The following is a 119,934-nucleotide window of genomic DNA, read 5'->3' on the forward strand; positions in this document are numbered from 1 at the left end:
AGAATGGGTTGGTTTAAACTTCTGAAAGTTTCCTCTTAGAGGTAGGAGCAGGAAATTCCAAGCACTTCCTTTGTGCCTGTTTAAACTGTTGATAAATAAATGTATTGCCTCTTTCATAATCTCATTGTGCAGGTCTTTAGTGGAGGGAGGTATAAGACAGAAGTCAGGTGAATTACCTTCTGCTTTGAAATTCGAAGGGAATTAGTTTGAGCTCTTTTTTTTTTTTTTTTTTTTTTTTTTTTTTTTTTTTTTTTGTGGTATGCGGGCCTCTCACTGTTGTGGCCTCTCCCGTTGCGGAGCACAGGCTCCGGATGCGCAGGCTCAGCAGCCATGGCTCACGGGCCCAGCCGCTCCGCGGCATATGGGATCCTCCCAGACCGGGGCACGAACCCGTATCCCCTGCATCGGCAGGCGGACTCTCAACCACTGCGCCACCAGGGAGGCCCTAGTTTGAGCTCTTGAGTGCCTCCTCAGGGAAATCTGGGTAGTCTGTGCATTTTCCAATCACCTCAGTATTTGTAGAATTAATTTCATTTATCAATTGTTCTGCATTGCTTTGTCCCAATGAGGAGCATCAGCCCTTTCCCCCTCATCTCCCCTTAAATTATCATTCACACAAGGCATTTATGTATGGAGTGAACTTTATAGAAGGTTGCTTGGTTTCCCTTTTCCTTTGAGACCCTTTTCACACTTTCTTACCTTAAACTTAACTGGGCTCTCGGGTTCTCTACTCATCAGCTCAATTCTCTTTATGTGCAGAACTATTTTGATCTTTCCCAGGCCTGACTTTGCATATCTCCAAACTCATCAGTGTGTTTTGCAAAAACAATGGCTCATCTAAGGGAAGGTGAACCTTGAGCCACAAGGAGAAATACTGGCAAAGACTTTTCTTTTTGGCCTCTATGTGAAGTGGGGAGCAGATATTTTGCCACAGGTAAGAATCACTATTCCACTGTCCTTAGAAGGCAGAAGTGGCTACAGTCAGTTTTGGTCTTACATAATTTGCTTCTTCTCCATCATAAAAAGGACCAGATTTCATAGCCTCTGTGATAGAATTTTCCTCCTTGCCTAACATTATTCACTACATAAAAGAAACAAGAAACAATATAAAGGTAAAACAAAACAATAAACTCATTATGGAGCTCCTAGGTCCTGTGAGAAAGTGTTAGATCTAAATCCTGTTATGCATATTTGAATACTGTTCCTAAAATGTTTGGACCACCCAAAGGCTAGGATTCATGGGCAAGTGTTATGATTTTAAAAGTTACTTAGGTTATTAGGTTGACTTGAAGTCATGTCCCTGTCAACACTTCAGTTAGTTCTTTCAGAATACTGGGACAGATCGCTCTACTTTTAAAGATTCTGATCCTCTATTCCTTTAAATGTTTGCATAAGACATTTCTTTCCTGTTTCCAACTTTCTACAATTTCCCAGTATCTTCCTCTGGGATAATAATAATATTTCTATTGCTCAGTACTCTCAAAGAAGAAGAGACATTTGCATTCCATAGTGTTTAGACTGTGGTACGTAAATGTATCCCAGATTATTGTTCATATTATTTTATTTCTGCTATCAGTGGTTGTATTGTTGTTGTTGGTTTTTTTTTGAACACATACTTTGCAATAGGTAGTTCACACACTCAGTTGAAAATTCAAAAGGCATAAAAGACTATATACCTAAAAGTGAGTTTCCCTCCCACTCCTATCCCTCATCTATCTAATCCTCTTTTGCAGAGGAAACCACTGGGACTAGTTTCTTACCTTTCCAAGGTATTTTATACCTCCCAACCCCCTTCACAATAGATTACATTCTATACATTCTACATTCTATACATGCTGTTCTGCGTTTTGGTTTTCACTTAACCATATAGCTTGGGGATTGTTTTATATCTGTACATCCAGAACTGCCTTATCTTTAATTTCTTAAATCTTTAAAGTGCACATCATTCCACTTTATGGAGGTACCATCATTTATTTAACCAATCCCAATCAATGGACATTTACATTAGTTCTAATCTTTTGTTGTCACTAACAGTTCTGCAATGAATTACTTTATATGTAGGTCATTTTGCACACGTGAGAACATTTGAAGGATACATTTGTAGAAACAGAATTGCTGAATTGAAGGGTATGGGCATTTACAATTTTGATAGCTATCGCCAAATTGCCTACCAAAGGGCAAACACCTATTCATGTTTCCGCTGGCAAACAATTGAGAATATCTGTTTCCTAGACCCTGACCAACAGAGTACATTATCAAGCTTTTTGAACTTTGTCAGCCTTACAGGGGAAAAGTGGTATCTCATACTTTTAATTTAGATTCTTCTCACTGAGCGATTTAAAATACCAACTTTATCATAGACTAAATTTATCTATTTGATGCCTTTCTGGGCTTTCTAGTTTATTCCATTGGTCTCTCTTGTCTCTTCATACACTATAGTGTTTTCGTCACAGTAGCTTTACACTATGTTTTACCTGATAGTAGGTCTAATTACCCTTATTACTCTTCTTTCCCCTAAGAAATTTCCTTGCTATTCTTGTTTATTTTTCCAATATAAATTTGAGAAATAGTTTGTCTTCAAATAAAATCCTGCTGCATTTTTATTGAGGTTGCATCATATCAATAGATTACTTAGGGATATCACTACTCACCTGTTATTTAAGGCTTACCATTTCTTGTCCATATCTTTTGAATAATGTCTTCCTTGTGCTTATAACACTGTCTTAAATAAAATGTTTTCTTATTCATTCTTCTCAGCATCTTTGGAAACAGGCAGGGAAGATAGGAGATACAGGATTAGTCCCAGGTTATATTTGATAGAAGATCTTAACCCAGTTTTATATCTACTATTTGGTAATGCCCCACCAGTAAGTAGATTTTAAGAAAATTCAAAAACAAAACAAACTTTTCCACCCACAATTAAATTTTCCTATTGCAAAAGCAAGCAATATGGAAGCACAATTCTGCAGTGTATTTTTTGTGTGGTGATCTGTGGCCAAGCAGTGTGGAATGCATTCCAATCATGGAGTAACCATCTCAGGAGAATTTTGAAATCAGAGTTGGCTTGAATGCTGTACAATGACACCCAGGATCTTGGCTTACTTCCCAGATTTTCCCTTTTTGGTTTTCTAGCAAGTTTGGTCATGCCTGGGAATTTGCTGAATATGGTACTTGGATCAGTGACTTCCTGAATGTTATGCTGGGATCAATGGCATTTGTCTGCCCAAGGGGTTTTGGACTATAATTTTTAGATAAACCTCTGTTGTAAATAAGTTCTCAGGAAGCCCTGGCACGAGGGTGCAGACAGGAAGGGCAGTTTTTGAATTGTTAATAGAAGGCAAAGATCTTGTGAGAGAATGTTCTACTATGAATAGTACTGAGTTGCATACCTGGGCACACTGGTGTTCCAGCTGGAGGATCGTCAAGTTTTTAAGTAAATACCTAATGTATTTAAAAGCTATCTTTAATGCCACCCTTGACACTCACTAAAGGTCAGCCAAGACTTGATAAACAGTTGCTAATCTGCAGTAACCTGGGCACTGCCTACCATCACCCTAGTTCAATTAACATGGAGAGAGCCGAGAAAGCGCCTACATTAGTTACTGAATTACTTAGGACACAAATATGTGTCAACATATATCTGAGTATATTTTTGGATTACATTTCCAAAACAAGTACTGTTTGCATCATTTATTTTTAGTCAACACTTTTCTCCTCAATGTCATGTGTAATTAAGACCTGACTTAGGTAAAATATTTTAAAAATGTACAGCAGTGTGACACACATACTTAGGTAACATCTGAGGCTTTTTGGCACCACATAAATGAGAACTTTCTTTAGCTTGTCCCTCTGCAACAAAAAGACTACTGTGCTCTAAACTAGAATGTTATGCAAGCATCTGAATAGTGTACAGTTTACTGAATGCTCAGCCTGTTTAGTGACATAACAAAAAGTAGGACAAAGGCTAAAAGCAAAAATTTAGGGCAAGTTTTAAGCGGTGAAGTTAAAGGCATATGGATGTTGAAATGTTTAATTATCAAGGCAGAGACCAGGTTGTAAAATCTAGCTAATAAAAGTATAAAGATGAGCTGTGAATGGGATAGTTGTTTGATTCAATGATCTCACTTGTTTGTTGAGCATTAAGAGTGTTGCCAAAATGCTGAAATTAGACCTCTCTGAACAGAGAATAGTGATGGTGAGATGGCGTTTTATATCACTTGCCTTTTATTCCCACTATCACAGCAACTCCTTAGATTATAAATATTAACCATTTATACATGAGAAATTAACAAAAGGTGAGGCAAAATGGGGAGCAAAAGTAAAGTGTTACAGTAAATTAGGTAAAGGGTGTATAAAGTTAGGACAGCATTTTCAAGTCTAAGAAAATGACATAAACACAAATTTCATGACTCTACTAAACACAAATTTCATGATTCTCCTCATATTAATAGAATTTGTGTCAAACAAGTCACATGAGAGTCTGACGAACCTCTTAGAGAAATGTAAAACGTGATTTAAACTAAAGAGGGGACTTCCCTGGCAGTCCAGGGGTTAAGACTCCGTGCTTCTAATGCAGGGGATGCAGGTTGGATCCCTAGTCTGGGAGCTAAGATCCCACATGCTGTGTGGTGTGGCCAAAAGATAAAAAGAAAAAGAAAAAGAAAAAAAAAAAAACTAAACTAAAGGGAATTCTAGTTCCTTTTGATGACAATTTTTCATTTAAGATTTATGGACTCCTTAAGGACCTCTATATAGTTCAGAACCTGAGTGTCTTCATATATATATATATATATGTCATTGTGGAGAACTGTCTGAAAGATTTCAGAGTCTGAATTCTGCAATAGACTTCACACCATTAAAAATGTGGTTCCAGGATGATTATGACAGATTACAATACAGGGTATTTTTCAGCCTTTCAAAACCTAGGGAATGCGAGTTAACCATTCCCAGGACTGTTTTATTTAGGTGCTGTATGTACTTAAAGGAGTACAGGTAAGATTATACTCATTGGGCAACTCACCTATCAAGATATCGGCCATTTCTGCTCCTAGCCCTGAAGGGGGCAAAGCAGGATGTGATCACCTTGGTTTATTCCTCTCATGAAATATGCTCATTTCTATCCTGCTTGCAAGCACTGTGGTTATTTTTACCAGCATCTGAGATCACAAGCAGGGGAGTAAGCTAGAATTTTGACTGAGTTACAATTCTCAGGCTTTTACCTACAGATAGTGAGGTAGAGTCTGGTCCTGAGGCCCATCTAGACTGTTTTCCCACGCATTGCACTGGGAGAGGCAGCACAGTACAGGCTTGAGCAGCATACACCGCAGCTCCATCTTCTTGTAGCTGTGTGACCAGGGTCTGGTTACCTCAATCTTTCTATGTCTTGGTTTCCTTGTTGAAAAATAAGGCCTGACAACAGTGTTTACCTCAGGAGGGCACTGTAAACATTAAATGAAGGAATTCATCTAAAGCATCTAGCACAGTGCCAGGTAGAGAGCAAACAGGTAAATGTTAACAATAATTTTAACAAAAGCCACATGATTGAGGGTTTAATAAATTTGGCAAGCTAGTAAGCTCTCCCCCTCCCCCGATGCATATAGACATATCCTTAAATCTTCTTACAGTAGAGAGAGGGAAAAATGAGCAGGGAATCCTTGAGACAGGTGATGTTAGCAAATCTTTACAACCATAGATCTAGTTGAGAAAAATTCCCAGGCTTCAATGTGTCAAACTGGAGTGTTCTCCAACTTGGGGTTACTATGAGGAGCCAGTCAGCCCCAAATAAGATGCCCCAGTTGTTCCCACTTGCTAGGTCACTTTCCACTGTCACCTCCTGTGGGAGCAGTCCTTCCCCTCTGCCGTGCTGTGGTATCCTTTCCCCACACAGGTTCTCTTTAGTACAGCACGTGATCAGTCAACCATCAGAGGCAAAAGTTTTGTGTAAGTACTGACACAAAACTTTGTACATTTATGTACAGGTACAAACTGGTGGTCCTCACCCTCCACAAAAGCTGTGCTCCCAAAGTTGACAGCTGTTCATATGAAACGTGGAAAACATTCCCTTCTTTATAAACAAAACACAACAGAACATTATAACGTCTCTCACAGAAGCAAATTAATGGACCAACTACCATTTCCCATGAACTCCATCTTCTCCTCCTTTGCTTGTTTTCTCTTCCTTTATGTTTCAGTTGCAGAGAGGGTAAATCATAAATTACCATCTGGTATACAGAGAAAATAGTCTGCAGCTGGAAGGAATTGGGAAAGCACTGAGAATTTTCTTTTCCTAATCATGAATGCAGTGATTACTGACTTAAAAATAAGTAAAAGCTCCGTAAATGGGAAATAAGCAGAAAACATTCTAGGGTGAGGGGACAGCAAGCGCAAAGGCAGAGAGATGTAAACATGCACTGCTACGTTTCGGGAACAGCATATGGCAAGAAGGAAATACTTCTTGGTCACTGTAGGAAACACCACTGAGTTACTATGGGGCACAAGTTGGGGAGTAATTATGAATACCTAATTAGGCATTTTTGTTCTGCACAGGTAAATACAACAGTCAGTATTTTAAATAGCACACCCAAGATCTACTTTCAAGTTCACCCTGGCATACAATACTTCCTACTTCTTTTCTGCCACATCCTAGGAGATATTAATTTTGCTTTCTTTGGTTGTGGAAAAAGCAAGATCCCTTCTGTCTGAGCCTCTTGGTTCCATGTAGGGTTTGCCTATTCTCACGGCTTCTCCCAATTCAGCAATTCCCATGAATTTCGGTCACGTAATTTTCATGGTTATTCCTAGCACTTACACAGTACCAGTCTAGATATAGTTCAATAAATTTGAGCCCTATGATGTAGTGACCTATGGAGAGTCCGATGATGCTCCCTACCTTTTTTTTTTTTCTTTTCTTTTTTTTTGCGGTATGTGGGCCTCTCAGTGTTGTGGTCTCACCCGTTGCGGAGCACAGGCTCCGGACGCGCAGGCTCAACGGCCATGGCTCACGGGCCTAGCTGCTCCGCGGCATGTGGGATCTTCCTGGACCGGGGCACCCGCGTCCCCTGCATCGGCAGGCGGATTCTCAACCACTGCACCACCAGGGAAGCCCGATGCTCCCTACCTTTAAAGAGCCTGTCAGTAAGTGAAAAAGCGACAGGTAATCAAAGGCCAAATCAAGGCAAAATGAAACCATTGCAACAAACACATTGTTAATGGGGGGTGCTAAGGACTGAATGTCCCCCGTAAAGTCATTATGTTGAGACCTAGTCCCCTATGTGATAGTGTTTAGATATGGGCCTTTGGGAGGTGGTTAGGTCATGAGGGTAGAGCCCTCATGAATGGGATTAGTGTTCTTATAAAGAGGTTGCAGTGGAAGATGCAGTCATTGAGGAAGTGGTCTCTCACCAGACACTGAATCTGCCATTGCCATGAATCTTGGACCTCCCAGTCTCCAGAGCTGAGGGAAATGTTTGCTTTTTATAAGCCACCCAGTTGATGGTATTTTTGCTACAGCAGCCCAAATGGACTATTATGAGAGCTCACGAGCTGTTATTAATTTCAACCAGAGGATTGAGGAAAGTCTTCAAAACATTGTCCTTAAACACAGAATTTCCATTAGGGATGTGGAGGTTATTTTTTGGTCAAATGATTATTAACTTGAATTCTTCTGGACCCAAGGGACAGAAACCCATCTCAAAATAGCTTAAGCAAATAACAGGAAAGTGGAATTGGGAACGCTGGGGGTGGCATTTGCTTCAGTTCTCCAGGAACTCTTGGCCCTGCTCATCCGTGTGTGCTTCCTTCTCTCCCATAGCAGAGGGACATAACCCATGTTGCAGGAGGAAGGGGTGGAGTTTGACTACAGGTGCAGGTGGCTCCATGCTCACATCACACCATGTGCCACCAGACTGTATTGAATAGCCCCAGAAGGCTATCTGCACATATGGGCCAGCAACTCAGTCCTATGGAAGTCCTCTTCTTGGTCTACTTTTGGGCATGTGCCTATCTCTGGGATAATCACTGTAGCTTATGAGATGGGAAATATGGTCTGATCTGAGACATGTACCCATCACCTGGCCACAGTACAGACGGTGCTTTGACCATGCTGTTTTAATAATAGGGACTCATGCGAAACAAAATAACTTTAACCAAGGGTGGGAAAGGTTGCAAGAAGACTTTTATGGGATTAGCAACTTAGAACCACACAGAGTGGGCAGGGCAAGGGCAGTACTTCATAAGGAGATGGGAGGAGAGGACCCTAAAGGAAGAGAAACAGGATGTTGGGTAGACAAAAACAACAGGTAACCACTACAATAACTAAAATGCATGCATTCTTAGGCCAGTGGTGTGCAGCCTGTGACAGAAATGCTGCTGAAGATAAACAGTGAGAACTCAGGCAGGAGATGCAGGTTGGGTTAGGGTGTAGGGCCTCCAGTGATAAATGGAACCATCCAAGGGCTTCAGTTCAAGAGATGTTGTGATCAGACCCATCCCACCCTATCACCCCCCTTTCTCTGAAAATGAAATGTCTAAGCTGCCAGACTATCATGACCAGGGACCAAGTTTCTTTCCTTCCCCATGTTTGCCTTTTCTTTCTCCAGTTCATACACTGTCCCGTCTCAAATTCTATACGTCATCCCTACATCCTGGCCGTTTATTTCCCAATCTAAAGTCAACACCACTTGAGGGAACTGCTTTTATCTAGCACTGAAATGCCTGGATTCTTACAAAATACACCTAAAACCCTACTTTTCAGTCTGACACCAACCAAAGGGTGAGGGAAATGGGAAGTTAAGTGGAACTGTGGTAGTGATTGGTCCCAATCTGTATGGGTTCTTGGACTTACTTTTCTATCAGTTATCACATATTCAGATTAGCCTGAAGGCCTGAGGACTATGGTCATCTTTTGACCCATTCACAATTGAGAAGCTGTGAATGGGTTTTATTCTATAAGATCAGAATGTGCCAACCTTTTCCTCTCACATTTGAGGGAGCCAGTGTGCCACAGTGGCCACCGACCCTCCTCGTAGGAGGTAGTGTGGTGGCCATTGCTCGTGAAGAGGTAGATTTTAATATTTTCACTCTTCATGAACTTTTTGGATTATCTAATCAAAGATTAGGAGGAATATGTTCCCAAGAATGCTTAGAACAGCCTACTCTTTGAGGCTGTTTACTAGAGAGCACAATTACTTGCACTTGGTGAATGAGATAATGAATGGATCATTCAGCTAGAGAAACAGTGTAATCCAGGAGAGAACTACATTTATCTCTCACTTCCTTGAAACTATTAAAGGTGCACGCACTAGTTCCAAATGAGAAAAATCAAAACTGGACAATTCTAAAATGAAAGTTATATATTTTTTGCCCTCTGAACTGATCACTACACAGATCAAACGGGAATAATGCTTCAGTAAAACTGAACATTCTGGACTTCCCTGGTGGCGCAGTGGTTGAGAGTCCGCCTGCTGATGCGGGGGACACGGGTTCGTGCCCCGGTCTGGGAAGATCCCACATGTCGCGGAGCGGCTGGGCCCGTGAGCCATGGCCGCTGAGACTGTGCGTCTGGAGCCTGTTGCTCCGCAACGGGAGAGGCCACAACAGTGAGAGGCCCGTGTACCGCAAAAAAAAAAACAAAACTGAACATTCTGAGAAAACTAACCTGCTTTGCTAACTGAAAATGAAAGGCAACAAAGGAAAGGGAAGGAAAAAGGCCACCTTCAGTGAATTGTTACTGTAGTCACTGACAGCATTTAGGGAGGGTAAACGCAAGAAGAGGTCATAGAAGCTGAAAGAAAGGCAACAACGTAAGGGTCGCAAGAGAGTCATAGTGTTAGCTGCCTCTGAGAATTGTACCTAAGAGCAAAAAACAAAAAACTTCTCAGACTCTTACTGGCGGAGTTTGGATTTATTATGACAGCCTTAGACCCACAAAATGGTTGTACTTTTCCATCACAAAGCTCATGGGGAATCAAATATCTTCAGAGATCAAGCAGAGATGGTAGTGAGTGTGGGTGTCGTCAAGGGAAGGTATGAAGGAGCTCATAGATATTCGATGTCTTCCAGGAGAAAGTACTAAAGGTCAAGTATTAACATACTTGTTTTTCATCTTACTCTCCAACAGAAGACCAGATGTAACCTCCCTAAAGAACAGCTTCCCAACACAGCCTGGCAACTGTACAGTGGGAAGGAAGCGAGATGCACTCTGTGACACATAAATGAAAAAACTGAAGGTAACAGACAATACTAAGTGCACTCCCACTCCTATTCAAACACAAAGGCTGAGGAAAAGTTCATGCTAACTACCTGCCAAGAGACTGTTTTTGGGGAAAACACGCACACACACCAGAAACTCGTCTCATATTCTCCACATAGTACTTGACTTTTAAAATTTCTATTAGTTAACCTATGTTGGAACAGTTTTAGAAGGGCTCTACTTGTCATGAATTGATAAAAGGTCAACATATAAACAGTACAGAAAGGAAACAAAAGGAATATTAAACATTATTTAACACTGTGCAACTTGTTTCCCTACCAAGTTTGTATTTGTCACTAGAATGGAAAACTAATACAATGTATCCTGGGCATTTTGGATTTTTCTTATGTAATTTTTTCATTCTTTTGCTTATTATTATTTTCTTTGATTGTGCCACCCAGCCCTCGGCAGTGAAAGCACAGAGTCCTAACCACTTGACTGCCAGGAAATTTCCTCTTTTGCTTTTCTTTTTTTTGGGTATTTTGAATCTAAGACACGAAAGGAAGTCTATCCAGACCCGGTAGGGCACTCTTTCAGGACAGCCTGGGAACAAAGGAGACCAACTGGGGAACTCAAGCCTAGAGCCATTCGTTGAGAGCTCACAGCTCCAAAAGCATCGCGCGAGCGCTCGCCCCCACTCCCCACCCTACCCCGACGTAGTTTCTGCCATTTAGGAGCTCGATATGTATTATGGGAAGGAAACAGGCACTGTGGTGTAAGACAAAGCTGGGAATCAGGGGACTAGGTTCTAATTCTGACTCTGTCATTGGCTGGCCATGTGACCTTATAGGGTGGGAGTGGTCACTTGTCAAACAAAACGATACATCTCTGTAAAATACAGGAATTAAATGTGATGGCACTTCTCTAAGTATATTCATATAAATAAAGTTATGGTTAAATAAGTTTGGAAAAACTCCCCCTCCTCCATCCCACAGCACCAGATAGATTCACACTGCATTTAATGCATCAGAGGCTCCTGAAAGTCCTGCCGTAAAGGAGTCTTCTAAATTTGGCATTTCCCAAACTTATTTTCTGAACCGACATCTATTAAAGTCCCCAGAACATGCTTTGGAAAATGAGGATATCTACAGCCCTTCCAGCTTTAGAATTCTACTGTGGTCAACATTTTTCCTTAGAGACACCATCAAATTCCCTCCTCTACTGCTGAGTATTTAGTCTCTCAATGTCTTTGGGCTGAACCTAACATGCCACCCCTCCCTTCACTTTTCATGACCTCTATGCTATTTAAATGCTCACATGAAACTAAAACACGGTTGGACTAGATGACCTCTAAAATCTGAACAAACCCTGAAATTTTAGGATCCTTTGAATCATTGCAAACATCCAATGAAGACTAAAATAGGATGCATATGACCAAGGCTGTTATCATGCCAGCAGTAACATTTACTAAATGAGACCTTTGAGATGAAATTTTATATCCTGCCATTCTGTACACTGCTCCAAGCTCAATACTACACATACTTCCTTGGCAACTTCCTTTCCCTCTGACTACTGCAAAAGGAGACAGCGTGGTCTGCAGGCTTCCTAGAGCCATCCTAGAAGTAACAGAGTTCAGAGTTCAGTCGGGGCGCTTCCTGCCGAATCTGCTGTAGATACAGCAAAAGTTTTTCTATGTAGGTAAGTTATTATGTCAGGAAACTATATGCGTTGCCCATACCTAACCATAAAAGGATTTAATGCATGTGTTTCAAATTCAGCCAGAGGACCATCTGACTCCTGGCAGAGGCTTGAGGAGCAGGGATGACAGCAGAATCTGGGTAAGAGACACTTGAGAGTAACCACAGAAGTTACCTACCCAACACTCAAGACTGTCTGGTCAAGTTCCAGTTCTTTCTCCAGTCAATGACTGCTACATCCTCTTTTTAGCTCTGCCTTGACTCTTCTTTAATATCGCGTATCTTTTTTAGCCCCATTTCCATGCTAACAAAAGATTATTCAAACAATTGTTAAGACATAACACTCAAATTAGTTTTCTCAATTGTCCAAATGCCTTACTCATTACAGCTGAGATGACAGAAATATTAACTAACCTAAGCAGAAAGCAATTCAGTTTTTTTCCCTCTACTGTAGGCCTTACAGTGAACTTTCTAGGTTTGGTCCGATTCCACCTTAAAGGGCTCAAGTGTCATCACTGGAAGGAGTTGTGGAATTGGCCGTGACACTCCACTGATGGTTTCCTTTCCTCTGTTTACTCTTTGGGGGAAGGATATGACCCAAATGCTTCAGCCCCCAACAAGGAAACAACAGAGAGAAAATGAGAATGAGATGAATGTTTACATGTCACTGTCTGAGGGCTTCTACAGAACGTTCAATGTGAGAATTTCCAAAGGCTGACAGATGCTATTTAATAGAAGACAAACATAAGATTCCTAAGGCTTGCTATGGAAAACTGAGTACATTTTATAATATGTTCTAATATACTGTAACACTGGATTATAACACAAGCATAATTACTGTTGAAAATAAAGTTATGAACTAACAAAACATTCTCCTCATTCTAAGTTTAAATAATTCTTGGGGACCTAACTAGATTAAAATTGTTTGAACAATCTGACCAGTACTCAGAAGAATCATCATAGCAGGTACACAAAATAGAGAATAAAATTTTAATGGTATCAAAAATTTAGTACTTGCTGGAATAAAGTTGCAAAATATTACTCAGTAACTGACTTAGCTTCTAAATCAAGCTAGAATTACACATACTCTGTATATTACTTGAGTACGTACAAGTACATTCCATGATAACATGCAGACATGGAAACAAGAAGAGTACTGTGAAATCAAAATCGCCATCTCTATTGATGAAATAATGAATTGAAAACAAAACCCCTATCCAATAATCCAGAATATCTCATTTTGAAAAGGGGGTTTTGAATGTTACTATTTTCAAGAACTCAAATAACTTCCATGTGGTTAAATTGGATTTTTTTCCTCAATATGAAAAAAGGGAAGCAGATATATTCCTATAGCTATGGGAATATACTTTTCTTTTTACTCTATATCAAATGAAAAGGTTTGCTAGGTTTTCAATCCTCTCAGGTAAAAGGGGCTCTTCACAGTCTACTGGTTAAGAATGAATCCCTTGGGACTTCCCTGGTGGTCCAGTGGTTGAGACTCCACGCTTCCAATGTAGGGTGTCCAGGTCCAATCCCTGGTCGGGGAACTAAGATCCCACATACTGCAACTAAGCGTGCAACTAGAGAAGCTGCAAGCCACACGAAGACCCAGGGCAGCGCCCCCCCACCAAAAAAAGAGAATGAATCCCTTAAAGCTCTTAGGCATGTGAGTGTCATACCACCCAAATGCTCACATACCTTTAATGATAAAGTCATATGGGATATGAGTTTAATTCTCCTGAGAAGTAAATAGACCTACGAAATAAACAGGGTATGAGAATGACCTGAGTTCACAGGAATCTCTAAATTCGAAAGATATTGCTTCAGCTTTGCTAAGATTGCATCAAAAGCCTTTTATAGCAAGAGTTTCTTAGTGAGTCACGTATTTGGGCATGGAGCCTTGGGATCTTTTTAAGCACTAAAAAGAAGTGCTTTATGTTGTGCAAATTCAATGGAAGACCAAAACAGATAGAGGACTGACAGTGCTGAGTAAAACCTACAAGTAATCCAAAGATTCTATCATCTTAAAAAGAAAGGAGAAGGTGAGATGTACAATCGACCAACTTTGCTCCCAGTTTGACGATTCCTGGGGAGCTAAGATAAGCAAAGACAGCACCTTAAGTGGAACCCAGTGGAAGCCTCTCAGAAGTATGGGTTGGTTGTGGCAAAGATGGCTACTGATCCCCTCTAAGTAACTCCTCCTTTGAGTGTGAGAACCCAAGAATGTATATGACGAGTAAGGTAAAGTACTGGCTTCACAGTCATTTTTCCAAATTATGAATTGCAACTTCTGTTATTACTGTTTGCAAAACAAGAGGTCACATGTGAATTATCAGTCAATGAACAGCACATAAAAGAATATGGTCTGTCTTCAGTCTGAGCTCTGATTTGCTCTGTAATCTAATTCAAGGCACTTTAAATGTTTTGGTGCCTTAGTGTACTAACATGTAACATGAGAATAACACTCATTTACTTACCTCAAGAAACTACTACATAGATTATTAAATCGCAAAGCACTTTGAGCTCCTCAGATGAAAAGCACTGTGGAAAAAATTACAGCTGAGGAAACTCTTTCAATGCCTCAGAATCCTGAACTATTGTGTCTATGTCTCAATTACGATTCCTTAAACACTTTAGTGGCACTCCATTCCCTTTTTATATGTTAATTGTTTGGCACACAGATGCTTATATATTTAAAATTTAGTTGTCATACTCCCTACTCCAAAGAAGTTTACTGATTTTCCAGTAAAGTTTATTAAATGTATCCATTATGGAATATTCCATGTCAAGTTTAGAAAACTTCAGCTTTCTCTGAGGTACATGGGACATAATAAAAAGTTCATTTTTTTTCAAAATAATTGAACTAGTGTTATTTGTGTAAAACTACAACTTTTTAATGAAAAAAATGCTGAAAGTATGCCACAGTGTCTATATATTCATCTGAAGAGTACAAAGATGGAGTTCTGAGAAAAAAGGGTCTTAACACTATAGAAAATAAATATGGTTCTTAAATTGTTCAAAGGAAACATTTTTAAAAATGTAATGTTTCATACATTGACATAAAACAATTAGAGGTAATAAACTATAAATACAATAGTTCAAATGTTGCTTCTATTTTAGCATTAGTTTTTCTAAACAAGTTAAATTCAAAACATTTAAAATCTGTCACACTCATGTTTCAAAGAAATTGTGGAAATGGAAGCTTCCATGGAAATCGAAAACAATGATACCACCTTGTGATCTTTACGTAGAATACCCTGGACCTTGATCATTTTAGATTTATAACATATTTTGGTTAATACATTAGATTCAACCCATTAATATGCCTTTATATTTGGGAGAAATTAGATTGTGATCTATAACCTTGCAGTCCACCCAAGTCCTCCTTACTTCCAGGTCTTGCTTGATTCTCTGCAGGGGGTTCTGTCAGACTCATACTTAAAATGAGGAAAACTATAAATAACTTCTTTCAGACTGAACATTTGCTTTGTTTTTTTAAAGTAAAATAAAGTGCTTCTAAATTCAAATATTTCTTACCCTAAACAAAAGTGAAACATACTTAAACCTGAAACTTCCATATGTTGACACACATATTTTAACAGAAAAAAGTCAGTTTGGGGCCATTAATGTCCTTCAACAGTTCAGACTGGATCAAAGTTGGGTTTTGCACTATTATCGTGCTCATGTTTGTGCATGAAGGTTAAAAGAAAGAGGGCAACATCCAAGGACGACCAATAGGCGGTATGCGATGTGACAGCTGACCAATAGCGGCTCTCCACAAGGCCTTCTCTGAGTTCAAAATCAATTCTGTGATCCAATTCCACTAAAAGGAAAAGAAGTCAAACAAATGAATAAGTATTACAAGATTGGTTCTATATAGACTTACTAGAGTTGAGAATAAAAATTTACCAAATAGAAGTGACTCTCCTAATTATTATTACTATTTTTTAAAAAGTGACTTTCCACTCTAATCTTACAGGAAAAAACACTCAAGAGCCTCAGCAGCTCAGGATTCTATTTGGTGAACCCTTTCCTTTGTATGCTCAGGTCAATATGGAATAATAAAGCAAATAAACAAAAATCTCGCTTGGTATCACATAGTATATTTGGAATAAAGAAACTGGGCTCAAATCCTGGCTTTCCCATTTAATCTTTGTGCCTAATCCGTAAAATAAGGCAAACAGCCTTCTTGCAGAATGATGGGCCAGGCTTACATGTAACAATGCCTGCAGGAGTGCAACAGGGCACTCAAAGTCTCCTTCATTGGGGAGGCCCTTTACATCAACTGGCTCAGGGAGACGTGTTGGAAGATAACATCTATTACAGTCCTACCACGTTTTCCTCTCCACTTGGCTGAATTCCTCAAAGGCAGCCATGACACACCCTAGTCTCTATCCTGTCAGCAGGGCCTAACATGCACCTGGGACATACACGCTCATTAAATGTTTGTTTAATAAAAGAATCCACTAGGTGGCCAGGAAAGTTAAACTGGGAGGAACAATGGTAATTCTTGAGAGGAAGGATTTCATTTTATAACGGTGTTGTCTTCAAACAGTTCAGTGAATTCACTCAAGTCTTTTCTAAACACACAGAAAGTCCCTGCAATACGTGTTAGAGAAAAACCACCTTACCAAATCAAGGCTCTAAGATTGCGATCGGTTCATCTAACAAATCCTTAGAACACTTAGAAAACGATAATTTGATCTTCAGGAACTCCTTTAAAACTGTCAATGAGCCATACAATATTTTGAAGGGTCTGTCTTAAAAATAAAAAGCACTGAAATCACTACTATTCAGACACTCAAAGTCTACTCTTTGTTCAGAGTACCAGCAGATGTGAAAAGTAAAAACTGGCAAAAACTAAGGGGGTGGGAGGAAAAGTTGGGTTTTGCGTTACCCTGGAAATTTGGTAATTGCATATAGGAAATCACATCATTTTAGAGAATGATTTCACACAAATGTTTAGCTAATGCTTATTTTAAACAGGTATTTTGTGACAATACCATTTGGTGATTTAAAAATGCATTTACAGTTGTTATTTTTCTATTCAATTGTGCTTTTCTGACAAAGAATGTCAGAAAATATCTATACATTTTTAGATAAGGTTTACACTTAAACAGCATAAATACCCAGTTAGGTTATAAAACCCCATGAAATATATCAACATAGGCTTTTTACAAAGTTTTTTAAAAAACAAAATACAGGGCTTCCCTGGTGGCGCAGTGGTTGACAGTCCGCCTGCCGATGCGGGGGACACGGGTTCGTGCCCCGGTCCGGGAGGATCCCGCATGCCGCGGAGCGGCTGGGCCCGTGGGCCATGGCCGCTGAGCCTGCGCGTCCGGAGCCTGTGCTCCGGGACGGGAGGGGCCACAGCAGTGAGAGGCCCGCGTACCGCAAAAAAAAAAAAAAAAAAAAAAACAAAGTATTTTTCTCATTTAAACTATGATAAGCTAATCCATAATAAGAAATAGTTGAAATCCACACGTAGAACTGTGGGATAGTAATGTCTTAATTTTTTATCTTTTGTATTCCATGGGACATTTGTGTTAAATTGGTAGGTACATTCTGTCACAACAGACAGGAAGACGAAAAGAGGAAATGAATTCTCGAGCACGATGAAGAAGAGTCAAGGTGAAGTTAGTTATAAAGAAAAAAAAGGAGAAATAAGAGGAAAAACAGAGGAGATGGGAAACATACACAGTAAAACTGGTGAAGCCCACACCAAGTTATTTCTAAGAATTCACTTTTAAATGCCACTGTAGAATGTCTTCCTAGTCCAAGTCTTAGGTTGAACTGTTGTTTTAAAGTCAAAGAAAGGGAGATTTTCAACTAGTGTTATTTGGCTCCACTTTGATTTTATGTCCCTGAAATGTACTCTTAATATGCTATTACTGTGCAACACTGCCTTTCATATACTATAAACTCAAATGATAAATTTATTGTTCCATTATATTATATGCCCTTGTACTTCTCATCACCCAGAGGATCTTCAGTAAGTGTCACTAACTAGATTGCCCCTCCCTATCCCTTTCTATTTATCTGTAGGTTGTCCCCATCAAAATGGGAATTAGGTAGCCAGCTTGTACCTGATGAACCTATTTTAGTCTCTCATCTTCCTTAAAAGGTTTACCCCAGGCAGTCTGGCTGCCATTGCAGCTGACCTCACATTTGTGTTGGTTTTGCAGGTGGATGGATGGATGTAAGAGGGCCTATGTCTCATCTTCCCCCTTTCTGTAGATCACAGAATTCCCAAGGGAGTGGGGTTACTACATGGCAGCACTATTCCATCAATATATGTGCTATGAGATGTGCTCTTGGCCAAAGTTGGCCCAAATCTACATGGAGTTGCCTTGGACCCACTTTCTCATTGTTACCATATCAAGAAGGGGTGGCACCATACAGGTTAGTAGTTTTTTCTGAGTTTCTCTCACTGAGTTAGGTCAAAAAGAAAGGAGAACATAAAATCATCACTTTGCCCTTCTTTCTCTCTCTTGAGTGCCTAAGTGCTAAAATTCCTCTATCTACAAAAAAAAAAAAAAAAAAAAAAAGAATGAGATTCCTGAACAACTGAAGAGAGGTAAAAATGAAAAAAAGGTTGTTGGCTTTTAACAATCATCAACAATTTGCACTGTGCCTTCAGCAGAGAATTCTTTTGTGCACAGGGCCTGTCAACATGGATATGGTGTTGAAAAGTAAAATATATGAATAGAAAGTCACCATCTTAGTATTATAATGTGTACTAACTAGACAGGTTTCTTCTATTTAATGGGAGTGTCTTAACTTCCCTGGAGAGAAATTTTCAAAAACTTAATGAATCTTAAAAGTTATCTTATTTGTAAATAACAATTATGGTCATAATTGCATGATTTTTTGCTTCAGGTAGATACCAAGAAAACCACTTAAAGTACTAGGTAAAGGAAACTGGGTTTCCAAATGACTGGTGAAAGATTCATTTGCAATAAGAAAGATTGTGCTCAGAGTTCTTGATAAGTTATGTCTTCTTATTTTTGTGCTGCCTCAGAGCGACTATATATTTCATGTGGTTAGGTGTTGGACATCCAAGGAATATTTACATTTTGTGACTTATCATAGCTTCAAATATATTTAAGAATATTCTCTAACCATCCTTTATTTGAAAAAAATAACAAAAACTCCATAATGAGTTTTATGATCAGTTGTCATTTGTAACCCCCAAATTTCCCGACACTAATATACCCTGAAAGACATTCATATACCTAACATTTGACAACAGATGGGCTATTTGGGTAAATACAGGCTCACGGGTCGAATATAAAGAAACTCCTGGAGATGCCCAGATTTATTGGATCCTCTACCATCTGGTTGGAGAAATGTTCCTGATCATATTCAGAACTACTCCCTTCCACTCATCCTTGGTTCTCCTCAAAACTAACTTATGGTTCTCTACATACCCTGTGCTTCCCACCTCTGTTTCTGCTTATGCTGTTTATTCTCTCTGCACTGTCTCTTCATCTCTGCTTGTCCAAATCCTACTTCCACAAAGCTTTTTTGATTTCCCCAGGTTAAATCATTTTCTCATTCCTTAGAACTGACAGAGGCCTTTACCTGTTTCTCTGTTATGTGGCTCATCACATTCTATCATATATTATAATTATTCCTGTAGTTATCTACCTTCCCTACTAGAATATATGCCCTCTAAAAAATACTTAACTTCCACACCAGCATTTAAAATCTTAATGGGCAGCAATGAAATCTGTTTCATCCTGGTATCTTTTCTAGTGACTACCTACTTGGTTCATGGTAAAATTGTTGAATGAATAAAAACAGGAAAAGAGAAAATAGAAGCCATATACATAATACCATCTGAATCAGATCAGTGTGGTGCAATTATGATTAGTGGTCTAATTGCTTGGGTAGCTGGGATGGTTTTAAGGTCGTGAATAAAAAGGACTACTTGAATGTAGGACAAATGTATGAGTGGATTAATTTTCCTTTCTCCAACTAAATATGCAAAAAGCACACATCAATTATTTCTCTATGGAAGTGACCACTACATGAACAGAGGCCAGAGAGAGCACTTATATAAGATCATTTGTTGAGGGGATTTCACTGAGTTAGATCAACACAAACTGCTGTTATAGAGCCCAAAACCCAAGTCAGCTTGTTATGCTGAAACACTGTTTTGGAATCTATATCAAATAAGATTTTTTTTTTGAAAATAGAAAAAAACGCATGAAAATTAGCAATTATAAATACAGAAATTATAAAATTAGATATGGTTAAAAAATCAAAGGAAACACCTGTAACTTATTTTTTTGTTAAAGGTAAAATTCAATATTTAAAAAAAAGGAAAGAGAAAGGAGCTATAAAAAAAGGAATGAGAAGTTAATGATGAAAATAATTTTAAACTGCTAAGATTAATCTTTACTGATACATTTTGAATCTGCTGAAAATTGAGACTGAAAATATCTCTTACATCCAATAATAATAATTTTTTCAAAGCGAACCTACACCTCTAAAGAACATTAAATATTTATGTTGAAATCAGTATCAGTTATGGCATACCAACAGCTCTAGGGGAAGTGTTATTAATATCTGAAATATTCAGAAATGATAAAATCCTTTATACTATGAAATCCTTTTAAGTATATTACATGAAAAGAATACTGAATCTCTTTGAAGACTGTAGGGCAATAGAGGAGAAAGAGAATGGCCTCATGCTTTTCTCACCTCTCTAAAAGGTTCCTTCTTTGTAGAAGCATATAGGAGTATCATATATTTTAGCACATTAAGTGTCTAATCAATACTCGGGGGTTTCTGGACCACTACATTTAAGATTAGAAAATACAGGAAGAGAATACATATAAAATAGTCTATTAATGGTAACATTCAAGCTGATCTCATAGAACTGATCCAATTTTTCAATGAGCAGGAGAAATCTAAGTAGATCATTTTCATAGTGCTCTGAATGCTATTCCTGACATATACCATACCGAGGGTATTATCTTTATTCTGCATTACATTTTCCGGAAAAAGAAGTTGTGGGAGATTAAAGAACGATTCTTGAAGTCTGAAATCTGTGAAAAAAAAACACAAGATGCTGTAAAGTGTTGGCTGATGGTTACAAATGGCCCTCAGTGATGCAGTGGCCAAAAGTTAGAACAATACTCCCAAATAAGCTGATTAAACCTAGCTTACATAAAGAAGTACACACGTTGGTTTTTGTGAAGAGCTCTTTCATGGAAAATGTAAGCATAATTAACTCTGAAATATGTCATAATCTGTTAACACCCAAATATCTCCCAAATGTATAGTTCATTTAAGTTCTAACCTAGAGGCAAAACAATGCTAAAAGAAACAGATTCTTTTCATAATATGTTACAAACACAGGGGAGTACAAGAAATGAAACAGTAAAACCACTGGAAATAAGCCTATACTTTTCAAAAGAAACGAAGAGTAGCTATATAAGATGCTTCAAATTGATGTCAATAAGATGGTTTCAATTGACAACACTAAATCTTCAAAGAGAGAAACCTGATTGATCATGAATTCACAGTCTGTGTCCATCTTACCCTCAAAAAGCAAGAGAATCAAAGTTGGCAGTTTCAGAATGAAGGTTATCGAGAAGAACTGAGGCAATCAAATGTGAGCAGAAAGGAAGGAAGAAAGAAAGCCAGAATCACCTAATCACAGTGACCAAATTCCAGAAAGAAGATTTAAGGAAGAAAGGTTTTATGATTTGCAACATATAGCCAAAATAGCAATTATGATTTAAGAAATCTGTCTAAATCAGGATTACATAGAAGAGTGTATTACTGAAGCAAGTTCAAGAATTAGTAAGGTGAATCTTGGGGATTTGATTTAAAAGGCATAATTCTCCTGTAGTAGTGGTCCAATTTTAAAAGTTGGGCTTTTAAAATCTGTATCTAAAGATAAGTACATGTAACTAAGAAATCATGATTAGCTCACAGTTAGTTGAGTCTATAGTTGGCAAGTAATTTACCATTAGGACCAACAAAGAATTTATATGCTAGAATGACAGAAAACATACTCTGTTAAGATATTAAAATATAATAATGCAATACAGCTAAGCATCTCTACTCACTTGTACTGGAAGAAGAAATAGGTTTCTTCTTTATTATCACTTTGAAATTTCTACGTTAAATAGTAGAAAAACTGAAAGATAGGTTTCTTCTCTCAGACCCTATAGACTTCTCTCTGTATGTCTTCATTACCCCGTCTCTTGGGCTCAAAATACCCTGCTCTTCTTGTTCCCTCATTCACCCTAATGTTTACTAGCATCATTGCTGTGCATTAACATTACAAGGAATTGTGACTATTTACCTGCCATTTTACAAAATTCTTTGAAGTTATTTTTCCTCAGAAGTTTAGTTTTCCTTTGACATCTGCATGTTATAACAGAATTTTGTATTTTCACAATCTCATTTCTGATAGTAAGCAGAGGTGAGAGTTTAAGTCAGCAATAGTATGGGAACTCTTATAAGAAAACTATGAATTTTGTACAAATATCAAAATCTGAAATGAATTTTCTAGGCAGTGTTCAAAAGGCTTGCAATTATAAAATTTTTAGTACTCAGAGTCTGACATAGATAGGATTAAGTTAAAAAAATGGAATTGGCCCAAATAGGAATGCCCAACTCAGAAATGGCTAGGATAATTCATCATGGAGTGGAGGTGACTCTGGAGAAAGATCCAGACCCTAGGACTGTCGTACGGCAATGAACGCTGGTTGTTTTAAAATTCAGAGTAGCAGACACAGTAAGAAAACAAGGCTCTAAGTATCTGAAATGAAATGTTTAAAGATTTTTAGAGGAAGAAAATAAAATTTTCTTGCTATAGTTACAGAAAGGAAGTAGCTGGTTTCAGAGTCAACATTTCCTTATGTAAGTCAATGGAAAACTAGGACTTATTAGTCTTATTTTACTGGACATTTAAAAATAAGGTTCAAGTTTACATCCTTGGAAGTAAATATATACTAAGTGTATTAGTGTTTCACAACTATTCAAGAGTTTAGACCTTATAAATCCACTGGAAAAAATTAAATAAAGCTCCATTCTAATATAAGTCCAGTATAATTATCCTTTCATTCACTCATTTCTTGAGTATCTATTTTACACAAGGTAGCTGGGATAGGATTGGAAGCAATACAGTGGATCCAATACAATTAAAGCTCTGAAGGTTTTATAATTCAGTTGGATGAAGGGAACTGAGGGATTAGCACCAGGACGGCTTTGGCATAGCAGTTTTAAAAAGTATCAAGAGTAAATACAGCATAGGTTTGAAGCAATTACATGAATTTCTAAGGCTGAGAAGACCATATTTAAAAAAAAAAAAACCACTTTAGAAAAATCAGGGAGTGCTTACCACAAAGAGATTTGTTTTATGCTTGATGTGTAACACCTCTGTGCCACAAGGCCCTGATTATTAATGCTCTTTACTTAATTCACCAACGCAGAGAGTAAAACTGCATTTACCTAGGGATTATTCCTAAAAATGTAAGTAGAAGAAAAAGCATTGTTTCTTTAAAAGCTAAGGCAGGCTTTAGATTAAGAGTTGACTGCTAGTGTTAATATCTTAACCCTTTGTGCTCTGCACATTTTAAAAAGGAACAGTACAAACTTGTAAAGAACAGTATGAACTAACATGCAGAGTCAAGAAAGCCAGAACTGCTATGTGCAAGGGTCTGCGTTGCCACAGTGGACGTGGGAGGTGAGGCAACCGGCTTCTTCTCGTCTTCCACAGAGTCCCTTGATGCCTCAGATGGCTGTGATGCAGATGAACGTCCGAACCTTGAGAACAACATTCCTCCAAGTCCCTTTCCAATGCTCGCAGCCCCTACATTTCACAAAACAGGGCAGTCATTCTGTTGAATTACACCACAAACCAGGCTAAAGAGCACCACCCATATTTACAGCCAGTTGGCAGAGGGCTTAAGCCCTAGTCACGTTTTTCCAGGGTGGGTACATAAGAAAATTACAATTTATATTGTAGGTTTCTAAATAAAAATGGTGTTGAATAGAATGAGAGTTGTACAAACTCCAGGAATATAGCTTACAAAGTAATAAAGATTCTATTTTATTTGTGATCATTGTTTTTTAAAGTATTTTGTAAGATTAAAAATGTTAATAAAAGAACCATGCCATTCACATAGGCATATATTCACTATTGATATGCTTACTCCTGAGGTTAAGTGGATATGTTATAAAAAGCTATGAATAAACCATCTTTATGACGAAGTCAAATATCAATGAGTCCAGCAGATAAAGCCTTTTTATAGTGCCATCTTGTGGCATTTTATACTAAGGCAACTTGTAACCAAAAGCAATGGACAAACCAAAGTGGCACAGAACTGGACTCTGGCGCTACACCATTGTGGCTGGTACTGGAGATCATTCAAAGAGAAATTAAATACCCTTGTTGCCCTCAGGAAGGACACATATTTCAAGAGACTTTTAGGCCAGGGATCAGAGAACTGGTCGGCAGGGGCACCCTTGGTACTCAAGCACTCCCTCATTTCATGGATGAGGAAGCAGAGCATTAAAAACTACGTGACTTCCCAAGATCTCACAGTAAGGGATGGGGCCAAGATTAAAATGAGGGACTTGATTCCCCGATCTTCTTTTGTGCATCCAGCTATCTCATATTCTTTAACTACAGGATCTGATCTAATTAAGAGAACTTTAGGGCTTTTGCCCTCAAATATGAACAGTGAGAAGGTGGTTAACTCTAACCATGAGGATTAACTGTTGGATGTTTTGTAATACATAGAGTATTTCCAAGTACTTAAAATTTAATGTCTATATAAAAGTGCTTAAATTCATTGATAAGGAATACTGAAAAGAAATTACCTAATATGCTTGCTTTGCCTATATTTGTTATAGATTCCCCATAGTGTCGGCGGGACAAGACTGGTGAAGTCACAGGGCTTGGTATTGTTGAAATGCCTTCACTGTCTGAAATTGAGGTAGGTTCTTTTGCTGGGTGAAGAAAGCTTGGCTTCATATACTCATAAGGTAGAGGATTGGAAGTATTATACCAGTGGATCTGGACTGGTGAAATGTTGCTGTAGTGTTTCAGTATTAACGGTTCTAATCTATAAGCCTTGATTTAAAAAAAAAAATTCAAAGAAACAAAACATTAAGGTACAATGCTTGGATTTTAGTAAACTGTTCATTCTTATTTTATTGCATGCTCAGTAGACCTTAGCAAATGTTTAAAAACCTGATATTCTTAACATGCATTCTTATTTCTTCACTTATTTCTTCACATATGTAGTTTGTCTAATTATAGATCCTTGATGAGACTATAAAAAAACAATTAGTCTAGGCTAATAGTGCCCATTAATTTGTTTTTCAGAGAAATATTCATTTTTATTATGTTCTGATATCATCTAGCAATTAGATTTATATTAGTCTCACAAACAAAACTGAAGCAGTAAACAGTAACCTGGAACACAGCAAATAAGGTCAATTTTTAATATCTAAGCTCCCAGTAAACCCTACTTTCAAGTAGATTAATATAGTAACAAACACTAGATGATGGTATAAGACCATTTGTCTAATGTGAAGTAGGGATGATATAGTAGAAAAGGCAATGGACTTGGCATCAGAATTCCCCGAGTTTATATTCTGGCCTCTGTCACTTATTAACTATACGACACTCACCAAGTCACAAGGTCTCAGAGTCTCAGTTTCCTGAGCTATAGAAAGGAGATAACACTTCCTACTACCTCACAAGGATGTTGGGAAGAATAGATAACTTTGGAAAAACTGCCTAGCACAATCCTGACATAAGCTATTTAAAAAATTTTTTCACAGAAGAACTATAAAACGAATAATAAAAATAATTTGTAATAATGAGTTTGGAACCCTCCTTTATAATACAGCTGATCCTTGAACAACACAGGTTTGAACTGCGTGGGCCCACTTATTCGTGGATTTTTTCCCCCATAATTACATGTTACAGCACTACATGACCTGCAGTTGGTTGAATCTGTGGATGCGGAACCGTGGATACAGAGGGCTTCCTGTAAAATTATACCCCAATTCTTGACTGAGCACAGGGTGTACCCCAACCCCCAAGTTGTTCAAAGGCCAACTGAATAACAAAGTTTAAGACTGTACAAAGTATAGGGTATATACTGAAAGTTTAGAGTTCACCTATGATCTCAAGTTCACTTTCAAGTTATAGGAGAGTGAGTTAAATGAATGCATATTAACAAAATACTCAAGGTCTAACTGGGTGTTTTGCACATGTTTTACTTAATCCTAACAACCCTATGAGGTAAAATATTATCATCTGCATAATATAGATAAGAAATAGTCTCAGAAGTGAGTTGGCCAAGATCGTGCAGTCAGTATTTGACTAGATTCCATTTCAGTGAAATTTCTTAAATATAACTGTTTTGATTCTTTAACATATGTGAAATTTTCTAAAATTCTGGTGTTTAGTCAATGTTATATTTATTTGGTACTAGATAAAGATCTTTTAAGAGACTTTATAGAATTATATAAAGCTATTTTTCAGAGAATAAATGCTATTTAAAATAGTTTGTCTTAAATCTAGTTATATCTAACCTTGTCCCCAAGAGGATTTAAGGAAGAATTTTTCTCATCCAAAAATCATACTTGGCATTAAACTGTTTACCTGGATGCAGACAGATCCTAGGAGTATTTACATGAAAAAATTTACTTACAGTACAAACATAACAGAGAATGTAAAAATCCAAAATGTCATAATTCCACCAAGCTAAAATAAATTCTTCCACTTTTCTATGTTTAATACATAATATTTAAATATTTTCATTTCTAAGAGGATCTACCAATCACATTTCAATGTTGCAGCATACTTTAGAGAAAAAAGTATTTAAAGTGAGATTTTTAAAATTTATGGTTGCTACATTATTGGTATTACAACTGGTTAAGGTTTGAAAGTCCAGATGACTCCTGTCTTTTGGATTAATTGTCTAAAGATAATATTTTTACATTATGCTTTCATCCTACAAATACAACATAAACAGAACATCTTTAAGGTATTTTATTTCCTGATCCCTAAACTAATCAAAGAACAAATATTTAAAAAATATGAACTCATGCAAATGTAATAGATTAAGGCATATCTTGGAGATACCGCAGGTTTGGTTCCAGATCACTGCAATAAAGTAAATCACACAAATTTTTTAGTTTCCCAGTGCATATGAAAGTTAAGTTTACACTATACTCTATCTGTTAAATGTGCCACAGCATTATGTCTAAAATAGCAACATACATACCTTAATTAAAAACTAATGCTGTTGGAAAAATGGCACCAATAGACTTACTCAATGCAGGGTAGCTACAAACCTTGTATGTAAAAAAACGCAGTATCTACGAGAGATGTCTGTAAATGAACGCTTTCTCATAAATTCAGCAGTACCTGGCAAGATTTCTTACAGAGTCTCTTAGGAAAAATTTAATATTGAGAGATAAATGTCCATATTTGCAACTCACCACTGGATCTGTTGGATGAAAAATGTTTAGTAATCGGTTACAAATCTCTCTGGGCAAAATATGGTCTTGACTTCCAGTGTTTCCTGGGCGGATGCCACGCAATGCCAAAAAAACTGCCAGCGGGGATCCCATACAGAAGAAATTTTCAACCTACAATGATAAAGTCATCCTAAATTTTAGAAGTGGTGAAGTGTTTTTCAAAGAATTTGGGCACAACATAATATATGGTAAAATACAAATAATAAATTTATCTCCAAATATATATCTTTTTAAATGAGCTTTGTCTAGATGGTATCTGCATTACTTATTAACTATATAACAACCATTAATTATTCTAAACAGTCTATCCAGGAGCAACTTCATTATCTTTAAATCTAATAGAAAATGAAGAATGAGAATAAGAAGGAAGATTTATTAAGCTACTATTTTGTGTAAAGTAATAGTATATTAGGTATTCTAAAACATATAAAGACCAATAAGGCAGAGCTTCTGCACTCAGAGTTTACAATCCTGAGGGAGAGGCAGAATAAAATAGTGCATAATAGAAGGAAAGCGTGCTCCAGGAGAGTAGACAAAGGAATAATTAATCCCAACTTTGAGGGCTTTACAAAGGAGGAAGCATTTGCAGTGGCCATAAAAGATGAAAAGGATTTCCAAAGTTGGGGTTGGGATATACTGGGGCTGGGAGGATATTCCATACTGATAGAACCACATGAACTAAAGCAGAGGGAGGAAAGAAACTGGCTTAATTTAGAGAATAAAAATAACCTGATATGGTTGAAAATTGACTGTGGGGAAAATGTAACTTGGAATGAGAATGTACAGAACCTTGACTGTTTGACTAAGAGTTGGGCTTAATTTATTTTACAGGTAGTGAAAGACAATAGAATTTGACCCACGTTTTAGGACGTTAGTAAATCTGGTAGCAGCTTGTGAATGAACTAGAAAATTAAGAGGCTAGTGACTTGGAGACAAGTTAGAAAACTATTGAAAGAGTTTAGGCAAAAGATAATCTGCACCCAGGAGGACAAGCTGTTCCATTCAGAAATGGAAATTTGAGAGATTAGGATGGAATCAACATGAATGAATGGACATGGGGATAAGGAAGGTGACAGAGGCAATTCACAAGATTTGGGTCTGGTTGACTGGGAAGATATTAATTAATCCATTAATTGTAACAGATACTCTAAGTAAATCATGTTTTTGTTCATAATTAGTTTGAGGTATCTGTAATATACCTAACAGGTAATTGAGAATTTAAGACAAGAAATAAAGAATTGGATATGCCACTTTTCTTTCTTTATGATTGGTTTGCAGTTTGGTAGACAAACACACAAAGGAATTATTCTCTCTCAGGCAAGAGTAACGATTGCTTTAGTGTTATCTATATCCATCAAATAATTTTAAAGGTGAAGAAGAGCTTTAGACATTTAGTCTAACCACCTCATCTAAAGAAGAATAAACAGATGAATTCAGAGATGTTAACTGATTTTGATTTGGCTAATGTTACATAACTAGTTAGTGGCAAAGCCTCATGATCACAACCAAAGCTTCCCACTCTCTAGACCAATGTTTGTTGACATTTTATTTCCTCTTTTGAAAGTTCAATGGTAATGTGTGACAAATCTGACACTTTTATTTATGAAAGTAAATCCATCTGCCAGTTAACAGGCATAGAAAGACCTCTGTTTCTTTTAGAACTCTGGAGTACTAAATATTAATTTGCTAATTCATCATATATTCCTTTTTAAATTTCAGATTTCTATATTTTTTCTCTATAAGTAATTAAATAATTAAAAATTCATATTATTAGACTACATGACTATGTATTAGAAGGATACACAATTACAGGGCATAAATTCTGGTAATATGATAACTGAATTTTGAGATAATAATATACTTAGTGGATTTTACTCAACTCTCTAGTACAAAACCCAGGACATGAAATAAAGGAGTTTACTTTTACTATCAGATCAATTCTACATATTTAACATTGATTATATATAATAATGGTGGTAGAGATGGAACTCAAATTCCAGGTGGGGGTGACTCCAAAGACCATGCTCTTATGGCTTTTATTTTATTTTTATTATTATATTGTAACATCTTTATTGGAGTATAATTGTTTTACAATGGTGCGTTAGTTTCTGCTTTATAACAAAGTGAATCAGCTATACATATACATATAGCCGCATATCTCCTCCCTCTTGCGTCTCCCTCCCACCCTTATGGCTTTTAAATGTATCTTATAACTTTACCATATGGCTTTTAAATGTATAAGTTAAAAAAAAAACTTTATAAGTCATAGAGCTAGATTCAATACGAATTTTTGTATCATTCCATCACTTAGCCTGTATGTTAAGTTCCCATGATAAAAGATATCAAGAAACAATATAGTACACTAGACATGGGCATATATTCAACTGGAAATGAGTATTAGGAAACTTATGTCATGTTCCATTTAACACTGCAAACAAATTGTTATTCAGGTATAGGCTGTGTCTTCTCCAATGGTCAGATCAATGTCAATGTCTCTCTGCAACTTTTTATTCTTCTAAACCATTGCTTTCAACAGCTCTATTCCGATGCTCAAAAACCCTGAAAAGCTTTCCACCGCCCCTATCAAACATAAGGTCCCTTTTTCTAGCTCTTCCTGCTTTCCTACTGCCTCCATGCCCTTTATCCTGTATATTCTAGCCAAACTGGTTTGCTCACTTTGCTCCAAACTAACTGCGTGCACCTCATCTTGTGCTTTTATCATACACTTCTTATTGACTGAAATGTCAGCTTTCCATCCCTGGAATCATCACTGATATAATTCCAGTTATTTTTCTTACCACATACCACTAGTTGGTCACAGATTTGTTAAGTTCTAAATATTAGATATTTACCAGATCTGTCTCTGTTTTTCTTTTCTCACTATTTAAGATTATTTGGTGTTTCTTGGACGTACTATGAAGGTATATCCCTCCACGCCTTTGTTTATGCTGTTTCGCTCAAGAACAGAGCAGCATTTCTCCTTTCCTCTACTTGGCAATATCCAATTTACTAAGATTAAGTACAAATGTCATTCATTTGTAAACATTTACAGGCAAAATTAAACCTCCTTCTCATGCATACATCATTCTTTATACTGCTAATAGACCCAGTAACACTGTGTTACATATTTTGAGGGCTAGGAAACCATCTTGTCCATTCTTAGTGGAACCCAGAAACCAGCAGTGTCCAACACACTGTAAGTGTTAAAAAAAAAAAAAAATTCATTTGAAAGAATAATTAGGATTTCATTTGAACCCTAACATCATGCTTCAAATGATGTTTGAAAAAAACCCTAAGATCAACAATGAAAATATCACCTGTCTTTCCTTACCTTAAATTTTAAGGCAGGTGTTTGCGTCATAGATGATGCCTTCAATCCGTGTAGCCGTTCTTCTATGTCTCTCAGCCTAGAAAGGAGTATGAGATTATGTACACATTCATATTTATAATTTCATAAGTATCAGATGTTTACCAGTTCACTAAGTATAAAGAAGAAAATAATGACCCATCATCCAATCCCTCAAATTAATCCTTATTGACAGAATTTAATAAATGTACCTGCTGTAGTACACAAAGCCTAAAAGTTTATGAAGGGACTTCCCTGGCAGTCCAGTGGTTAAGACTCCGCGCTTCCAAAGCAGGGGGCGCGGGTTTGATCTCTGGTTGGGAAATTAAGATCCCATTAGCCGCGTGGCGCGGCCAAAAAAAAAAAAAAGGCTAAAACAAAAAGTTTATGAAATAATTAGTGAAAGTGCCCCTATTCTTCAAATACATGCTGTTAATAGCTTTTTGGGGGAAACCTTTAGTAAAATGTGAGGCACATACAAGCATATATACACCTTTAAAAAAAAAACCACAGCAAATGTTCATACCACATACACTATTCTATATCTTTCCTTTTTCTACAGTTAATAATGAATCTTAGCAATCTTTTCACTTGTCTCCTGACCTATTTCAGCCTTTACAACAACTGTGTAATTGTCCATCATACAGATAAACCACAGTTTAACCTTCCTCTGCTGATGAACATTTGGGTTATATCAACTTTTTCCTATTACAATGTTCTATATCTAAGTCTGTTAAATTTTTTTTACTGGATTTTACGTCTAAAATATGGCTCTGAGGCTTGCCAACATGACATTTTCTTTCAAAACTATCAATTATTTCTGACACTAAAAAATTTATGTATTTTTCCTATGGTACTTAATAAAATTCTAAATGAAATCCTTAGACAACTTCTATAAGACAAAAATAAATTCAACGCTTCCTGAGTGAAAATTTAAGTCAGCTAAATTGGTTGTTTTTATATAATGCTAACTATCAAAATGAGTGGCTTTTCACTGTTCTATTAGAATCAATCAGATGATCATTAAGAGAACAAAAGATAGAGCATGTAACTAAAGATGAAGATAGGAATGTAGCAAAGAATTAAAAGATAGTATCAGGAAGGCTGCAAATGATAATTATAAAATCTGTCAACAAAAAAAAGGGCTTTAAAATTATTTTCAGAATAATAAGAAAGGTAAAGGCCCATCTCTAAGATTAGTAAAACTATGAAGGATTACAAGCTAGTAAGCATTTTCAGTAAGGATTCTACAAAGTGACTCAGCTTGGAATAAGTTTTAGATTTCACTCCTAATAATCTGTGAAGAAAAGACAGAAGGAAAAAGAGGAAGATGGAAGAATAATTCATTTCATGCTATAGGAAAACACCTAATTAGTATGAAAATTAAGTCTCTAGCTTGATTAGGCATGTTATTCAATAATCTTTGTACCCGAAACAATGTATTTTTTTCTTTATTATGAAAATCTTAAGTTTTCACCTAAGAAGTCCAGTGATTCCATGAAGACATTTTAAATTCTTTTAAGAGATTAGGGTATTTTACCGTTGTTTAGTTATATAGAGCTCATCAAGAAGATGACGTTCTTCATAGCTCATCCATTGTTCATCAGGCAACTCTTCTTCCTTCTGCAACAACTGTTCATAGAGTCGAACTGGATTCCAGCCAGTCATTATGTCATAAGTGATTACACATCCCAAGGAATGTGACACTATTGAGACTTTACCCCCTTTTTCTTCAAAGTCTGGATTCCGAGAACAGAAAAGGGAATATAATCGATTCAGCTCTTGCTGAAGGCCTTTAACTAGCTGTTTGAAATAAGAAAACATCAAATTAGAGTAATCACTGACTACTATAAACTTTATTTCTAAACTCAAATACATTAAGGAAGAAAAACACACATTACTGGCCAAATATATCTAGGTTATTAAAATTAACTCAGAACCCTACAGGAAATCAAGTAAAGGTATATGTAATATTATAATCCATATCAACACTAAAGAATAAAGGCAGATGTTACCCACACAGATCCTTTCATAGTCCTTAAACCAATTACTTAAGGCAGCAGTTCCAGAGATTTAAAAAAAAGTTCCATGCAGATTCTAGTAGATTTCCAAAGAGTCCTGGATATTTCTTCTTCGTTGCAACAGACTCATACGCAATTCTAAAGTCTTGTACCTTGTAGTTTTTAAGCCACAGTAAGTTTTAGGAAAAGAATATCTGAGTTTATGGTAACAGGGTTACTAACATATTGTATACACAACATATATATACTATTACTTTATGCATTCTTTTAAAGATTTTTTTGATGTAGACCATTTTTAAAGTCTTTATTGAATTTGTTACAATATTGCTTTTTTTTTTTTTTTAATGTTTTGCTGTTTTGGCTGTGAGGCATATGAGATCTTAGCTCCCTGACCAGGGATGGAACCTGCACCCCACGCATTGGTAGGTGAAGTCTTAACCACTGCACTGCCAGGAAGTCCCACTTTATGCATTTAGATAAGAGTAATGTAAGGAAAGTCCATTGTGTGACAAAAGAAAAAGCTTATGTTGATCTACTTGATATTCCAAAATTCCCACTAAGTTGGTAATATAGATAAGAGCAAAAAGTTGTTTTTAAAAAGCAGGACTGGGCTTCCCTGGTGGCGCAGTGGTTGAGAGTCCGCCTGCCGATGCAGGGGACGCGGGTTCGTGCCCCGGTCCGGGAGGATCCCACATGCCGCGGAGCGGCTGGGCCCGTGAGCCATGGCCGCTGAGCCTGCGCGTCCGGAGCCTGTACTCCGCAACTCGGGAGAGGCCACAATGGTGAGAGGCCCGCGTACTGCAAAAAAAAAAAAAAAAAAAAAAAGCAGGACTTTTTTAAGGTTTAGAGGTTAATAATGTGGAGAGTATCATAGCCATTTTTCTTTGTAAAACTGTTTTCTTGAAATTTAGCTTTAACAAATATTACTGAAATATTCTATGAAGTGAGAAGAACAAGGTTCTTTTGTTACTCAAATTCATTCATACGGGGCCCTGAGCTGACTTTTAAGGCAGTCCTCTCCTCTTCCTATCATTGCTTACTACTACTTAGTTATAAAATTCCTGCCTGATATTCAATTTCTCACTTCAGTCCTTCTTAATATGTCAGCTGTTATTCAGACAAACAAACATTAATTATATACTGCTTCCATTTTCAATCTTTAGCCTCCACTAGGTTTCACTGAACATTCTTTAGCAGATACAAACTGGAAATTATTTGAACATTCATGCTTGGCTGGGTTAGCAGGGACATGAATGAAGGTGCAATGTTCTTTCTGATTGCTGACATCACAGAGCTCTACACTGCAATACTGAGGTCTGGTTAAAACTATTGAAACCATGTATTGGGTCTGGAGGGCTTGTTAAATACAGATTGCTGGGCTCCATCCCAGAGTTTCAGACTCAGCAGTTCTGGGGACCACACTAGTGGCAAATGCATATAAAAATCTCCCAAGACATGGGTTGTAGGTAATTCTAGTCAACAGAATTTAAGAAATAGGCAGTGTGATATCAAATTACATGCTCTTTTCAAAGGGAGCTATAATGTAATGCTTTGGACTTGGCTTTGATAAGAATATGAACCAACCCTTAAAATTTTGGTATTTTCCTAATTTATAATCTACATGAAGGGAGGTGTAGAAAAAGCTAATGTTCCAATAAAATAAATTCCTTTAAAAGCAACATTTGTTAATAGTTTTTACTTTTGAAGGCCTTGATTTTAAGACTCCTACCATGTAAGTATAGAAACAGTAGATCCCTTTGTGACCAACTATATTCATTTGGGATATCTGAACCAAGATTAATGACATACCCTGTGATCTTAATTTTATTAATTCTACAATATTATCTAATCAGTTCAGCTAACCTCTTACATACGCAGGCATTGGATGGCTCTTCAAAAGTTTAAAAGTTTCTAATTCTCATAGCCACTGCCCCCAAATTAAAATTTATGAAGAAAGTCAACCGAAGAGCAAAAAACCCCAGCAGCTTCAAGAGAGAATCCAAACACCCAAAATAGGGCTGAAGAATATAATTAGTCATTTGTCCACCTCCCTGTTACAGGAAATTTTAATGAGAAAAAGTAATTTAAGTTTTAGTCATATACATCAACTAAACAATTTTCAAATAACAATGGCAAGATAGGGCCATGACAATTCTCTTTATAGTTCTTCATTTTTAAAAGCCATTGAAAAGAGAGTTCAGATATACAAAAGATATACAGTTCTCTCTGGATTTTTCATGTTACTTTATTTAGGGTTGAAGAAAGAGCCAAAGGCTCTCTGATGATGTCTTGATAGACTGGAGTTAGTTTCTTTTTTAAAAACTGGTCCTCAGAAAGTATGGCCTGAGAAGTACTGATCGATACACAAAACTTTTTCCCTAAGCACAAATTTTTAGTGCACAATCACTAACTAAGGTCCTCCCATGTGCATACCAGAAACTTGAGTGAAAAGGGGCCTTAGAGATGATCTAACTTAAACTGCTGTGAAGATAAAAGTCCCTTCAGGAACACCCCTCTTAAGGGATAAGGAGCTCAGCATCTACCCCAGTGAGTATCTTCATCCAGAAGTGGTCACTTCTATTTAAAAAAAATTTCCCCCCCAGTTTTACTGAGATATAATTGAGATAGACTGTTTAAGTTTAAGGTATACAATGTAATGATGTGATATAGGTATATATTGTGAAATGATTATCACAGTAAGTTTAGTTAAAATCCATCATCTTACATTATTTACAAATTTTTTCATTGTAACACTTCTGTATTTTTAAGGCAGTTTTGCTTATTACACTGTTCTTCATTAGTAACCAAACATGTCCCTTTCTGTATTTTCAATTCACGGATCCTTATTTTACTTTCTAGAATTAACAGAGCAGGCCTATCTCTCTTTTTTTATTTTTTTAAAGTGTAGCCCTTGAAATATATAAAGACAGATATATACTTAATTACAACTTGAAAACCTAAGCACAAGGAATTTATATATCATAATATCTTTTTTTTTTTTTTGCGGTACACGGGCCCCTCACTGTTGTGGCCTCTCCCGTTGCGGAGCACAGGCTCTGGATGTGCAGGCTTAGCGACCATGGCTCACGGGCCCAGCCGCTCCATGGCATGTGGGATCTTCCCGGACCGGGGCACGAACCCGTGTCCCCTGCATCGGCAGGTGGACTCTCAACCACTGCGCCACCAGGGAAGCCCTATCATAATATCTTTGATCCTCATGACAATCTTTATCAACTAGGTATTTTATGACCATTATATAAGTGAGGAAGCTGAGAAAGTGAGAAATTTGATCTAAACTAGTTAAGTGGCAGGTTTTGAATCTGCATCTATTTGACTCCAAAGGTTGAGAGGAAGAGAAAAAAGGCTCTTATTTATGCCTATCAAATAAACCTAACAAGGTTAATTCACCAGGCATGACAATCCTACAGAATCCCTGCTGGCTGTTACTTATCACTACTTCTCTTAGGAAACATACATTGTCGAAAAATAATTTAGTCTAAATATTGCCTAACACCAACCTTGTGTTAAATGGACTTTGATTCGCAAAATCAGCTCTCCTTTCTAAAGAATAAGAACAATTTTTGCCCACTTCTAAGTTTTTCTTTTATTTTCTTTTGTTCTTCACAATGCCTTAAGCAATGTTCCCAAACTTCTCTGATGGTATCACCTGGGGAACTGTTAAAAACACAAATTCACAGGTTCTATCTCAGACCCACTGAATCAGGATCTCCAGAGGAGGGACCTGGGAAAGTATTTTTTAGTTTCTTTTTCTTAACTTTTTATTTGGGAGTAATTTCAAATTTATAAAATGTTGCAAAATAAAAATAGTACAAAGATCCTCACATAGGCTTTATCCAAAATTCACCTAATGTTAGCATTTCCTCCTATTTGCCTTATCATTTTTTCTGTTTCTGTAACACACACACAACTTTTTTGTGAACCATTTAAGGATATATTACATATGTCATGGTCCTTTACCCCCAAATACTCCAATGTATATTTCCTGAGACTAGGAATATTCTCTTCCACAATCATAGTGCTGTTATCAACTTCATAATTTACTTTGATATATTTCATCTAATCTAGTCTACCATTCACATTTTAATTTTGCCAGTTGATCTAATATTATCCTTTGTAGCATTTCCCCCGATCCAGTACAGGATACAGTCTAGGATGAGATATTATAATTAGCTATCACATCTCTTTAATCTTCTCTACCTGGAACATTTTCCACAGCCGTTCTTTCTTTCTCTTTTATTATGCCAACATTTTAAAAGAATACAGTCTCATTCCTACTTTTTCATTACAACTTCCTCATTTTATGTTTGTCTGATGCTTTCTCATAATTGGAATACTGCATAAATAATGCTGTGTCCTTCTCTGGGTGTCCCTCAGGAACACCCCATAAAGTTGTTGCTTGATTTCTCCACTGTATACCTTTATTTTCTAAACTAAAAGCAGTCTGAGAGGATACACTTTAAGACCATGCAAATATTGTTCCTCGTCAAAAAATCTGCCCTCATTTTAGCATCCACTGATGATTCTTGCCCAGTCCTCTCCCCTACCTGATCCTACCATGATGGCTGCAAAATGAGACTTTCCAACTCCAGCACTCCTTCCACACTTATTAGTAGGCCCTTGGCATCCTACTGAAGCAAAGGACCTCCCTTCTTCCCAATTTGTTTATCTATTTATCATTGATAAGGACTTACAAGTTTTTCAATGATTTAGAATTCCTTAGTACATTATCCTTATTATAATTCTACAAAAGTACTATTAATAATTCCTTACAATAAGTAATAATTACTTAATTATTTTGGTGCTCAAATTGTTCCAGATTTGGTCAGTGGGATATGCTTCTTTAATTTGACTATTATGTCCTGTATCTTGTTTCATCATTCTTTGGAGCATTTTTCTACCTTCTGTCAAAACAAATTCTTCCAGCTTTGACTTGGATCTATCCTGCCCCAGCCCTGGAATCAGCCATTTTTCCAAGGAACTCTACTTTTTCTTAGTGGAGAATAACAATACTAGAGGCAAAGATCTGGGTGCTAGGTATGCTCATTGGATTGGGGTGTCTGCTTCTTGGCCCTTTCAGCGGACAGAGGTAGGAAGTATAAGCATATATATACTTCTGTGCTTAAGCATATACGCTTAAATATATAGATGTTATCTACATACACTGGCTTATTTTCAAAATCATAAATTCACATTAATACCCTCAATTCCAATGCCCCTCATGGGGTTCTTTTTTTGCCCGCATTTTTAATGAGCATCACAAGTGATTGTTCTAATTAGGGATGTTCGGGATACATTGCTGAAGATTGCTGGTCAATCTCAGACACAAGTTCTCAGTGCTTTTCCATGAAATTCAACTGGATCAAAAAACCAACTAATTTAAAACACTGGGTGTTCTCCTTCCATTTCATTTATCTTAACGATCAGTTCCCTTTTCCTACTGAATATCTGGTTTATTCAATTCCATTCTGAGGAAAATTATCTTTGACTATAAGAGCAAGATAAAAAGTGATCACTTTCTCAGTCATCATTCACCAATGGCCAGAGGTCTGAGTCTGGCACTTTTCTCTTTTTAGTTTTTCTGGATATTAACGCCAACTTAAAAGTTTTTAAAAAGCACTTATTACTTTTGGGGGGCATGACTCAGCACATTTTAGCCTTGAAGATTCAGGATACCGTTTTAGGAGTACTACCAACCACGTGTGCATGTGCGTGCGTGTGCGTGTGTGTGTGTATGTGTGTATAGTAATATGCTCTCAGCCCTTCTCTTTCCTTTTTTTCCCCCCCTCACTGGTTTACTTGCAATACTATAGTTCAGTGTTCTAACCTTTAGGGCATATCTAACGATGCCCATTGTACACTATAAAGGAGTATGAACGTGGAAATTATTAGTGTTCTACTTCACCGACTAGGCCTTCCTTTTTGGTTAGAATTAAGCCCAGAATAGCAATTCTCCTTGTAGCTTCTTTTACTGTTCTCAATCAGATCAAGGCAGATCTTGCCCAATACTGGTATATGGCAATGAGGGGATATAGAAAGAGGAATGAAGAAAAATCCTAAGGGGATGGTAGTTGGAAGAGAAGGAATTTTCTCTGGCAACTAACCAAACATATTTCTGTCGATATGTAAAAGATATCCTGGATTAAGTTAGGGAGTGACTCTGAATAAACAAAATCAGCAACGGATTGGCTTGGAGTAGCACAGAGCAGCAGAGCCGCTCTATTGGTAATTACTCCTTGTACTAGTTTCTTTACCTTCAAATGAAGATACTAATCATATCTACTTCATAGGGTAAGGATTAAACAAGTTAATACATGTTAGGTAATTAATGTGGTTATTCCCATGAAACAAAGTTCTTTTTCTGTTACCAATAAAGTGACAAATTGCATTGGTAGAGATTCCCTCATCCCTCTGAATAAACTATCTCCCTTCACCTACCCTCCCCATCCACCCCCCTTTAGGGTTATCTTTGTGATGCATGAGCAAAATTACCATTTGAGAACTACACAAATCCACTATAGAAATGACACAATAAAAGCAAGTCTTTTATATACAAAAACACTTGAAGGACATTTCTAAGTGTTTAAAACTCTTTTGTGGGACTTCCCTGGTGGTCCAGTGGTCAAGAATCTGCCTTCCAATGCAGGGGACATGGGTTCGACCCCTGGTCTGGGCAACTAAGTCTGCATGCTCTAGAGCCTGCATGCCACAACTAGAGAGCGTGCATGCCACAACGAAGAGCCCGTGTGACACAATGAAAGATCCTGCATGCCGCAACTGAGACCTGAAGCAGCCAAATAAATATTTTTAAAAAAGCTCTTTTGTGAGGATAATACTCATAGACATTACTAATCAGACTTATGAAAACTGTTATTTTTCAAAGAGCTATTTTCTAACCAACCTCTCACTTCCAAGGTTACCCATTTTATTAAGCGTCCCAATGAGCAGTTTAAAACTTCAAATGCACTATGAAATACAGGCTATTTATAGATTAGTGGATTTCTATAATTTCTCACTTGCTTGTAAAAAAAGAACATAAAATGTTAAAATTCAGGACACATGTTATCACTCAAAAAAATACCCAATAGCAATAAGATAATCATGATACTTACTTCGTCTCTATAAAGTGGGCTAGTATAATACATTATGTCCATTGCACTGCTATTTAACATATCCCTTAAACCTCGCACTTTGTCTGGAGTAATGGAATCAACAGTGTCTACAAGTTAAAAAAAAATTAAACTTAGAGAAGATTCATTTTAGGGAAAGAATAAACTGTGAAAAAAGTTACAGTCCTTGAAATAACTGCTTTAAATTAACATTTATATATTCAAGACTAGCTTTGAATCTAATGAACCTTACCTTCTTGAAATTTTACTATTTGTAAATTTAAAAATAATGATGAAGGGTATTTACCTACCATAAACATCACTGCGCTCATTAGTGCTGAAAGGTTAAAAAACATTTCCTCTAAATCAGGAACAAGCTAAGGATATCTACTCTTTTTTTATAATTAAAAATTTTTTTATTGAGGTTCAGTTGATATACAATATTATATAAGTTCCAGGTGTACAAACAGTAATTCACAATTTTTAAAGGTTATATTCCATTTACAGTTATAAAATATTGGCTATAGTCCTAGTGTTGAACAATATATCCTTGTAGCTTATTTATTTTATACGTAGTAGTTTGTACTTCTCAATCCCCCCCTTCCCCTATCTTCTCCCTCCCCCAGGTAACCACTAGTTTGCTCTCTGTGAGTCTGTTTCTTTTCTGTTATATTCGCTAGTTTGCTTTGTTTTTTAGATTCCACATATAAGTGATAACATACAGTATTTGTCTTTGTATGACTTATTTCACTTAGCATAATACCCTCCAAGTCCATCCATGTCATTGCAAATGGCAAAATTTCATTGTTTTTTATGGCTGAATAGTATTCCATTGTGTATGTATATACATGACATCTTCTTTATCCATTCATCTGTTGATGGACACTTAGGTTACTTCCACACCTTCACTATTATAAATACGTAATGCTGCTATCAACATTGGGGTGTGTGTAACTTTTCAAATTAGTGTTTTCAGTTTTTTTGGATATATACTCAGGAGTGGAACTGCCGGGTCATATAGTAGCTCTATTTTTAGTTTTTTGAGGAAGCTCTGTACCATTTTCTAGGGCTGCGCCAATTTACATTCCCACCATCAGTGTATGAAGGTTCTCTTTTCTCCACATCCTCTCCAACATTTGTTATTTGTGTTCTTTTGGATGATAACCATTCTGACAGGTACGAGGTAATAGCTCACTTTTTTTTTTTTTTTTCGGTACTTGGGCCTCTCACTGTTGTGGCTTCTCCCGTTGCGGAGCACAGGCTCCGGACGCGCAGGCTCAGCAGCCATGGCTCATGGGCCCAGCCGCTCCGTGGCATGTGGGATCCTCCCAGACCGGGGCACGAACCGGTGTCCCCTGCATCGGCAGGCGGACTCCCAACCACTGCGCCACCAGGGAAGCCCAAGAACCCTGATTTTGACTTATAAACTCAAACACTACATTTGTTTAAAATACTGTCCTCTTCTACAGTAAACTGAGACAATCCTCTACTCCATAGGATCACTATCATAGTTCTCAAATGGCCACATATGTAGAGACTTTAGGCAAGCAGGTATGTCTACTAAATCACTTGGTTGTAATGAACTGGACACACGGACACACACACACACACACACACACAAAGAGGGGCAGGGGAAGGAAAGGAAAGAAAGATGCAAGAAGATAATCAGGGATGGAGGAAAAAAGGGAGGGATAGAGATAGACAAATACATAGGTATTTGCATTGTCTATTTTAATTTGCATTTCTCTAGTGATTAATAATGTTGAGCATCTTATTTGCCTTTTGGCCATTTGTGCATCTTCTTTGGAAAAATGTCTCTTCAGGTCTTCTGTCCATTTTAATTGTGTTGTTTATTTTTCTTGATGTCGAGCTATATGAGGTATTGGATATTAAACCCTTATTGGTCATATCATTTGCAAATATTTTCTCCCATTCCACAGGTTGTCTTTTCATTTTGCTGATGGTTTCCTTTGCTGTGCAAAAGCTTTTAAGTTTACTCAGGTCCCATGTGTTTATTTTTGCTTTTATTTCCTTTGCTTTAGGAGTCAGATCCAAAAAGGTATTGCTATGATCTATGTCAAAGAGTGTTCCACCTATGTTTTCTTCTAGTTTTGTGGTTTTACACTTAGGTCTTTAATCCATTTTGAGTTTATTTTTGTATATGGTGTTAGAGAATATTCTAATTTCATTCTTTTACATGTAACTCTCCGGTTTTCCTGGCACCACTCACTGAAGAAACTGTCTTTTCCCCATTGTATATTCTTGCCTCCTTTGTTGTAGATTAATTGACCATAGTGCATGGGTTTATTTCTGTTCCACTGATCTAGGTATTGGTTTTTGTGCCAGTATGCTACTGTTTTGATGACTGTAGCTTCATAGTATAGTCTGAAGTCAGGGAGTGTGATTCCTCTAGCTCTGTTCTTCTTTCTCAAGATTGTTTTGGCTATTCAGGGTCCTCTGTGTTTCCATACACATTTTAAAATTATTTGTTCTAGTTCTGTGAAAAATGCCCTTGGCATTTTGATAGGGATTGCACCGAATCTGTAGATTGCCTTGGGTAGTATGGTCATTTTAACAATATTAGTTCTTCCAATCCATGAACATAGTATATCTTTCCGTCTGTTGGTGTCGCCTTCAATTTCTTTCATTGGTGTCTTATAGTTTTTTGAGAACAGGTCTTTTACTTCCTTAGGTAGGTTTATTCCTAGGTATTTTACTCTTTTTGATGTAATGGTAAATGGGATTGTTTCCTTAATTTCTCTTTTTTGACAGTTTATTGTTAGTGTATAGAAGTGCAACAGTTTTCTGAATATTATTTTGTACCTTGCAACTTTACTGAATTCATTGATGAGCTCTAGCAGTTTTATGGTGGTGTCCTTAGGATTGTCTAGGTATAGTATCACAACATCTGCAAACAGTGACAGTTTTACTTCTTCCTTTCCAATGTGGATTCTTTTTATTTCTCTTTTTTATCTGATTGCTGTGGCTAGGACTTCCAATACTCTGCTGAATAAAAGTGGTGAAAGTGAGCATTCTTGTCTTGTTCCTGATCTTAGAGGAAATGCTTTAAGTTTTTCACCACTGGGCATGATGTTAGCTGTGGGCTTGTCATATATGGCCATATATGTTGAGGTATGTTCCCTCTATGCCTATTTCCTGGTGAGTTTTTATCATAGGATGTTTACTATTTTAACAAATGTTCTACTTGAAGTCTTAGCCAGTGCAATACGATAAGAAAAAGAAATAATAGTTTTAAGAATCGGAAAAGATCTGTTTTCATTTGCAGGTCATGTGATTGTCTACACAGAATATACAAAAGAATCTACAGAAAAATTAGTAGAACCGACTCTCAGTTTTAATGCATGTATAGTTTTGCATAACTACCACCATGATCAGGACACAAAACTGTTCCATCACCCTAAAAAAACTCCCACATGCTGCCCTTTAGAACTCAACTCCCCACCTCCAAACCTTGGCAGCCACTGATCTGTTCTCTATCCCTATAGTTTTGTCTTTTGCAGTACATCATATAAATGGGAGCATAAATTATATAACCTTTGGGCTTCACTTCTGTGATGTTGTGATATAAGAAATACATATTTCATCTTTGTCCCTGGTTCCGACAGAGGGTTCCAAAAACCCTTTTAAGTTCCTGAGTGATAGGGTGAAAGGAATGTCTTTTATAATTCATAATGAGCCTCTGCCAATCATAACTGAGTATATGCTAATGAGCTGACTCTTAGAGAATGGGGGCTGGTTGCCAGAGGAACCAATTTTGAACTTTCTGTCCCATTCACCAACCTCTGGGGAGAGGGGCTGGAGGTTAAGTTCAATTGCCAATAGCCAATGATTTAATCAATTATGCCTACATGATGGAACTTCCATAAAGACCCTAAACAACAGGGTTTGAAGAGCTTCTAGTTTGTTGAACAAATGGAAGTACTAGAAGCACTGTGCACTTGAAAGGGGACATGAAATCTCTGCACCCCTTCCCCATACATTGCCCTATGTAGCTCTTCATCTGTATCCTCTGTAATAGTCTTTAAATGAATAAATGTAATTTAAACGAGTAAATGTAAGTACAGTTGATCCTTGAACAACATGGGTTTGAATTCTGTGGATCCTCTTATATGCAGATTTTTTTTCAATAAATACATACTACAGTACTAGGCCATCTGTGGTTGGCTGCATCTGCAGATGGGGAACTGTGAATACAGGGTTGGACTATAAGTTTATACTTAGATTTTTGACTGGGGGTGAGGGGGATGTCAGTGCCCTTAATGTCCACATTGTTCAAAGGTCAACTGTAAATGTTTCCCTGAATTTTGTGAGTTGTTCTAGTAAATTACTGAAGCTCAGGAGGGGGTCATGGGACCCCCCCCCGCCCCCAATTTATAGTCAGTCACAACTACAGGGGACAATCTGGAACTTGTGATTGGCATCTGAAGTGGGCAAAAGTCTTGTGAGACTGAGACCTTAATCTGTCTATACTATCTCTGAGCAGTTAGTGTCAGAAATGAATTAAATTGTAGGACACCCCACTGATGTCCACCAAGAACTAAAGTATTGGCTGGTGTGGGAAAATCCCCAACATATTTGGTGCCAGAAGTGTTGAGAAGAGAGAGAAACAGTGGTGTTCTTCCTTTAGCTTCTTTCACTCAGCATAATGCCTTCAAGATTCCATTGTAGTAGTTTAAACCTAACAGAAAATTACAGATGTAGGGGTTTTATTAAATGTTAATTCATCCATGTTATCTATTGATACATTCCTGAGCAGCCTAAAATATTTATCTGAGTGAATGGAAAAAGCTCAAAAGATAATGTAACTACACCAGAACTTTACATATGAGCTGTTGCTGCTGAGAAGTCTTCTTTGGTCACAATCTTTTTTTGTTGTTGTTGTTAAACGCATTACAACTTTGATGTCACTTTGGTTTATAAGCTATAACTGACATTCCTAACTGACTATGAGGCAGAATCACAGACTAGGAAGAAACTTTGGAAATCATCCAGGGAGGCAGTTCAGATGAACAAGGGCTCTGGTACCATGCAGACCTAGATTTTTGCCTGCCATTCTTCATTAAATTCACATTTTACTGAGTTTCAGTTTGCCTATTTGTAAAAGAGAAAATAAAAGTAGGTATTTCATAGATTTGTGAGAAAATTAAATGAGATACACCAAGTAAAATGAACGGCAGAGTGCCAGGCACATAGTAAAAGCTCAACAAACAGCAGCTGCTACAATGCCCAGTACAACTCTCTCATCTTTCAGATTATGTAAATAATCAACCTAAACATTCTATTTTAATGGTTTTAATATTCAAAGGACAAAACTTTGTGTAAAGAAAGATGCATATATAATTTCTCTATGTTAGATTATAATTCACCAGCCCAAGGAATGCAGGAACAACAATAAAATAAAAGGCGTGAGATTTTTATCTTCCAAATATAAGGGAAGAAAATTATTAGGAAGAAAATGTAAGCTTATATAAAACTGTGGACAACAAATGTTTTAAAAGCATTGACAGGTCACTTCTCTGTCAAAAACTTTAGAAAACATTTTGTTCCCTTCACTTGTCCCTCTCCTCCCCCCCATCCACAGAGGGCATGCATAAAAACTGTGTTATCGGGCCTCCCTGGTGGCGCAGTGGTTGAGAGTCCGCCTGCCGATGCAGGGGATACGGGTTCGTGCCCCGGTCTGGGAGGATCCCATATGCCGCGGAGCGGCTGGGCCCGTGAGCCATGGCTGCTGAGCCTGCGCATCCGGAGCCTGTGCTCCGCAACGGGAGAGGCCACAACAGTGAGAGGCCCGCATACCACAAAAAAAAAAAAAAACAAACAAAACTGTGTTATCTGTGAAATCTATATGGTGGTCCAAAACGACATAAGTTGAAGTAATTTTTTTTTTAATCAATGGATTTTATTTTCTTAAATAATCTAGAACAAAGAGTGATTATAACTCAAGACAAATAAATTAAAGACCCTTCATTCCCAATGAGCAACACTTTGTTGCCTGACTAAATCATTTAATTTTTAAACAAAATGTACCTCCATCCAGAGTAAGTTTTGACCGCCACTCAACAGGCAGAAATTCAACATGTGTTGCATGGTTGGAAAAATGCCTTTCTTCTATTTTTCTTGCAGCCTCTCTCATCCTAAAAAAACCAAACCAAAACAAAACTTTATCAGAGTAACTTCCCATATGTATTTACATGGTATAAAATGTCTTTAATCATAACACTTGCTTATGTCCAATTATGTTTCAATTACTGCTACACTGTGCAACAGTTTGTAATACTAGGACAACTTCATTTCAAAACTATTTTCCTAAATTTGCCATCTATGATTTCAAATATTACAAGCTTCAATATTATATTCTAAATAATTATATGTATAAATCTTCAGAAGAGAGAATAGTATAATAAAATACCCCAGCTCCAAATATTAGCACATTGTGACCTGTCATTTCATCTATTCCTCCACTTGCTCTCCCCACAATACAGATGTTTAAATTTTATTTTGAAAATTAAGGTACAGCAAAATTGACTTTTTTCCTTTTTGCTGTCAACTTTATAGATTCGTGGTCAGCACCACTACAATCAAGATACAGTTCTATTATCAAAAAAAACTCCCTCATGCTACCCCTTTATGTTAGCACCCTTCCCCCATAATATTTTAAAGCAAATCCCAGATATCACAGCAGTGCATCTATAAATGGTTCAGTATATATTTCTAAAATGTAAGGAAAACATAACCTATTCAGAACTATTATCATACCAATCCTTCATTTCAACAATTATGTTTAGCGGTCCCATTTTCCCAGTTAGACTATAAATGTTATTTTATAATAACATAAAAAATATTTTTTTACACTTTTGAATTGAGCTCCGAATACAGCCTATGCATTGCAATTGGAAGATATGTCTCTCAAGTGTCTTTTAATCTATAGATCGCTCTCTCTCTTCTTTGGCTTTGTAATTCTGTTTACGTTCTGTAGAGTTTCTGAGAGTCTGATTTTTTTTTTTTTTTGAGAGTCTGATTTTTAATGACTGCATCCCCAAGTGTTATTTAACATGTTCATTGCTCCTTATTTGGTAGTGAGATATAGGGACCTGATAAGATTCAAGTTCTATTGTTTTGGCAAGACTACTACTCCATAGGTATATATACTTGGCTTTCTCTCTTTTTGGTGATACTAGCAGTTGTTACGATCACTGCTTATATCCGTTAATTTACTATGATTGCAAAAAAAGTGTTTTTTAAATCCCAACACTCCTTATACTTCTGGAAAGAGAAATTTCCTCACATCAAGTATTGGCTGCCTTGTGATACAATCAAATAGTTTCTGTGTGAACTGAGAAAAGTCAGGATAAATGGTTAATTCTTCTCTTTTATTAACAATTAAATACTGAGTTGCTAGAGGTTTTATATTTTTTGACATCATTCATTACTAACTCATAGATTTAAACATATTTGAAGTATTCCAACCCACTGTAGTTATTACCCTTACGGATGCTCGAATTGTTTCCTTTTTTGGTGAGTCTCTTCAAGTTGACTTGTGTCTTTCTGACACGACCTCACTAGTTTTTTGTTTTTTTTTTCCAACAATTCAGTGGCTTTTAGTATATCACCGAGTTGTACAACCATCACCCATTATTACTCCCAGAAGAAACACCATACCTAGAGTAGTCACTTCTGATGATTCCTACCTCCAGGCCCTGGCACCATAAATCTACTGTGTGTCTCTATGAATTTGCCTATAGTGGATTTTTTCAGATAAATGGAACTATAATACATGGTCTTTTGTGTCCGGCTTCCTTCACTTAGCACAATGTTTCAACGTTTGTCCATGTTGTATCATGAGTCACTACTTCTTTGCTTTTTATGGTTGAGTAATATTCTACTGTATGAATACACACTTTCTGCTTACCCATTCACCAGCTGATGGACATTTAGACTGTTTCCTTTTTTTTTGGCTATTATAAAAAATGCTGCTATGAATATTAACAAGTTTTTGCATAGATGTATGTTTTCAATTTTCTTGGGTATATACCTAGAAGTGGAATTGTTGGCTCATATGCTAACTTCACATTTAACTTTTCTGAGGAAGTGCCAAACTGTTTTCTAAAGCAGCTGTGCTATTTTACAATCCCATCAGCAACATATGAGGGTCCTAATTTTTCCACATCCTTGCTAATACTTGCTATTTCCCAGCTTTTTGATGAGTCATCCTAGTCAGCATGAAGTGGTATGTCTCGGTGGTTTTGAATTGCATTTCCTTAATGACTAATAATACTGAGCATATTTTTATGTGCTTATGGGCCATGTGTATATTTTATTTGGACAACTGTTTATTCAAATCCTTCACTTATTTAAAAAATTGGGTTATTTATTTTATTATTGAATTTGTAGGTGTTCTTTATATATGTTAGATGCTAGACCCATATCAGATATATGATTTGCAAATGTTTTCTACCATTTTGTGGGTTGTCTTTACTTACTTGATAGTGTTCTTTGAAGAACTAAAGTTTTAAATTTTGACAAAGCCCAATTTATCTTTTTCTTTCCATAGTGGCTTTTACTTTTAGTGTTATCAGAAACCATTGCCTAACCCAAGGCAATGGTTGTAAATCACAAAGATTTACTCCTATATTTTCTAAGAGTTTTATAGTTTTAGCTTTTATATTTAGGTCTTTGATTCACTCTGAATTAATTTTTGTATGTGGTGTAAGGTAGGGGTTTAACTTCATTCTTTTGCATGGGGATATCCCGGTGTCCTAGCACCATTTGTTAAAAGGCTATTCTTTCCTGATTGCATTATTTTGGCACTCATGTTGAAAATCAACTGAACTCTCAATTCTATTCCATTGATCTAGGTCTATCTACAAGCCAGCCAGTACCACAATATCTTGATTACTATAGCTTTGTAGCAAATTATGAAATTGGGAAGGGTAAGTCTTCCGTCTTTATTCTTTTTCAAGATTGTTTTGGCTATTCTGGGTCCCCTGCGTTTACATGTGAATTTTAGGATCAGCCTGTCAATTTCTGCAAAAATGATAGGCGAAATTTTAATAGGGATTGTGGTGAAATTTGTAGATCCATTTAGGAAGTACTGGCATCTTAACAACATTAAATCTTCTAATCCTCAAATGTGGGCTGTCTTTTCCATTTATTTAAGTCTTCTTTAATTTCTTTCAATGGTGTATTATAGTTTTCAGTGTACAAATCTTACACTTCTTTTGTTAAACTTATTCCTAAGTATTTTATTTTTTTGATGCTATAGTAAGTGGAAATGCTTTAACTTAATTTTCATTGCTAGTGTAGAAATACGATTTTTTTTTTTTTTTTTTTTTTTTTTTTGGCCACACTGCACGGCTTGTGGGATCTTTTTTTTTAAATTTTATTTATTTTTGGCTGCATTGGGTCTTTGTTGCTGCACACGGGCTTTCCCTAGTTGCAGCGAGCGGGGGCTACTCTTCATTGCGGTGCATGGGCTTCTCATTGCAGTGGCTTCTCTTGTTGTGGAGCACAGGCTCTAGGTGCACAGGCTTCAGTAGTTGTGGCTCATGGGTTCTAGAGCACAGTCTCAGTAGTTGTGGCACATGGGCTTAGTTCCTCTGTGGCATGTGGGATCTTCCCAGACCAGGGCTCGAACCTGTGTCCCCTGCATTGGCAGGTGGATTCTTAACCACTGCGCCAGCAGGGAAGCCCTCCATTTTTAGAAGTTCTTTATATTTAGGGATATTAACTGCTTATCTGTGATACAAGATGCAAATGGATTTTCTCAGTTTGTCTTTTTTTTTTTTTGCCATATGGCTTTTTTGGAATGATATATTTATCAATATTTTCCCTTAACGTCTCTGGATCAAGTGATAGTTAGGACAGTTTTCTCTATTACTAAGGTACATAAGAATTCAAACTCCCCTCAATCCTACCTTTTAAATCCATAGTATTTGTATGGTTTCATTTCTTAGGTTCAAATGTGATCCCACTGAAATTTATCTTAGTGTGAAAAATGGGCCCAATTTAATTTTTTCCCATATGGCTGCCTAGCCATCCCAACACACTATTTATTAAAAGTCTATCTTTCTCCATTTCTAGTATATTTTTATTTTTAAAATTATTTACTTGTTTATTTATTTATTTATTTATGGCTGTGTTGGGTCTTCATTGCTGCACACAGGCTTTCTCTAGTTGCAGCAAGCGGGGGTTACTCTTCGTTGTGGTGTGTGGAGCGCATAGGCTTAGTTGCTCTGCGGCATGTGGGATCTTCCCGGACCAGGGATTGAACCTGTGTCCCCTGCATTGGCAGGTGGATTCCTAACCACTGTGCCTCCGGGGAAGTCCTTCTAGTATGTTTTTAAAGCATTATTTACAATATGATTATATTTTATTGATTATCTACCACCAAAGTTGCCATTTAAAAAGTCTATATAGATTCTAGGTTGTGAAAAAGAAAATCTGCTTCCATTAACATCACTGAAAATAAAGATGATAGCCAAAACTTCAGACTCTTTTATTACCACATTCTAAAAAGGTTTTTTTTTTGCCATCTTTCAAGTGTTCAGCTTTAACAAATTTGAACATATACAAGAATATATTTTAAGATTTCTAATATTATTCTATGCACTTATTCATTTTTGATGGCTGTATAGTTCATATATATTTCATTATGATATAACAATCAGGAAGTGGTATGTGTGTTGCTGTCTGAATTTACAAAATAATAAAGAAGTTCATTTAGGCTAGTGGTTCTCAAACATGCATATACTTTTTTTATTCCCCCCCTCCAGGGGACAATGAGAATGTCTGGAGACTTTTTTTTGGAGACATTTTTGGTTGTCACAACTAGGGGTTCTATTTGCATCTAGTGGGTAGAGGTCAGGGATGCTGCTAAATATCTTACAACGTATAGGTTAGCCACCCGTAGCAAAGAATTACCTGGTTGAAAATGTCAATAGTGATGAGGTTGAAGAACCCTGATTTATTTATTTATTTATTTTTGCGGTACGTGGGTCTCTCACTGTTGTGGCCTCTCCTGTTGCAGAGCACAGGCTCCAGATGCGCAGGCTCAGCGGCCATGGCTCACGGGCCCAGCCGCTCCACAGCATGTGGGATCTTCCCAGACCAGGGCACGAACCCATGTACCCTGCATCGGCAGGCGGACTCTCAACCACTGCGCCACCAGGGAAGCCCAAGAACCCTGATTTTGACTTATAAACTCAAACACTACATTTGTTTAAAATACTGTCCTCTTCTACAGTAAACTGAGACAATCCTCTACTCCATAGGATCACTATCATAGTTCTCAAATGGCCACATATGTAGATACTTTAGGCAAGCAGGTATGTATACTAAATCACTTGGTTGTAATTAACTGGAGTGACACACACACACAAAAGAGGGGCAGGGGAAGGAAAGGAAACAAAGATGAAAGAAGATAGTCAGGGATGGAGGAAAAAAGGGGGGGACAGAGATAGAGATAGACAAATACATAGGTAGCGAGAGAGACAGAGAGAGTGGGAGAGAGGCAGCGCACACGCTATGTCCCTACTACTGCCTTACTAAAAATAATAAAATCTGTTTCCTAAATATATAGGTCTTGACTACATGAGAAACACTGAGACCAAGGAGGGATGGAGGAAACGAGAAAAAGGAATGATTTAAAAATATTATCCTACAGCTCAGACTTAACCCATTACTGTGCAGCTGTAATGCCATGCACAAAACTCATGATTTCAGTTCTAAGCTTATTAAACTTCCATGTTCTCCCACTAGGCAGTGAATGTTTAGTTCACATTTTGAAAAAGGAAGGAAGAGATTAATAGCACCTGAGAATTACCGTTTAATTAAGGATCATTAAATAGCTCTGAAAAAAAAGTCTTTATAATTCTTCTCAATTAGAAAAACAATCAACTGATAAACTAACTGGTTTTAAGAGTATATATATATATATAATATATATATACATATATATATAATATATATATATTATATATATGAAAGGAGGGCAATAGAAAATCATGCAAATAATATCCAAGATACATTTTTTTACACAAGAAAGCAATGTCTAGAGTGTATATAGTATGCTGCCTTGTGAGTGAAAATAATCTGTATTTTGTCTAAAGAAACTCCAGAAGAATATAAGATAAATAACATTGCTTTGAGACACAGGGATGAGTGACACTGGGGGAAGATGGAGACAGGAAGGGAGTCAGATGTTTTTCACTCTATACATTTTCCTATTTTGATTTGTGAACCATGTGAATGTATTTCCTATTCAAAAAATAAATCTTGTTGATATTCTTGTTTGCTGTGTCCTCCCATTTTTTTCTGTACATATGGGTCTACACCAATTTATTTAAAAAATTATTTTGCTATCATTTTCAGTGAGGTTTCAGGAGGTAATAAGCTATGTGTTAAATCTGCCAGGCTTAACTAAAAGTCTCTTTTTACTCTTCTAAAATTGTAGCTTTAAAATTACTAATTTGTAAAGCAATTATAATCCAATAAAGATATTTAAAAAATAATTTTTTAAATTATTTAATTAAATTTAATTTATTAAATTTATTTATTTAATAGATATTTATTCTAATTTATTCTATTAGATATATAAGTTCAGTTATATATCTTATATAAGTATCTTATATATATATATAATATGTTATACATCTTATATAACTTATAGATATATAAGTTCAGATATTTATTCTAATTTATTCTATTAGATATATAAGTTCAGTAAAGATTTCCCTTGTAATAAAATGCTACAAAATATAAATCCAACTGTATTTAAAATACGTTCATCCCTTTTAGTAAACCAAATCTGATATTCCTAGAAGTTGTCTATAAACTTTCTTCTCAACTCATTTAAATAATAAACATATTTTGCTGGAACAAAATTGATTAAATCCAGTTTGAATTCATTTGCACATTCACTAAAATAAGGTAAGAGGCAAAAATCTCTATTTCCAGGCCTCTGGGACATGATTTCAAGAGATCCACAGAGAACAGCAGGTTGCCAAAGAAGTGGAGTGTGGTAACCCCTTATTCTATGTTGCTCATTTCAACAGTAGTCTCACAAATCAAATCACAAGTACAAACAAGCTTCAGAGTAGCAATGACAAGGATGAAGTTAATTTTACTTTCTTTAAAGTCCTGGACAACTAACTTAGGAATGGTAGAAAGCCGGAGAAGGGTAAGAAATCCTCTGAAGTTTCCCATCTATTATTGAGCAGAATTCCTTTCTGTTTGAATATTTTCCATCAATTACTAATTTATGTGAGGAGTTTCCCATCAAATTAACCTGTCTCTGCAGAAATGATGGCCATCCTCTCTGCAGTGAACACTTTTTTTTAAGCCACCTTATATTCACTCATCCTACTTCCAATGGTAGCTCTTGATTTTTATCTGTGGCTCTACCTCTCCCTATGGTTATGATGAAGCCAACTTCCATCTGATTCTAGGTTGATGACAAGTTTTGCAGATCAGATCATGGCCATGCATAGATTCAGGCAGTTGGAGGTGACACCATCAGTCACTGAAATGCATAGACTAGCAGGGACTTCTGGAAAAAAAGACTGTTCTTCTTGAACTCGAACACAAGATGATATAAACCACATCTGGAACCACAGGAGATGTCTGAAAATAGCTCAAAAATGAAGGCAAGTAGAACAGATAGAAACTGGATTCTGATGACTTGTTTGGCAAATCTTAGACTTGTCAGTTTTATGGGCTACTAAATCCTCCTTTTGAGTTAAGTTTTCCCTCATTTGCACCCAAAGAAATCAAGCTGGTACCTTTCCAATTATCAATAGCTGCTGGTACCTTTCCAATTATCAATAGCTCCAGAGTGAATATGTTATTAAAACTACTTCTCAGGTTCCTTAGATAACGAAGCAAAAAAATTAGCATCTTGACACAGAACATAATATAAATATTGTGGGAAGTAACGTGCCAATCATCAGAAAATAAAATCAGAATCAGACGGAAGAGATCTCTGTAATACAAGCTATGGAAATTGACAAGGGTCAGGATGGCCTAGCAGTATCTGACAAAGATTTTTTTTTTCCAAATTGAACTGTATTTTTATTTTAATCCATGAGCTGGCATTAAGAGGTATTACAATAAAATGTGAAACAGAACACTATTATTATAGAGATACTGCTGAGGACATAGTTCCTGGTATCACACAGTATTTGCTTTATAAGGACTCAAGAAATACATTTACTTGAAGCTTCAGAACCTAATAAACTGTGTTCTCAACAACTGATTTGTTCTCATCATATTATAAATCTGATAAGATTTTTCTTTATACTGGCTGCTAGTTCAGAGCCAAGTTTGTGGTGGAACCCTTAACTCTAAAATTTCCTTTTTACACAGTCCTAAACATTTTGAAGCACAAATACAAACATCCCTCCCCCCAACAACATCTTAAAAAATTTTTAGAATAAAGCTGAATATAAATAAACGAGGTAAATAACCAGCCTGGTGTGTTGGCAAAGCACCCACTGTTTGTTCTCCGTGTAAAATTTAGAGTTCAATTTCCTCTGGTTGTAATTACTTGGACAAGTTAAGCTGCTGACTGGCAACTTAAACAATTCTTAGCTTTTTCAGAATTATAGAGTATTCTCAGTGTCTGCAATTCAGAGAGTAACATACAAACTTCAAACCAGACTTTTTTCTTGCTTTCAACCTCAGTTTAATGTAAACTAACAATATATTAAGTTAAAAAGGCTTTCTTAACCCTCTTCTCCAAGTTATGGAGGAAAAAGAATCAAATAAATATCATCATCATCATCTAGATATAATCACTCTCAAAATCTGGTCCAGAAACTTACTCTACAACTTAAACACATAGAATAGTTGGTACTGAAGAAGCATGTGGCATAACGATTAAACTCTATTATACCTTGGACAAAAGTTTGGACTCTGACAAGATGGAGAATGTATTCATCAAAGAACTCACATGGCTGTATTTTTGATAATTCTTCCTTGGTCCATTTTCTGCCCAATGCCATGCACAACAAATACAATGTGGGCAGTCTGTGATGGCTTGTCTTCTAATGTGGCTTCTTCTACATAACCTCTATGAAGTCTGGTCCCACTACTTGATGCTGTAGGAAAATTATGATTCTAAGTTTATTGTTTATTACAAAAATAGCATTTTCACAATATATTGAAAAAATAAAGAAATAAAAGGAATACTATGAAAAAATTTCACTGGGTTGGGGGGGGATAAAATTTGTAAGATAAGTATTGATCAGTTCTAATATAAACTGCTGAACTGGACATGACAGCAAAGCCAGAAACCATAAGGCAAAAGGAAAGAAAAAAGGATGAACTGAACACATAAAAATTAAAAACTTCTCTATAATGAATGTATCATGAAGCAAAGATAAAAGATGAATGACAAACTGGGAAAGTTTTTGCAAAATATGACACACAGTAATAAGTTAATTACGTAAGTATACAAAAAGAACTTATTCATCAAAAAGTGAAATGAATCATCCAAATAGCAAAATGGGCTAAAGATGTTGATAAAGTAACTCACAAAACAAATACAACTGACTAATGAACATGTAAATATTCAAGCACATCTATTATCAAAGAATTAAAAATGAGACAGTAAAAGAATTATCAGACTTAGAAAAAAATTTTGAAAGATTTTTTGATAATGCATTCACCTCTTCCCCAGGTACCAGTCCCTCTTTTCTTTGTTTTAGTCAAACTTGTTTAAAGAGCTATCTATTCTCACTGCCTCCATTTCTTCAACTTCTACTTAAACTTCAACCCATGCCAATCTGGTTCTGTCCCAGCAATCCATCTAAGTCACTGATGACCTACATCTCACTAAATCCACTGAAAAATTTCCAGTCTTCATCTTTACTGACACTGTATTTCAACTGCCATGTTTTATTTCACATCACTGCCTCAGGTTTGACTGCTTTTGTGCTTTTAGAAGTAAAAAGTGTATTTATTAATCTTGCCAGACCATTCTAAATATATAATTATTCATTAATGAATACATGTTAACTCAGTCACTTTAAAAAGAGTTTAACAGGGTAGTAACTGTCACTAAATTTAATACATACTTAAAAAATACTAAAAATAAAACCTGAATCATCTATTTTGAACATAAGAAAGTTAGATTCCCAACATTTTGACAAACTCTAGTAATATTTAACAAATACCTTTAGAAAATCCCAGTTTTTGAGTAACTGTTCTTGCAATTTTAGATGTTGTTGCATCACTATAAAGATACACTTCATCCACACTGTGCCAGTCCACGTGGTTTCGACTCAACTTGAAACTATGAATAGCTGTTGCAAAAGGAAAAACTAATTTGAAGGTCTCCAAGACAAACTTCATTTGTGTGAAAATGATAATACACAGATTTTTTAAATCAATATTTTAACTCAGTTCAATAAAAAACTATTTCATTGAAACATATATTGATGTGAAACAAGTAATGGATAGGGACTTTATAAGTTATAAAGCATGCTACAGGAAAAGGCAACTTGTTGGAACAACATGGAATAAACTGGCTTAACTACCATAATTTTAACCTCTATAGGAAATATGCTCTGATTATTAAAGAACTGCTTTCCCAGGTGAGGTGGCCATTCCTTAGGACTAAGGGATATACACCTTCATGAAAGTTCTCAGTACAGTTGACATAGAAACTTAAGTTTCATTTCTTCTGTTGATTTTATTTTTTGATCTGTGAAAATTTCACTCAGCACAAGATAAAACAAGACTCAGATGAAAAAAAATTATCTTTAAACTGGGAAGAGAATCATCTAATTTATTAGAATATAAGGTATTTTTGGAATGGATACTAAAGCCAGTTATCACTGGATGTTGCCCACCATAACAGAGCTCCAAGGTTGAAAGATCTTTTAACAAGAAATAAATTTTTTTCCTACTACGATGTTCAAATTTGTATGGTTATTTCATTTCTGTAACCGAGGTATGCTTGGTGAAAATGAGCTCTTAAAAAAAAAATGCAAACCTATATTCTTCAGGAATACACAAACTCTGTGAGGCAGGGACTATACCTTGGTCATTTTGTATCACTAGCACCAAACACAGTCATAGCACAGTACTTGCCATATATCACAAATTTAGTAATGTTTGTGGAAGCAACAGCTAAGAAAATTGTCAAAACATGTCCACCAATTCACAGTTTGATGTCTTATTGTCTGAAGGACTTTAACTTTTCCTCTTTATCTCTTGTATAGAGGTAAGAAAAATTCACATACCTTCAGAAAACCAGCCACCTTCAAATCACTATGCCTAATTTATTTTCTTAAAATCCTCTTTAGGCAAAAATATGATCTCCCATTATATATAAAGACATACAGGTACAAAGGGATTAACTGACTTGCCACAAAGCTAGTTAGTGACAGAGTCCAACTCTCCTGATTTGAAGACGTTAACTATGAAAGGATGGAGTCCTGGTCAAGATCTAAGATCATAAGACATTTTTGTGAAAAGCTATTCCTTACTAGAATACATAAAAAAGCAAATCATTGCCAGGAAAATGTACTCCTGAGTTATGGTACAAATGCCACTTCAAAAATTTACAAAAAACCTATTTATATCTTACTTACCTGCCAGGACACATTACTAATATTGAACACAAGACCAAGATGCAATTAACATAACAAACATGAATAACATCTTCAGTTGCAAATAAAACACAAAACCAGTGTACAAACTCAGGTTTTAAATAAAAGAACTTTTCATAAATTAAAAAAATCTTTTGCAAGAGTTTAAGAATTATTTCCTTTTCTACTTCTATGTCTGATCCAAGTCAGTACTTTAAGCCTTTTAATCCAATGATTTGAAACTGCATTTTGTTAAAATAGTTTTGAGCAACATATGCTTAAAACATTAAAACTATAAGACTAAGTTGAGCCAACAAAATTTTGTTTCACTCTAAACCATTCGTGTTGTCTTAAAGCATCTTAATATTGGCGAATATCCCATTATTGAACTATACACATTGTTTGCAAATGTTTACACCACTTATAATTAACACTAAGCAAAATAATACAATGGATACATTTCTAAAATACTAGTAATTTCTATGCTCTAAATACAACCGAATGCTATAAACACAACTGAAAGCTACAAGCCAGGAATGTAACTACATGGTGAAGTAAAACTACAATTACTGTACCTTGGGAACGCTTTCGTTTAAGACCTGCCGCATCTGTACTCTCCTTATATCCTCTCCATTTGAACAGAGAAGGGAGGGAGAAGGGAGGGAGGTGGTAGACAACTAAGAAAGCAAAAACACTGAGCTTCAAAGCAAATTTTAAATGAGGTTTGCCTTTTTGTTGTATTAACTTTAAAAAATGAGTTGTATTTGACAAACATTATTCTAAATGCTTTATTTATATAATTTCTAATTAAAAATCAGTGCAGCAAAATATTAGTTTAATAATGTTTATCAAATATATGCTCTACTTTTACTGAAAATAAAAAAGGCAAATGATATCTAAATTTATCAATTAAAGACAACTCTGTGATCACCATTTTTAAAGTCTTTCTATAGATGGAATAGAAAAATAGAACACGGCATTTTTGTATGCATAAGAGATTTATAAACCACATCTTTACAATACTAAGGTTATTTACTCTCACCAAATTTGTGACTATGACACAGCCAACATCTGATGTGCAAATTGAAAATGCAATAAATAACATAAACATCTAATGCAGCTTTCCTAAGAAGATACCACAGTATACGTTCCACTAGATGTTTTCCATTACTGAAGTGTAATAGAGCCTTCCCACAGAAACAAAATATTCTTTTCACATCTCTGTTCAAGTTGTTAAAATGCTTTTAAAAATGAAACTTTTCCCCCCAAAAATTAAGTTGAAAGCTCTACTTTGAACTGACTTATTAGTGACAAAATAATGAAAGATCTGTTAGCAACAGAATGACAAAAAAAAGTCATTAGTAAAAATGTATGCTGTGACATCTTGTAAGTGGTAAAACAGACAACAGAGTAAAGCAGACAACAGAGTAAAGCCAGACATAGACTTGATATTTGGTAAATCAGTAGATAACCTTAAAGTCAACACTTTCCCTGTCAAATATTGCTAGTTACATATCAATAAATTTCTTTACATTTTAAATAAGCATTTATTTTAAAATCCACTTAGAATTGAATCTTACAATCATTTTCTTTACCGTTCAGTTAATCACAGAATCTTTATGATTTAGTTCAAATTTATGTTCTAATACATTTGATTTTCATCCTCACTCCCTTCTACATTAATGTGACATTCAAAGGTTAAATACTGCTCAAATACAAAAATACTTAATTCCCGTTGTATAGTACTAGAAGTTAAAAAAGAAACCTGCTGTTATATACAGATAAGGTATATTTAAAGATATATGTGATAAAGGTAATTGAGAAATGCTTATGAGGCACTTAATAACTTTAACTGCACGTAATTAGATGACTATAAAAAAGTATAGACAAGAGTTAAAAACTGGGTTGTAAAATCAGGATTATGAAAACATTTCATTGTCATAGATGGGTGGAAAATGACAACCAAAGTAATTTTCTTCACTGAACATGTTTCTTCTTTCATGTGCCTTCTGGTCAGTTACTGAGGAGTAGATGTACCACTTGCAAGAAACATTTTCACACACAAAAATCCTTAGGAAAAAGCTAACATAACCAAGTAGATCAAATTTGGCATAAACTTGAGACTATACTGCTCAAACAAAACCTAGATTTTATAGGTCTACTAGTAAAACTAACATGAAACAATTCCACATTTACTAAAAAAGAACTAGTGGGAAACACATGGACCACCTGATCACACTTAAAATTACATAAACACTTTCTAAAAGCTAGTCAAGATACAAAAATGAAAGGCTTTTTTTCCCCTAAAGGAATACTAATTTAAGGATTAACATAAAGCCAAACACCCCAATATACTAAAATCACAGAAATATATTTATTTAAAACATTTTCACAAAATTGGATAGACATGCTTCTTTACCTTCTTCTCATATTTAATTCTTATTTTCACTTGAAAATCATTTGCTTTGTTACAACATCCTCTAGCACAGAGAGCTTAACTTTTTCTCAACCCAAAGCAAAGGATAAGTACCACCATAAGTACACTAGAGACAAAAAGGTTTACTATCATTCCAACAAGGATCACTAAAATAAAGTCTTAGTTAAGAATTCTTATATAGTGTTATCAAAAGTATGCATAAACACAAAATGCAACTAAAATGCTAATTAAATGCTAACATTTAATAAAACTTTTCATTTATGTATTAAAGTCTTACAATGAAAAAGATTTTAAGCACTAAAATAGTGTTTCCAATAAATTTCCTTACTATAATTCATCTCTTAAAGAAATGTTCTTCATTATATAATTCTGAAAGCAGTGTATCAAAAAAGGGGGTTGCTGGGCTTCCCTGGTGGCACAGTGGTTGAGAGTCCGCCTGCCGATGCAGGGGACACGGGTTCATGTCCCGGTCCAGGAGAATCCCACATGCGGCGGAGCGGCTGGGCCCGTGAGCCTCGGCCACTGAGCCTGCACGTCCGGAGCCTGTGCTCCACAACGGGAGAGGCCACAACAGTGAGAGGCCCGCGTACCGCAAAAAAAAAAAAAAAAAAAAAAAAAAAAAGGGGGTTGCTGATGATATAGTATTCCCTAGAATAGAATAACTCTATATAACTTTTCCCTCTATAAAAGCTGGCAACCTAGATAATCTCAACTGCAAGGGAAGAAGGCTTGCACATCTAAAACCTACCAACTATAATGAGAAAATTTCTGTCAATCTTCTTGGATCTCAGAGAAATTAAATTAAATACATTTATAAAAATTGATAACTAAAAGCTAGAAGGTGGGAGTCCTCTTAGTCACCAAAGAGAAAGGAAAAGAAAAGCCGATTAGAAAGGGTTAATACTCCTTCCCTCTCCCCACCCCGGCCCTCCCCCTTTTAGACTTTTGAAATGATATATTCACAGTTTGGGATATCCTTATCCAGCAATAGGATAGGCATATACACTACATGCCAAATTGTTAAATGCTGTAAATCCTTAGAGATCCACCAACACTTGTGCTGTCACAGCACCCCAAATTAGCTTGAACAGTAAAAAGTCCTTTTTTTTTTTTTTTTTTTTACTTTCAGCCTACCTGTGATTTTATATTGAATGTGACTCTACTAGACAGCATACAGTTGGATCTTACATTCCTAGCAAATCTGTCAATCTCTGTTTTTTAATTTAAGTGTTAGTTCACTTATATTTACTATAGTTTTGATATGGGTGAATTTAGGTCTACCATTTCCCATATATTTTCTTTGTTCCGTCTGTGTTTCTTGCTTCTCCTTTTGTTGTTTCTTTTGGATTAATTAAATATTTTTTACTATTTTAATTTCTCTACTGGCCTTAAGAAAAAACAAAACACCTTTTTATTGTGGAATAATTTTCCACCTACAGAAAAGTTGCAAAAATAGTACAGAGTTACCATAATATCTTTCACCCAGCTTCTCCTAATGTTAGCATAACTATAGTACAATTATCAAAACTAAGAAATTAACACCGGTATAATACTATCAACTAAAATATTGACTTCATTCTGATTTCTCCAGTTTTTCTATTAGTGTCCTTTTCTGTCCTAGGATACAATCCAGGGTACCATGTTGTATTTTGTTGTTATGTTTCCTTAGTTTCCCCTAAACTACGACAAATTCCTCAGTCTTTCCTTGTCTTTCATGATCTTGACACTTAAAAAAATTTTTTCAGCTTTACTGAGGTACAATTGACAATATTATAAGACATTGAAAGTGTATACTGTGTTGATTTGACATACATTGTGAAAGGATTCCCCCCACCTAGTTAATTATGACCTTGACACTTCTGAAGAATACTGGTAAGTTACTTTGTAGAATGTCCCTCAATTTGAGTTTGTCTGATGTTTTCTCATAACTGGATTGAGGTTATGCATTTTTTGACCAGAGCAGGTGCAGAACTACCCATTTAGTTCAACCATTTTCTTTTTACTGATTACTGCTTGCATAAATTATAAAATGAGGGAAATACTACTCTAGTACTTTTAAGTATTTACAAAATTACTTATTTGAAGGCCTGATTTTATTTGTATGATTCATCCCCAGTGAACTTCTAGCTTTCATTTGTTAGGCTGCTAGATAAACATTTCCTAGCCTAGGAGGTGGGGTGGGAAGAGAATCATTTTTAATTTTAACTCTCAGAGAAAATGAAATCTAAATCAGAAAATATGATTATACTTTGGGGGTTTATCTTTCTTTGAATGATAAAAAAGTTAAGCTAAACTTCAATCGATCATTCATTCCTTCATTCATTTATGGCTATGTTGGGTCTTCATTGCTGTGCACAGCTTTCTCTAGTTCCGGTGAGTGGGGGCTACTCTTCATGGTGGCGCGCGGGCTTCTCATTCCGCTGGCTTCTCTTGCTGTGGAGCACGGGCTCTAGGTGCGCAGGTTTCAGTAGTTGTGGCTCACAGGCTCTAGAGCGCAGGCTCAGTAGTTGTGGCACATGGGCTTAGTTGCTCTGCGGCATGTGGGATCTTCCCGGACCAGGGCTCAAACCCGTGTGCCCTGCATTGGCAGGCGGATTCCCAACCATTGTGCCACCAAGGAAGTCCCAATAGATCTTTTTAATTCAATACTTACTTTGAGATTAGTAGGATAATTAATAAGGAAAGAATAATAAATATATTCAGTGTATTTGTGGCAATAACTACCCTAACCAAGACATAGATAAGGACAGAAGGAAAAGGAATTAGTATTTTATTTCATTAGTATTTTATTTTATTTCATTAGTATTTTATGTCCTTCAAGGCAAGAACTCTGTTAAGTTTCTTAGGAATTCCCCAGAGCACTTAAAAAGAGTTCTTGAATACAGTACTTTAAAATTATTTTAAATTATTAAATACGGGATTGTACACTATTGTATACTCTACAATACAATAATTGTATTGTACAATTTGTACAATTTTGTACAATTGTATCGTACAATTTTGTACAATTGTACAAAAAATATTGTACAATTTATTGTACAATAAATACTCTATTGTACATCCCTTTTCAGAATGTTTAACATGCACTGTCTACTTTGTTACCTTGTACTTACTCTTTGTAACTTCTCATCTGCAGGCTTTGTCATCCCCAAAGGTTTAAAACTCCCTGAGAGCCAAAACCCTATCTGTTTCTTTCACAAAAGTAACTGGCACAGTACTATATGCACAAGGAATATTCAAAATCTTCTAACAATATGAAGAGTCAAGGCTTTATCCTATGTACATGAGAAAATTTAGGTGGAAAAGCTATTTTTCCCCCCCTCAGATTAATAAAATATGAAATTTCAGAAGCTTGGAGGTAAGAAGCAAAATAATCAAAAAATTATAATACTTTTTATCTTTGTATAATAAATTTGAGTTATTTTTCCAACAGCGGTAGCTTTTTGGGCAGCAAATGTTCTTTCATTAAGACCAGTGATAATTTTCAAATGTACTACAGAATTTCCCATAATCTTCAAAGTCAAAAGTCACATTTTAACACATGAATGTATGCTTTACATAATACTAAATAATAAATAAAATGGCTGGAAATTCATGACAACAGTATATATACTGAATTGAATTTATAACCTTTGTTGATAACAAAACATGCTGATGTTTTATGTCACAGTATATTTAAAAAATCAATTTTTCTTCCAATGAACCTCAAAAGATCATCATTTTGAAAGATTACAATACAAAAGTGTTCTAAGAGTTTAACAAATTTCTGTTATTACTAATAAGAATTTTACCACTCAATGTGTATCTTTAAAGCTAGCAAAAAATACTACTATAATATCCTAGACTGATACTCAAGAATTGACACAGAATCAAAGATATACTGAAAAATATACTCATACAAACTATGTTCTTTTATCACACTTATTTAAGTGACTGGATCATAAAATTAGGGCACTTTGAAGAAAACTAAAGTATGCTGCTCCATTTAACATTTCAGATTCCAAGTAGATGGGATCTAGAGATGAAACAGAGCTGATGACTAACTTCCACAGGGAGAATTAGCAAGTGGAAAAGAAATGCTTTGAACACAGTATGAGAAAGGGGACAATATACTTATATTTTTATTTTTCATACTCATCCTTTTCCTCCTCCAAGCTCTTGGTTTTTTCCCATGCATTAATAGTAAAGAATTTGGGTCGATAAACTGGGTTTGTTAAGGTGAACTGCCATTTTTGAGGCAAGACTTAAGGAGAATTAATAGAAAGGAAAAAATCCAGAACTCAGCCTTTCCCAATAGGAATGAAACTTTGAAACGAGTTCAGTCTTTCAAATACTATGAAGTAGGCTTTTGTGATTATTTTGATAGTGGTGATGAGAGGTTCCAAAATATTTCAGTCACTAATTAAAGATCAGAGATATACAAAATTTGCTATCTGTGCTTTAACCAGAGTATTGTCTTTATGGCAATCTGCAGGAATATAGATACAGCTCTGCTTTATAGATACTGAACTGTTCTTTATATATTGATATGTAAGAACCTTGAGCTTGAATTTCACAGTGAAATAAGAACACAGTTGACGCTAGGGATTAGCAAAATGAAATATTTAAAATTCCTAGAATATGGTATCTGGTACATAATAGACATTTCTTAGATTTAATTACCAATTTATTTAGAAGCCACCATTTTCCTCAATTATTCAGACTTTTAAAGGTACAAAAGATATTTTTACTTGGTATAAGCTAAAGTATACAGTTTCCCTGCATGTGTGTGTGTGTGTGTGTGTGTGTGTGTGTGTGTGTGTGTGTTCAGAGAGAGATAAAAGAGTAACGAATAGGAGACAGAAAAGACTTGGAATGTTATTAACAATAAGGGGGAAAAAAGCCAATTTAAAGCTTATTGTTTTGTAGTTAATTATGTTATATAATCAATTGCTCCCAACTGCATAATTCATTTTTTCCAAGCTGCATTCTGTGAATTACTTGATCAATATTGAGTTTTTCTGCTGTATAGATGTTTTACAAGGAGAAGTTAAAAAATCACTTAATTCATAGTTTAATTCACTAGATTAAGTAGGGCTTGCCAAGAAACTTCCCAAATAAAGGCAAGCATGGATGAAGAAACACTTTTAGGAAAAAAAAAAATTAGAGAAATCCACAAATTCTCATCTACCTGTAGTGTTATACTTACCGGAATAGTTGATCCCACTGCCTGCAGTAAATGGAACAACAGAAGTATTTTTAACTTTACCACACATTTTGAATTTTACTCAAGATCAGACACATAATGAAACATGGCAATCTTGGCTAGTATATAAGTATTTTTTTTTTTTTTTTTTTTTTTTTTTTTTTTTTTGCGGTATGCGGGCCTCTCATTGTTGTGGCCTCTCCCGTTGCGGAGCACAGGCTCAGCGGCCATGGCTCACAGGCCCAGCCGCTCCGCGGCATGTGGGATCCTCCCGGACCGGGACACGAACCCGTGTCCCCTGCATCAGCAGGTGGACTCTCAACCACTGCGCCACCAGGGAAGCCCCGAGTATTTTAAACTATTGAAAGAAAAAGTATCCAAATGCCAAATAAGGAAATATAAGGAGTAGATTGTTTCAAATTAAAAGTTGATACGGTTATCAATATGGAGACACCTAAAAGGGACTTATACAAAAGAAATTAAAGTTTTTTAAACTTCAGGAAAAGAACCAACATTAAAATATTAGCAAAACTGCTCTTTTGATATAATGACAAGGGATTTTTTATAAGTTCAATTTTCTTTGATGACTAAAAAGCTACTCAAAAGGACTAATTCAGAGAGCACATTATAACAATTTGTACATTTACAGTAAATCATGTGTTATGTCAGTGAAAACACATATTAAGTAAAATAAAAATGGAAACAGTTCAGAAATTTACAGCAGTTTTAAATTCTAAAATAATAATCGAATGTTTGAAATAATCAAATTGTATAAATTCTAACACTTCTGAATTACTATTTCAAACTTAGGAACCACTCTAAACTTTATCAACAACTTACTTGGTTTACAAAACATATTAAATATATTAACTGGTCTTACCATCTTTTCCATCTATGGGTTTTGACACTTCAATATCAAAACTTTCCTGCATCTGCTGACCTCTAAAACAGCTAAGATGTTCTTGCTCAATTAAATTACTTTCTTCTTCTTCTAGCGGCTGCCAAGTACCATCAATAAACCACTGTCCACGCATTACTGGTATTTTATCGGACTCTGAAAAGGGAAATCACAGAATTATACGCTTTAGGATCCAACCTCTCAGGAAGTGAAACAGTAACTACAATTTTATATTTTGCTACTGCTGTGGCAAAAACAGAGTTTCGTGATCCAATAGAATCATTTAAAGTTTTAAATTTCAGACATCAAGCCACATTTAATTTTGTTTACAACATATAATTTTACTTGTATTAAATATTACACATAAAAGGTACTTTGGCATTAGAAAGGGAGAGGAGCATTACTTATGTAACTGAGGCCCCAAGTAACCAAAATTAGCAGGCTAAGGGGTTGACAAACTTCATGCAAGACTTCAGTGTTAGTTCCAATGTCTTAGAAAATACTGAGATAAATTTCCACAAGTAGTTTAGAAATAATGTGTATTGTCATAGTGTGGTACACTTTTTAGGGCTGCCTTGGAGGTCAAGGGCTCCCAGCGAGTATACGTGAATAAGTGAAACTTTTTTTTTTTTTTGCAGTACACGGGCCTCTCACTGTTGTGGCCTCTCCCACTGTGGAGCACAGGCTCCGGACGCACAGGCTCAGCGGCCATGGCTCACGGGTCTAGCCGCTCCGCGGCACATGGGATCTTCCCAGACCGGGGCACGAACCCGTGTCCCCTGCATCGGCAGGTGGACTCTCAACCACTGCACCACCAGGAAAGCCCAAGTGAAACTTTTAATTACAGTAAATTCCTCATCCATTTCAGAAAAAAATTGAGAAAAACTTTCTTTGAAAAACTGAACATTCCTTTGATTAAATAGTGTCCCATAAACCTAAGACTTTTAGTTGCTATTTATAAACCACAACTGTTAGCTAAGTAATCTTGAATCCTTTAAAATAATTTTTTTTTAAAAACCCATAAAGCAAAAATAAAATTGCAACAACAAAACCCTAAAAATAAAAAGCAAAATGAAAAAAAAAAATGAACCTTACTATACAGAGTTGGTGGTTTAACCACATATAGAGAAGTTATTTCAAAAGGATTCAAAACACAGTAATTTGTATATACATATTAGGATATACCCTATGTACAAAAAGAACTGCAAACATATCTTAAAACTTTTGCAGTAGCTATGCTGTTATAATTGTAATAATATTGGTATTGTTAATTTGAAACTGTAGATTAAGATGAACATATTAATTTTATTCATCATTAGAATAAATTAATATCATTAGAAACCAAGATTTTTAGCACACGTAAAAAGAGATACAAATAATAAAAATCAAAGAAATAAATCTGTATTTTAAATTTCAATTAGAAATGTCAGCATGAAATAATGATGTATATTTTCTATTAAAAAAAATTATCCTAAGCTCTGTGTGCCAAAAAGGCCTAGAAATAAAGACCAACCCCATATAAGTGAGCATTCCTGATATAAAGATCATGATCTCTAAATATCATTTCCTTAAAGAAAAGGCCAATTCCTGGTTTGAAACAGGAAATTTATTAGATGATCCTGAAACATCTTGTACCAGACTTATACTACTGTGATGTATTCAAAATCTCCTATTATGTGTTTCTAATTCTTCTTGCATTATCCTTTATTCTGCTATAGCAATTCTGCTATAGTCAGATGTTTGCTGTGTTATTTGGTGGCTACTCAAAAATATAAATTCGTTGAGAATTTTGGGTTTTAACATTATAAAGTACACTCTGTTGTGTTTGATGATTTTTTGCGTGTGTGCTAAATTCTACTTTGTCTATCAAGATTACAACCCCTGCTTTCTTATTGCTTCCATTTGCCTGTGATGTTTTTGTACATCCCTTTATTTTTAACCTTTTCCTCTGTTTTAGATGTGTCTCTTGTACACAGCACAGAATTGGGTTTTGCTTTATGAAGCCATTTAAAATCTTTTTCTTTAAATAGGTGAGTTAAGCCCATTTATGCTTATTGATATAACTGATATGTCTGAATTCTCTTTTTCTATAATTACTATTTTTTATTATTCTTACTCTCTCTAGTTGATGATTTTACTTACTCTCTCTAGTTGATGATTTTTTTTTTTTTTTTTTGCGGTACACGGGCCTCTCACTGCTGTGGCCTCTCCCGTTGCGGAGCACAGGCTCCGGACGCGCAGGCTCAGCAGCCATGGCTCACGGGCCCAGCCGCTCCACGGCATGTGGGATCTTCCCGGACCGGGGCACGAACCCGTGTCCCCTGCATCGGCAGGCGGACTCTCAACCACTGTGCCACCAGGGAAGCCCTCTAGTTGATGATTTTGCTTTTCAAAAAAATTCTTTTGGTATTTCGGAATATTTGCATTTTTGGTTCTAGGGGTTACCTTCACACATGCATGTGTGAGTATGAATGTATTTTACAGTGTCCTAAGTCTCTTTTTTGTTTATTTAAACTTTTATTACCTGGTCTGTCCATTTTAAGTGGTATCCAAAATTCTCACTTATTACTTATATAATAGGGAATGATCTTATTCTGTTTTTCCCTTTCTCTCTCTACCCACTTACATGTAACAATTACACCCATGTCCCCACCACTGTTTTAGTCTTGAATCTACAATATATTAAATTCTCACTAAAGATTTCCTAAATTCTTTCATGTTCAAAGCTGCTTATCTATAGCCTTGATACTTGAAGGACAGGTTGGTTAGCTTGAACTTTGTTTCCTGGAGTTTTAAAAAATGCTCTACTGTAGCCTTCCTTTGTATATCATTCTAGAGAAGTCTGATGTAAGCCTGATTTTTTTTAATTAGTAATGTGATTTTTCCCCCCACCAGGAGGCCCAGAAAAAAAGTTGCCTTTAAAATCTAACAGTTTTACTAGTCTTTAAATTCTAACAGTTTATGACTCAGAGTTCATTGCTCTGAATCAATTTGCCAAGGTGGGTCCTTTTAATTTGTAGATTTCAGTTTTCCTGTTATTTCTGAAAAGTTTCCTTGGATTAGTTCTGTTCCATTGATTTCTTCTTCAGAGACTCCAATTATAAGTATGTTGGGTCTTCCTTTGCCTGTATTGCATTTCAACCACTTTCTCTCTAAAGCTTTTTACTTCTTTCTGCATCTCATTTTCATTCTTTTGGTTGTTTTCCTTCCTTTCATCAGTGCCCCTTACATCAACATTCCTTTCATCAATGCCCCTATTAGTATGTCCCTAAGTTTGTTTGAGAATATTTGGTTGGAGTGTTACAATACAGTTTCTCTTTGTTTTGTGTTTGCTTTTGGGGGAAGAACTATAATCAGTGGAAATGTACTGATCTCACATTTTCTGTATTCCTCTTAAGAGTAGCTTTGTATGGCATTTGATTTATTTCTGTTCATGAGCATTTTATGGATGGACTTCTTAGTTCCAGAGTGTCTGCTGCTGCAGATTATTAAGAGCAGCTCCTTTAATGGATGGATGTTATGGTGGTGGCAGTGGTGGTAGTGGTGAGTGAAGACTGGATTGGTGTGCCTTGTTCTTCTTTCATTTCTCCAGGACCCTTCATTTTCTCCTTACTTCTTTCCTCTTATTGCCATGGCTCCAAGGGGCAGTATCCTTTCTCTTTCTCCTCTCCCACCAGCAATGTTTCTCTGATGTTACTACTTCTGGTCCCTCTCACTTTCACACACCCTCCTTACAGTTAGTGATATGAATTACCAAGTCCCAAGCCTGTGTTCGTATTTTGCCAGTTGTGTGGAGGACATTTTCTTTCTGAGGGTGCTTTTGTGCTTCATTTTAACCCCTAATCTCCTCTCTATTTTCACTGTCTCTTAAGCCTCTCCCTGCCCCAGTCTCCAGATTCAGAGGTTTATAGCAGTAACAAGAACTATTGTAATTTGCTGCTTCTTTACTTACAAGTAATTTAAAATTTGTGGTATTGTCTCTCTCGTAGTAATGCTAAAGGTGTCAGCTATTTATGGGTTATGTGTATGTGGTTTTTGGGGAGAATGTGTGGAGAGATTTAGATTTGGACAGCTGCCATTATCCTCCACATCCAAAAGCTCATCTCATTTAATCTTAACAGTAATCTTAAAGATAGCTATGACTTCCCCAGTTTTACAAATGAGTAAAATGACTCTTAGTGAACCTAAATAATTTGCCTAGAGGCAAACAAGTATTATGAGAATCAAGATTCCAACCAAAGTTGACTCCAAAGTTCACTCAAACTCTTTCTACCACACAATGCAACCTACATTCTCAAACAGAAATGGTCCCTTTTTATCTCTCTCCCCAAGAAATACAGGCTAGTTAGTTGTGTTCGTAATTTTTAAATAAATAATTTGGGAAATTTTACATTGCCAGGCTATTATCAGACTTACAAACCAGAGGCAAGCATGCCTCCCCATAAAAACCATGGAAGTAAAAAGCAGAGTTAAAAAGAGTAAAACAAGTTTTAGCACACATCTACACTCTCAAATCCTTTCCTCTCGAGCCTAATATTGGGTTGGCCAAAAAGTTCATTCGTTTTTTTCCATAAGATGGCTCTAGTAGCACTTAGTCTTTAACTTCATTCAAAACAATTTTGTTAGATTGTATGTGACAGCTGTCATATCAGGGTGCATTTAAAAAAACTTATCAAAACTGGTGAATTTTTGTGTAGCTATTTTAATATTGAAGACCGAAGAAAGCAACATTTTCAGCATATTATGCTTTATTATTTCAAGAAAGGTAAAAACGCAACTGAAATGCAAAAAAAGATTTGTGCAACCTATGGAAAAGGTGCTGTGACTGATCGAACGTGTCAAAAGTGGTTTGAGAAGTTTCGTGCTGGAGATTTCTCTGTGGATGATGCTTCACGGTTGGGTAGCTCAGTTTAAGTTGATAGCGATCAAATCGAGACATTAATTGAGAACAATCAACGTTCTACCATGTGGAAGATAGCTGACATACTCAAAATATCCAAATCAAGCGCTGAAAATCATTTGCACCAGCTTGGTTATGTTAATCACTTTGATGTTTGGGTTCCACGTAAGTTAAGCAAAAAAAAAAACCTTCTTGACTGTATTTCTGCATGCAATTCTCTACGTAAACGTAATGAAAACGTTCCATTTTATAAATAAATTGTGACAGGAGATGAAAAGTGGATACTATACAATAATGTGGAATGGAAGAGACCATGGGGCAAGCAAAATGAACCACCATCCACCACACCAAAGGCCAGTCTGCATCCAAAGAAGGTGATGTTGTGTATATGGTGGGATTGCAAGGGAGTCCTCTATTATGAGCTCCTTCCGGAAAACCAAACGATTAATTCCAACAAGTACTGTCCCAATTAGACCAACTGAAAGCAGCACTTGATGAAAAGCATCCAGAATTAGTCAACAGAAAACGCATAATCTTCCATCAAGACAATGCAAGACTGCATGTTTCTTTGATGACCAGGCAAAAACTGTTACAGCTTGGTTGGGAAGTTCCGATTCATCTGCTGTATTCATCAGATATTGCACTTCCGGATTTCCATTTATTTAGGTCTTTACAAAATTCTCTTGGGCTTCCTTGGTGGTGCAGTGGTTAGGAATCCGCCTGCCAATGCGGGAGAAACAGGTTCGAGACCTGGTCTGGGAGGATCCCACATGCTGTGGAACGGCTCAGCCCGTGCACCACAACTACTGAGCCCGCATGCCACAACTGCTGAAGCCTGCGCACCTGGAGCCCATGCTCCACAACGGGAGAGGCCATCGCAGTGAGAGGCCCGTGCACCGCAACAAAGAGTGGCCCCCTGCTTGCCGCAACTAGAGGGAGCCCGGGCACAGCAACGAAGACCCAATGCAGCCAAAAATAAATAAATTAAAAAAAAAATTCTCTCAATGGAAAAAATTTCAATTCCCTGGAAGACTATAAAAGGCACCTTGGAATCGTTTTTTTCTCAAAAAGATAAAAATTTTGGGAAGATGGATTTATGTAGTTGCCTGAAAAATGGCAGAAGGCAGTGGAAGAAAAGGGTGAATATGTTCTTCAATAAATTTCTTGGTAAAAATTAAAAATGTGTCTTTTACTTTAACTTAAAAACCAAAGGCACTTTTTGGCCAACCAAATAAATCTAAGCATGTATCCTCTGGATAGATGTCTTGGGAGCTTTACACCTAAGCTTTAAATTCCAGCAGTATGTGGTCGAGTACTACATCATTTTGGTTCAGGCCTCTGTCTTGAACTCTACATCCAAACATTCAACTGCCAACTGAACATCTCCTAGTAGAAAGATCAATAGTTACCAGAATCACAAATAGCCATGGAACACATTAGGTTCCTGGAAGAAACAAAACAGAACACAAACCTGTTACTCCACCTGTATTCCCTATCATGGCAAGTGGTGTGCTGACAGTATTTAGCTGGTCACCCAAGACAGAAATCTGGGAGTCATCCAAGATGTCTCCTCCTTACATGTGTCTTACAACTATAGCTGGACACACACTGAGGACTACATTTTATCGCCTCAGTCACCCTCAGATTCATCCCTCACTCATCAAGGTTTGGGGTGGTGCTGCTGCTGGCATCTAGGCCAGGGATGTTGCTAAACATCCTACAGTGCACAAGACAGCTCCCCCAACCCCACATCACCCCTCCCAGCAACAATGAATTATCTGGACCAAAATGTCAACTGTGCGGAGGCTGAGAAACCCTGGCCTAGCAGTACCTTTTAAAACCTAAAAACACTTCTATCTTTTACAGATCAATTCTAGAAATACACTTTATAAGAACTCTTGCAAAAATGCCTAAAGATACAGTACAAAGATGTTTATCTCATTTTACAATAGAAAACAAATAAAAACAAACAAACGAAATGACCTATATTTCTACAAATAGATGATTGACTATGTAAATGATGCTTGGCACACAGCAGGTGTTAAAAATATTCATTAAATAAATCAAAATATGAATGAATGGATAATAATCCATAGTGAAATAATGCTCAGAAGACATGGAATAATATCTAAAATAGAAATGAAAAAATTAAATCATAATACTACATGTATATATATTTGTGCATGTGCATATATATGTATAAATAGTATAATCCTGTTTTATAAAAGTATACATATGTACTGAAAATAAGTGGAGAAAAATACACTAAGCTATTATTAACAGATATCTCAGGGACGTGGGACTATAAGGATCTTTCTGTTTCCATATTATAAATACCTGTAATGTTTGGCATGTCGATAATATACATGTTTTAGTTTTATATGCAGAGTGGTTAATCTTATGTATCAACTTGACTGAGCCACAGGGTACCAAGATATTTGGTCAAACATTCTGGGTGTTTCTGTGAGAGTGTTTTTGTTTTTTTGTTTTTATTTATTTGTTTATTTTTATATTGGAGTACATTTGATTAGCAGTGTTGTGTTAGTTTCAGGTGTAGAGCAAAGTGATTCAGGTATACATATACATGTATCTATTCTTTTTTCAAATTCTTTTCCCATTTAGGTTATTACAGAATATTCAGCACAGTTCCCTGTGCTATACAGTAGGTCCTTGTTACTTATTTTAAATATAGCAGTGTGTACATGTCAATGTGTAGGTGTTTTTGGATGAGATTAACATTTAAATCCATAGACTGAGGAAAGGAGACTGCCCTCCATAATGTGGGTGGGCCTCATCCAATCAGTTGAAGGCCTGAATAGAAGAAAAGGCTAACCCTCCCTCAAATAAGAAGGAATTCTGTCAACAGCCTTCAAGCTGGAATATTAAGCTCTTCTTGTTTGGTGATTTGAACAGGAACAATGGCGCTTCCTGGCTCTAACAGTAGCCAGCTGGCCTTTGGATTTGAACTGGGACATCTCTGTAAATTTTGGACTTGCCAGCCTCCAAACCTGCATAAGCCAATTCCTTATAATCTCTGTTACTCTCAGGAGAATCCTAATACATTCAGCAAAAATAAAGATCACATATTTTGGAAGAAACTGCTAGATGCCCATCCTGTATCTATCCTCTTCCTATTCCTTATAGCAGAATACCAATTTATTCAGGGCAGTAATATGTTCAGTAAAAAGACTATTTCTGGTCTCCTTGGGCAGTTAGGTTTGGTCATGTGATTGAATCTGGGTAATAGGATACAGCAGAAATTACTGGTGGTACAGCTCTTTGACTTTCCCCTCTTTCTTTTCTGCTACCTATGTCTTGAGCTCCTGAAACTCTCTTAGATCAAGTCACTTACAAAGAATGGAACGCTGAATAACAGAAGGAGCCTCTGTCCCTGATTACAGTGGAGCTGTCACATAGCCCTGAACTCTAGACATCCGTATTTCCTCTAAGTACAGAGAAATAGACCCTTTTGTGTTTAAAGCCACTGTTATTCTGGCTTTTAAAAATCATACGCAACAGAATCTCATGCTGATAGGGACTTGCACAGATATATATTTAAAATGTCGCCTCACTTTGTAGTTATGGAATGGAAAGATCTGGATACATCTGTTATACAACAGAGTATGTAGACAGAGACCAGAGACAAATTTTTCAAAGGGCTAATGGATTAAATTAATATGCTGAAACTAGATTAACAAAGAATTACGTTTCATTTATAAAACACTCATTGAAAGTCAATTTAAACTTAATAAAGACTAGTACTTATCATTACTACCTGCCTGGAAGAAAATAACCAAGTTATTATCCTAATTATCTCTTAGGCAAATCATGATAAAAGGTGGGCCTTTACTAGAATCAAAAGAAAAATGTGGGTTCTCCTTGACTAGAAAACAATTACAAGGTCCATTTTCCACTATGAACACTTCCTTCATTTAAGCAAAAGCCTGAGTGGATCTCTTATGTGTGGGTAGGGGAATTCTGGGAAAAAGGATTTTATGTATTGGGACTTTCCTGGTGGTCCAGTGGCTAAGACTCCACGCTCCCGATGCTGGGGGCCCAGGTTCAATCCCTGGTTGGGGAACCAGATCCCACATGCTGCAACTAAGAGTTGCATGCCGCACTAAAGATCTCACATGCCACAACTAAAAAGGATCCTGCATGCCGCAACAAAGATCCCACATGCTGCAACGAAGACCTGGCGCAGCCAAAAATAAATAAATACATACATACACACATAGTAAAAAAAAAAAAAAAAAAAAAAAGAAGGATTTTATGTATTAAAAAGCTAGACTTATACCAGAAGGCAGAGGGAACAATTATAAGATTTCTAAAGGACTGTTTTCAAGAACTATTTCAACCCATATTGTACTTTGCAGTGTATGATATGTATAGAGAGAAAGTCTTGACACTTTCCCTCCAGCTTCACTATGCCCTTACAACTTTCCACACTTGGGTACAAAGCATGCCTATAATTCACTGCTCTAGAAACTTACAGAGCACATCTGACCACAGAGGACTTAAAGATGAAGGAAGTCACAGAGTAACGGAAAATAGGAATGGTGGAGTATTGCTATTCAGAAGAAGAAAAAATAAGAAAGGATGAGATATAAGAAAATTAGAAGACATAAGAAAAGGGGAAGGAGATATGAGAGATAAGGAGGATAGAAAAGAGGTGGAAGATTAAGAAAAATACTTAATACCTAGTATTTACTATCTAGTACTCTGAATATACTTCTCATAGAATTTAGCGCTATAAATAGTGGCTAGGGTTCTAGATCAGCCCCAAAGAGGCCCACTTAAACGATTATGTGGCTAACATTTTGCTGAATTACTTCTACCAAACTGTCCTTTATAATGGAAGAGGAAGGGGTTTCTCTCTCTGGTTCCAGTGTGCTCACCTTATTGAATTCTTGCAGGGTGTGAATTTTATTTTTTAGTGCCCAGGTGCTAACAGCAATGGCACCCTCCCATGGGCAGCTTTGCCCAGGACCACAACCCTGCAGGCAGTTTCACTGTGGAATGTCACCTGCCAGGCACCTCCCCTTGAAATACTTCTTCCACACCCCCTCAGGCAGCCTGTGTTGAGTTCCTGTGGAAGTCTTCCCCCCAGCACTCCAGAGGGCAGATTTCCAGCAGTCCCAGAGGGGTAGCACCTCAGTGACTACTGTCACACTCTCTGGGTCAGAATCTCAACACTGAGAGGAAATAGCCTCTTCCTTGGGTGCTCTATCTCAGTCCTAGGGATGGTGGCTGCTACCTGCATCTGCTATTTCTGTATGTTTCATAGAGTTCTCCTTGTCCTGTGACTTCATTCCTCTGTTAATAATTCTTCATGTTACACTTTCTCTGTTGAAATTACTGTGTGGTTTCTGTCTCCTGACTGGACTCTGATATAACAAGATTTTCACAGAAAGGAAAGCCAAATAGTCAATAAAACTATAACATGAAATATGCTCAGATTCACTGGTAATCAGAGAAACAGTTCCATTCCTAGGTATATACTCTACAGAAATTCTGGCACATTTGTACAAGGAGATGTATAGAAAATTTTTTATTACAGCACTGTTTATAATAGCAAAAAACTGCAAACATCCTAAGTGTCCAAAGAGGAAAACAAACTGTGGTAAATTCATGCAGTGGAATATTATTATATACAGAGAAAACAAGTAGCTGGAGTTACATGTGTCAGCATGGATAAACCTCAAAATCCTAAGCTGAACCAGAAAGCAAATTGTAGAAGGCACAGAATGGCAACAGAATGGCACTAATAAAGTTATTAAAACAGACCAAAAAATGTCAATGTGAATACTAATCTAATAATCTAAAAAATATATGGGAATAAACAGCAAATCTAAGAGAGTCATTACTTTTGGACTGAAGAAAAGGGAACGGGAGAAGTTGCAGAGGAGATTTTGATTATATCTGTAATGCTTAAAAAGCTAAGCAAGGGGGAGTACTGACTGGTGGTTATATAATCTAGACTTTTGTATATACTTGAGATCATTCATAATAAAAATCAATATTAAAAGTAACAAACTGACTTTCTCAAAATGTGGGTGATAAGAAAAACATTAAGTATGAAAATAATAATGTTTAATTGGTAAATGGAATGAAAGGTAGTAAATTAGGAACTAGATAACAAAATGCTACCTTCCATTCTAATACCTGAAGACTTGCTCATTCACTAGACAGGAACTATAATCTGGAGGAATACTGTAGGACAAAGGTAACTAAACAGTCATTATCCTAATCATCATTTAGCTTAGCTACAAATGTTATAATCGCAAAATTTCATTAGTTGCTAACAATCATAAAAAATTCTATCTTATGAAAGAAATACCTATACCACAAAACATACCGGGGATCCCATCTGAAAGTAACAATTGCACTAAAAATACTAAATTATGTTTAGGCAAGAGCTACTGTTAATATTTATGACTCACCAAGTTTAAATCAATTTCATAGGGGTAAGAAACTCTGGGTAATATAATTATACCTTAAATACTTTTTGCTTGACTCAAGAAACAAGACCATAAGAGTTTTAAAATTGCATATATTTATTTCTTCATTAGTGTAACTGTAAAGTTGAATAAGTGGTTTACTGTCCTCTATTAGTCTGCTAGAGCTACCATAACAAAATACCACATTATTATTATTATTTTTTAAGATAGTATTTATTACTGCCTTTGGGAAATACATTGGCTTTTTTTAAATGTTATTTTATTTATTTGTTTATTTATTTATTTTTGGCTGCACTGGGTCTTTATTGCTGCATGCGGGCTTTCTCTAGTTGCAGTGAGTGGGAGCTACTCTTCGTTGTGGTGCACAGGCTTCTCATTGCAGTGACTTCTCTTGCTGCAGAGCAGGGCTCTAGACATGCAGGCTTCAGTAGTTGTGGCACGTGGGCTCAGCATCTATGGCTCAAGGCCCTAGAGCGCAGGCTCAGTAGTTGTGGCACACGGGCTTAGCTGCTCCACAGCATGTGGGATCTTCCCGGACCGATAGAACCCATGTCCCCTGCATCGGCAGGCGGATTCTTAACCACTGCGCCACCAGGGAAGTCCCACAAAATACCACATTCTTGGTAGTTAAAATAAAATAAACTTATTTTCTTGCAGTTCTGCAGGGTAGAAGTGCAAGATCAAAATGTCAGCAGGTTTTGTTTCTTCTGAGGCCTCTCTCCTTGGCTTACAGATGGCCACCTTCTTACTATGGCCTCACATGGTCTTTACTCTGTGCATGTGTATCCCTGGTGTCTCTTTGTGTGTCCAAATTTCCTCCTCTTATGTGGACACCAGTCAGATTAGATTGGGGCCAACCCTAATGGCATTTAACTTAATCATCTCTTTAAAGGTCCTACCTAGAAATACGATCACATTCTGCGGTGGCGGCAGTGAGGACTTTAACATATGTTTGTGGGGGACACGAGTCAGCCCATAACAGTCCTCAAAAGTTTTTACTACATGATCCTTCCAGGAATTCACATTACATTTTCATCCTTTTCTTGTACTTTCATTCACAGAAGGCAGTTTTTACATGTTGTTAGTAATCTCTCCATTTCAAAATGGAGAATAGGCTTTAATTCATATACTCTTTTGCCCTTAGCCTTCCAAGGTTAATATTCTGAAGGATCGAAGATCTAAGTAATGCAGAATTTTACACGCTTAAGGAACATATTCTCTCTAGGTACTTGAATGTTTGATATAATTTGCATAGATACGGGAGAGAAACCTGTGCCAAAAATGGAATATATAACATTAAAACAGACTTCTGAATTTTTAATGTTAATTTTAGCTTATTGGAGATAATCAATTCAATACTGACTATGGACATTCTATCAGATTATTAAAATCAAAAGAATAAGAATTAACATAGTTAGAGCTTTTAGAATCAGCAAAGTGTCATTCAAACCTGTCTATCTTTTCCTTATCTTCTCTTTCTATACTCTACATATTTTCCAGTTTTAATGTGTGATTCTCAAACTTGGACAATTATCAGAAATACCTGTGGAATTAAATTAAAAGATGAACTTTTCATATTTCCTGCTACACACTTAATAAATCAGTCTCTGGAGATAAGGTCTAGAAATATGTACTTTTTAAAAAGTCCTCCAGGTTATTATTGTAAAGCAAAATGTTCAGACTGATCACTAGTTCCAACCAGTTTAAATTATTATCTCCAAAAATATTTTAAGCATATTCTCATACATATGTACTTATTTATAAATCACGCATATGCATTAGTGTTCTAAAATGTTTTATACATTATAAAACATACAAAAATAGAAAACTTGAAAAGATGAAACAGAAAGTAAATATGTATTCAAACATTTTTGTTGTAACACACATAATACAGAGTTTGCATACCCCAATTTAGAGACCACCAGTTTAAATTATGAGGATTTTTGCATTTTTAATTGCAGCACTATTTTCTTCTGAGCTCCAGACCTATTTATCCAAATGCCTAGTCAATGTTTCTACCTGGGTGTACAATAGGCACCTTAAATGCAATGTCAAAATAAACTGTTATTTAACTTCCCTCTGCCACCCCAAGATGGACCTGGGTGGGAAACCTGTTCTTCTTCCACAACCCACCCAAGTTAAAAACATCAGCAATAACCTGGACCACCCTTCCTTTTACTCATATTGCAATGATAGTGGACATTCTACTTTCTTAATATCTTCCTCCACCCCTTCAATAACCATTCAATGAGTGATGCCCTAAGACCAGAGGTCCCCAACCCCTGGGCCGAAGACCAGTCTGTTAGGAACCGGGCCGCACAGCAGGAGGTGAGCGGCAGGCAAGTGAGCGCAGCTTCATCTGCCGCTCCCCATCACTCACATTACAGCCTGAACCATCGCCCCTGCATCGCTCACATTACCACCTGAACCACTGATTTCATTACCGCCTGAACCATTCCCTCCCCACCCTTCCACGGAACCGGTCTCTGGTGCCAAAAAGGTTGGGGATGGTTGCCCTAGACCCTCACGGTTTCTCACTTGCAGTACTGCAGTAACTCCTTAACTAGTCTCCCTGATTATGATATATCACTTTTCTGGCTCTCCACTTATCTCTTTTTTAAATATTTTTAAATTAATTATCTTTTATTGAAGTATAGTTGACTTAAAATGTTGTGTTAGTTTCAGGTGTACAGCAAAGTGATTTACACATACATATATTCATTTTCAGACTCTTTTACCATATAGGTTATTACATAATATTGAGTATAGTTCCCTGTGCTATACACAGTAGGTCCTTGTTTATCTCTTTTTTTTTTTTTTTTTTTTTTTTGCGGTACGCGGGCCTCTCACTGCTGTGGCCTCTCCCGTTGCGGAGCACAGGCTTCGGACGCGCAGGCTCAGCGGCCATGGCTCACGGGCCCAGCCGCTCCGCGGCATGTGGGATCTTCCCAGACCGGGGCACGAACCCGTGTCCCCTGCATCGGCAGGTGGACTCTCAACCACTGCGCCACCAGGGAAGCCCTTGTTTATCAATTTTATATGTAGTAGTGTGTCTGTGTTACTCCCAAATTCCTAATTTATCCCTTCCCCCACATGGCTCTCCACTTATCTTCCACATGGCTGTCAGAATGATAATTTTAAAAATGCAAAACTGACCAAGTAATTACTCCATTTTATACCTTCCAATGTTTCATTTTCATAGGATAAAATTTTCAGTATGAAAGGGCCTGCCTTGATCTAGTCTCTATCTATGTACCCAGTTTCCCTCTTCCACTCTTTTCTACCTTATTTCCAATGCTCCTGCCAAAGAGAGCCTGTGTCCTCTGCATGCATTATCTTCCTTCATAGCTCCAGGCCTTTAAACATGCTATTTCCTCTGCCAATAACACCCTTCTTGAAGATCCAAATCAAGCATACATTTCTCTGGAAAGCTTTTTATAAACTTGAGGTAGAGGTGATCACTCCCTTCTTTTATCTAGTAGACATCAGATGAGTATTGTGGAATGAAATAAAATGTGACCTGCTGATTTAAAAATAAAAGTACTGAAAGAAAACAATTCGTATTATAAAAGAGCAGCACAAAATTTAGGAAGCTGGCAAACAAATGTCAGACTGTCAAAACAGTTTCTCTTCAGGCAGGTTAACTAGCCATAAGTGATGATCAGAATTTAAGCTCTATATTGGGTCAAAATCAAAAGAAAAACTAAAGCTGAGGAAAACATTTGAGAAGTTCCTAAGACTAAAGTCACAAGGAGCTTATATGAGGAACATATTCAGAAAATCATCAAATAGAAGGAATAAGTAGCAGTAAAAATGGGCAAGTTACTCTTGCACAGGTTACAAAATACTCCAGGATATTAGGTATTGTTGGCATATAATCTTCACATCTGACTTCACATGGCATAAGCTGTGACATCATGGATGCTGTGACACAGCAGAAAGGAACTGGTTAAGGACTCAGAAGGCCTGGGCTCTAATTCCAGTTCCATCCTTAACTTCTCTGAGCCTCAGTTTATTATCTGTAACATGAGGATATTCTATCTCACTGCAGAGTTATAATAGTGATTCATAAAATAACTTATATGAAAGCATTCTGTAAACTATAAAATCCCATTCCAAATTATGGCATTATTGTATACACACAATATCTAAAATCAAACGCAGCAGTTAAATCTGACTATATCAAGACTAGCTTTCTAGAATCCTCAGCCATTTGATTTACCTAGCCTCCTTTTCCCCCATTATCTCTTCCAAAATGAAAACCTCACACTATGACAACCAGAAAAGCAGGCTCAGAAAACCAAAAACTAGGGACTTCCCTGGTGGCACAGTGGTTAAGAATCCACTTGCCAATGCAGGGGACACGGGTTCGAGCCCCTGGTCTGGGAAGATCTCACATGCCGCAGAGCAACTAAGCCTGCAGGGCACAACTACTGAGTCTGCGTGCCACAACTACTGAAGCCCGTGCACCTAGAGCCCATGCTCCACAACAAGAGAAGCCACTACAGTAAGAAGCCTGCACACTGCAACGAAGAGTAGCTCCTGCTCGCCGCAACTAGAGAAAGCGCGCAGCAATGAAGACCCAACACAGCCAAAAAATAAATAAATAAATAAATATATATATATATATATATACACACACATATATACATATATATATATACATATATACACATAAAAAAGAAAACCAAAAACAAAGTATAAGCTAAGACTTGCAGATGAGATCACAGACACACATGACTGGCAGCTTAATCCAGTGCTCCAATTTACTTCCTGGTGATATCAATAAAAGGTGCGTCCTTTGAATGTGAAAACAGATCCTCAAGAGTCTGTTTTTACATTGAGTTAGAAGAAATAAGATGGTAAAAGAAAGGTGGAGACTACGAAGCATGAGAAATTAAATGCAGCAACTGATCTGTTAGGCTACAGGTGGTATGCCAGCAAAAAGAGGCAACAGCAAAGAGTTCTGATGTACAAATCACTTCTATTCTACAGCCCATAAAAACAGCTGCAGAAGACATCTCAATTCTAGTCTGTGTAGCAAACAGCCACTTGATCCATATTAGCTTACTAAAGGTATTATCTTTGTCTATTCCAACATTCCTGGGAAGGAAGGCACGCAGGATATGAGAGTAGTAGGTTGTGCCTAATAAAGAGAGAAATAAAGAAAGATCAAGAAGTGAGAGACTAAATCAGTTTGCTAAATTGGAAGGACAGACTTCTACTTCTAGCCATGAAGTAGACTACTACTTCTAGCAATACATACTGGATTTACTATCCTACCTTAACTAGAAAATCAGACAGAACACACGGAACGATGAGTTTTCAGATATTGCACAATAGGCAGGGGAGGACAGTGATCATGAGAGAACTCCTACAACTGCCCAAGCTTTGTGCCTGGAGTTTCCAGGCTACAGCACAGGAAGAGGTAACCCACACAGAGTCTAGTGGTCTTGCTCAGTAGTGAAATGGCTCACAGTTCAGGGAGGTCAAGATAGCTAGAATGTGTGAGGCAAAATATTGGAAAGTGGAGGGCTATCCAGAAAGAAAGTGCTGGAATTCTCTAGAGGAGTTCCCTTGTGTCTTTGGTCGAATACTCACCTATGCACGCATGGGAGGAAACTACCTGAGGTCAGGGAAAAGGACCACTGGAAAGGGGTAGGAGGAACAATCTCCAGAGCTCTGATAGGAACAGTTCAAGTTCTAATCAATCAGAGCAAAAATGACCTATTCCATGGGGAAATGAGTAACGTTCTCAGAAAGGTACTGCTTCAGTAGCAGGAATAAATTATCCCCAAACTAAAGGCTGCTCTCACCACTCATAAAGCTCAAAAGAAAGCCTTGATAGGATCAAACTAATCTGAAGTGACAAATGTGTACTAAAACAAAATCCAACAATGTTAAAGGAATCCTACAAAATCCAGCACACAATATAAGATGTATAACATCTGGCATGAAAGAAAGAAAGAAAGAGAGAGAGAGAGAGAGAAAGAAAGGAAGAAAGGAAGGAAGAAAGAAAAGAGAAGGGAAGAGGAGGGAAGAAAAGAGAAGGGGAGGGGAGGCGAGAGAGGGAGAGGGAGAGGGGAGGGGAAGGGAGGGGAGGGGAGGAGGGGAGAGGAGGGGAGGAGAGGGGAGGAGAGAAAAGAAAGAACAGGTATTCAAAGCAGCAGGAAAATTCAACCCTTAGGCAGGGAGAAAAGTCAATCAACAGAAACAGATTCAGAAACAGCACAGATGGTAAAGTTATCAGACAAAGATGTTAAAACAGTCACACACTCCCTAAATTCCAGAAGGCAGAGGAAAACAAACCTAATGAGGAAGAAAATGGAAGACAAAAAAATACCTAAAACTGAACTTCTAGACATGGAAAATACATCAGAAATGAAAACTATACCAGACTTCCCGTGCAGTGGTTAAGAATCCACCTGCCAATGCAGTGGACACAGGTTTGAGCCGTGATCCGGGAATATCCCACATGCTGCAGAGCAACTAAGCCTGTGCACCACAACAACTGAGCCTGCGCTCTAGAGCCTGCGAGCCACAACTACTGAGGCCGCGTGCCACAACTACTGAAGCCCATGATGCATCTAGAGCCCGTGCTCCACAATAAGAGAAGCGACCACAATGAGAAGCCCGTGGACCACAATGAAAACTAGCCCCTGCTTGCCGCACCTAGAGAAAGCCTGTGCACAGCAACAAAGACCCTAAATGCAGGAAAAAAAAAAAAAAAAAACCACACCAAGACACATCATAATCAAACTGCAGAAAATCGTCAATAAAGTGGGAAAGGGTGGAGTGGGGGAAGCTGTCAGAAAAAGAAAATGACATCTAGAAGAAAGATAAAAGTAGCAGCATACTTCTCCTCAAATACTTCACAAGTGAAAGGTAGTGGAGTGACATATTTAAAATTCTGAAGGAAAAATGTCAACCTAGGATTCTATATCCAGCAAAATTATCTTTCAAAAATGAGAGAGTAATAAAGACTTTTTAGATAAAAGCTAAAAGAATTTATCACCAGCAGATTCACAGTATGAGAAACAAAAAAAAAGTTCTTTAAGCAGAAGAACTAGATGAAAATTTGAAGCTACATAAAGGAATGAAAAATAATAGAAACGATAAGTTTTGGTAAATATAAGACTTTTCCTTTCGTTTAAAGAAATCTCTTTTAAAAATTGCTTAAAGCAAAAAATTTTATAACATATGTAGTAGTAAAATGTATAAAACAATAGCAAAAAGGCTATGAGGGAATAAATGGAAGAACAATAATATGGTTTTTCTTGTACTCTACATGAAATGAAATATAACTTTTGAAGTTAGACTGTGACAAATTAAAGATGTTTAGTGAAAATCCTAGAGCAACCACATATACAAAGAAGTGCAACTGAATTTCAGCCTTTGCTTAGGATGTAGAAAGCTGAAAGACTGTTGCTTCTACCCTGAAAACAACAACAAAAAAAACACATTTAATTTGTAAAATTATGTCTTCTTACACCCTTCAGAGACCTAAGGACACAGGGCAACTAACTAATACAATATCTAAGGAAAAATAGGGAGAAACAAAATGTGATGAGCACTTACTTACTGAGGGTAGACACCAGATGGCATACAAGCCAGTAAAAAACTTTCAGCTAAAATTTTTAACAAATTGCAAAAGTTCAAGTGTGGGTTACATCAAGAAAACAGAACCCCTGGAAGACACAAAAGGAAATTGTATCTGAAGGGACACAAAGGGAAACTGCACCCTTTGCACCCCCTTCTCCAAAAATTTCACCAGGAGCTCATTAAGAAAGACTAGGAGAAGGGTGAGAAACCTGAAAAAGTATCCTTTCATGGTGCAAGCCTAGGGGAGAGGGATACCAGCAGCTGTGGGAAAGATATGAAGCCTTGCCTGGAGCCTTCCTATCTCACCTATAGAGCAAAAATGTTAAGCTGCTGCTAGAAGGGCAGCAAATTCTGTTGTGTGTAGGGTACAGATGAAGACCCATATCAGTTGGGAAAAGGCAACAGAAACAAACAAAACAAAAACAAAAACAAAAACAAACTACCCCTGGTGTAGGGGCAGGATGCTGTCCTGGGTCTAGATCCTACAGCTGGGGCAGGGGTAAAACCACTGAGAAGACCTCACTCTTAAGACTCAAACATATTGCCCCTAAGAATGAAAATGCATCAGAACAACAGAGAATGTCCCTTTCTCCACTCCCACCATTATCACCAATACAGCAAACATTCAATCTACTGCTGGGGAAGGGTAAGCACATGGGAAAAAACCCTTTGGTAAACCAGCCGCCAATCTAAACACAAAGTAAAGAAGGCAATTTTACGCCTGTAGTGCACTGATTGTAACTATTGTAGTAATAAGATCCAAACCCAGTTCAATCCCCAATTAGATTGATCAACCTCCCCAGCTAAAGGCCTAACAAAAGACCAGGTGTGCCTAATTCTAGGCATAAATACTCTACTGTCCAACATGAAATGTCCAGCTTTCAGCAAATAATTGAGACATACAAAGAAGAGGAAGAAAAAAGAAAAAAGCAGACCAACAGACAAAACAATCAACAGAACTAGACCAGAGATGTCCCAGATGTTGGAAATATTAGAGAATTTAAAATAACTATGATTAATATGCTAAAGGCTCTAGTGGAAAAGGTGGGCAACATGCATGATCAAATGGATAATTTCAGCAGAGATGGAAACTACAAAAATCAAAAATGCTAGAAATTAAAAAACACAGTGAGAGAGAAAGAATACTTTTGATGGGTTCATCAGTAGACTCAACACAGCACAGGAAAGAATCGGTTAACTTAAAGTAAATCAAAAGAAGTTACCCAAACTGAAACACACACACACACACACACACACACAGTGGTGGAAAAATTAAAAAACAGAATAGAGCATCCAGGAGCTGGGGAGCAGTATCATAAGATCTAACATATGTGAAATTAGGACACAAATAGCTCAGAAAACACAAACCAGGATAAATACGAAAAAGGTATCCCCAGAAGTTAATAATGAAGATAAAAAAGAATCATAACTCAATCCAAAAGAAGGCAGCAAAAGAGGAGAAAAAGGAACAAAGAGAAATGGGACAAATAGAAAACTAGGAAGATGGTAAATTTACACTCAAACGTGTCATTAATCACATTCAATACAAAAGGCCTAAAACACCAAATAAAAGGCAGGGATTGTCAGAATGGATTTTAAAAAGCAACATCCAATAGGTATATTAAGACACTTGCAAGTTTAAAAGTAAAAGGACAGGAATAGATATAACATGCAAATACTAATCAAAAGAAAGTTAGGAGAGACAAAGTAAGTATCAAAGTAGACTTCACTACAAAAATAAGCCAGAGATAAAAGGACATGCTTCAAAATGATAAAGGCATTATTCCATCAAAAGGATATAACAATCCTAAATGTGTATGCACCTAATAACAGAGCTTCAAAATACATGAAACAAGGTAGTTCCCAAGACTGCAGAGTAGGAATACCCCGAGTTCAACTTTTCTCATGGCAAACAAAAATCACAACTATTAATAGAGAAACTATTGATGAGAAGGACCAGAATCTACTAGAAAAGGCCTTCTACAATTAAAGATATAAAAAAGGAACCACCACGAGATGTGTAGGAGGGTAGAGTTGCAGTACAGTCAAGGCTCATACAACTACAACTGCAGAGGTTCTCCCCGAGGAGCAAGGTGTCTGAGCCCCACATTGGGCTTCCCACCATGGGGATCTAGTGCCAGGAAGATAAGCCCCTAGAACATTTAGCTTTGAAGGACAGCGAGGCTTACTTTCAGGAGATCCAGAAAGCTGTGGGAAACAGAAACTTCACTCTTAAACGGTGCACACAAAGTCTCACACACACACTGGGACCCAGGGCCCCCCTGGGTTTGTTCCACAGCCAGCTGTGTTGTGACCTGGCCCCACCAACCAGTGGCTGGCAGCCTCTGCACAAGGCAGGGGCCAGCCATGCATATCAGACTGCCCACAATAGTCAGCCCATCACACAGCCCACATAGGGGGCACCCCTAGAACATACAGCTCTGGTAACCAGAAGGGAATAAGCTGCTGAGATACATAGGACGTCTCCTACAAAAGGCCTCTTCTCCAAGGTCAGGAAACATAACCAACCTACCAGATACATAAAAACACATAAAGGAAATCAAGCAAAGTGAGGTGACATAGGATCATGTTCCAAAGAAAGGAACAAGATAAAACCTGAGAAGAAAAACTGAGTAAAGTAGAGATAGGCAATCTACCTAAGAAACAGTTCAAGGTAATGATTGTAAAAATGATCAAAGAACTCAGAAGAAGAATGGATGAACAGAGAAAGAAGTTAAAAAATTTTAACAAAGATTTAGAGAATACAAAGAAGAGCCAAACAGAGATGAAAAATATAATAACTGAAAAGAAAAATACACTAGACGGAATCAGCAGTAGATTAAATGATACAGAGGAAAGGATTAGTGAGCTGGAAGACAGAGTATTGGAAATCACTGATGCTAAACAGAAAAAATAAGAAGAAATAAACACAGTTTAAGAGACCTGTGGGACAACATCAAGTGTACTGACATTTGCATTATAGAAGTCCCAGAAGGAGAAGAGACAGAGAAAGGGGCAGAGAACATATTTGAAGACATAATATTTGAAAACCTTCCTAACCTGGAAAGCAAACAGATCCAAGACTAGGAGACACAAAGTCCCAAACAGGATCAAACCAAAGATGACCACACCAAAATACGTTGTAATTAAAATGCCAAAAATTAAAGATAAAGAGAGAATATTAAAAGCAGCAAGAGAAAAGCAATAAGTTATGTACAAGGGAACTCTCATAAGGCCATCAACTGATTTCCCAGAAGAAATTCTGCAGGCCAGAAGGGAGTACATAGAGTTATGAAAAGCAAAAGCCTACAACCAAGAATACTCTACTCAGCAAGGCTTTCATTCAAATTTGGAGAGATCAAAAATATAATAGACAAGCAAAAGCTAAAAGAGTTCAACACAACCAAACCAGCTTTACAAGAAATGTTAAAAGGACTTCTCTAACTGAAAAAGAAAAGGCCACAAATAGAAACATGAAAATTATGATTGGAAAAAGCTCATCTATAAAGGCAAATATAAAGTTAGTAAACCAATCAAATTCAAAGTTAGCAGGAAGATTAAAAGACAAAGGTAGTAAAACACCTGTACTCACAATTAGCAGTTAAGGGGTACACAAAACTAATAGATGAAAATATGTCAAAAACAGTAACCATGAGGGGAGGGGAGTAAATATGGAGGGTTGTTAAAATGCATTTGTAATCGAGAGATCAGCAACTTAAAATAATCACTCACACACACACACACACACACACACACACTCTATATATGGCTATATATAAACCTCACGGTAATCACAAACCAAAAATCTATAATACATATACATACAAAAAAAGGGAAAGAAATACAAACATAACGTTAAAGATAGTCATTGAATCACAAGAGAAGAGAAAGAAGGAACAACAACAAAAAAAGAACTACAAAAACAGCCCCAAAACAATTAACAAAACGGCAGTAAGTACATACCTTTAATAATTATTTTAAATTTAAATGAACTAAATGTTCCAATCAAAAGACATAAAGTGGCTGAATGGATTAAAAAAAACAAGATCCATACATATGTTACCTATAAATGACTTGCTTCAGATCTAAAGACACACACAGACTGAAAGTGAGGGGATGAAAAAAGGTATTCTATGCAAATAGAAATCAAAAGAAAGCTGGGAGAGCAATACTTACACCAGAAAAAATAGACTTTAAAACAAAGATTTTTACAAGAGACAAAGAAGGACATTACATAATGATCAAAGGATCAAGCCAACAAGAAGATTTAGCAATTGTAAATATATATGCACCCAATCAAAACAGTATGGTACTGGCACAAAAACAGAAATATAGATTAACGGAACAGGATAAAAAGCCCAGAGATAAACCCATGAACCCATGGTCTCCTAATCTATGACAAAGGCGGCAAGAATATACAATGCAGAAAAGATAGTCTCTTCAATAAGTGGTGCTGGCAAAACTGGACAGCTACATGTAAAAGAATAAAATTAGAACATTCTCTAACACCATACACAAAAATAAACTCAAAATGGATTAAAGACCTAAATGTAAGACTGGATACTCTAAAGCTCTTAGAGGAAAACATAGGCAGAACACTCTCTGACATAAATGGCAGCAATATATTCTTTGATCCACCCGTGAGAGTAATGAAAATAAAAACAAAAATAAACAAATGGACCCTAATTAAACTTAAAGCTTCTGCACAGCAAAGGAAACAATAAACAAAACAAAAAGACAACCCACAGAATGGGAGAATATGTTTGCAAATGAAGCGACTGACAAACAATCTCCAAAATATACAAACAGCTCATGCAGCTCTGTATCAAAAAAACAAAAAACAGCCCAATCAAAAAATGGGCAGAAGATCTAAATAGACATTTCTCAAAAGAAGACATACAGATGACCAAGAGGCACATGAACAGATGCTCAACATCACTAATGATTAGAGAAATGCAAACAAAACTACAATGAGGTATCACCTCACACTGGTCAGAATGGCCATCATCAAAACAATCTTCAAACAATAAATGCTGGAGAGGGTGTGGAGAAGAGGGAACCCTCCTACACTGTTGGTGAGAATGTAAATTGGTACAGCCACTATGGAGAACATTATGGAGATTATCTAAAAAAAAAAAAAAAAAAAGAGCTACCATATGATCCAGCAATCCCACTCCTGGGCATATATCTGGAGAGAACCATAATTTTTTTTTAACATCTTTATTACAGTATAATTGCTTTACAATGTTGTGTTAGTTTCTGATGTATAACAAAGTCAATCAGCTATATGGATACATATATCCCCATATCCCCTCCCTCTTGCATCTCCCTATCCCACTCCTCTAGGTGGTCACAAAGCACCGAGCTGATCTCCCGGTGCTATGCAGCTGTTTCCCACTAGCTATCTATTTTACATGTGGCAGTGTATATATGTCAGTGCTACTCTCTCACTTCGTCCCAGCTTACCCTTCCCCCTCCCTGTGTCCTCAAGTCCATTCTCTACACCTGTGTCTTTATTCCTGTCCTGCCCCTAGGTTCATCAGAACCATTTCTCTTTCTTTTTTTTTTTAGATTCCATATATATGTGTTAGCATGCGGTATTTGTTTTTCTCCTTCTGACTTACTTCACTCAGTGTGACAGACTCTAGGTCTATCCACCTCACTACAAATAACTCAGTTTCATTTCTTTTTATGGCTGAATAATATTCCATTGTATATAGGTGCCACATCTTCTTTATCCATTCATCTGTCAATGGACACTTAGGTTGCTTCCATGTGCTGGCTATTGTAAGTGGTGCTGCAGTGAACATTGTGATACATGACTCTTTTTGAATTATGGTTTTCTTAGTGTATATGCCCAGTAGTGGGATTGCTGGGTCATTTGTTAGTTCTATTTTTAGTTTTTTAAGGAACCTCCATACTGTTCTCCATAGTGGTTGTATCAATTTACATTCCTACCAACAGTGCAAGAGGATTCCCTTTTCTCCACACCCTCTCCAGCATTTATTGTTTGTAGATTTTTTGATGATGGCCATTCTGACCAGTGTAAGGTGATACCTCATTGTAGTTTTGATTTGCATTTCTCGAATGATTAGTGATGTTGAACATCTTTTCACGTGTTTGTTGGCAATCTGTATATCTTCTTTGGAGAAATTTCTGTTTAAGTCTTCTGCCCATTTTTGGATTGGGTTGTTTGTTTTTTTGATATTGAGCTGCATGAGCTGCTTGTGTATTTTGGAGATTAATCCTTTGTCCGATGCTTTGTTTGCAAATATTTTCTCCCATTCTGAGGGCTGTCTTTTCATCTTGTTTTTGGTTTCCTTTGCTGTGCAAAAATTTTAAATTTCATTAGGTCCCATTCCTTTATTTTTGTTTTTATTTCCGTTACTCTAGGAGGTGGGTCAAAAAGGATCTTGCTGTGATTTATGTCATAGAGTGTTCTGCCTATGGAAAACCATAATTTGAAAGGACACATGCACCCCAATGTTTACTGCAGTACTATTTATACTAGCCAGGACATGGAAGTAAACTAAATGTCCATCAATGGAGGAATGGATAAAGAAGATATGGTACATATATACAACAGAATTACTCAGCCATAAAAAAGAACAAAATAATGCCATTTGCATTGAAATGGATGGACCTAGAGAGTGTCATACTGAATGAAGTCACAGAGAAAGACAAATATCATATGGTATTACTTTATATGTGGAATCTAAAAAAATGGTATAAATGAACATATTTACAAAACAGAAACAGACTTAGAAAACAAACTTATGGTTACCAGTGGGGAAAGGTTGAGGGGGAGGGATAAATTAGGAAGTTGGAATTAACATATACACACTACTATACATAAAACAGATAATTAGCAAGGACCTGCTCTATAGCATAGGCAACTCTACTCAATGCTCTGTAATAACCTATATGGGAAAAGAATCTGAAAAATAGATATATGTATATGTATAACTAAATCACTTTGCTGTACACCTGAAACTAACACAACATTGTAAATCACCTATACTCCAATACAGGGACTTCCCTGGTGGTCCGTGGTTAAGACTCCACACTTCCACTGCAGAGGGCACAGGTTTGACCCCTGGTCGGGGAACTAAGATCCCACATGCCACACAGTGCAGCCAAACAAACAGGCAAAACAAACAAACAAACAAACAAAAAAACCCAGAAAACCAAAAAACTATACTCCAATATAAAATAAAAATTTAAAAAATAATCACCAAAAAAAAGCCCTGAAAATTAGATCAGGTGAATTGAGACTTATAAAGGTCTCCATAAAACAGAAACAAACAAAAAATTGCAGAGCAACGGACACTTCCAAACACCTTCTATTAGGTCACCATCACTCTGATACCAAAACCAGACAAATATATCACACAAAAAAAGAATGAACATAGACAGAAAAATTCTTAACAAAGTATTAACAAACTGAATCGAACAATACATGACTAAGTGGAATTTCCCCAGGAATGCAAGGACGGTTCAACATTGGCAAAATAAATATGATACACCACATTAACAAATTGAAGAATAAAAACCAAATGATCATCTCAATAGATGCAGAAAACGTTTCTGACAAAATTCAACACTTATTTATGATAAAAATGCTCCAGAAACTGGGTACAGAGGTAACATACCTAAACATAGTAAAGGCCATATAGGACAAGCCCCTAGCTAATGTCATACTCAATGGTGGGAAACTGAAAGCATTTCCTCTAAGATCAGGAAGAAGACAAGATGTCCACTCTCATCACTTTTATTCAACATAGTATTGGAAATCCTAGCCACAGCAATTAGACAAGAAAAAGAAATAGAAGGAATCCGCATTGGAAAGGAAGAAGTAAAACTGTCACTGTTTGCATATTACATACTACACATAGAAAATCCTAAAGATGCCATCAGAAAACTACTAGAGCTCATCAATGAATCTGGTAAAGTTTCAGGATACAAAATTAATACACAGAAATCTGCTGCATTTCTATATACTAACAATGAAAGATCAGAAGAGAAGTTAAAGAGACAATTCCATTTACCATTGCATCAAAAAGAAAAAAATACCTAGGAATAAACCTATCTAAGGAGGTAAAAGACCTGTACTCCAAAAAACGTAAGACAGTGATGAAAGAAAACGATGATGACACAGATGGAAAGATATACCATGTTCTTAGACTGGAAGAGTCAATATTGTCAAAATGACTATACTATCCAAGGCAATCTACAGATTCAATGCAATCACCTATCCAAATACCAAAGGCATTTTTCACAGAACTAGAACAAATAATTTTAAAATGTGTATGGGGGCTTCCCTGGTGGTGCAGTGGTTGAGAGTCCACCTGCCGATGCAGGGGACACAGGTTCATGCCCCGGTCTGGGAGGATCCCACGTGCCGCAGAGCGGCTGGGCCCGTGAGCCATGGCCGCTGAGCCTGTGCGTCTGGAGCCTGTGCTCCGCAATGGGAGAGGCCACAACAGTGAGAGGCCTGCGTACCACAAAAAAAAAAAGTGTATGGAAACACAACAGACCCCAAATAGCTGAAAGAAGAACAGAGCTGGAGGAATCATGCTCCCTGACTTCAGGCTATAGTACAAAGCTATGGTCATCAAAACAGTATGTTACTGGCACAAAAACCAACACATAGATCAATGGAGCAGAAAAGAGTGCCCAGATGTAAGCCCATGCACACATGGTCAATTAATCTACAACAAAGGAGGCAAGACTATACAATGGGGAAAAGAGAGTCTCTCCAATAAGTGGCGCTGGGAAAAATGGAAAGCTACATGTAAAATAATGAAATTAGAATGTTTTCGCACATCATGTACAAAAATAAACTCAAAATGGATTAAAGACCTAAGTGTAAGACCTGAAACCATAAAACTCCTAGAAGAGAACATAGGGAGAACACTCTGACATAAACTGTAGCAATATTTTTTTAGATCTGTCTCCTAAGACAAAAATAAACAAATGGAAGCTAATCAAATTTAAAAGCTTTTGCACAGGAAAGAAAACCATCAACAAATGAAAAATGGCCTACTGAATAGGAGAAAATATTTGCAAATGATATGCTCAATAAAGGGTTAATATCCAAAATATATAAACAGCTCATACAACTCAATATCAAAAAAAAGACCCAATTAAAAAATGGGCATAAGACCTCAACAGACATTCTTCCACAGAAGACACAGAGATGGCCAACAGGCACATGAAAAGATGCTCAACACTGCTAATCATCAGGGAAATGCAAATCAAAACCAATGAGATAGCACCTCAAGCCTGTCAGAGTGGCAATCATCAAAAAGATCATAAATAACAAAACTTTACTGCAAATGTGAGAAAAGGAAGCAGTTTTGTGGGAATGTAAATTGTTGCAGCCATTGTGGAAAACAGTATGGAGGTTCCTAAAAAACTAAAAATAGAACTACCATATGATCCAGCAACTCCCCTCCTGGGTATATAGCCAAAGGAAATAAAAATACTAATTTGAAAAGTACATGCACCCCAATGTTCACAGCAGCATTATTTACAATAGCCAAGACATACATAGAAGCAACCTAAATGTCCATCAACAGATGAATGGATAAAGAAGATGTAGTAATAACATGCACACACATATACACGATGGAATACTACTCAGTCATAAAAAACAATGAAGTGTTGCCATTTGCAACAACATCGATGGACCTTGAGAGTATTATGTTTATTGAAGTAAGTCAGACAGAGAAAGATAAATACTGTTATCACTTACATGTGGAATCTAAAAATCAAACAAATATAACGAAACAGAAACATATTCCCAGATATAGAGAGCAAACTAGTGGTTACCAGTGGGGAGAGGTCAGCAGGAAGAGGCAAGATAAGGGTAGGGGATTAAGATGTACAAACCACTACTTATAAAATAAATAAGGTTCAGGGATATATTGTACAGTGCAAGGAATATAGCTATTATTTTATAGTATCTTTAAATGGAGTATAATCTAGAGAAATGTTGAATCACTATGTTGTACATCTGAAACTAACATAATATTGTAAATCAACTAACCCTCAATAAAAAAAATTTTTTTAAACCTACAGAAGACATGAAACAAAAACCAATATAACTAAAATGAATAAATAAATCGACAGTTACAGGTGGGGACTTCATCCTCTGTCTCAATAATTTATAGAATGAGTAGATAGAAAAATCAGTAAGGACACGGAAGTTTTAAATTGGAAGCACAGCAAAAATAAGTAGGTAAAAGAAAAACAGAGATGAAATAAAATACAAAATGTGGGTTGAAGGCTACTTCCTCTAGAACCCTTTCAAATGCAACTTTGGATTGGCTGAACTGGTAATTTTCTGAGTGTATGTGAAGACAACTCAAGGTGAGGCAGCTTTGAGCCATTTAGACTGGAGGAATTAATGAACTAACAGTGTCATCAATGTGAGGTCTATAACCCTCTTCAATCAGAATTACTAGGGATGCCTATTAAAGAGATAGACTCTTAGGCCCCAGGCTCAGATCTCTTGAATCTAATTTCCAAGGATGAGATCTAAGAATCTACATTTTTAACAATTCTCCCAGTGACTGTTAGGCTCAATGAAATCTGCAAACTACTAGTCAAAAGACAGGATGCCATTCCACCGGCAAGGGAATCCAGCAGAGGTGATTCAGAGGCTGAAGAGTATTCCGCTGTCCTTAGTTCACCTGGAAAGGTATTCATATTTTTCAACCTCAGAGTCTACAGAAGGAATTAAGGTTTCTGCAGTGTGATACTTCATTGTGATTCCCTGAACTCTCAGGGGTGATAAAGCTGGTTTAAGATGAGAACATAGATGTATACATAGAGGGGGGTGGGGGGCTGGGGGGAGTGGGAGTGGGAGGAATATGTGTGTATGTACGTGTCATGTGCATATATGGTCATCGAATTTAGGCTGAAGTAATTTTGGTAGAATCATAGCCTCCTACTCTTGTTTTTCAAAAATACAACAGGTCAACCACACACTTTTTAATTTCCAGAAGCTAGGCTTGGCTTCTAGTTCAAGAGCCAGTATACCAGCCTGACTTAAATACAACAGCTAACATGTATTAAAACCAGGCTCTGTGCTAGGCGCTCTACATGTGTATTTCAACAGAATCTTCAAATATCCCTGTGAAGCAGGAATTATTATCCCCATTTACAAAGAAGCTGGGCCACACAGCAATTATAACTTGCCCAAAGTCATACAGTTATGGTAAATCAAAGATTCAAACTAAGGGAATTTGACAACAAAGATCTTTTCTCTGGGCCCACTTGGCTTTTACTGTTAATGCTGGATAAGGAATGGCCACTTCAGACCCCTGGAGTAAGGGTAGATTCACATTTGAAGCTAGACCTTGTACTAGGTGCCAGAATCTAGCTGCCATCCCTACCACTGCTGGTTCAACTGCAGGTCAATTAAGAGAAATTCCTCAAAGTTTTCAAGCTGAGGTCTGCACTGTAAGAGGAATTATGGGCCACTTCTTTTTTGTCAATGTGGCAGAAAATCCAGAACACTACTAGCTCTGCCTTGACTGAAAACTGAGCCGTCTTTAAGAAAGCTGTAAAGTTCTCTAGTGTATCAAAAATCCTGATACCTGGTAGATGTTTTAAACGAGCTTTTGGGGTGGACTCAGCACCCCCTACATCTGGTGACAAGATCTGCACAATAAAAAACAGTAGATGCTTAAGAATTTAGAACGCTTTTATGGGAAAGAATTCTTCCTTTTCCACAGGCAGTAGCTTTCTGAGGGAATGACTAGTGCACTTCTCTGGGGTCCAAGCCAGGAAGACTCAAGATAGTACAGCTCTTTCAGGGGTCTGAAAGACTAGGCAAAAATCAGTCACAGTTTCTCACAAGAGAAGGCAACAGCTATAGAAGTTCTAGGGCTGTACCTCACAGTTGATTATCAAGATAGCAGGCCAAGAAATTGCTACGTCAGGAAAGAGACTACAAACTGGAACAGGAGAGTTGAAATCCAAGAATGTCAAGTGAGTTGTAAATTTGAAAGGATAGCAGAGGGAGGAAAATGAAGAAATAAAAACAGTTGTTATATATAACTTACTATTTGTCATGGATGTTTCAAGATCTTCAAATATTTTAACTTATTACAACAATTCTAAAAGGTAGGTACTCTTATCCACATTTTACAGAAGAAGAAACATGGAGCATTTAAGTTGCCCAAAGTGACACAGATAGTACATAGAAAAGCTGCGATTTGGACCTAGTTTGCCTCCAGTGGTTATTTACATTCATAATCACTGTACAACACTGCCTCTCTAGAAAAACTGGTATGAACTGAAACGGAGGTGGCAGAGATGAAATTGATGAGCTGAGGTAGGATTAAGAGTTGATCTGAAAACAAATGTTGTGAATCAGGTCCACCCTTTATGTTGTGATCTACCATACACTTTGATGGGTTCTAGGTCTGTCCCTAAAAGACAGAGTCCTGGCAGGCTAGCATAATTCTAAAAAATTCAACACAGTATTCTAGGATTAGGGATATTCACTATGTATGAGGTACAGTTACACCCTTCTCCCCCACCAAAAAAGTGTAACAGATAATGTAGTTTACACAAAATAATATGAGGCTAAATAGTAAGCAGGTTAAAGAATAAACTGCAATAAACTGCAACTATATTCAAAGGTATTCTAAAATATAAGGTCCCAATTTTTTTCTAGTGAAAGGCAAACAGCAGAACCATGGGTAGTGGTGCTAGTCTTAAACAAGAAGAGTAAGCACAGTGGCTATACAATGAAAATGTCGAGCAAAGGCAAGAATCGATTCATAAACATTACAGACACGTACACCTGTCTCATTTAGTGCCAGACATGTATACGGGTTCATTTCAGTAGTGGAGAGCCAGCATGGAAGAGGGAGTGCCATTGAAAGTGCTTGAGCAGTGTACTGTGCTTTCCTCAGGCTGAGTGGTCCTCGACAATCTCTTTGAAGTAGACTCTCCTTGCAATATCTTTGGATTCACAGCAAAGATTTCATTTTCCAAACCATAAACAAACGTGGGGGGTACTTAACATTAACATATATATCAGCTGTTAAAATACAAGTTTTCCTGAAGATCTACGTGGGTGAATCAGGTAGAAACGGGATACCCGGGGCCTACTTATAAGCGATTCTATAGAATGAGAAGCAAATAATGTATTCAGTCGATAAAATATTAACTGAAAGTTGATTATCTATAGTAAGTAGTAAAATACAAGGCGGGATTGCATTTAACTACGTATATCAAGGCTCAGAAGTAATTCTAACTCTGCTCCTTGTGCTTCACCTAAAGTTATTTTTGCAGCTCCTTCCACGGCATGTGATTTAGAGTCTTATGTTTTAGTGTAGTTCATCCAGTTCTTTGTTCTATATCATGTGTCCCAAGAACTACCTGCATCGATGTTCAGAAGGATGGTTCACTGAGAAGTAGCCAAAGGGAGAATAGTAATATTACAGAGTTTTCCATTCATATAGTTAAAATTCTATGATAGCAAATAAAAGCTTAACTCTCAACTATTTGGAAAAGCCATCCATTCAGATGGAATTTATATTTCTCAAAGATTCCAGATACCTGAGGTCCGTGGGTACAGAAATACTAATAACATTGTAATTTCCAAAGACTGGCCTTGCCCCCAACAGTCAGTGAAGAGAGTTTATTTGAACACACAAGTGTAATGATTATAAAGATTATGCAGATACAGTTAAATGTAACAAGATATTAGAACAAATATTAATGATTGTATAGTTTATTCTTATCGTATGGTAATCTGGCAAAATTAGAAAGCAGTACATAACACAGAATTACTTTTATATGATCATACCAATATTTCTACCATTTTCCCTTAGTTCTCTAGCACAGGCAATTTCTATGTTTCACCACTTTGAATTCCACGTGTCCCCTAATCCAGGGACATCAAAAAAGTATCTGTATTACGCTTTTCATCCCATTAATCCACTCTTGTGTCAGTGGTTCAACATCTTTTATAGGCACAATTTCCCTTTACCAAGGCAAACTCATTGTAGGTTAAATATAGTGACTATAAAAATGTTTTTCCTTGTTTTACTTTTTAACTGAGCTTTTAGGAATGTACTGTGGCAAAAAAAAGAAGAGACTGTATCTATAACCTTCATCAGTGTTGAAGTTCTTCCTGATAAAGTGCACAGTTTAAATTTCATCAGACTCATGAAAAGATAAAGGTCTTGGATCAGACTGCCCAACAATCAGGGATTCTAGAACTGCCTACCTCCCCATCTCTTCTGCCAGGAATCTTCATCTTAGGCTTCCTGTGAACACATTCCATACTTCCCTCTCTCCTTTTTATCCCCCTACTCTCCTCACCCAGTGACCATAATTCTCAGAGGATTCCATGACCAGCACAGCATATCCAGCTTTTCCTTGCTCTCTACAGAAAAGAATCAGCCGTAGGGTTTCAGACATCAAAGATCTTAGCAAAGCAGAAATTACAGGGTGTAATGTGAAGATAAAAGACCCAGGGAATAAAATTTGGAAGAGGGAAGAGTAGAAAAAGTCTTTTTTTATGGCAAAATAGTAAAGGAGGAAACAAGAGGGTGATGACAGATGGAGGAAAGAAAAGCATACTAATCACTCTGAACATTTATATAAAGTAACTTGCACAACATGCATTATCACATTTGAGCCATACACAAACAAGGTGGATCAATAACTGATATTAAATCAGTTTTTAAACTAATGGTACAATGCAAAGGGAAAGAAAAGTCCTGAATGCTTTGGTCAGGTAGTGCCAAGTCCTGCCCTCCACACAAGTCACCCACTAGTCATTCATATCTTTGTGCTATTTCAGTAGGTCTCTGAAACAAAGTCTAAAGCAGGCTTGATCTGGAATGGAGCTCTCAGAAGATTTCTGCCAGGGTTCTAAAACCTGAACAGTCAGAATTCCAGTGCAGCCCAAGGCTGCTTTCCAGGCTGAGCTAGTGGGAGATAATGCAGTTAAAAAGAGTAAAAGATAAAAGTCTCCCAAATTTTTCAGAGTCAGGCATCTCTAGTCCCTATAGCTCTGCTTTACTGAAGGCAGAAACTGATCAAGAAAGAGTACCTTCTACCAGCTTGGACTCTATTACTTTCCCCTGATGCCTTGTGCTTCATAAAGGATTATTACTTATTAAGGTTATTAACCCTTGAATGAAAAAGACCTAAGAGATGGTTACAGCTATGCCAAGTTAATAAAAATCATATAATTTGGGTACTTGAAGAAAAAGCCCTAATTTTTCTATCTTTTTATTGGGATAACACTTTCCAATATTTTATTGGGATAATAATATTTTCTCTTCAACATATCATGAAGACTGATTAATTTCTTAAGTGTTTGAAACTGCAAATGGCTTAGAATTATAATCATGTACATAGGCCTGACAGTACACAAAATGGGGGAAGGGCAGGGGTGAGGGAAGCTGTGGCTTATAACTAATGACTGCTTCTGGAAACTACACATTCATATAAATATTTGGTCAATTAAATAACTAATTTAGGACTTCCCTGGTGGCGCAGTGGTTAAGAATCTGCCTGCCAATGCAGGGGACACAGCTTTGATTCCTGGTCTGGGAAGATCCCACATGCCGCAAAGCAACTAAGCCCGTGTGCCACAACTACTGATGCCACATGCCATGGCTACTGAAGCCCGTGCAGCTAGAGCCCGTGCTCTGCAACAAGAGAAGCCACTGCAATGAGAAGCCTGCGCACTGCAACGAAGAGCAGCCCCTGCTCACCGCAACTAGGGAAAGCTTGCATGCAGCAATGAAGACCCATCACAGCCAAAATAAAAATAAAATAAAGTTAAAAAAAATAACTAATTTAGTCAATGAATGGATACTACCTATTCCCTAGTGCACACTGCACACATCATTGCTATCAGAATTGCTTTAAAACTATTCTTTTGTTTGTTTTTTGTTTTGTTTGTTTTTGTTTTTTTAGTTTTTGGCTGCATTGGGTCTTCGTGCTCCATGGCATGTGGGATCTTCCCGGACAAGGGCTTGAACCCGTGTCCCCTGCATTGGCAGGTGGATTCTTAACCACTGCGCCACCAGGGAAGTCCTAAAACTATTAACTCATCAAATATCTCTATAATGTTCCAAATGCCTTCCCATAGCCTACTACTAAATGCTTCAGCCATTTCTTGTTATTATTCTTGACAAACGTTTCACCTGTGATGAGGTAAAGGCCAGTGACAACAAACCCTGGGTACTCAACAGTTTGAATACCCAGTCTTATTAACCTTCACGTGGGTTTCTACAAGTAAGGTATAAAGTTTTCTGAGACCCACACAGATATAGTTAACACCTAGTACTTTGTGTCTACTATTGTTCTAAGCATGTTATAATAATAATTCTCAAAACAAGCCTATAAGGTGGCTACAAGCAGCTTAGTTAAAACACAGGGAGCGGGCTTCCCTGGTGGCGCAGTGGTTGGGAGTCCGCCTACCGATGCAAGGGATGCGGGTTCGTGCCCCGGTCTGGGAGGATCCCATATGCCGTGGAGTGGCTGGGCCCGTGAGCCATGGCCGCTGAGCCTGCACGTCCGGAGCCTGTGCTCCGCAACGACAGAGGCCACAGCAGTGAGAGACCCGCGTACCGCAAAAAAACCCAAACAAACACAGGGAGCAAGGGAGTTCACTTAGCCATTATCAGCAATGATTAGCTTTTATCTAAAATGTCTACATGAATTGAGAAAAATATCTCAACAGTCAATAAACAAAAATAAGTTTCCTACAATTAAAGTTTTCACATGTAATAATATTGGCTTCCTAGCTATGGTAGACAAAAATTTTGTTCCCCTTCCAATTCATGTACCCCAAATTGGTTCAAATTTTATCTGTTAGTAAGAATTCAAAAGGAAAAGTAAATATAAATTAAATTAACACCTTTCTTTTAGACTAGGCATAGATAGCTAACGTATTGGCTTCAATACCCAGATAAAGTGTACTTAGGTCACAAAAGTCACTAGAATCCTACCACCATTGTATGTAGGAACACATTGGACTCTTTTTTAACCTTTCATTACCACTATTTGGAAAATTTCCAGAAAGGTTTAAAAAGAAAAGTAAAAAGGAGGAAGGTGAAGAGCTGCAAAGTTCATAAGAGTCCTTCCATTTGAAGAAAGGCTGAAGAGACCATACTGGGACTGAACCCTCCTGAGATGGTGTGAAAACTTACATAATACACAAAGACCTGAAGAGCCAATTAGAACAAAGTTACATGGGATTTTGTGAGAAGTAGTAAATTATGGACAAAAAGCACTATTTTCCTTTCAACTCATACGGAGGCTTGGGACACCCACAGGATTGTATCTTGCAGAAAACTACCTAGAAAATGCTAAAATGGAGTCAAAATAGGTGTTGCTGTTATGCCAGTAAACGAAAATTAATTTATAAGCTATAATTGGTCTGTCTATTGGTGATCTGATTTAGGAAAGAAGATTTGAGAAGACTAAGCTTTTCCTTTCCGGTTAATTTTTGTAGACCCTAACTGTTCCTCGATTTATGACACTAGCATTCTAATGATATCCTCCAACTGTCCAATTCAACCTTCGTGTTGTCACTAATCATCTAAGTAATAGAGAACCTTCAAGTGTTTGGTTCCCTGATACAGGGTAAAGTCCAAACTCCTTAGCACTGCATGCCTACCCTCTTCCTTTCCTAGCTACTCTCCCAAATGCACCATTCACAGGCAGATGCTTCCTTCACTATCACCTCATGTCCCTAATCAAACACGTCTGTCTCTGTGGTGGTCAAATCCCAAACCTAAGCTGTGTGGTTTGACCCCTGCAGGTATAGCCCTAATTTCCTCAAAGTGCCATGAGGTTTAATGCTTCTGTATCCTTGCATATGTTACTTCATCTGGCTGGTATGCCTTTCTCTCCATCTCCCTGGTTCTTCTGTCTGATTAAATTCATCCCTGAAGACTCAGTCCCACATAATCTGAGAAGCTTTTCTGACATCCTCATCCCTAGATGGGTCAGATGCTCTTTGGACACTGGGCTGTATTCCCCCACTAGACTATGAACTTCTTTACCACTTTCTAGGTGACTGACCTTGGACAAGTTCATTAATTTCACTGAGCCCGCTTCTTCATATAAAGAACATTAGCATTCATTTGCTGCTATCACTATGAAATAATGAATGTGAAAAATCACTTTGTAGACAGTCAAGCACTGTGTAAGCATTAACAATCTTATCATAAACCAAAAGAGCACACAGTATTCTAGGTGAATACACTTCAGTTGATCTAAAGGTAAGATTCATCTCTTGGTTTCCAGGCCTCTCCAAGGATGCCCTGCATTTTATCCAACTTTATGACTCCAATTAAGTCCTTGTGCTTCTATCTTCAAAGGAAAAAAAAAATCTATCATGATGTCTAGGTCATCTGAAGAAAAGACTTAGTGGTAAGCTCCTCAAGGGTAAGGATTGTCCTTTTTTTTTCACCTTTCCTATTGCCTTCACAAGAGTACTGCGTGATGTACAAATACTGGTAAAAAGGAAAAAGATGAATGAGTGAGCGAATACAAGCATATCTTGTCCTTAGTGAGCTTATAATCAAAAGGAGTGAGTGATGTGACAAGTCCCATATGAATCTGGCCTTGTGAAAGTGGTAACAAATGCCTTCAATGTCATCTTAAAGTGTAGTAAGAAACTGAATTTCCTGCTATGCTTATTTTGTTTGGTGATTTCATACATATTGTAATTGCTATCTTAGTGACTCATGCTTAACGTGAATGTTTTAACATTATAGAATCGCTTATGCAATTCAATACCTACTTTAAAAAATATTTTCTGCACTAGGCCCTATGAGAATATGAAGACAAAGGTGATGGACTTTGCCCAGAAGATGCTAAACATACAGAAAGGAAGCTAAGTCATCAATACATATAATTAATACAAGGCAGAATGTTGTAAGATGTACGGAAGACATCTGAGCTAGGCCACTGGGACCATAAAAATTATAGCTATATATTACAAATTACTGGGGGCCAATAGCTTCTTCTATTATAGAATATTATATACATGTATATATATAAAACATTTGCTACATGCAATGGTGGATATTTCTGACGGCCTTCCTCCTTAACCTAATTACAAACCTAACTGTGTTGTTGTGTAATGAATAAGGACTTACTGTTAACACCTACATCACACGTGTGTACCAAGCACAGTTCCAAGACGCTTAGGTATATTGCCTCATTTAATCTCCACAACAACCCTACGAAGTAGATACAGTAATCCCTATTTTACAGAGGAGAAAACCAAGGCATAAACCTTGTACCTTTTCAAGGTTTAGAGGCAAAAATGGAAAGATGTAAACAGGACCTGAGAGAGAAAAACGAGTATTCCACATAGAGAGAGTGAGCGGACTCCACCTGCCACAAATGCTTCGACCAGTGCTTTCCACCTCCCCCAAACGCACCCACTGGGAACAACCTATCTCCTTTCCCTTCCCGCCAGGGATTAATTTTCTTTTCCCAAGTCCATAACTGAACGGCTGATTCAGATTCTCTCAAACGTTCCCAATCCAGAGGGCAGACTGGTATTTAAATCATAGGCAGTTCAGGGTAAATGAGACCGAATCAGATCCCGGGGTGGACGAAGCTCAGGTAGGATCACGAAATTAAAGCTTTGGCGCTGGCCATCCGTTCCTGGATCACCTCCAGGGGATGGCAGCAGCACCCGGCTGACCCAGGGGGCGCTACCCCGGCAGTATCCCCCAGGCGGCTGGGGTTTTGCCATCTGCTCGCTTTACCCTTCACCTGCCGGCGCTGCCTGCACGGTCTCCACCCTACTCGGACCAAACGCCAGGCCTCACGCGCCTCGCTCTCTCCGCGGTCAAGTTCCAAACCCACCCGGGTGCGTGTCGGCCCCCGCAGAGGCAGCCCGTCCCGCTCCCTCCCCCGGCCGGCTACTCACGGTTCCAATACACCGGGTAGCATTCTCCTTGGGTCACATCCACCTCGTAGAGGCCGCCCCGCACACACACCCGCTCGATGTTCACCAGCTCCTCCATCTCGCGCCCGTGCCCGGCAATGCGCGGGCAGAAGCCGCAGACGCGGTCCTCGGCGTCGTCCTCCAGGGAGCTGGAGGCCGGCCCCGCGGGGGAGGCCGGGCCGCCCACATGGTCGCCGTCCGGGTCCTGCGCCCGGGCCCGGGCCCCGGTGGCCTGCAGCAGGGTTCGGAAGGCGAGCTCGATGCGGAGGGAGTCGTAGCCGATGAAAGGCTTCCAGGTCTTCTTGTCCTCCCTGTAGAACCAGCGAACCTCCTCCGGGCCCAGCTCCGTCACCACCTCGTAGCGGTGCCGGGCGGCCGCGCCGCCGAGCCGAGTGCGCTTCCTCTCCCCGGGCCCCCCTGCCGCCGTCCCGCCGCCCCCCGAGTTCGTCGGGACCAGCGGCGGCTGCTGCGGCGGGTGCAACGACGAGGAGCTGCCGCCGCCACCACTCTCGCCCTCGCTGTAGTAGCGCAGTGAGGAGCCCGACTCGGCCGAGCTCAAGTCATAGTTCTCGTCACTGAGGCAGGGGTCCAGCGCCAGGTGGTGGTTGTGGTCCTCCGCTCCCGACGCCAAATGCAGTCCGGGCTCCCCGCGCAGCAGGGCCAGGGGCACCTCGTCGTAGCCCGGGTCCCCGGCGGGCAGGTGGTCGAAGCAGCAGACGCTGTCGCCGAACGCCGGCTCCGCATCCGAGCCCAGCTCCCAAGCGGCGGCAACGCCGCCGCCGCCGCCCCGGCCGTTATGCTCGGGGTTTCGGGGAGGCCCGTGGCCCGGGTAATTCATGCTGTGGAGATGCCACCGGCTGCCCGGCCCGGCGCCGAGCCGTGGCCCACAGCGCTTCCGCCACACATTCAACGCCGCCGCCCTCTCCACCAGGAGTTTTTAATCTTTCAAATCCTGACCGGGGCTGTGGCGGCAGCGGCGGCGGCTCCGCCTCCACCGAGGCCCCCGGCCGCCGCAGTCGTGTTCCGCCGCCCGCCCCATTGTCACGCAGCTCGACGTAGGTGGCGCTTGGCCCGGAGCCCCGCCCCGCCGGCCGCGTGTGCAGTCCCGGAAGTCCCTTCTCAGCCCAAGCAGTGCGGGAGCCGCGCCTTTTGCCGTTCCCGCCGCGGGAGAGGGGTCAGCTCATGATTCCTCAATTCCCTTCGTCTCCTCTCCCTTCTCCCTGCCTCGGACCCCGCCCTTCTGAGGGTCAGAGCCCAGGTGTGGAGAAGCTTTAGCTGACTCATCCTTGTAATGCGGGTCTCGAGCCCAAAGCCTTAAGCTACCTGTCGAGAGGGCCCTGGGAAACTGGATTCTCCTGACACTGCTTTTGTGACCTTAGGCCTGCCTGCAGCCCCAGCTGGACCTTATCAATCACCTGGTTCTGGTCCCTCCAGAATTGTCGGCCTACGCGAGGGCACTCCACCGCTTGCCCACTGATTGCTTACGTGGCGCCACCACTCCCACTCAAACCCAAGTCTAAATCTCCCTTCATATGCCATCTCATATTACTGCTTGTCTTGCAATACTTATTTCCTGTTTTCTCAACCTCATTGTAAGGCCCCTGTTGGAGACCAAGTCGATATGTCTCAATCTCTCCCACACAGTGGATGCACCGTCAATGCTGATTATAATGGTGTCAAGCACAGCCAGGTGTGATAGATTACTGGATTGAAAACCAGAAAACCAGGTTCTAGACTTAGTTTTGATAACTAACTGCAGGCTGGTCACTTAATCTCCATCTGTTTGGTTTCCTCATCTGTAAAATTAAATGATTATTGGACTAGATGCTCTCTTAAAGTCTCTTATAGCAATGGAATTCTGTAACCTTTTTGTAAAAAATTAATATTTATTTATTTATTTGGCTGTGCCAGGTCTTAGTTGCAGCACATGGGGCCTTTTTAGTTGCGGCATGCGGGATCTAGTTCCCTAACCAAGGATAGAACCCGGGTCACCTGCAGAACCCGAACCTGTTCTCCATGCACCTCTGATTCTGTAGCTTATTTCCTGGGATCAGGTTGCATGCTGAGGCTCCCCTATGCGGTTCTTTCATATTACAAAAAAAGTTTTATAAGCCAATCACCCTATGTTAAGAATCCAGAGAAAAACAGTCTCCAACGTCAGTATTCTCAATTCAAGATCAGACAATATTCAGTTTCTTTTTCCTCCATTTGTGGTGGAATCAGACTGATAGAGCATTTTTTTTCTTGCTGCTGGAATCTAACCTGAGATTGCCATTATTTAAAACAGGACAGTCTGGGACTTCCCTGGTGGTGCAGTGGTTAAGAATCGGCCTGCCAATGCAGGGGACACAGGTTTGATCCCTGGTCTGGGAAGATCCCACATGCCGCAGAGCAACTAAGCCCACATGCCACAACTACTGAAGCCCTCGCACTCTAGGACCCCCGAGCCACAATTACTGAGCCTGTGTGCTGCAACTACTGAAGTCCATGTGCCTAGAGCCCGTGCTCTGCAACAAAGAGAAGCCACAGCAGTGAGAAGCCTGCGCACAGCAACGAAGAGTAGTCCCCGCTTGCCGCAACTAGAGTAAGCCCACGTGCAGCAACGAAGACCCAACGCAGCCAAAAATAAAAAACAAAACAACAAAAAAAGGACAATCTCTAGCTTGTATGCGTTTGAAAAAAGGCATTGCTTCCCATGGGCAGATACAAAACAATGTTGGCAGTCATGGCTTGGTAAGTAGAGCATAGGCTGGATTTCTGCTCCAATTTGTGCCCTTGGCTGGATAATCTTGCACAGTGAACAACCCGCCCAACTGGACACTGCAGCCCTGACTCAAAGCACATAAGATCAGAGCCCTTGTTTCTGTTTATATTGCTTTCTGAGTACCTGCATGTCAATTTCTTCTCCAGTCTTTCTATGGACAACTTTCAGAATCTGAAATTAGGTCTGAACTTTGATCTATTTGCTACCCATAACAGCATTCATTCTACAGTGTTTTGATGGTCACCTATGTGCCAGGTATCTCTGTGCTAGGTTCCGATACAAAAGAGAATGGGAGAGACTCAGTTCCTTCTTCAAGGACATTAATGCCTAGTGGGGGATACATACAAGTAAACAGATACATTATAGTACAGTGTGCAAAGTACTATAAAGGTTATTTAATATACAGGATATCACAACATTTAAAATATCTCTATCCCTTTAGGTTTCTTGATGGACTACCTGTATAGCTACCTGGTCAGAGTATTTTAGCTAAATTCTAACTCTTAAGGACAGTACAATTCCCACTAATGAATATTATCCTCTGTAAAAAAAAAAAAGAAAAAAATTATTCCCTTCCCTGTACTGAATGAATGTTCCTATTGTTTAAATGTTGTGCTTATTAGGTTATGCTGAGAAGATTATCCTCTTGGAGACCATTGCATAAGGCCACAATTTTTTAGGCAGCATGATCTTTCTTGAAGAAAATGTTGATCCTCAGAGATGATGAACAAAATCACTATCCATTTGGCAGGAGTAGGGAAACTCAGGTTCTCTCCTGACCTCACTATCTTGATTTAGACCTTGGTGAGGGCAGATATCAATCAGTATTTGTGGGAGTTAGTTGAGATTGCCTCTGTCCCTTGGAAATGAGCTGGGACCAGAAGGACAGAGCCATGTAGCCAACCTCAGGCTGACAGTGAATAAAAGATATTTGAAAGTATAATACCTAATTTCACATAACTGTATGTGTTTATTTCATTGTTATTCCTCAGCCATATCAAGGTAAAAGCCACAAACCTGCTCTATTCAACGTCTTCTGCTTTAAGAAGTCATCTTTTATCTGATCCTTCCTGCTACCACTATCCTACCTTTGCTTTCTAGAGCATCTTTTCCGATCACATGATCCTGACAAGAGGGGGAAGTGTTCCTCTATTCCAGTCCCAACCTGTTGGAACAGGTGTCAGGTGGGTCCTCACCACTCTACATTATTGGTGTATGCGATTCACACAGCAGTATCTGAACTTCCATGGTTGTATGCAAAGCATTCTATTTTTTTTTAATAATTACCCAAGACCAAGCCTTCTTCACATAAGCCAAATAAGTATGATCGATTCAGACTTTTGGCTTTTGTGGACCCATGCTGCTGCAATAACCAGGTGGATGTGGAGCCAAGCCTGGAAAGTTCTCATTGGTTGGGAGAGAAAAAGAGGCAAAGCCAGCTGGTTTGTAGTACAATAGACTGAAGCATCTCATCTGCACATCTTGCCATGCTCTATTTACTATTGGGCATATGGCAGGGGCTATCTAGCAATAACAGCCATCTTTCCCTCACCACTTCTCAAAAGTTACATGGTGCAATTTTGTGCTACCCTTCCCTTTTCTTCTCTTTTTTTTTGCGGTACGCGGGCCTCTCACTGTTGTGGCCTCTCCTGTTGCGGAGCACAGGCTCCGGACGCGCAGGCTCCGGACACACAGGCAGGCTCAGCGGCCATGGCTCACGGGCCCAGCCGCTCCACGGCATGTGGGATCTTCCCAGACCAGGGCACGTACCCGTGTCCCCTGCATCGGCAGGCGGACTCTCAACCACTGCGCCACCAGGGAAGTCCCCTTTTCTTCTCTCTTAAAGGTTGTCCCTGTTGTCCATTTTAATCCATTTTCACCTGTGTAAAAATATTAGGGTTAGCCTTATGCCATGTAATTTATTATGAGCCTGTAACCCACACCTGCACTTCAAATGGCTTTGTCCAAAGTATATGGCAGAATATTTAGAGTGAAGAAGGTCATTTAACAATACCCTCCATCGCTGTATTTCCTATTTGATAAGCCATCTTCTACATTTAAATGTTTTATTTTTAGGATTACTATTTATTTAGTTTCTTAAAATGTGAGTGTCTTAGTCTCAGGCTGCTATAACAAAATATAATAAACTGGGTGGCTTATAAACAACATTTATTTCTTATAGTTCAGGAGGCTAGTAAGTTCAAGATCATGGTGCTGACAGATACTGTGTCTGGTGAGAGCTTCCTGGTTCATAGATGTTATCTTTTCACTGGGTCTTCACTTATTGGAAGGGGCTGAGGAGCTCTGTGAGCCTTCTTTATAAGGGCCTTCATGACATAATCACCCTCCAAAGATCTTCACAGATGAAGATCTACCCTCCTAATGCCATCACCTTGGGGATTAGGATTTCAACATACGAATTTTGGAGAGACACAAACATTCAGACCATAGCAGAGAGTGTCTTTGGTCACAGACTAAATGGAATGATAAGCTAGCCTGAAGCAGGAAACATTCATTGAACCTGTATAAGATGTCTACAGAGTTTCAGGCATTATCCTAGGCCCTGCAGTGAAGCATTCAACAATCTAGAGGTATCTTTAAATAAACCCAGAATGCCAACTTTTTAGTTCCCGTGAGGAAAATATTGATAACTGTAATGCCAGAATGACCACAGGAGTCATTCTTTCCCTAAAGACAAATCAAAAGAGGAAGCCAAGTTACAATCAAAAGGTAGCTAGGCAAGCAGAAATAACGTAGGAATACATAATGAATAAAGTCATTCATCCTTTTGTTTATTCTTTCAACAAATATTTATTGTCTAGTGCTATTTTGCTGATGGTTTGTTGTTTTTATGTTTAATTGAAGTCACACTTAAGATGTAGAATTATTAAATGCGTTTACTTAAAGATTTGCAAGAAGTCTGCCCACAAAAATGTACTTATCAAAACCTCATAAAAAATTTTTTTGTATTCCTTCTGGAAATAAAGGTCAATGGTATTGAAGGTTTATATTCAAATGAAAGAAAATGTAAATCAATACAATATTCATGCTCAATGGAGGCAGCCGCAAAATCCTCAGCTTGTTTATATCAGAAAGAGCAGATTTAGCTATCTCCCTGACCTTTCATTATAGAAAAGTGAGTTGGACCATAACCATAGGCTGCTGTGAGGTCTACATTATGCAAGCATTATAGATGCATTTGATGACTTTTGTGCTTCACCATTCCTTCCTATCTCATCCCGGGGCTAAACTGAAAATTTAGTATATAAACTGGAAATACAGCAGTTATATAGTATATAACTCATATGGGCCTTCAACACAAAGTAATTGATAAGCATAATATTAGGCTGAGAAAGACTTAAAAGCAGCATCATGTACGCGTATAGTTTATTCTGGTTTTCATATAACAAGAGAAAAAGGAGAGAAGAAAGAAGTTATGTTTCAGTAGGGATTTCCATTAGAGCAACTCTGGGTAATTCGCAGAGTTTTTCAAGGACTGAATGGCAGAATCGATTCGCTGTTTTTGCAACTGCTGCTTAAGAGTGTTTATCCTTACACCATAAAGTCAGCATTTCAAATATAAGGTTTCAGTTTGAATAATATATAATTCTAGACTCACAAGCCCACAGATAAAACCTCTTTCACAACTTTCCCACCAGCTTTTTGATCCACACTAAACAGCTGTCAGGGTAAGGTCATTGATGAATTAAAATGGAATGGTAGGAAAGCAAAGTTCTTCAGGAATACAATCTTCTTCAAGATTTAACAACTTGCATTTTGAATACAAGAAACGAGTAACAACGGCCTTGCCTTTACACTCATTATTTCTTCACTTCTTATGTTTGATTAGTTTGATTCAAACTAATACTTAATCATCAATGAGAGCATACAAATAGTACCTCATCTGAGTATTCATATTACCATGCTTCTCAAGTTAGAAATGATAAACCTTGATCACTCATATAACTGTACTTCCAGGTTAGAAACTATAATCCACAGGTGCTCTTGAGATAATTTTAATAAAGACATAGAGGGACAGTGTATCAGTTCCCTAGGGCTGCCATAACAAATTTCCACAAACCGAGTGGCTTAACACAATAAAAACTTATTCTCTCATAGTTTTGAATGCTAGAAGTCCAAAGTCAGGGTAGGTTCCTTCTGGAGGCTTTGAGGGAGAAACTGTTCCATGCCTCTCTCCTAGCTTCTGATGGTTGCTGGCAATCCTTGGTTTATAGCTGCATCACTCCAATGTCTCCCTCTGTCATCACAAAGACACACTTCTTCCTTGTGTGTTTGTGTCGCTTTGTGTCCTCTCCTTATAAGGACATTAGTCTTTGGAGTTAGGTCCTACTCTAATCCAGTATGACCTCATCTTAAGTAATTACATCTGCAAAGACTCTATTTCCAAAAAGGGTCACATTTTAATGTTCCAGGTGGACAAGAATTTTAGAATATGCAAACACAAGTGTTTAAACAACTTTGTTGAACATATATATAAATAATGATTAGATTACTTTTACTTGGAGCGCTCTTGTATAGGTAAACTAAAATGGTAAGTGTAGGGCTTCCCTGGTGGCGCAGTGGTTGAGAGCCCGCCTGAAGATACAGGGGACACGGGTTTTTGCCCTGGTCCGGGAAGATCCCACATGCCGCAGGGCGGCTGGGCCTGTGAGCCATGGCCGCTGAGCCTGCACATCCAGAGCCTGTGCTCCTCAACGGGAGAGGCCACAGCAGTGAGAGGCCCGTGTACCGCAAAAAAAAAAAAAAAAAAGGGAAGTGTAAAATCATAAATACAGACGCATGAGTTTCAACATTCCAAATACTGAAAAGCATATGGTACAAAGAAGATTTTGCAAAGTGTTTACTACAGTAAGGGCAGTTACTCATTACAAAACAAAAATGATATTTGCAGAGGTTGCTCCAGAAAAAGTGGTTTTTGACTCATTCGGCCATTTCCATTCTCTGCCCATCCAATTATCTGTTCATCTTCTCACCTACTCAACAAGAACTTAAGGTGATTTCTAGAAGTGCATTCAAAACAATGAATATAAGTGAAAAAATTGGATAAAGGGGAAAAGCGAGTTTAGAAAAATAAGAAGTCAGCAAATAAAGCGTACAGGATAAATTCTCATGCATTTGTGAAATAGAGATGGACCACAGTTTGGCTCTGAGCTTTCCAGTATATTAGTTATATGATCCATGGTCTTGATAAAATGAAACAGTTATTGATATCTTTCTTTATATATAAACAAGGAAATAAACATTATTTAGCAAAGGGAATTACTTATTTTCATCTTTAGAATTTTAGATGATAAATATATTATTGTAATACTTTACTATGGATATTCCTTTCCAAAATTTCTCAGAGAAGTCATGGGTTTTCTACAGAACATTTTGGGGGGCGGGCAATGGGAGAGAATATCTTTCCTAAACCCTTACAGAGACATAGTACTAGAAAATACAATTCAAACTGTATTATCTCTGTTTTGAAAACAACACAATAAGAACAAACAAAACAAAAAACTAAACCAGAGTAGGAAGTATCTTGGCATTGGAATAAAAATAGCAGAATGGTTAAATAATCTATTGTACATCTGTGAAACTATGGAACATTAGGCAGAGAGCAATTTAAAAGAATGTATTGGCACAGAAAGATCTCCAAGTCATATTACTAAGTGAAAATAACAAGTTACAGAAGAATTATCTGTGGTTTGATTGCATTTTTACATTAAAAACACAAACCCACACTCTATATGTGTATATAGACACATGTTTGTATATATTCACCTATATCTGTGTAAATAATTGGTAAAAGTTTGAAAGGATAAGCTGCAAATTACCCACATAGTTACTTCTGTATGGTGGAAAGAAAGTGAAGTTGACCTTAAGTTCTATATTAATTGAACTTTATATAAGCATACATTTTATGTTACTTGTATAATTAAAAAATTACTGTACTGATGTTATCATCTTTCTCATATGGTCCCACCAGGGGCTTATCCTGTGTAAGTCTTTTTTAAGTTTTGATGGGAAGGACATTGCAAAGCTCAACCTGCTTCAAAATATTGATATTTCTTCAATAACCTGCCATGGTGAGTCCTTCCTTCCTGGTCTGATATACACCCATAATTTGAGGCACTTTTTTGAGTTATATAATAAAGGTAGGTGTATTGTTCTTGTATATGTACCCTTAAAATGTGTGTAACTGGTATGGCCAGGCTTTTCACTAAGTATAAATGAGGTCATATTAAGTTTTTAATGCACAAATTATTACTTGAGCTCCCACTGACTGGACTGCTAGTCAAACATTTCCCAAGTATTTTCTGTTGTCCCCAAAAGGATGGCTTACATCTGCTCACAATCTGTTCTGTCCACTACAATAATCATCCTCGCCCACCACATTCCATTTCTACTGCTCTGGTAGCACTGTGTCTACCCACGTGCTCTTACTGGCCTCCAAGTATCTTGAAGGAACCTCACTGTCAACTTACTAATGGTGCCATCCTCTCCTGATATTGGCAGTAGCTTTGCCAAGTTGCTGTCTGCAGACTCTCCCTGAGCCTCCACCATCCAGGTGCCAGAGTAGTGCCAGGCTGAGTTGGGAGGAGGAGAGACCAGCCCTCTTCTGGGCTCTGAGCAACACCTTTCACCTGAAACTTAGAGACTCTGCCTAGAGTCACAAAGCTCCCCTTCAACCTCTCCCTTCAATTTCCAGTCCCTAGGGCCAACTCTCAGCTCCCCGCTTCTTCCTGTCTTTCCCCTTCCCAACATAAAAGATGAAGATAAAGCTTGGGGTCAACTAGCACAGAACAGTATGTGTTCAGATCGGAACATGTAGCATCTGTGGTCAAGTTAATATATGAAAAAGGTCAAGCACCTTGATAGCTTCTCCCAAGAACAAAGGAATAGTCTCCGCCAAAGGCAAAGAAAGAAGCCTCCACTTCTGGGTACAAAAGAAACTACAACTCTTATATGACAACCTTCTCACTTATACTCACTGTGTAGGAAAACCCTCAACTTTTCCCCTTCCTCCTGTTAGGGAAAAACCCAGTTCTTCCCTACTGCCTTTTTCTCCTGTGTGTCTCCTTTACCTTCAAACAGAATGCTTCACTTCTGACACTTCTGGTCACCAAATGTGTGGAGGTTTTTCCCCACACCAAGAAATTCTCCATGACACCAGCTGGGTGTCCTACAATTTAACTCAATTCTGACACTATCTACCTGGAGACAGTGTCAGATCCTGCAGGTTAAGGGCTCAGTCCCACAAGCTGCCCCTCCCACCACACTTCAGATGCCAGCTGAAAGTAGTAGGTTCCCAGGTTACCAACCACTTCTGTCTAACTTGGCTGCAAATGGAGATTCCCACAATCTCTCCTAGTTTTAATTTGCTAGAGTGGCTCACAGAACTCAGGGAAACATTTACTTACTTTTACCAGTTTATTAAAGGATATGATAAAGGCTACAGATGAACAGCCAGATGAGGAGATACATAGGGCAAGGGATGTGGGAAAGGGCCTAGAGCTTCCATGCCCTCTCTGAGCCCACACTCTCCTGGCCCCTTCATGTGTTCACCAACCGGGAAGCTCTCCGAACCACATACTTTTGGGATTTTATGGAGACGTCATCATGCAGACATGATCAATCACTAATTCCATTTTCATTTCTTCTCCCTTCTCAAGAGAATGGGGGGGGCAGGGCTGAAAATTCTAAGCTTCCAATCAAGGCTTGGTCTTTAGGGTAACCAGCCCTCATCCAGGAGCTGAATCAGAGTCACTTCATTAGAACAAAAGACATTCCTATCACCTAGGAAATTACAAGGGTTTCAGGAGCTCTGTGCCAGGAGCTGGCAGCAGGGACCAATATGTATTTTCTATTGTCTCCCACTCACCCAGGTTTGAAAAAATCTTAAGGCCCAGGCCCAGCTAGGGCATCCTGGGTACAATGGAAGCTCTGCCATCCAGAAGGAAAAAGATAGCTTTTTTCCATTAACCCAATAAAGTCACAAAAGTTTATCAGATTGGTAAAGGCACAAAGGGTTAAAACTCTTAAGACCAATCAATGTCAGTGTATGAAAGAGTTGGAGCCAGAAAACACTGGGTAGTTCCATATGAATCTGGTAGAAAGCAGGAAGGACAGAGGGTAAGAGGAAAAACTTCCAGAAAAAGATTCTAGACATGAGTTGTGTGGAAGAAAACTCTGGCCCTATCAATTAAGTGATAAATGTTTTGACTTTCTAAATTCACCCATAAGTTAGTATCATCAACAAACTGAAAAAGTTGTCATAAAGATGACTGACATAAGATTATAAATCTTAATAGATAAAGAGTTCCTATTCATAGATTGGAAAAACTAATAAACCTGTCAAAAAACTGGGCAGAAGTTATGAAAAGAAAATTAGCTGAAGAGGGAAAGAAAACTTAAAAATGGTTAAAAGAATTGGATAAAAGGTTTATTTGGCACATTAACAAAACCAAATATAAAGTGAAACAATACTTGCATTCTATTTTGTGCCAAGCAAAGTTTGTTTGTGCTAGATCACAGAGGCCCCTGAGCCAGTACCATGCTCGTGAGGCTAGAATTCATTCTGTAATACTAGGAACACACAGACTGTTTTTTTAGTAGAAGAGTAACATCATCTCAGCCCCTTCCCTCTTTTTGAAAGGAAGGTTAATTAGTCAATGGGGTATAAGATGGATTAAAGAAAACTAGATTGCCTATCATAATTGTAAAGATGAGGGAACAGTTCTAGAAATGATCTGTACAGGCATGTTGTTGGAAATCTAGCTTTGGCAAAACTCATGAGAAAGGACTGAATTATGCACTGACTTCTTCCATCCATTATACTGTCTCTCAGTAGAACTTGCTGCTTGATAAGTGATGCTAATGTATCATGAGGCTCTGTATAAGTGGATATCACACAAGAACAGCCCAGAACTCATTTTTTTCAAATTGAACAGAGGTGTCCTTTTAAAAAAAATTTGTCCTTCCACAAAAATTAGGAGGCATCAGCATCAAGAATTAGGGGATTTCCATTTTCAGAAAGTCCTTTTCTTTTTTTTTCCTTCCCAGTGACCATGACCCATGAGGAACAATTTTCTAGGCCTCCTTAAAATGGCTATGCCATCCTTTTTCTTTCTTTTTTTTTTAATTTTTTTTTTTTGCAGTACGCGGGCCTCTCACTGCTGTGGCCTCTCCCGTTGCGGAGCACAGGCTCCAGACGTGCAGCCCCAGTGGCCATGGCTCACGGGCCCAGCCGCTCCGTGGCATGTGGGGTCTTCCCAGACCGGGGCACGAACCTGAGTCCCCTGCATCGGCAGGCGGACTCTCAACCACTGCACCACCAGGGAAGCCCGATGCCATCCATTTTTAATCGTCCTGCTTCATTGCAAAGATAGTCTACCTTAATTAGGTTTCCTTAAGTTTGGCTTCACTTCAGGAACAAAGAGTTTTCAGATACATATTTTAACAAATACTGCAACCTTCTTAGAAGATGCCCTTCCCCAAATGAACATAAATATTGCTTCCTTCTTTCAAAGAAATAACAGAACAGCAATTCTGTTTGATTGGCAATAACATTAAGCAAAGCCCCATTTTCCTGTCTAGATTTCTTCTGTTTACTTCCTATGTTTTAACTATGTTCCCCACAGCTCACCAAGGACATGATGATGCAATGATGGCTTACCCTTTGCCCAATGGAGGCCTGCTGTCATCTGGTCCATCAGCTGTACTCAAGTGACTAGAGAGCCAGTTAACTGTTTCTGTTTTGTTTTAATAACTATCGCATGGAAGTATTTTTCAGAACTTTTCCAGGAAGAGCTCTGGGTTTGGAAAAATAATATTTGGGCTATAGTAACTTTCTCTTTCTTTCTGTAGGTGGGTACAGTTGGCCTTGTGGATCCCGGAAGTCCTTAGCAGGGTCCTTCATAGAAATGGAAGGAAAAATTTTGGTACTATTAACAGAGGTCAGGGAAAGCATTTGTGTTTCAAGATGTAGAGTGAATAGCAGCATATGGGAATGAAGGAGTGGAACAAGCATGGGACAGGAAATTAGGAAACCAGGATTCTAGACTCAGGTCTGCCACCAGCTAGACATGTGACCTCTGGCAACCCTTTTAGCCTCACAGGGTCTGACTTTTCTCATATGCAATAGGAGGAAATAGAGCTAAGGTTGTTTCTAGCTATGATCCTCTATGATTATTTTTCCTACTCCCAAATTTGGTGTCTATGACTACATAAGATTTTTGGCTCTTTTGCCAAATGGGGGCATCAGGCATACCATTATTAGCACCTACCAAGATGTAAGCAATTACACTGATATGTTATGTTCACCCAGAGGGAACTAAAGCTATTGAAATAGTGGGAATGTCCCGCGGGTAGGGGAGACATTGGATGTGGCTTAGTAACTGCTTACATGATCTTATGTATTCTCTCTTCTCTATGCTTCTCTCATTTTTTCATTCTTTTCTTACCTTATTCTTGTGTTTTACAGTGTTTTATATTCCTCTCCCAACTCTGACCCTTTTCTTTCCTTTCCAGTATTCAGGTTTCAGTGCTCTTGCAAAGGAATTTTCAGAATTCAGGGTCTGAAAGAAATGTCATATTGTAACTCTTGCTAAATGAAATATAATCCTGGCCAACTTCATGCATCAGTTCACACTGGGCAAAACCTCTGGAGTGTGAGTGTGCGTGGTGCTGCCCCTAGAGGAGTTCCTGGCACTGGGGTCCTGGGAGAGGATCCTTATACTTGTCATCCAAGTACAAGTGCCATGTGACTCCCATGGCATGAGGTAGAGGCTCTCGATTTGCTTCTGTCCATGTTAACCTTGTGCCCTATCTCCTTGTTGTTTTTTTTTTGTGTGTGTGTGGTACGCGGGCCTCTCACTGTTGTGGCCTCTCCCGTTGTGGAGCACAGGCTCCGGACGCGCAGGCTCAACGGCCATGGCTCACGGGCCCAGCCGCTCCGTGGCATGTGGGATCTTCCCAGACCGGGGCATGAACCCGTGTCCCCTGCATCGGCAGGAGGACTCTCAATCACTGCGCCACCAGGGAAGCCCCTCCTTGTTTTTTAAAAACACTTTTCTCTCTGTTTAAATTGCAACTTCTATTAACCAACGTAGAGTGTACCCATTTCGGGCTACATATACAGTTATGCAAGGGACGTTCCCTCTTTTTTCTCTATTCTGCCAGGTGGTCAAAATTCATCTCAGGGTCTGAGTTCTGGGGTGCTCACCTCTGCCAGGTGCCAGACTGGAGGTGGGGAGCCGGGACATGTGCTTTATGTTGTCATCATTTAGCCATCCTGGCATCTGCCAAGATTGTCAGCTTTCCTCTCTGATCTTTGATGGTTGGTCAGTGGGTCACTCTTGTGTCTCCCTTGTCCCAATCTCAAGGCATCTTCAGGCCTGCTGGTCCTCTCTCAGTTGTATGTTGGGCATTGTTCAACTTGAAGGCTACAGTGGTACATGGGAAACTCTGCGAAGCTGTCTCAGGCCCTCTAGGCAAGGGGAGACCTTGTGCAGCCATTTCTACTCCCCCACACTAGGCCAAGTGGGCAAAGGTGAAGGACCTAGTAGGCTTCCTAGGTCCCCCTGGAGACAGTGAATGTAGAAGGACCTATTGCGGGGCCCAGGGAAGGGCCTAGGAATACCAGGCACTACTGAGTGGAGGGGTGGGGGAGGGGTAGAGGGGTGACAGTAAGGGGGAGAACTCTAGGTTAATATTGCAAAATATTATCCCACTACATCAATATTAATGAGACTATATTTAATCCTTGATTTGGGGTACAACAATAATAAACCTATAAACTATTTTGACTTTTTCATTCTAAAGTATAGCTAAGGTAGGATATTGTATTCAAAAGTCCAATGCTGTCCATAGTAACAGTGATTTTACAAAGGGTTGATGCTGCCTGGTGCTCCTGTTTTTCTTTTCTTCTTTCTTTTTCTGTCTTTCAGTGCTTCCTCTTCTGAGTTGCTTCTGCTATCCGATTTCTTCTGCTCCAGGGGAAAAATGAGATATTTCATTCATGCTGAAAGTCTCTGTCCCCAGGAGTATTTAAAAATTTTTAAAAGGTAGTAGAGATAGGTCAATGTTTAACACAGGGGAATGTATCACCATAAGTGGAATTTAAGATAATTGTAGGGGAGAGATTTTTACCTCTTTTTCACTACAGGAGTGACCATTTCATGGTTCAGGGGAAAGGAATGG

The 119,934-nt window shown here is 37.9% G+C and overlaps 1 protein-coding gene and 1 long non-coding RNA gene across 4 annotated transcripts; both read right to left on the reverse strand.

The window, feature by feature from the left end:
• Positions 1 to 2,669: 2,669 nt before the first annotated feature.
• LOC307049350 lies at positions 2,670 to 12,474 on the reverse strand. 3 transcript variants are annotated; one of them, XR_013810752.1, is made up of 4 exons: positions 12,066 to 12,474; positions 6,890 to 7,128; positions 6,132 to 6,248; positions 2,670 to 2,760 (listed from the first exon to the last, which is right to left on the reverse strand). It is a non-coding gene; the product is annotated as an uncharacterized lncRNA (long non-coding RNA). The 3 variants fall into 3 exon arrangements; XR_013810753.1 differs by lacking the exon at positions 2,670 to 2,760 and having other exon boundaries at positions 5,891 to 6,248; positions 12,066 to 12,190; positions 12,301 to 12,474; XR_013810754.1 differs by lacking the exon at positions 2,670 to 2,760 and having other exon boundaries at positions 5,891 to 6,248; positions 12,066 to 12,469.
• A 3,053-nt stretch (positions 12,475 to 15,527) lies between these two features.
• On the reverse strand, positions 15,528 to 105,801 carry DDHD1 (DDHD domain containing 1; the record flags this gene model as incomplete). Its single annotated transcript, XM_079698863.1, has 15 exons — positions 15,528 to 15,709; positions 20,859 to 20,942; positions 23,531 to 23,722; positions 24,736 to 24,988; positions 27,376 to 27,525; positions 30,746 to 30,821; positions 32,301 to 32,563; positions 39,912 to 40,018; positions 45,957 to 46,063; positions 54,877 to 55,024; positions 56,102 to 56,230; positions 58,096 to 58,197; positions 65,146 to 65,166; positions 66,023 to 66,196; positions 104,946 to 105,801. 15 exons carry the CDS (start codon positions 105,799 to 105,801, stop codon positions 15,528 to 15,530), a joined length of 2,844 nt encoding a protein of 947 aa, XP_079554989.1.
• Between the last annotated feature and the right edge of the window lie 14,133 nt (positions 105,802 to 119,934).

The sequence above is a fragment of the Hyperoodon ampullatus genome (assembly GCF_949752795.1).
Source record: "Hyperoodon ampullatus genome assembly, chromosome: 3".
In the NCBI taxonomy this organism is placed as follows: Eukaryota; Metazoa; Chordata; class Mammalia; order Artiodactyla; family Ziphiidae; genus Hyperoodon; species Hyperoodon ampullatus.